We start from the raw sequence: 127,813 nt of genomic DNA on the forward strand, positions 1-127,813 counted from the left end.
GCTAATTCTAATTTTTTTTTTAGAAAAAAAATTTAATTAAAATATATACCACATCCAATCCATTAAGTGTAAATTTTCACCAAGTAGATTTACCTCCCATCCACTATTGGCAGATGAAATGGGAACCGGGTGGATCTATGAACATCCCCACTCTATTATTATAGACTAACTAACTATTCTATTCTAATCAAATTAAATAAATATTAATACGGGAACCTAATTTTTCATCCAACATTAAATACATATCAATTTTCAAGAAAGTATTTTAAATGCACTAGTCCATCAAGACTCATAACCAATAATCAACTTGACACCTACTAATATAATCGAGTTAGCATTTAGTCCCGTACGTACGGGTTTAGCTCAATCGTTTAGTGACAGTATTAGAGAGAAGAGAAGAAGAGTTAGCATTTAGTCAACAAAAAGTCTCTGCCCGAATTCACATTCTATTTTCATACACTATACAAGTTTCGTGTTCTTGTGGAATCGTTATGAAATTAATGAACCAATTCAGTAACCATTGATCTGGTGCACACAATAATCATTCTGCAAGCCGCGGCACTGAGATTTTCTTACGCGTGTGATGAGGATAGAAAAGGACAGTGAGAGAAAAGTACAGACAAGATTTCATGCCTTCAACCTCTAAGATAACGTTAATTAAATTCCTATAGACTTTATTAATGCATTCTTACGTTTTCTGTGGTTTAATTCTATGCTATGGAAGACCGACCTTAAAGTTTGTTTGTCGTTTGTACAGTTAGAACAAAAACTGTATATTGCGGCGAGTGGTTGCCGCAGGCTGCAGACAACAGAATATGCACAAGATCTTTTCTAGCCGCAACTCACCTGCAAATATTTGGCTGCACTCCTGTCGACACAATAACTTGTATTTACTAGCCCACAATTGTGACATTTGGGACTCGCAATGAAGGTAAAGAATAAAAAGTATACTCACATTTTGCATGCGCCTAAGTTGATCCTTTAATTGGCCTAATATTCACAATGTTTCAAATTCAATTGTTCGTGAAAGCTGTCTATTAGCCTTTTTAGTTTGGGACAAAACTAGACTAGTTTACCTCTTTATATTCCTTTGTTTGTTAGGGTGACAAGGCAGGGTAATTTCTTGTAAATCAAAAGTATACTCATATTTTTAGCTTGAGTTAATTTCATTTTTAATCATAAATTTATAGGTGTTACTTTAGCCATTTTTTTCCAGAGAATCCCTTGTTGATGATCCTAATATTATTGTACATAACCATTTTTGGTCCTTTATCAATAAACATATTTAAATGATGTTAAATACAAGAGCATTTTGGTCTTTTTATACATAGTGGGAGATTAGTGTGTTGACGTAAGCCTCCACAACAAAGGAATGCTATATAAATCTAGGACCAAAAAATGAATTAACACTTAGAACTGAATTGATTAAAATGTCCTCATATTTAACACCATTTAAATAAGTTGATTGACGGATGATCAAAAATAATCATGTCATGATAATACTAGGATTAACCGGGGATATATATTTAGAATAAAAAAAATTAAAATAGAATATCACCTATAAATCTAATATCACAAATAGAATTAACTCTTTTTTTTTAAAAACAATATAAAGAGTGATGTGAAGTATGGCTGGGTGGAAGTCTAGGAACAATATAATATAAGTCATTTTTGGAGGTGTCTAGGAATTTTTTTTTTTTTTTTTTTTTTTTTGAAAACGTTTAGAGAAGAAAATTGATGCAACATAGTAAAAACATATGCAATGAGTATAGTCTTTTTCATTTTGAATTTAGAGAAACAAAATGAGAAGAAAGTTGACATAGCGGAGTAAAAGTGCGTCCCACTAAGTAAAAATTTGTTTATTTATGTACGTCTTACATTACATAACGCGTAAATTGACAATTCACTATGTGAATATATGTGATCGGGATTTGGCTCTGTCCGTAGTGAACCAATTAATGTGAATATATATTCTTTGGCCCATCAAAATATCAAAATATATACGTTGGTTTCACTGCACGTTGTTCAATTAATTTAGACTAAACAATAATATTTGGACGTCAAATCTACAAAAAGGTACTCGGATCGGACGATGCAGTGATGAACCCAACATGGAAGAGGTCAACGTCTGGACGGACGTCATGATAATGATATGATCCATTTCGGTGCCGCCAGGGGGTTACTATCTATCTTCTCTTAGGTAAATTATCTGAATTTTGTTTGTGGAGTTTTAGTTATTCAAGGAATTTGGACTACCTTAGCTTCACTATAATGTTACATTTATGTTTTTTAATGATAAATTATTTTGGACTACCTTAGCTTGATCCTCTCATCCTCACTAGTTAGTGTTTGGTATAAGTTGGAGGAGGCTTGAAGGGAAAAGTCTAGCATTTTGTCGCGCTAATTACTCTGCAAATATATGAATATAAAGTTACGTATCTGCTCTGCATGACTAGCTCAGTTGGTTCGACTGATCACCTTAAAATCTTGCTCGAGTGACATTGTAGAGATTTATCCCACTAATATATGAACCTAAAGGGTCATTGAAAGATGAAATCAACGTTATAAAAAATGGTTAATATTATTACGCTTAATATTCCCACCATCAACCTAATAAAAAGCAAGCATAATAATGAGAGACAATGATCGAAAATCTTATTATAAGGTGCACTTGCCACAATTATGAGTTGCTGGCTGGGTGTGACAACAATTGATGAACAACCTCCTCGTTATTGCCCTCCATTTGACTGTTGACTTCTAGGTATCATTGTCGGACTTTTATCGCACCAAAGTTACGTTAATTAGACATCCAACCGCCTAGTAATATTCAAATGATATTATAAAATTAATGTTCCTTATATCAAACATTCCCAACATGTATCCTTGGTTAGAGTCGAAATGAAGCTAGAGAATGAATTATCTATTGTTAATTTAGTTCAAATTTCAATTTGATTACACATAATTACATAAACACTGCATAAGTGTAAAAAGAATGCATATATTAGTGAATGTGTGTATGTGCACTTACACTTGGTCTCTAGTTAATCGGCCTAAACAAAAAAGGTCGATAGATAATTCACACAGAAAGTTAAATTCAGAATACTTGAAATTTTATGATTACCAAACATGTAACCTGATCCTTAAATTGTTGTGCCTTGATAGATGCATAACTAGATGTAACATTAACTCATCCTTGTAATTGAGAACTAATTTGGTCATTATATTCTTGCCTATCTTAGGGACCAAAATTGCAATTAAATCGACCTTTCAATTCATAACACCATATTAAAATCTACTTGTTTATTTAAATATGATAGTTACATCATACATATCAAGACTGTTTGTGTATACATTTTTAAATTTGTGTAGATAAACTTTTTTTTTTCTAATGATCGATCAGTGTATTACATCATTCTCATACACGTAAACACCTCTTGTTACAAACAAGATCTCTCCTTGTATCTTCTTGACAATGAAACTAGAGAATGACATTTGTTAAGCACACTAATAATCTATGTTTGTGTGTGAATGCAAGCCCAATAGCCATCACACTAATACTCTTCTTTTTTTTCTTTTTTTTTCTTTTTTTTTGAATCGAAAGGAGTGGAAAACTAACCCCAACAAGCTAGCACTGATGACAATCACGTTGCATGGGCACACCCACGGAGTCATCAATGAGCAAACCAAGAATCGATGTCTTTGGTTAAGACATCACGCTTAAGCCCCAAGGGTCACCAAGGGCTCTCTTCGCCGCCCAGTCAGCCACCTTATTCTGATCTGTTTCTAGTGGACGTGTATAACACGCACATCCCAGTCCATACGTAACCACCTTCTGCACTCACTAATAATATTATCCACACTAATCCTCTTTAGTTTATTGCATATGTTTCATGTTTGAGGATATAGTATAAAGTAAAAATTGTGCTTTTAACTTTTATATTTTTAATTTATAACATATGGTAACAGATTTTTATAACTTTTCTTCCACCAATGAAAAAAATTAGAAAATAATGCAGATGGTACAAATAGTAGAATCTAGATGGAGTGAAGCTTTCGGTGGGGTTAGCTAGGCATAAGAAATGCACAACAACATAACAACAACAACCACCCAAAAAGTGAAAAAGGTAATTGATCATCAACTTCTTAAGTGGTTTCCCACAACAACATTAGAGCACTAATGGCAAAGAGGTAATAGGAATCTTGGTCCCCTCCACTTACTTTATGGTGTAAAATATTAGGAGGGCACTGTTCCTGCATGCCCTAATCATTTTTATAATTGCATTTGAGGTCAACACTGCAATGTAGCTTAGAGTTCAAGTCATCCTACTAGCAGGAAACGGCATGTTGGATTTGATTCCTTATATGTCTACATAATGTTTGAGTCCTTTCAAGTAGAATATAATGAATTTTTCTTGCTCTAATCATATTTGAGGACTTAGGATGCCCTGCATGCCCTAGCTTGGGAGAGCAGCAAGATTGGAATGATCCAATCAACTGCTAAAATCCCACTTTTTTACCGAATTTTATCAGATCAAACATTTATTATTATGTCAAAAAGGTATAGTTAGTAGAGAATGTACGACTTTATTTTCTTATACTTGCATACTAACCAACACCATGGCCCTGTTTGACCACTATTGTTTGACTTAGTTAAACAATCAATATGAGTGTTTGATTAATTAGTTTTTTTATAACAACTTATTGCTCCAAAATGCTAAAGTTCAAAAAACTGCTCGAAGTAGCTTTTTTCCGATCAGCTTTTTGAGAAAGTCATTTGTATGTAATCAGCTAACAGTTAATTTACCAAACACTTTTCTACAATCAGCTAATACTATCAACTAGTCAAATTCACTAACTCAATCAGCTAACAGCTATTTACCAAACGCCTCCATGTTTCAACAGTAGAATGTTTAACTTGGCATTTCAGGTCTTCACCGAACCGGTTTTTATCACTCTAATTGAAATTTTTACAATTTAAACGCTTCACCGCTCTAAAAATTAGACAAGTTTATTTTGCTCAACTCATTGAAGCTTGACATACATGCATGGGTGACTTGTGGAAAAATTAATAGTGACAGTGATTAATTTGGTTAGGATTGGCTGTAATGCAATAAAACTTTGTTGTGGAATTGTGCTTCATCATGTTTTGGAGGTTTTTGTTTGTAACTTGCAGTGCTTGTCCAAGAATAGCAACGTTTTAAAACAATTAATCACATCACCGATAAAAAAAATAATAAAAAATACTATGTACTGTTATCTATTAGGCGGTAATTTAGAGATAGAATCGAGTCTAACATCATGCCTTCAAAATGTAATATTGACTAGTTACTTTGCATCATTGTTACTAACTATAACTCTTGGATAATGATAAGTTTTTGAACTGACAATAATTAGTATAAGAGTTTTTATATATACAGAAAAACACATAGTTTTAGTTCATCAAGTAATAATTATAAAATTCTAGGATAAAATCATAAAATATGTTGCCGCCAAAAATGATCGGATCGTTGGTGATGTGTCATACTCCTAATCACTCTTAGTGATCAAAATCTCTAATCACATAATAATTGCGTTCAACCATCAATTCAAATCAAACATTTTCTATTGGAAAAAAAAAAATGAAGACAGTTTAAAATAAACTAAAAATAAAAATAAAAATAACTCTGCCGCCAATGATGTCACCATCTCACGAAATTTGATTTTTATTAGAAGTATTTTTATGAGATATTTTAGTTTTAATTTATGTCAATTGTAAATTCACGGTTTATATTTTATAATAATATTCATATGTAGCTTGGTCATACTTAATTAATTAAGTAAATTTATGGGTTTGTTAGTATTGTATTGTATTAATAATTAGAATTATTTAAAAAAAAAAAAAAAAAAAAAAAAACCTCCAAATGGTCACTACCTAGGGTACGGTAAGACCTAAGTGCACCTGATGATTGAGTTAGGAACAAGTCTAACCCTCATTAATACAGAACAACTAATCCACTATTGTTTTAAATGATTTATCACAACTGTACAACAGTCGTGGATATTAGGGATCACGAAAAATTTTAAACTTTCTGCGAATGTTGACTGACAAGGAAAATTTGTCACTACTATTCACACTCAGTACAAAGGATTTGACCAAAAAAGTATTAAACAATTAATATTTTAATATAAAAATCATACTCCTGTATTTTATTTGAGCAATATATATGCAGCTAGTGTTTGAACTTTGAACTGATGTGCTATCTTTTCAACTTTTTAATTTAATGCATTAGTTGGGAGCCCTTGTAAAAAATATATATATATCTCGGTATTGCCCATTCCTTTTCTTCAGTTAATTGCATTTTAGACCCTCTAATCCAATATAACTAGCCAATTCCCCTACAATCTTTAAGAATTAAAATTACATTTCTTGAAAAAATAAATAAATTACAACACAGGCCGGTTTCTTTCTGTACACAAAGAACTAATTCCAAACTCAAGCTGGCCCCTAATATTTGCAGTTGGAATCGAACCCTTACTCTATTGCGGAAAAATAACAACTAATTATTTAATGATGTCATTTAACATAATATATTGATATTTTTAATATTATTTTTAAGAGTTAATTTCATTTTTGGTTCAAGATTTATAGGCAGCAGTTCACTTTTAGTTCTTATTATCAGAACATTCACATTTGGTCCTAGTATTATTGTGTCATGATCATTTGTTGTCCTCTATCAACAAAACAATTTTAATATCGTTAAATAAAAATGCATTTCGGTCTTTAATTACAATTTTTTTAAAAAAAAAATAAACATAAAAATATAGCAGGGTCAACTCACTTTGTATAAAAATATCTTTGTATTTAATGACATTTCAACGATTTAGTTAACGGAGAACCAAAAATGCTCATGTCATAATAATATTAGGACCAAATGTGAATATTCTGATAAAAATAAATAAATAAATAAATAAACAACTAAAACTAAAAGTGGACTATCACCTATAAATTAATGATCAAAAATGGAACTAACTCTATTTTTAAATATATAAATTTTATTCGTTAACACTAAATTAAATATTAAAAATATTAAATAATTTAAGTTACTAAAGATGAGAATTCAAAATCAGCTCTATTCAGGAAAGATAGGATTACAGAGAGTATATCTGAAACTACTTCTAACTGTTCCTATCTAACAGGTTATTAACTGAGGACTAATTCTAACCACACATAATAACTATATGTTACAAATATAAAATAATACTAATATTACTCACACACCCCCTCAAGCGGACGATGGTAAGGACACAACGTTCAGCTTGTCCCGAAGAGTGATAAACCTGGGGCCTGCAAGGGGTTTGGTGAAGATGTCTGCAAGCTGATCCTTTGTCGATACAAAATTAACCACAAAGTCACCGCTGGCTACTTTGTCGCGGACGAAGTGGTAGTCGATCTCAACATGCTTCGTCCTGGCGTGGAAGACCGGATTCGCACAAAGGTATGTTGCGCCCAAATTGTCACACCATAAAGTCGAGGACTGCCCAGAGTGTAGCCCTAATTCCCGAAGAAGTGAAACAACCCACGTGACCTCAGCCGCCACATCAGCTAAGGCCTTATACTCGGCTTCAGTCGAGGAGCGCGCAACTGTCCGCAACTCTCCCATTTTGCTCATGCGTGTATGCACACGACTGACGATGATTAATCCCTAGATTTTGAAAGGTGACATGGAGTTTGCGGTATTCACCCCCTAAATCCGACTGTATGGATTTGATAGAGCGCGAGAATTGTCGCTCTACCAGAACACGAAAAACGTCAAAGATTTTATAGATGTCTGATTTTACCCGTAATGGATAAAACCAGCAATAGCGTGAAAAATCATCTACAAAAAGAATAAAATAGCGGAAGCCACTAGACGAGATAACTGGTGCAGGTCCCCAGATATCCGTGTAAAATAAATCAAGTACATTATTGCTAGAAGTACTGAGTCTATCTAATGGAAAACGACAAGACTTGTCGAGATGACAAGCCGTACATGACCCGAAATTAACAGTATTTGACGAAACTGAACAATGTTGCAGAATTTTATTCTGGACCAATTTGTGAGGGTGACCGAGCCTGCGATGCCATATCGTGGGTGTTGCCCGGGAACTGACGAACGCGAAATGACTCCGTGAAACTGGCAACTTGTAAAGGCCTCCAGAAGTCGGGCCTTTAAGAAGCACCGCCTTGGTTTTGGAATCCTTCACAACGAAACAGCTGTCATGAAACTCAAAAAACACAGAATTATCTTTAGCAAATTTTTGTACAGATAAAAGAGGGACAGTTAAATTTGGGACATGTAACACATTAGACAGGAAAAGGTGTTTTGACACAGAGGGGACCGATGCATGTCCAACCCGCGAAATTTTCAGGCCTGTACCGTTTCCCACTCTCAATGTATCCGGACCAACATATTCCTCTGATGACGTCAACATTCCGGCTTCCGGAGTCGCGTGGGCCGTGGCCCCAGTATCCGGGTACCACGCCTCGGATGATGGCACGGTGGTGGTCGGGGTCTCACCCGAAACGGCAATATGCGCCTGCGCAGGTGGTTGCGTGGTGTACCGTTTGTAGCAGTAAACCGCCGTGTGGCCCAGCGCCCTGCAGATTTGACAACGCGGGCCGCCACCCCGCTGATTCCGGCCACCATTACGCTGGTTCCGTCCGCCGCGGCCACCACGCCAATTGTTCTGCCGGCCGGCGTCCGAACTGCCGTGACCACCCGCACCACGTCCGCCATTCCCGCTGCCTCGACCAGCATAGAAGGCCGAATGGGAGCTGCTGCCGGTTGCGTCTGCACTGTCATCGCCAAGGATGAAGTCTGCGGCTTGCAGGTGGTCCGCGAGATGGGGAAGCGACACCGGAGCATGCGCCGTCAACGAAGCCGCGTAGGCCCTGTACTCCGGACGTAAGCCACGAATGACGTAGAGGTTTTGCTCCGCCATTGAAAGAGGCTGCCCGGCCTGAGCCAGGGCCTCCACCAACAATTCGGCTTTGCCAAGATAATCGCCGGGTGTAGCCGCTCCTTGCCGCAGCGCTTGAAACTGCCCGAGCAGACTTAAACATCTCGCCTGTGTGTTGGAGCCGAGAGCCGTGCAGATGGATTTCCAGACAGCAGCGGCGGTGTCTCGGCCAACCGCAAGATGGAGAACTTCGTCTGACATCGAAGAGATGAGAAGGCTGAGGATGGACTGGTCCTGGAGAATCCAGGCCTTATGCGCCGGGTTGGGAGTCGCCGGGGCAGTGGTGGCGCCGGAGCCCGACTGGCCGGAGTCGGATGCGGGCAGAAACGCCGGTGGGCATGGGGTGGTGCCGTCCACGTAGCCAATCAAGTCTTGACCTCTGAGAAACGGGAGAAGTTGGGTTCTCCAGAATAAAAAATTTCTCGAGGTCAATTTCATCGAGATAAAATGATGGGCTCCGGACAACGGATTTTCCGGTTGCCGGAGCTTGGCCGCCGCCGGCGGCGGTGGACGGAGTTCTTTCGGAGGAAGTCGACATGTGGTCGGGTAAGAGGGGGAATTTTTGGTGTTTTGCGGTGGAGGATCGAGATTAGGCTGATACCAGATGAGAATTCAAAATCAGCTCTATTCAGGAAAGATAGGATTACAGAGAGTATATCTGAAACTACTTCTAACTGTTCCTATCTAACAGGTTATTAACTGAGGACTAATTCTAACCACACATAATAACTATATGTTACAAATATAAAATAATACTAATATTACTCACACTAAAACTTTTAACCCTTGTTTGCAATGAGGTCCTCTAAGTATAGTGGTTTTATTTGCTACATTTAGTTCTAAACTTTCAAAATTTAACCAACCATGCATGGTCATTTCAAGAGGACCATAAGTGGTTAAATTTTAAAAGTTGAAGAACCATGGGTGGTTAACTTGGACCACGAATAGTTAAATTTGAAAGTCGAAGGACTACAAATGATCAATTTAAAAATTTAGGACTAAACGTGAAAAAATCACTATACTCAGAGGACCCCATGTGGCATTAACTCATATTAATAATTATTAATTTTGCGTTAAGTTTTTTAAGAAAAATAAACCTTTTTTTAGTCTTATCTTGTTTAATTAGGAAAAGAGGAACATATCGTGTTCTTATTATAAATACATGTACCATAAGTCATATCATATATACTTTATGGAGATAATTTATCTCATAGCCATCCAATCAAGACCATTACTATTTGCAAGAGTTGTAGTTTTGATGAGATAAGAAAATTATCAGTCAATTTATGTATTTTGCTTTTTCTATTATGTGACCTGAATTAACTTCTACAAGCAAGATCTTATCCTAATCTTGATGATGTCAAACTATAATACAAATTTAATTAACTTGCAAAACCAGCTTAATTGTTGCATTGAGGGATTGTAATTGATTAATGTACGGTCTGTGGGTCCCGGTGTCGTTAATTTACTGTTGTTTCACTTTTTTTTCTTTTTTATTTCTCACAAAATGCTAAATTCTCTCGTCCCACATTCCAGTCAAATAGAAGTAAATCACCAAATTGAATGCAACTTTCACAGTGCGTCTGTTAGGACATATTTCTTTTTCACGATTTACAATCCAGGAACCAATTGAGCTGCGTGTGAATATTAGGTATCTCAACTTCGTGCGGACTAAACTTGAACCCTTAAGACTCCACACCCTACAACCCTAAAGGATGATAAATCGCAAGCAAGTACCCAACTAGCTCTATATTCCCAATACAACTTGTATATTTGTGCGCAAAAGAGGCTGCTTCCCATTGAGCTTCAAATTCTTAACCAAAGTTGAACTCCCGAACTATTGTTGGAAGAAAGAACTTGTTTGTTAAGATTAAACCATCAATAAATTTTTTGAGTTTTTCATGCCCAACAAACATGTCAGGACATCGATTTTTTATTTTTATTTTTTATATATTTTTCTTACGTTATCTACTCAACATTTAAAAAAATATAAAAAATTCCTCTAAAAAACCCAACCACTAAACCAAATGGCAAATAAACGACTTGGTCCCTACCATGTCAGTCCATACAAAATCTTATTGAAAGATGACATTTGCCAGGTCTTGTCCACAGCTTAATTATTTTTGTGAATACTTAATCATCATCATCATTCCATTATTCCACTAATTCATTTGGGTTTACGCGTATTAATGACTTTTTCTTTGATAGAACAAAGGCACCATTATATAAAGATTAATTAAAGATTAAAGATTCAAGTCAGGTGGGTTATGTTATGTAGGTAAAGTCTAGCCCCAAACATCCTCATATTTTAATTCCACTTGATATATTTTTATTGTACCATTTTCTGTTTTCATCATGTCAATAGTTCGTGAGATTCTACAATTCACACCAAGTATTCATGCGAGCGGGAAATGGACTAATTATTTTATATTTATTAATTAATTACTTGTAAATTAATTGAACTTATAATATATTTATTATGTAAAGGTAAAATTTTTAGACAAAATAATATATTTATCAGGTTTGAAATTGAACAATATTTTAGGATAATGTTGTAAGATCTAAATATGATCTAACTATATACAGAATAATCTACTATAAATTTAACTCGTAGTAGCGGAAGCGGAAGCATTGTAGATCTCCAGCCATGGTTGATATCCGGTTGTGTTGCCTCTTGAAAGGTAGATCTGCAGTGTAGGGTTAGCCGTTTTGTCTCATACTTGACTCAGAACCCTAGATGGTGTACTGGTATTTTCTGAGTAGTATGAGTACCATATCATATTCATGTATCTTGTATCCCATCAATACAAGCTTTAATTTATATAGGCACATTGGTGGAATACCGACTTAAACTTAAAGGTCCAACTCAACCAATTACTTAATGGACCTAGTCCACTTGCACCGCATAATTAAGGCCCATATGGGAAAGTCTTACAAATATAAAGTACTTTTTATGCATGTATGAAATGGAGAGGCCAATAAGAGGAGCCTACATGGCAATTAAGTTCCATTGGCAACTCTTCCACATGCATGCCATGAACAAACTTAAAGCTTTTGTTAGACAAAAGAGATCAAATTTCCACAGCATTATAGGACAATGAGGCCCCATGTAATGTAGAATCCTCTACAAGTCCCATCATGTTGGAACATTCACTTTATATATATATATATATATATATATATATATATATATATATATATATAATACACACACTCACTCACACACACATATCCTATTTATACGTTTGTTTTATTAATTGGCCTGTGGCCCATAGTCTAGATAACTAAATAATGTCATATATAATATTTTTACAAATAAATCAAATGAAAAAGTTAATTAAGGTGGTGTGTCAATGGAAGAAACTAGTAGTGTCATGTGGTTTATGTCAGTTCATCGTGAAATAAATTTTTATATAAATTATGTTATCTCGTATAATTAAAATTTACTCTAGAAGGTGTTGATCCTCTTCTATTTGCATGCAGAATATGTGGTGTCACATAGACTCGTGCGATTTATATAGATGATCTTGCACGGTTAAAATTTATTTTTAAATTTTCATAATTTTCTAGCTTGATCCTCCAAAAGGTTTTCATCCTCTTCTAACTATAGAATTTGTGAGTGTCGCATAGATTCACTTGGCAATTTAGATTGTTTTTAATTGATTTTTTTTTTTTTGTTCTTTTGTATTAAAAAAAATAAAATAGAAAAGCCAATTAAGTAGTGGTGTGCCAATGGGGAGTTATCAACTGGCCGGATGATGGATTGACAACATTACTTTGGGAAGCTGATGGATAACAAAGGTGACCACAAAAGTAGTATTCTTCAAGATTTGGCATCACAAAAGTCCTTTTTTAAAAAGATAAATTACAAAAAAAAAAAAAAAAAATGCTTTAAAACAAAATTGTTTTGTGTCACTCCAATTTAGAATGTCGGAAAGCAAGAAGAGATTAATAAAAGTATTTAAGCAAATACGAATCTTAATTAATTCCCAAAAAGAAACTTGTAATTAGACATAAAGTAGTGGTTTACTTTGTTGATCTGATGATGTTTGTTTAGAAGGTTAGTTAAATCAATTATTAAAATACTAATATAAAAGGTTTAGTCATGATAATTATAGTGTTCAATTAAAAATGATTACAATGAAAATTAAAGAAAAAAATAGAGGGAACAATTAAACAATTTCTACTAATAATCGATACGATGACTATGTTAATCATCATGAGAATATGAATGCCACTAACTCTTACGAATTTTCATGCAACCTAGTTGACAAGTGATCTCTCTAATGGCACTAGACTAAAGGGCGAAGGTTTGGAGGGTCGAGACCAATATCTTGCCATTGAAAGCATTGACTGTTACGCAAGTATATAAAAATAAAGTTATGCTTAAATTTTGATAGGATGATAAATAATTGATCTGACAATTGGTATCAAAGCAGATCATATACAATTAAGACTGACTAATGTTAAATCAGTCAAGTCGAGTATCCTGCCATGAAAATTATACCCTTGCATATTTCTCGCGCGGTTGCCATCCCTACCGCAAGCAAGGGCGATGTTGTGTTATTGAAACACACGACAAATTAAACTAGCACTGCTTAGTCACATGTATATAGGTTGCTAGCCAGTGATCTTTTAAGGAGTAATATTACTAAGTCAAACATATTAGTACAACTAAAAATTTCTGCTGTTACAACTACCAATAATAAGAAATTCTTTACTAAAAACATTACAAAAGTATGCAGAGAACAATTATAGAAAAATTCATTTACAATAAATTTTCTAGAACTCCACGTGGCTTCATCATTTCCAAAGAAAATTATATGTAATAATGAACTCGATCAAAAGAATATTTGCAAGAATTGAACACATGATCTTTAAATAGAAGAATTATGTTTCACCCACTTGAGCACACATTTTAAAGTAATTTTATCATATTAATTCTTTATGGGGTGTTTGGTACACATAAACTGCAATTCAATTCATCTGCAGTTCCACAACAACCAAAATTATATTGTTTGGTTGAAGAGAATTGCGGCAATTCCCGCAAACTATTGAATTAAAACTTCATGTCCCCTCCTCTGCCCCTGAATTGGAATTACAATGCATTTCCACAACTCAGGGAAAAAGTAATAAGTGTTATTGACAAATTTGCCCTTATTGTAGCATTTCTCAAATGCCTTTATATATGTTGATTTTGATATATAATCGGTGAGGGTAGTCCTCTATGTAGAAAAACACAAAAGATACCAATAAAAATTTTAATTTTTTTTTAAAGACCTAAATTTAAATTTGAATTTGGAAAAGATACAAAAAAAAACAAAGTCGTCACTTGTCAATTCAATTCAATTTTAAATTAAATGAATTTATTTTATTTATTATTAACAAAGAATTGACATGAAGTCATGATCGATATAAAATATGACACATTATCTTTCTTATGTGAACGTACACACGCTTTCTAGGTAGTGCAATTAATTTTATTTTGTATTGCACAATTAATCATGGTTAATCCATCACAAGTTAATCATGGTTATTTTTTTTAAGGTAAGAACTCAAAGAAAGTAGATAATGAAAACTAAGAAAAAATGAAATACTAGCAATATCTCTAACTTTTGGAACATCCAAAAACATTAATCTTATTATTTTTTGAAGAACGAAGATTCAATAACACTCTTCCCCAGCTCCTATTTTGGTCAAAACTAGTTAATTTTGTTAAATTATATCAAATCTTGTTCTTTCTAGCTAAGTGATAAATCAAATTGTCTCAATCACTTTTAGTCATTAATTATCTGTACACTAACAGTCATGTTAATCACATGAAGCCATATACATCGTTCTTCATAAAATTTGATTCAAAAACTTGAGATTAAAAAAAAAAAAAAAAAAAAAAAAAGAGTAGAAAATCAAAACTAAAAAAGAAACAATACTAATAACACCCCAACTCGGTCTTGGAACATCCAAAAACATTAATTTTCTTTTTTTTTGAAGAAGAAGAAGATTCAATAACACTATTCCTCAGCTTCTATTTTGGTCAAAACTAATCAATTTTGTTTTATCAAATCTTGTTTTTTCTAAGCGATAAATCAAATTGTCTCAATTACTTATAGTCATTAATTATCTGTACACCGACAGTACATCGTTCTCATAAAATTTGATTTGAAAACTTAGGACTGAAAGAAACATTATTAATTAATTGCTAGCCGCTCAACCATACGTGAAAGCACTAATAATTCTTAATGATGTTACTTGCTTCCATGTAATTCCATTTATGAAATGACCTAAGAACGTGCTGTCTCTTTGGCTCTTATTAAACCATTCTACTAAAAGAGATTATGTATTAAAAAGCATGATAATCCGTTTGGTTGATTTCCCACTATCTTAAAAGGATTATTAATTTAATCCAAATCTTTCTTTTCACTGGCAGTGATTTCATTATATTGTATTCTCCTCAATGTGTTTAAGGCACGTACAATCTTTCACTTGTGGGGATGCTAGCTAGAATCTTGTCTGTGGCACATGGCTTTATATGCAAAGTGCAAGACATGATTTATATGTCTCTCTCTATATATTTGTGTGTAGTGTTATGTAGCTTCCATGGCAAGCCAAACAAAATGAATATAGAAGTCAAGATAGCTAATAACCCTAAGTCACCAAGTGAGAAGACTATGATATTCTTTGTTGATCCATTAGTTGGGGGCAGGGTGAGGTGAAATTAAAGATTTTGGAGAGAGTGGATGGTTTGGATTTGGTATATATATGTATATAAAGGAAGGACCTTTTGAGTTGACTTGAAGTGCTCAACTTGCTTGACTTGTTTAATTTTGGGCATAATATACGCATGTTTGGTAAATGGATGTTAGTTGATAGCTGATTGAGTTAATTAGAGAGTATAACTAGTTGATAACATTAGCTGATTGTAGAAAAGTGATTGTTAATTAGCGGTTAACTGTTTGCTGTTTGGTATAATTTCTTTTCTCAAAAAGCTAATTGAAAAAGTTGCTTTGAGCAACACTTTTGAATTTTAACATTTTGGAGTTACAAAAAGCTAATTAATGAAACAATTATATTGATTTTTTAACCAATTAAGTCAAACAATTAATAATGATTAAATAAGACAAAATTTACTGATAAGCTAATTATTTCACCAAACATGCCATAATGTAAGAGGTCATTAAGAGGCTAGGAAAGGCTACATATATAGAGTTGGTGGAGATTTGCCAAAAGTGACATAATCGTTTAATTTAAGAATGAAAAAATTAGCTAGGCCTATGTTGGGTAATGCATTTTGGATCTATTATACTAGCCATTCAGTTTATGTATTTTTAATTATGTTCAGCACGTCGATCTTATGTCTAACCTATCAACAATATTATTGAGATAATAGTTCATGAATTTGAGTTATTTAACCTTATGAAAACTAAGCCTGAGTGTCCAAGGTCAAAGAACAATCAAAGTTGTGTTAGAATTCAACCAAAAGAGCAATGATTCATGCATCCGAATTTAGGCAAGTTTAAGTGTCCATGATCAAAAGGCTATAGGAATTGTGTTTGAATTGAGCCAAAAGAGCATTTGTCCATGAATAGGCTGATAGAAACTAAATCTAAGTATGTGTGTAAGGTTAAAGGAAAATTAAATTTGTGTTAAATTGAACAAAAAGAGTTAAGGGTGTGTTTGGAAACCTGGAAAATGAGTTCTGGAAATCATTTTCCAAGTTTTCACTGTTTGGATGTGCCTGGAAAATCAAGTCAACGGAAATCATTTTCCGTTGACTTTGGAAAATAGGCTTGTTTTGGAGGAAAATGACTTCCCCTTTTTTTGGGGGGAAGTCATTTTCCAACTTTTACACCAACATCACACCATCACCAACATCATCAACACCATACCACCACCACCACCACCACCACCACCACCATACCACCGCAACCACCGTCGCCGCCACCACCACCACTACAACCGCCGCCGCCACCACCATACCACCGCAACCACCGTCGCCGCCACCACCACCACCCCACCGCTGCCGCCACCACCACCATACCACCGCAACCACCACCACCAGATCACACCACCACCGCCACCACCACGACCATACCACCGCTGCCACCACCACCACTACCATACCACCGTCGCCGCCACCACCACCACCACCGTGCCACCGCTGCCGCCACCACCACCATACCACCGCAACCACCACCACCAGATCACACCACCACCGCCACCACCACGACCATACCACCGCTGCCACCACCACCACCACCATACCACCGTCGCCGCCACCACCACCACCACCATACCACCGTCGCCGCCACCACCACTACCACTATACCACCGCAACCACCGTCGCCGCCACCACCACCATACCACCGCAACCACCGTCGCCGCCACAACCACCACCATACCACCACCACCATCATACCACCGCAACCACCACCAACATCACACCACCGCCGCCACCACCACGACCATACCACCGCAACCACCGTCGCCGCCACCACCACCACCATACCACTACAACCACCGTCACCACACCACCACCACCACCACCACTACCACCAGTTATTATTATTATTATTATTATTATTATTATTATTATTATTATTATTATTATTATATAACAAATAACACCACTACCACCACCATAATATTTTTGATATATTATTAGTTTTTTTTATTATATTTAAAATTATTATTATTATTATATATTATTATATATGTTGTAATATTCTAAATAAAATAATTAAAATGTTTAATTATACAATTCTACTCATTTTCCAGAAAATGAACCAAACACACAAAAACAGTTTTCCAGAATACAACCAAACACTGGAAAGGAAAATGTTTTCTGGAAAATGACTCATTTTCCAGAAAACATTTTCCAGAAGTCATTTTCCTGCTTTCCAAACGGACCCTAAAATTATAATATAATTGTTGTGTTGAGAATTGTAAATCCAGTATTCTCATGCAAGAGGCATTATCTACTCCAATTGGCTTGCTGCATGATGGGGGCATGGCAACCACCCTAATGAGTTAGGTGTGAGGGCAATCTTTAATTATTTGCGATTTGTGTGAGTGCAATGTTTACATGTGATCATATATATATATATATATATATATATATATATATATATATATATATATATATATATATTATTGAGTTGATATTATGACAATATTGGATCCACTATAAGTCTACATTATCATCCATGCATGTAATGTTAACATAAATTAAGATATTTGAAACTTCTTATCACTACCATCCATATCTATGAATATAGCCGGCTATAGATGCATATTGCGATATCCTAATTATACTGACCAATTAAAAAAGAAAAATACCATTTAGACAAAAAATTTGTTACCAAGTAATTTATTTAATGTTGTGATATGTGATATGTGTCACAATTGTTTTATATTTATTGTCTAAATGCGAGTTGTCCAACCCTGTAACAAATTAATTATGTAAATTAAAGTCGTATCATATGATATAAATTTTGATGAAAAAATGGGTCTATGCAGCACTATCTTGCAGGAGTCCTGTCTAATTCAAAAAGAAATTAGGTCACAATAATGCATTTGGGCTAAATCAAGACTAAAAAAATTGAATCTAACTAATTAACTATCTAGTTGATTTTTTATTTTTTATTTTATATGTATATGCCATTCGGTATCCCACCAACTGTATTGAACGACGGCCTAGAGAGCTTAGTTCAGTTGAACTGGAACGTTGTTACATAAATATAAAGAAATAAAATTACACATTTATTACTAACTATCATTTTTAGTATACTGGTAAGCGTTTGATCCTAATAATTGGTACTAGAAAGAATATATTACTAACTATTTATGAAACAAAATTCCTAGCTATACATAGTCATGACTTTGTATATATTTGCCCAAATGTCTGACCTATTCTTTTCAACAGACAAAATCATTAGTTTTGATTTTGGAAGGGAAAATTGAAAAATCAAAGAGTTGGTACTCCTGCTTTTTGCACCTGATATTAACATAATTATAATTTAGACCCCTCAAAATGACCTAATTAAAGTAAGACTACCCCTTTTGGGTATCTCAAGAATGTTTGGGGACTAAAGTCATATAAACTTCAACTATGGGGTTGGAATACTTCATTTCTTCTTTTTTTTTTTTTCCCCTAAAAGAAAAAAAAAAGTAATAATAATTCGAATAATATGTACTAATAATGTACTCCATTTTCTATTTCAATGTCCAACTCCTTTTGAGCAACCAATTTTAACATTAATTAGCTGATTTCTTAAAACATTATTATACTGAAAACCTCACTTCAGGATAATAGTTGGCAAACCACAAAAAAAAAAAAAAAAAAAAAAAAAAAAAAAAAAAAGATAATATGTACTAGGAAGATCTAATGATAGGTTACGAGAATTATGTTCTACCCACTTGATCATCGTTTTCAGAGCATAAGTTAGCTATTTTTCATGGTTTGAAAAAAATAATAATTGGAGGACCAAATCAAACATCTTACTATCAAAATGGAGCATTGGTTGCTACACGATTATAAGGAAATTAAATAAAATTCAATCTTTACTACTAACTATTGCTTTTGTTTTATCCTAATAGTTTTTATACTTAATTGAGATAATTAATTGTTATATAATGTAATTGAACATACATCTATATTTATTATTTTTATTGCATTTTTCGGAAGTGTCGTATTAAAAAATAAACAATTTTCAACATTGAAATAAATGCTACCACTTTTTTCAACACCTAATTAAGCAAGTTTATAATCCCATTATGAATTAATTTGTCATTATCCTCTCAAAATTATTATTGATCTGCACACGTACTGAAGATATATTCTTTGTGTTTGCCAGTTCATAGACTTCTAAACCCCCACCCAAACGTTGCAAGCATCGACCATAGTGGATGAATAGACTACCCATGGTTTTCTCTCAACATTTATTATATATCGACAACCTTCATTCAATTGTAATATATTATTTTATTATTTTTATTATTGAAGCGATATCAACTTTGTCTTATTATATATGCTCGTGTTGTAGTTCTTCAAATGGGAGGTCACAGGTTCAAATCCTAATGGGGGCATTAACTCTTTGTGTCAAAAGTATGTATGGACAGATGTTACATCGAACTCTAGTAGGAACATTAACTCTTTGTGTCAAAAATATATACTGATATTACATTGTAACAGAGTCAATACTACTCAAGAATAAAAAAATATGCTATCACACAAAAAATAACTTGTTTTGTTAACATTCAACAAATAAAAAGATAAGAACATGAAATGACTTTTGACATTCATAAGAACTTACTTAAGAGTGGTGCATGCACCCAACATTTCAATATTAGGTAATAAAAATTATTAATTAATTTATCAAAAATTATCTTTGTCAAAGGAGAAACTTAAACAAATGGGAATGATGAAATTAATAATTTCGATTAAGCATAGAGTTTAAATATGAGAAGAAATGTTTAAAAAAAAAAAAAAAAAAAAAAAAGACTTTAAAAAAAAATATTTCAGATTCAACATGTCTTTCTCCCAACACTTGTTAGTCTCAATGGGATTCAAATTCGTGATATGCTGTCATACCATAATTTTCATGATCAAATGCTTATCACTACACTATAAGATATAGCTTGTAGCGAATACGCAAATTTACTTATTATACTTTCTTAACAATCAATGCCACGTCTCGATAGTAGAATGCTGGACTCGACTCTTTCACCGCTCAACAACCATCAATGTAACCGGCCTATAAGTAATGTTACAAACCTCTTAAATTTCTCCTCCAATCATTGTTTTTGACGTGACATAATCTAACTGGTAGGAATTTTTAGTATTTTGTTAAATATACACTTCAAATTCTAATATTTTTATAATATATGATCTACTTTTAGAGGTTATTAATTGGTTTCTTCCTAACATTTTTAATAACTTAGCTTGTGTATTTGTAAGTAGATTCCCTTAAAAGGGAAAAACAATGTAATATTAATAACTTAGCTTGTGTATTAGTAAGTAGATTCCCTTAAAAAGGGAAAAACAATGTAATATAAATGTGGGAAGGGGAGGAATGTAAACAATTACTTGGGGGAGTGAACAAATCTAAGATAAAATAGGGGACCCAAAGACAAAAAAAATCTAATTGAAATGGATTTTTTTGGCAGCAAAATCTAAAGCATTCTTCTTTTGTATGACCCACAAAGATTTCATGCCCACCCCCCCCCCCCCCCCCCCCCCCCGCTAGCTACTTTTTCTCTATATAACACCCAACCAACCTCATTTCACCTCTCCCCATTTTTCCTAGCTCTCACATACACCCTTTACTCTTTGTTTTATATATATATTATTCTCTTATTAAATATATACTGTTCACTTAAAGCTAAACCAACACACTCCCTCATCTGCTGTCCTTTTGTGACAGTTAACAGCATTGTCTGCAGACTTTTGAGGTAGTTATATATACATACATGCATACTATGTATGTAGTGTATGTACTATGAAAGAGGATGCTGTTTATGTTGTTGTTATTGACTGATCTGAACAAGTTTAAAGTTAGTTGAATTGAGAGTTAAGTGTATATATATATATATAGGTGCAGTTATAGATATATATGATGAAGGAAAGTGGCAGGAAACAAGGTGCAACTTCCCCTTGTGCTGCTTGCAAGCTGCTGAGGAGGAGATGTGCCCAAGACTGTGTTTTTGCACCTTATTTCCCTGCTGATGAGCCCCAGAAGTTTGCCAGTGTGCATAAGGTTTTTGGTGCTAGCAATGTCAACAAGATGCTGCAGGTAATTATATATTATATGCCCCTTACTTTTTATGTTTTCAATGGTTTTACACTTTTGATCTGATCTCTATGTATATCATGCTGGTCCACACCTATATCGACAATACTCGATACAATTGTATTGTATTGAGTATTACTGGAAATGGTTGGGTTCTAATAGTATTCAGTACAATCATCTATAGTACTGGGTATTATTGATATACCGGGTGTCAGTACTTTAGAATTTCTGTATAGATAATATGAGAAAATTTTAAAGTAGTGTATATACTTAGGGAAGTTATTATATTATATTCATTTGACATTACAAGTTGTATTCCCCCTATGACAAATTAAAGCACATGATATTATAACTATAATGGCATTGTAAAATTTCTCATGCATAAACATTATGCATATAGTCCATATTTACAAGTAGCTAGTACCTCTATAATATAAGCCTACTATACAAGCAGTTATTCACTATAGATTAACAGTACATGCCAACATTACTTGATTAGTTGATTTGAACTTTTTAGTCGTTTTGTAGAGCAAAACATAATTTGTGTCCAAGATTGATGTGCCTAATTATTATTATTATTTTTTAATCAAAATGATCATATCAATATTTATTTATATAATTTATAAATCTTTTTCAAAAAATATAATTTGTAAATAAAAACTTACAACTAATCAATTATTTACAAAATTTATGGATACAATATATTATCAAGAAACCAAATAAAATTTTCGCCATAAAATTCAAGGACAACACTAAGCTCGCATTTAATATTTGAAGTAGCACTCAAATGTAAGACTCTAACTCAACCGAGATATTATTACTAAGACATGTAATTATAGACAGATCATTTATACATCTCTATGAGTTAAAATATGCCATTGTTGTCTCCGAATAGGTAGACGAGAGTATGTAATATATGATTCTCATACTTAAAATTCACGTATTAAATTTTTATTTAACCCTCTTAGTTAAGTTTCTGCATATCACATTGAGTCTTTCTATTGCGGGTCCCAGTGCACACCTCGGTGTTTCCGGTCACCCAAAAAGATTATCCACAATTTAGAGTCTAATGCATACTTTACGACTGAAATAAACGGTCCATAAGCCCCACTCCAATAACCTGAAAATATATCAAAGTGAACCTTTATTGAAGTTAGCCAATTATGAATGTTCTTTATTAGTACACTATAGCATGATACTTTCTTCGTACTCCAATCTATTACTTTTAAGATTGAGTCTATTTCACTAAAAAAAAATTACATTAAATCTTGTATTTACTAACTTGTCTTGTAGTACCATACTTTATATATTTTTTTCATGTCATTTTTTATAGTGTTAATAGTATCAAGTACAATTATATACGTTATTTTTAATATATTTAATTGTATCAACACTGTGTCAATAGTATTCGGTACAATAAGGTGTATCACAATATCATTTGTATTTATTGATCGACCCCATAGCATATTTTTATATACTGTAATTTTTCAAGTGCTTGTATATTAATGGAATCCCATTTGAGAAACTCACTTCACTCCTAACATATGTTACTCTATTAGTTTATTTATAAAATTCGGGGCAACTCTAACTAAGTTAGTTAGACACTAGTAAGGTTATAAGTTTCACTCTCCATGGGAGTTGTATATTGGCATTCTTAGTTTAGAATCGGTAAATTACGGACTCCACCCATAATGCACATTTTAATAACGACTGCGGACCTTCCAGTAAATCAAAGTTTTAATCTAGACATTTATTTTATATATATATATATATATATATATATATATATATATATATATATATATATATATATATATATATATATAGTCTTTTTAAAAAGCAGAAGGTGAATCCTTTGGATTCTTACTAAAAGACTAAAAAAAAAACACAAATTTTGGAAAAGAATAAATAAAGGAGAGGGGGGCTAAGATTCAATTCCACACAATAAATAAAGCCTTGCCATCTTTAAGACCATTCAGCTCTTGTTTTTTTCTAGGGGAAGCAATCGTGAGTCCAATCAAAATGAAGCATATAGTCAACAAAATGGTTATATTCCTTAGTAATTGGGAAAAGTTGCACGTATTTGTGTTTGGTTTTTAAGATATAGATGTTGAGTTCACACTTTAAATATAAAGAATGGAAAAACAAAAATTTCCATGAAAGGTTTTGGTTTAATTTCTACTTTAATAATTTTGTCCTTTGAAACCAAGGTTAATTAAGTTGGTGTCATTGTGACATCATCATTACATAATTTAGACATACTCCATAGTATAATGTAATTTGGTCTTATATATTCTAAATATAAAACATAAAATACAATGACGTGACTTGTCACTTATAACTAATTAGCTACATATCTAGACAAATAGTGTTGATGATCCAAAGGTATTATTTTGTATGATGGGTAACTATTGTATGTACTACTGAAGTTTTAGTCAAAATCAATCTAAGTTGATCACAATTAACTGACTCAAACAAAAAAGGTCAATAGACGGCTACCACAAAAATTGTACTTGAAACATTATGGTTACTAAGTCAACAATTGGACCAGCCTGGTTGGGATTGCCTCCAATTTTAGTTAGATTTTTCAAATCTTCAAACTGATCATAAAGATGGTCAAAAATTGTTATTTTTAATAGAAAGTCTTAAATTTCCGATCACTTTTTGTGTGCAGTTTATTTATTTATATATGTTTTATATTGTGACACTTTAGGAGTTACCGGAGCATCACCGTGGCGACGCCGTGAGCTCGATGGTGTACGAGGCAAATGCAAGGGTGAGGGATCCAGTTTACGGCTGTGTAGGGGCGATATCATCGTTGCAGCAACAAATCGACATGCTCCAAACGCAATTGGCGATGGCGCAGGCGGAGGTGGTGCACATGAGGATGCGGCAGTCGGTGTCTTCCGGTGGCGGCACCGCCACGAACTCGCCGGAGAACATGGCTTCGCCGCCGACACCTTATCATCATCACCACCATCATCATCAAACCAGGTCCCATTTTAGCATGGACATGGTGATGGACCAGGCAACATGGGGGAGTAGCCATTGTGGTTATGCTTAGTAGGCTAGTGGTTCGACCAACTAGCATGCTTGCGGTGTCTTTTTTTTTTTTTTTTGGTCTAATATTTTGTTGGCTATCATTATGCTCTCTTTTCTTTATTGTCTGCCCATCTTTCTTTGTCACTTTTGCTCACTAAACATCTTTATAGCACATATCCTGACACAACCCCACCCCCTTGAGATGATGATGATATTGTATATGTTATATATGAGCTATTATTATGATATATATGCTTGTAGATATATTTATTATGTGTGGTATTGGTTGATTACTTACTTTGAGTTTTTACATAGCTCCTTGTATGGTTGCATTACATTTTTCCACTTTACATCTCAATCTTTATAAATTTAGAGATTTTATGCGGCACATGTTAGTACTGATTAAAGCTGAAAATACGCTAGCTATATACTCATACATATCATATATTTAATTGTATTGGTTACTATTAGCACAAGTACGTGTCAAATTATTATGTACAACCATAAACCATACTTGGTTATTATAACTGATCCGTACCCTAGGCCTAAACAATCCCATAAACTTAATATAAATGAAATTATTCACTACTATTCACTTTTTTTTAGGAGTCATCCTCAATTTTATAAACTCTAAAATTAATTAGTTTAGGTGACTACTTATACATCAAATCAGAACACCATTAGATCGATTTCATTCATGGTTGATACTTATCCGAGCAAATAATACCTATGCCAAAAACCAAATCCTAGAATTATATTGATTGAAACTCTAAAATTAATCGCTCTTATTTATAATCAACTCTTACCAAAGTTGTAAATAACACCCAATTTAGTTTTTAGCCCATGACTCCAATTTTTTATTTTCTTTCTCTAGTTGATTCCATCTCCTCTCCAATTTCTTGTCAACTACTACATCCAACATTGCATTTGGTTATTCTTTGCATAAACACGACACTACAAATCGATCTCTTACGTGTACGTTTTATTATTAGACTTTCTTCTTCTTCTTCTTCTTCTTCTTCTTTTTTTTTAACTTATTATTAGACTTTCTAATCACATCAAATGCTTAGATTATTTCACAACTAATTATAAATTAAGAGCTAAAATATATGTGGTGATGGCGTGCTAGCTGCCCAATTAAGACCATTAAGCACACCACAAAATAGCTCTCTGATGTAAAGGGAATCTCATGGCGTGACAAGTGAAATGAAGTTTCAATGTTTAGCAAGAAAATTAAATATAATTTTTTCAAAATAAGAACTTTCCTAAGAAGGGAGAGATCAACGTAACACTTAATAGACATATGTGCTCAATTTGAACATCTCATTAGCTAATTTATCACTCTTCTACACTTATATATCCACGAAAATTTTACAACGAAACTTTGGACATATTGTCCCCTTTATGAGAAGTTACAATTAAGTCATCAAGACAAAGTATAATTATATTAGCACAAGTAATGTAATTAATTATTCTAAAAAAAATGTAATGTAATAATATTAGCACATAATTGATCCAAATCATATCTTCAATTGCACTATATAATATTTTGATGTTATAATTTATATAATTATAAACATATCGATCCAAATATTCTTAATATATTTTAACAAATTCATTCCGTGCATTGCACGGATGAAAATATAGTTAAATAAAATACACACCAAATCATCCAAAAATAAAACCCAAACTAAATCCAAATGGCCCAAAAGTATACAACCTAGTATTCCACAACAATTGGAAAGTTATGGGCTAAACAATGGGTCATAGGATTGAGTTGAGCTAGATACAAAGGTGCTGATTTTGGGCTGCAATAAGACCTTTTTTGTAGGTTGGCATGAACACATGCATCAACTCCTAATAAACCCATCAGACCAGAAGTTCAATCACTTCAATTGGGTTCCAACTTCTAACATGGGACATTTAATTGAACTCTATAATTTTTTTTCAAATTTAATGAGATAAATCGAGCTAATTTAGTTTCGAGTCTTACACTAAATTATACATTTATGCTCATAAGTGTATTCAACCAAAACTCAAACCTTGAATGTTTGTGGAAGGAAGCCAAGGAACCGTCCTGCCGCTAGAAGCGAGTTTTAAATGGAATTACTCATCCACTATATCAATATTTTAGGGGTAACATGGGGCCATTTATTTCGTTTGTTGAAGTTCTGATTTCTTCCGCCATTAAAACACTTCTTTTTAAGCACTGTTCGAACTTGACAAAACTTTCATATAATCTTCTCAGTACCATTACTTTTGAGTGTGTACTAAATTTGATAAATTATACTATAAAAATCATGTACAACATGCTCGCTTAAGATAATGTTGATAAAAGTTGAATTAATGATTTTTTAGTACAAGAATACGTCCCACTTGTCCAACTACTCTTTCAACAAATTTGATTATTGTTGTTGTTAATATTGGTAATACTACTGACTTAACTTAGACTCTGAATACTATACAGTGATTTTGCATTTCCTTTCTATGTATAAACAAAAATTGAATAAAATGTCACTTTCGAACATAGTGACATTCTCCACACATGTAATGTAACTATGGATTCAAGAACACAACAATAAGTCAAAAGATGTCCACCTTCCATGAATTATGAGCCATGATTTTATATTACAAGAAAAATAAATAGTGGGAGAAGAAGAAAAATAAATATCTTCTTGATCTTTTGCCCACCTTAGATATTTCATTTAACTTTTGGCGTATAAAATGGGCCCAAGCGCGCAATAATATCTTTCACTCTACGGAAAGTTCTAGAGGCAGAAGACAGTACCTCCGCTAGTGACGCTTTACAACCAATGTCCGCCCCCGTCGCCGTCGCCGCCGCCGCCGAGAACGACGTGCTCGATACGCCGGTGCTCGATGCGGAGCGGGCCAATCTGCTGCAGCGCATTACGGAGGAAGGCGGCTACGCTTACGCCAGCATGGAAGCGCTAGCTGCGGGCGGCGATGTGAGGGCGGCGGAGGCGGCGAGGGAGATGGCTTGGGAGCAGCTTCACTCGGGCCCTTGGCACTCGGTTGTTCCCATCTGGAGGGACGCCTACTCCATGGCGTGCCTCCACGTCGCCAGGCTCCATTACGCCGCCGGCGATTTATGCCAGGCGATTCGAGCTCTCGACATGGGTATCATCATGGGCGGATTGGCTCTCCGGGATGACTTGAATCTCGCAATTCGGAAGGCCTCGAGAAAAGCTAGCATTGCTCTCGGAGCTTCTCTGGCAAAGGATCAACCGATTAGAATAGTTTCTGGAGAGTTTAACATAGAGGAGGTGAGGTTCGTCTCTTTCCCTCTCTCCTTGTTTCTCATTCTTTCTTATCAGGAACCGAAACTATGCCCTAAATTGCCAGTTGAGTATTAGATTCGGTAACCAAACAACTTAATGTAAAATGTGTCTATACATATATAGTAAGCTAATATATTTATATATGGTTCTATAATGAGTAATATTAACTTTGGAACATTAAACAGTGTCAAGAGCACAAAACATTTAGAACTAATCTCAAGAATTATTTGCCCTAGACTACTATTTTTAATCTTCTTTCTCCAGTTACAGTATCTTTTACTATGGGGATTGAAGTGAATAATTTCTACTTTCAGCCTAGATTTTCTGCTTTTGACCTTTTCCAGTGTGAAGTTGTTTTGGAAAAATTATAGTGATCATTTGGAGTGGATTTGCAGGTAGTGCGGCTTTTGCCTGTAAAGTCACTCTCCAGTAAGATAGTGGGAAAAAAGTCTGCTTTATCCTTCGAAAATTTTCTACAAGACCATCTTTTATCTGGTTCTCCTGTTGTAATCAGAGATTCTATGGATCACTGGCCAGCCAAGAGCAAGTGGAATGATTTGAACTACCTACGTAGTATTGCTGGCTTCCGCACTGTACCAGTTGAGGTAATTAAGATTGTGTTCGTTTTTACTTTTATTTCTAAGTCAAGCGATTATTATGTTCATTTACAGATTTACAGAAAATCTGGCTGATTGATGCATAGATGAGATTTACTGTGAATTATTATCTTGTTAAACTTTTAGTGTAAAGTTCCAACCTTGATCATTGAAGGTACTTAAATCATTTTTAGTGTACATGTCCTAGATGAACAATATTATGATCTAAGAATGGTTTTTAATTATCTAAAGTTGGTGTTCTGGAAATAATATTCAAGGTTGGCAAGAACTATTTGTGCTCAGAATGGAAGCAAGAACTGATCACATTCTCCGAGTTTCTAGAGAGGATTCGGAACGGTGATTGCACTTCTGCTGAAACTACATACTTAGCTCAGCATCAGCTATTTGATCAGGTATAAAATTTTCTAAACATATAGGGTAGCCATCTATTGTTGAGATGCTGATTGCTTCGCTCTTACCTAAATGGCAGATCCAAGAGCTGAAACAGGACATTCTTACCCCTGATTACTGTTACGCTGGAGGTGGGGAAATCAGGTCAATTAATGCTTGGTTTGGCCCAGCTGGCACTGTGACACCATTACATCATGATCCTCACCATAATTTACTTGCTCAGGTATGAATATGTAAATAAATATGGCCCGACCAACACGAATGATCCTACCCATTTTTTGTTAAACTCTGGAAATGATATATTATGTGAAAAAGCTATAAGTTGAGTTACACCTATTTTATAAAAGTATATGTGGTTTGTGTGACTTGAAGAAGCCTTCATAGTGTTTTGTGTGTTACAGTGCTCAGTGCTCAAGAGATTATGTTTGATGCAACTTTCTGAGAACTAGAATGGGTTTCTGACCAAGAAACAAAGTTCCTATTTATCTAATCTATGTGTGGCGTTGCATTTCATGTGTTATTTTATTAGTGGTAAATGCATTCTTAATTTCAGGTGGTTGGGAAAAAGTATATTAGGCTTTACCCTGCCACACTCTCGGAAGAGCTTTACCCACATAGTGAGACGATGCTTTGCAACTCCAGCCAGGTATGTCTGTACTAGATAGATAGATAGATTATAACATTCTGGCTAAAAGACTTAACCATCTAAATGTTCCCCGGTCCATTTCTTTCTTCGACACACAATTGATAGATAATTCCCTTCATTTTTATCTCACCAAAACTCTTGCAAAATGTGTTTGAAGGTGGATCTGGACAACATAGACGAGAGCGAATTCCCAAAGATATCAGACCTGGAGTTTCAAGACTGCGTTTTAGAGGAAGGGGAGATGCTTTACATCCCTCCGAAATGGTGGCACTACGTACGCTCCCTCACTACAAGTTTTTCAGTTAGTTTTTGGTGGAGCAATTCTGAGAATTCATCAGATACCTAACCACACCCACCATTCCTCTGCCTCGATTCTTTTGAAGTATCTCTATGGTTTCCTTGCATACAAAGTAGAAAGCCAAAACCATTTAACCATCCATACTCATTCTGGGCATCAATATGGTTTTTGATTGTACCATGTCTATGATGAACTAAAAATCTGCAATGTATAATTCCACCAAAGTGGGGGGCTACATAACCCTACATTAGTACATTTGGTTGACCTCACACACTTATCTTGCTGAAAACTCTTCCTATCCCGGTCCATTCTCTATATCGCTCTAATTTTATCCTGATATTCTCGATGTGATTCCCAAGTCCATTTTCTTCAAATGATAAGTCTAGAATCATTGATAATATATATAGGCTTCGGATTGCATGAGAATACACCACTAGAAGAAAACTAAAAACAAATTTCAGCTTTACATTGTAAAAATTTGATGACTTCGATCAGATTTTTAAAAAATATAGTGACATTTTTATAATTATTATTAATTTTACTATGCAAATTTGAAGATTTAAATTATATCATTTTATTAAGAAAAAGTTTACAAGAGGAATAAATTATATATTAGAGCAAACAAATAAAAAATTATGAATATAAAGAGTTAACACTAAAAAATATATATGATCAAATGTATCAATATTACAATAGTTACAATAGTTCAGGCTAAATGTGAAATTTACTCCAATAAACTAAATATTTTTTGGTATAAAAATGTTATTCTCCTCTCGCTCGGTAATTGGTACTTAGGGCTGCGTCAGGGTTTAATTCCGAAGGTTTTCGGATTCGTTCGCAATGGCGCCAGGTATACCAGTGTACTCACTTTACGTTTCCTTTCAATTTGATTAGTGATCGGATAATCTGCTCCTGCAACTTGTTTCATTAGTTGTTTGATTCTTGAATTGATCGGTTGTTCTGACAGATGGGAAGACGAATAAAACCGATAAGGAATCGATGGATTATATTTCGAGGTTGCCTGAATCTGTTATTCATCACATACTGTCTTTCCTTCCCTTCCAGCAGATCGTCCGTACTTCTGTGCTGTCCAAGACATGGAATCGCCTTTGGTCCAATTACCCTAACGTTGATTTGGCGTTGGATTTCGGGATGTACAATTGTCCTCGCCCTCAATTCTTGGGTATTTTCGAAAGGATCATGAACCAGTGCCTTTTTCGAAAAGATTGCATACAGAAATTGAAGTTAGGTATCAATTTCCCTGGTCTGGAAGAGTTGGTGCCCTTTTTGGATCGGTTGTTGGGGGCTGCAATTGTGAGGAATGTTTCTGAGCTAGTGATTAAACTCCATTGCCGCGTGGGAGTGGATGGCCCATACGGTTTCTATTCTATTCCTCAGGAAGTTTTTACTGGTTCGCTAAAGGTTTTAGAGATTGAGAGATGTAAGTTTGAGGGTTGCCATGCTTGCATTGAGCTTCGGTATCTTCAGAAGTTCACACTTAATTGCTGCAAATTCTTCGGTGAGAATTTGTTAAATGAGATTTTATGTGGCTGTCCTGAGTTGGAGTTTCTGGATGTTTCGTTTTGTGAAGGTGTTGGACATTGTCTCTCTGTGTTGAGTAAACCTCGGTTGAAATATTTTAATGTGGCTCATCTTAAAGAGCCCGCGAGGATTGAAGTCTTTGCACCGAGTCTTGAAACATTCAAATGCAGTTCATTGATACCTTGTGCCATTGACTTGGCTCGTTGCACTGTCCTGAAATATTTGGAATTGGATGGAGCTGACCTCTCTGCTGATTACATTCACATTCAAGATCTTTTGTCTAAGCTTCTCTATATTGAAGAATTGCAATTGCGTAACTGTAAAGTTGCAGACAAAATTGAGATCTCGAGTTCATGCCTCAAGAAACTAGTCATCACTGATTATATCAACTTTCTTGGTGTTGAAATGGATATTCCAAATTTACTCCATCTAGACGTCTCGGTTACAGGTCCATGTAATCCTCGAAGTAAGTTCAGTTCTTGGAATGTTCCAAAGGTAGAAGAAATTCACATGGGATTTTCTGTTCAAAGCTTTCGGGCTCTTTGCAGGGCTGGACTAAAAGGTTTTCTTATGAAATTACAATACTATGAGAATTTGAAATTGCTTATTGAATGCAAAGGTTTACAGGTAAATTTTCATTTTCTCATTCTGCATAGTTCAAATAAATCCACGAAGCCATTATTGGCTATTGCCTTCTAGCTTTATTGTTGTTATTGTTGTTGTTCTTATTAGTATATAACCAATTAATTAATGTTTCTATTTACAGATGCACAACTTTATTTTGCTTGAGAAACTACATGCCGTTTCCTTTTCTTCTCTCAATACCTTCTTAAAGAGGGCAATGCCAGAATCTATTCTCATATCATCCAGGAGAGTTGAAAATTTATCGGGTCACATGGGTTATCCTATTAGTAGCCCCATTAGTCTATCATTGATATGTTCTTCTCGCCAAAGTATAGAGGTATTGTGTTTGTTTTCATGGCCTTGTATATAAAGAATGCAGCCAGCCTTCAGTTCAGTCAATACGCATTAGTGTGCTGCAATATAATGTCCTGATGGTTTGCTTTACACTTCACCTGAATTGCAGATGCTGTATAGAAAACTGAGCAGTGACAAAACTATGCAGTTTGCATGTAGTGATATCCGGTTGGTTTCTACTGAAGAGATAGAGCATGAAATGGACTCTGCATGGAAAACCTTCATGAAGATGCATTCAATTGGTTACCAGACTGCGACAATAATCCTCCGTGGACGTAATTGGTTACTTGGTTAGAAGATGTTGTTTGAAAGAGGCTTTGTAGAAAGGAGCAGAATGTTGTTTGAAAGAGGCTTTGTAGAAAGGAGCAGAATGTTGTTTGAAAGAGGCTTTGTAGAAAGGAGCAGAATGTTTGACTTTAATAGGATGACTGGTTCAAACCAAGAAAAAATCAAAAACTGTTCATTGAAAGTCAAACTTGTAAATAGTTGAGGGTTACCCACAATCGTCGAGGGCTAAATTGAGTATTAACTCTTTATTTTATCTTATTTACCATTTTTGTGAGTGATAAAAGAATTAAAAGATGAAAATAACAGGTCCAACATGTTGGCTTAATAACCATAATTTCAATTAATCTCATTCTTCACTTCCAATTAGTGCAATCATAGTAGACATTTCTAGACAAATTTTGGAGACGCAATATTCAACGGGGTGAAATTGATGGAGAAGCAGTGATGGAAAGCCATTGAGTTCTGGTGTTATATCGGCCAAAAACCTTACATCGTCCGAAGTAAGTATGTTTTAGGATTTTTTTTGGAGACTTGTTTTCTTTGTAAGCGGAAGAATTAAAAAAGCTCTAGCATTGTTGTTCTAGAAGAAAGTGCACTAATATATGAAAGAAAAGATATTGTTGGGAATAATTTAGATTTTTTGAGAATTCTTTACAACGTTACTCGAAGTAGCGTTTCCATAATGGCTCCAACTCAGTTTCATCATTTTTATTTTCAGGAATTATTTGCTTGATGCATTAATCGATAGAACAGAATTAAGACAGCAACACAAATAATTTATTAATGCTAAGTAATTATAAGGGGAAAGGGTCAAATAAGCCCCTAAACATTACCCAATAAGTCAATTAGGCCCTCCAACTTTTAAAAGTTGCAATTAAACCCACTAACATGTCATTTTGAAGCAATAAGACCCACAATCCTATTGATGACCTGATATTACAGGTCACCTAAGATTCCAGCGAACCTCCGATGATCGTACGATAAATTTCCGGCAACGGTGTCAAATACCGACGACCGTGAAAATGTTTGCCGGTCTCGTTTGGACCATGGTCGCCTGCTCCGACGAAGGGGAATTTTTATATTTTTATTTCTCCTCAGATCATTATTCCATTTGTTCTTCTTTTTGGGATCCCCTGCTTTCTTGGAAATTATTTGCACGTATGTTTTTCCAGCTTCATTGGCCACCATGAAACAAAAACGCAAGCTAGATTTCCAAGGTGGGTTCTTCTATTTCTTTGATGGTTAGTTTTGCATCTGTAGTGTATACAAATAGTTGTATAAAGATGGGTTCTTGCCATTATTGCAGTCTTCTTCTTGGAGCAAAGCAGTGGTGAAGAAATAGTTGAATATACAAAGCGGCACCGATGAGTTCCATTCGGATTACACCATAAACGGTAAATATCAAATAAATCTCATAAATCTCTCAGCATTTTTTGGGGGATTAAATATACAGAGTGTTATTATTATTATTTTTATTTTGGTGAATCTTTGATTTTTTGAGAATTTGTATTTGTTAACATTTTTGCCAGATGGGATGAACAGAGTTTAACGGAGAAGGAAGAGTTGTGTCGTCGTGCCGGAGGATTTATCAGGTGAGTTTCTTGGCAGTTGTTTAGAACTTTCTCCATGCGATAGATAGGTTCATTATGCAATTTCGAAGATGAGAGAATCATAAAGTTTTGTGTGTCCCTTTTCATGGTCGTTCGTATTTGACACTGTTGTCGGAAATTTATCGTACGATCATCGGAGTGGGTTGGAATCCTAAGTGACCTGTAATATCATGTCACCAATAGGTTTGTGGGTCTCATTGCTCCAAAATGACATGTTCGTGGGTTTAATTGTAACTTTTGAAAGTTGAAGGGCCTAATTGACTTTTTGAGTAATGTTCAGGGGCTTATTTGACTCTTTTCTCTAATTATAATTATAATATTAATGTTACTAGTTTTTTCTCAAAAAAATGTTTCTTTAACTCTTAATTTTAGTTTTTTATTTATTTAGATGGGTTAAACAATCTTTTGAACAATTTTACAATCACTTTTGTAAATAGTTTCTAAGAAATAACTATGCAAACCTTATGTTTTAGTACTAAATTTTGAAAATTTTTAATTTTAAAAATTTTTTTAATTAAAAAAATAAAAATAAAAAATCGGCGGCTATGCGCCCCCTTGGCGCCTAACGTTTTTTGCAACATTGGGTTATCGATAATTAGGCTTATTTGATTCAAAATAACAAGTTGAAGGGTCTAATTTTACCTCTTTTTTTTTAATTGAAGAGCTTAATTGCACTTTTACCTATAGCTCAAGGGTTTATTTAATCATTTTTCCTATAATAATTAATTATGAATAATACTAACCTTTTCGTTAAATTTATTTATTTATTTATTTTTTGTTTCATTTCAAAAATAATAATAATAAATTTAACGTCTCCTCTGGGCTCTCGTTCCTTAGGGCTGCCTCAGGGTTTTCGGCTTCGTTCAAAATGGCGCCAGGTATACCACTGTACTCACTATACGTTTCCTTTCAATTTGATTAGTGATCGGGTAATCTGCTCCTGCAACTTGTTTCATGAGTTGTTTGATTGATGAATTGACAGATGGGAAGAAGAATAAAACCGATGAGGAATCCATGGATTATATTTCGAGGTTGCCTGAATCTGTTATTCATCACATACTGTCATTCCTTCCCTTCGAGCGTATCGTCCGTACTTCTGTGCTGTCCAAGACCTGGAATCGTTTTTGGTCCAATTACCCTAACGTTGATTTGATGCTGGATCACGTGATGTACGATTGTCCTCGCCATCAATTCCTGTGTACTTTCGAAAGGATCATGCACCAGTGCCTTTTTCGAAAAGATTGCATACAGAAATTGGGGTTACTTATCCGTTTCCCTGTTCTGGAGGAGTTGGTGCCCTTTTTGGATCGGGCATTGGGGGATGCAATTGTGAGGAATGTTTCTGTGCTAGTGATTAAACTCCATTGCCGCGTGGAAAGTGATGGCCCATACTGTTTCTATTCTATTCCTCGGGGAGTTTTTACTGGTTGGCTAAAGGTTTTAGAGATTGAGAGATGTAAGTTTGAGGGTTGCCATGCTTGCATTGAGCTTCCGTATCTTCAGAAGTTCACACTTAATTGCTGCAAATTCTTCGGTGAGAATTTGTTAAATGAGATTTTATGTGGCTGTCCTGAGTTGGAGTTTCTGGATGTTTCGTTTTGTGAAGGTGTTGGACATTGTCTCTCTGTTTTGAGTAAACCTCGGTTGAAATATTTTAACCTGTTCCATGTTAAAGAGCCTGCAAGGATTGAAGTCTCTGCACCCCGTCTTGAAACATTCAAATGCAGTTTACTGAAACCTTGTTCCATTGACTTGGCTTGTTGCGTTGTCCTGAAATATTTGGAATTGGATGGAGCTGACCTCTCTGCTGATTATGTTCCCATTCAGGATCTTTTGTCTAAGTTTCTCTATATTGAAGAATTGCAATTGGGTAACTGTAGAGTTGCTGACAAATTTGAGATCTCGAGTTCATGCCTCAAGAAACTACGCATCATTGATTTTAGCAACTTTCCTGGTGCTGAAATTGACATTCCAAATTTACTCCATCTAGACTTTGCTTTTACAGGTGCATGTAATTCTCGAAGTAAGTTCTGTTCTTGGAATGTTCCAATGGTAGAAGAAATTCACATGGCATTTTCTGTTCAAAGCTTTCGGGCTCTTTGCAGGGCTGGACTAAAAGGTTTTCTTATGAAATTACGTAACTATGAGAATTTGAAATTGCTTATTGCATGTAAACAGGTAAATTTTCATTTTCTCATTCTGCTTAGTTCAAATAAATCCACGAAGCCTTTATTTGCTATTGGCTTCTAGCTTTTTTGCTGTTATTGTTGTTGTTCTTATTAGTATATAACCAATTAGTTAATGTTCTATTTTCAGTTGGAGAAGTTTATTGTGCTTGAGAAACTACATGCCGTTTCCTTTTCATCTCTTGATACCTTCTTAAAGAAGGCAACGCCAGAATTTATTGTCATATCATCCAGGAGAGTTGAAAATATATTTGGTCACATGTTGTTTCCTATTGATAACCCCATTAGTGTATCATTGATATTTTCTTCTCGCCAAAGCATAGAGGTATTGTGTTTGTTTTCATGGCCTTGTGTATAAAATTTGCAGCCAGCCTTGAGTTAAGTCAATACGCATTAGTGTGCTGCAATATAATGTCCTGATGGTTTGCTTTACACTTTACCTGAATTGCAGTTGCTGTATAGAAAACTGAGCAGTGAGAAACCTATGCCGTTTGCATTTAGAGATTTCCAGTTGGTTCCTACTGAAGAGATAGAGCATGAAATGGACTCTGCATGGAAATCCTTCATGAAGAAGCATTCAACTGGTTACCAGACTGCGACAATAATAGTCCGATGTTTAAAAGAGGCTTTCTAGAAAAGGAACAGAATGGGTAATTCAGGGGAAGATTGGAATGACAATCTTGAAATATCTATTGGAAAATTATCTGCAGAAATTGAAACTTTTTGCGGGTGAGAAATTGAGAATGTGTTGAACAAGATTCTATCTGGATGCCCTGAGTTGGAGTTTCTGGAAGTAAATTGTTGGGGCATCGGAAGTTTTATCTCTATTTCATGTAATCCTAGGTTAAAATATTTCTGTATTGATGGTGGTGGTACAGAGCTGAAGAAGATTGAAATTTTCGCACCCAGTCTTGAAACATTTGAATATATTTCACGAAATTCATGTGCCATTGACTTGGCTAGTTTCACTGCTCTGAAACATTTGAATTTAAATTAACCTTACCTCTTTGCTCATCATCTTCCTCCTATTCAATATCTTTTGGCTAAGGTTCTCAGTATTGAAAGTTTGTTATTGTGAAAAGGCCAAATTAAGATCTCAAGTCCATGCCTCTACTATAAATATAATTATGTACCTTCAATTAACACATTATGTACCTACAGTTAACATGTAAACGAATAATGTCAACTATAAATATATAATCTGAAGTTATTTTCGGACTAGGATCTACAATGCAAGGTAAACCCTAGTCCATGGTATAATTTGTGGATGTGGATGAGTTAGGTCCAGAATTTGGGGAGAAAAGGGAGAAGGGTTGGAAATGTTCTTAAGCTATTTTTATCCCGATAATATTCTCTCACTCCTGCATCATTAAATTTGTAAATTATTTACTATTTGCTTCACACCCCTGTAATATTTTTCACTTTTAAAAATGGTAGAAAAAAAAATCAATTGCAGACTTGCTATTATAACAAACGGGAATAAGGATAGCTTTATCCTTTGGGGATGAGGATAGCTTTATATAACAAACGGACTAGGATCTACAATGCAAGTCACATAAGCTAACAAAATAAAAATAAAAATTTACATCACCTCCTACGTCATCTTGAAAGGGGTGGAATGAGGATAGCTTTATCCTTTGGGAGAAAAGTACTAATTAAAAGAAAAAGGGATTGTTTAAAAAAAAAGATTAAATAAATTCAACGTTTTTATAGTATTCAAAAAAAAATAAAAAATTCAACGTTTTTAATGGGCTTTGACTCCTTTGAGCTGTACTAGTGTACTCTAATTCTCCGCGTCTCCTTCTCTACCTTAAGGCTTAATGTAGGTTAGGGTTTATGCCTTCCTCCATACTGGCTCCAATCCACTAACTCCTTTGTATTTTCTTCCAGAAATTGTTTGATTGTTGCATTAGCCGTCTAACAGATTAAACCATGAATGAAACCGGAACATTTGAGGAGGAGGAGTTGGATTACTTTTCGAGGTTGCCTGAATCTGTTATTCATCATCAAATATTGTCGATCATTCCGTTCAAGGATGTGGTCCGTTGTTCCGTCTTGTCTAAGAAGTGGAATCGCATTTGGTGCAATTACCCCAACATTGCATTGGAATTTCGTGCCCCCGAGGAGGAGGAGTTTGGTGCTCCAAGATCCTCTCGTCCACGTTCTCAGCGCACATTCCTGGATCATATTGAAGTGGTCTTGGAGCAATGCCTCTTTCGAAAAGCTTGCATACAGAAATTGCAGTTTGCCACTTATTATAGTAGTCTGGAAGAGTTTGCTCCCGATATGGATCGCTGGATGGGGGCTGCGATTGAGAGAAATGTTTCCGAGCTAGTGCTTCAGTTTACATACTTGGGACCGTTCTGTAATCCAGAGATTTTATATTCTATTCCACAGAGAGTTGTTGTTGCCCATTCACTGAAGGTTTTAGAGGTTGAAGGATGTAGGTTTGATGATAGGTTTACCTGCATTGAGCTATCAAATCTGCAGAGATTAAAACTTTGTTCGTGCCAAGTTGTGGGTGAGAATGTGTTGAACAAGATTCTATCTGGATGCCCTAAGTTGGAGTTTCTGGATTTAATTGATCTGTGCGGCTTAAGTTTGATCTCTATTTCGTGTAACCCTAGGTTAAAATATTTCTGTATTCATGGTTTCAGTGATAAAGAGCTGAAGAGGATTGAAATCTTCTCACCCAGTCTTGAAACATTCAAATATGCTTTACAATATCCATGTGCCATTGACTTGGAAACTTGCACTGCTCTGAAACATTTGTTTTTTAATAACGCTTACTACTCTGCTCATCATCTTCCTATTCACTATCTTTTGCCCAAACTTCTCTGTATTGAAAGCTTGAGGTTGTTGCACTTGCATGAATATAAAGCACAAGGCCAATTTAAGATCTCAAGCCCATGCCTCAAGAGACTAAAGTTTTGTTTTCCCCGTAGCTTTCCTGGTGCTATAATCGACACTCCAAATTTACTTGAACTAGACATGTCTGTTTTAGGTGCATGTAACTTAGATTTCAAGTTCAGTTCTTGGAATGTTCCAAAGCTAGAGAAAGTTCACATGGGGTTTTCTGTTAAAAGCTTCTCGACTGTTTACAGGGCTGGGCTAGAGGGTTTCCTTTTGAAATTACATAATTATGAGAGTTTGAGGTTGTATATTGGAAGCAGGAATGGTTTTGTTCAGGTAAGTCTTTATTTCCTCATCTTGCTTCCCCTTCAACAATTGAATAATTGCAGCAGGCCATTAATGTGTGCATTTGCAGAACATGATTATACATGAGAAACCGCTTGCAGTTCTGTCTTCATCTCTCGATGAGTTCCTGATAAATGTCAGGCTAAACTCTTTTGTGATATCATCTTTTAGAGAAGAAGAATCCCTACCAACAGCATTGGATATGGCAAGGCGTGTTTTAGTACACCCTGTTTGTCTATCCTTGATATGTTCTTCTCCTCAAAGCATTGAGGTATTACATTGCATTATATTCTTTGCAAGCTAGCTTTCAGTTCAGTCTATGGGCAATATATATAATAATGTCTTGAGTGTTTGTTTTTACTGGTTTACCTGAATTGCAGTTGCTGTATAAAAACTTGAGCAAAGCTGAACAACTACGATCGAGGTTTAATACTTTTGAGCTGGTTTCAACCCAGGAGATAGAGCATGAAATGGACTCAGCCTGGAAATCCTTCATCAACATCCATTCAACCGGTTACCACACTGCAACAATAATCATGGGTCCTAAGAATAAACTTATGTGTAGATGATTTATATTTTTTGGAATGACTAGAGGAACTTCATGGGTCCTAAGAATAAACTGTGTAGATGATTTATATATTTTGGAATGACTAGAGGAACTTGCAATCCTATCTGATCTGGGCTAAACTACCTCTCTTTATGACCTTAGCTAATGAGATAAATCAACTTAGGTTGTTCATAACTGATCCATTCAAACAAAAAAGGTTATTAAGTTGCTCTGCTCCCATTGAAATCAAAATTTGAATTTTTGTAGATACCAAGTTAATTGCCTGACCAATTATGCCTGGCGAGCACATCCTGAGTTCTAACTCATGCTCAAACAATTGACCAAAAGAAGAGAGGTGGTGCTTCTCTGTTATGGAGAAGTGACAAGTTAGCTACATAATTTGCTACTCTATTCTCTTCTCAAATTGAAAATTGGAGTGATCCCATAAATGGTGTTTGGGTCCATTCATATGGGTTAGGTGGCTCTTGTGGGTATCAGTTCAAACCTGTAACATCTTTAAAATTAATCTTTTTTAATCTCATTATATGGTAATGAGATTTTTGGCAAATTGTTCAGGGAATCATGATTTACACAACTTTATGAACTACGAATATAATGTAATATTGAAATATTAAATGTATATTATTTGATAGTATATAAAGTGATGTGCTTTTAGTGTTCAAATAATGCATTTTCATATAGTGTAGTTTTAGTATATTAATAATGTATTTTTTATTTATGGTTCATTGAATAATTATTGGAGATTTTAAGAGAAATTTCTAATAGAATTTTACATTTTTAAATTGAGTTCTCAATTGTTAGAATCAATGACTAAATCGAAAAAAATCACTATAATTGATGACTAAATTGGATAAAATCACAATAATTGAAAGCTAACTTAGGTAAAATTATTATAGTTGTGGATTAAATTGTGTATTAATAGAGGTGAACTTACGAAGCTATCTTAACAGATGACTCAATTGGGTAAGACCATCAAAGTTGGATGGCCTAATTAAGCATATAAAAGAAAAAGTTGAAAAAACCCACAATAATCGATGACTAAATTAAGTATTAACTCTTTATTTTATTTTATCGGCCATTTTTGTGAGTGATAAAAGAATTAAAAGATGAAAATAGCAGGTCCAACATGTTCACTTAATAACCATAATTTCCATTAATCTCATTCTTCACTTCCAATTATCTGAAATTATTATATAATTATAATTATAATTACAAATGATGTCTGCATTTATTCTCCTGTCTCCTTTTTGAACTGTACTCTAATTCTCCAGTCTCCTTCTCTACCTTTTAAGGGCGTTTGGTTGTAGGGGAAATTATATTGAAAATGAATTGTAATTCTATGGGAGTTGAATTACTGGGAATAAAATGAGAATTTAAATTCCAGTGTTTGGTTGACAGGAATGGAATTATTGGGAATTTCAATTTCAATGTTTGGTATACATGAGAATTGAAAGGGAATAAGTAGTATAAAGTCCAAAATGCCCATTGTTGTTAAAAGGAAAGATCAGATATTCATTTTAGGTTAAAAAAAGAGAATGGTAATTTTGTCTCATCAGTATTTTTTTTCTTCCTAAAATTTCAGGAATCAAAATACCAGAGGAACATATGGGGGAAGGTAATTGCAATTCCCTCCAACCAAACTATAGAATTTAATAACCTTTAGGGGTCGTTTGGTTCACGGAATGTCAATTACCTTAGGGAATGTTAGATTGCTGGGAATGTTAGATTAGTGGGAATGTTAGATTCCTGTGTTTGGTTAAAATTGGGGTATGTAATATAATCATGTTTGGTTTAGGGTATCTTTATTCACACACTATAATATCCTTAACATATTTTTATATATTTTAATAAATTTAAAAATTAAAATAAATAAATAAGATAACGGTATCATATATAGTTACATGATTTTAAAATATTAACTAAAATATTGAACTTGAGAAACAAAATTATTTTATATGCTAACCTAACATAATAAAAATAAAAAATATATAATTACAAAAATATTATATATGTGTGTGTGAGATAAACTAACATAACCAAGGTTATCTTACATAACCTTAGAAATTGAAGGGAATCACATTCCCTTCAAAATCCTATGTGGAGGGAATGTGACATTCCTGGGGAATGTTAGATTCCCTGAGATAATGTGAACCAAACATAGGAATGTGAGCTTTGGAATGTCACATTCCCTTGGTTATGTTATATAACCTGAACCAAACGCCCCCTTAGAATTATGTGAGAATTAAGTGGGAATGAAATTTAAAATCCCTCCAACCAAACACTCTGTAAGTCCTTAACTCCTTAAGCTCTATTAGGGTTTATTTGCAAAGGTTATGCCTTCCTCCGTGCTGGCTCCAATCCAGGTACATCACTAACAGATTAAGCCATGAACGAAACCGGAACATTCGAGGAGGAGGAGGAATTGGATTACTTTTCGAGGTTGCCTGAATCTGTTATTCATCACATTTTGTCGATCCTTCCGTTCAATGATGTGGTCCGTTGTTCCGTGTTGTCTAAGAACTGGAATCGCATTTGGTGCAATTACCCCAACATTGCATTGGAGTTTCGTGCGTCCCGTAGACCTTCTCATCGACGTGCTCTGCTCACATTCCTGGATCATATTGAAGGGATCTTGGAGCAATGCCTCTTTCGAAAAGCTTGCATACAGAAATTCCAGTTACATATTACCTTTTATAGTAGTCTGGAAGAGTTTGCTCCCAATATGGATCGCTGGATGGGTGCTGCGATTGAGAGGAATGTTTCCGAGTTAGTGCTTAAGTTTACATACTTGTGTAGACCGATTTTATATTCTATTCCACAGAGAGTTGTTGTTGCCCATTCACTGAAGGTTTTAGAGGTTGCAAAATGTAGGTTTGAGGATAGGTTTACCTGCATTGAGCTATCAAATCTGCAGAGATTAAAACTTTGTTGGTGCCAAATTGTGGGTGAGAATGTGTTGAACAAGATTCTATCTGGATGCCCTAAGTTGGAGTTTCTGGATTTAATTGATCTGTACGGCTTAAGTTTGATCTCTATTTCGAGTAACCCTAGGTTAAAATATTTCTGTATTCATGGTTTCCGTGTTACAGAGCTGAAGAGGATTGAAATCTTCGCACCCGTTCTTGAAACATTCAAATATGCTTTAGAACATCCATGTGCCATTGCCGTGGATACTTGCACTGCTCTCAAACATTTGTTTTTTTTTAACGCTCACTTCTCTGCTCATCATCTTCCTATTCACTATCTTTTGCCTAAACTTCTCTGTATTGAAAGCTTGGAGTTGTTTCACTTGTATGATTGTGAAGCAAAAGGCCAAATTAAGATCTCAAGCCCATGCCTCAGGAGACTATTTTTTTATTTTTCCCGTAGCTTTCCGGGTGCTATAATCGACACTCCAAATTTACTTGAACTAAACTTATCTGTTTATGGTGCATGTAACTTAGATTTCAAGTTCAGTTCTTGGAATGTTCCAAAGCTAGAGAAAGTTCACTTGGCGTTTTCTGTTGAAAGCTTCTGGACTGTTTACAGGGCTGGGCTAGAGGGTTTCCTTTCGAAATTACATAATTATGAGAGTTTGAAGTTGTATATTGGAAGCAACAATGGTCATGTAAGGGTAAGTCTTTATTTCCTCATCCTGCTTCCCCTCCCACAATTGAATAACTGTAGCAGGCCATTAATGTGTGCATTTGCAGGACATGATTATGCATGAGAAACCGCTTGAAGTTCTGTCTTCGTCTCTCGATGAGTTCCTGATGAATGCCAGGCCATACTCTTTTGTCATATCATCTGTTAGAGAAGACGATCCCTTACCATCAGCATTGTTTAGGTCAATGCCTGATACGAAACTTCCTGTTCGTCTATGCTTGATATTTTCTTCTCGCCAAAGCATTGAGGTATTACATTGCATTATATTCTTTGCAAGCTAGCTTTCAGTTCAGTCTATGAGCAATATATATAATAATGTCTTGAGTGCTTGTTTTTACTGGTTTACCTGAATTGCAGTTGCTGTATAAAAACTTGAGCAAAGCTGAAAAACTACGGTTTAATACTTTTGAGCTGGTTTCAACCCAGGAGATAGAGCATGAAATGGACTCTGCCTGGAAATCCTTCATTGACACCCATTCAACCGGTTACCACACTGCTACAATAATCATGGGTCCGAAGGTGAACAACTGAACATGGTTGGGAGTTGGATGGTTTAAAATAGGTTTCCTAAGAATAGACCATGTGAAGATGATTGTTTTTGTTTTGTTTTTGAAATGACTAGAGGAACTTGCAATCGTATCTGATCTGAGAGTGTGCACTGGCTAAACTACCTCTCTTTATGATCTTAGCTAATGAGATAAATCAACTTAGGTTGTTCATAACTGATCCGCTCAAATAAAAAAAGTTATTAGGTTGCTCCGGCGCTGTTGGAATCAAATTTTGAATTTTTGTAGATATCAAGTTAATCGCATGACCAATTTTACTGAAAATGTCCAAAATTAGTCAATTATGCATGGTGAGCGCATCCTGAGTTCTAACTCATGCTCAAACAGTTGACCAAAAGAGGAATTACTATAATAGATGACTAAATTGGGTAAAATTATAATATTTGAAGGCTAATTTAAGTAAAATTATTATAGTTGAGGATTAAATTAGATATTAGAGGTGAAATTATCAAGCTATCTTAACAGATAACTCAATTGGATAAGACCATCAAAATCGATGACCTAATTAAGCACCAAAAAAAAAAACATTTATAACTAAATCAAAAAAACCCACAATAGTTAAGAACTAAATTGAGTATTAAGTCTTTCTTTTATCTTATCAAAGATGGTCCAACATGTTGACTTAATAACCCTAATTTACATAATTTTCATTGATCTCATTCTTCACTTCCAATTAGTGCAATCATAGTAGACATTTCTAGACAAGTTTTGGAGACCCAATAACGGATTGAAAATTGATGGAGAAGCAGTGATCGAAAGTGTGTTCCAGCCACCGAGTTCTGGTGTTATATCTGCCAAAACCTTGCATCGTCGGAAATAAGTTGGTTTTAGGGTTTTGTGGAGGCTTGTTTTCTTTGTAAACGGAAGAATTAAAAAAGATCTAACATTGTTGTAGTAGAAGAAACTGCAGTAATATATGAAAAGAAAAGATATTGTTGGAGATAATTATGAGAGCTTGAAGTTGTTTATTGTAGGCAGCGTCCATGGAAATGGACGGGTAATTCCTTTATTTTTCTGGACAATTCAACATTAGCAGGCAGGCCATTGATATATGTAATGTTGCGTTTAATTTGCAGAACATGATTCTGCATGAGAAACTGCTTGCAGTTCCGTTTTCGTCTCTGAGTGAGTTCCTAATAGAAGCCATGCCAAATTCTGCTATCATATCATCGAGGAGAGAAGAATATTTATTCAGAGAACTGTATACTGGAAAATTCCCTGTTCGTCTATCCTTGATATTTTATTCTCGCCAAAGCATTGAGGTATTACATTACATTGCATTCCTTGCAGCTAGATAGCTTTCAGTTTAGTTGTCCGCACTGGCTTAGCTCAGTGTGGCCGAAGTAGGGCGCATCTGTATTTGGCTTGGCCTATCTCAGATAGGCTATCTGTTGAGGGAAGCTCTTGGAATTGAGGATTCAACCTTTCGGTAATATCTTGATTCTTGTTTTACTGGTTTCATTGAATTTTGCAGTTGCTGTATAAAAAATTGATCAAGGCTTGCCCACAATGGAGGTTTGAGCTGGTTTCAACCCAGGAGATAGAGCATGGAATGGACTCTGCATGGAAATCCTTCATCAACGCCCATTCAACCGGTTACCACACTGCTACAATAATCATCGACCATTAACATCTTTAAAATTAATGTTTTTTAATCTCATTATACATTGGTAATTAGATTTTTGGCAAATTTTTCTGATTTACAGAGCTGTGTGAACTATGAATATAATGAATATTAAATAATATAATGAATATTTTTAATATATTAAAAATATATTATTTGCCGTGTTACAAAAATAGCACCTAGGCGCCGATTAATTGGCGCTTGCCGTCGCCCGGCCGTGACAATTGGCCTCCTCCGCCGTCGCCTGGCCGTGGCAATTGGCCTCCTCCGCCGTCGCCCGGCCGTGGCAATTGGCCTCCTCCGCGGCCGGGCGACCGCGTTTTATTTTTATAGTTGTAAAGTGTAGAAACTGTCAATGCATAACTTTTGACTTCGTTATCCGTTTTGGACAATTTTTTTAAAATCACGCATTTTTTTGCGATCTATCGACACCGTTTTTGTATCTATGCATGAGGCACACGATGCACAACATAATTTGCCCTAACACACTAGTCTCCTTCTTTGAGGTGTACTCTAATTCTCCAGTCTCCTTCTCTACCTTAACTCCTTAAGCTCTATTACTCTATTAGGGTTTATTTGTAAAGGTTATGGCTTCCTCCATGCTGGCTCCAATCCAGGTACATCGCTAACAGATTAAACCATGAACGAAACCGGAACATTCGAGGAGGAGGAATTGGATTACTTCTCGAGGTTGCCTGAATCTGTTATTCATCATATTTTGTGGATCATTCCCTTCAAGGATGCGGTCCGTTGTTCCGTCTTGTCTAAGACGTGGAATCGCATCTGGTGCAATTACCCCAACATTGCATTGGCGTTTTGTGCAGATACATTGTCTCCTCTACGTCCTCTGCGCCTATTCATCGAACACGTTGAAGGCATCATGGAGCAATGCCTCTTTCGAAAAGCTTGCATACAGAAATTCCAGTTACGCATTACCATTGCCACTGTCACAAATATGGAGGAGTTAGCCCCCAATGTGGATCGCTGGTTGGCGGCTGCGATTGAGAGGAATGTTTCGGAGCTAGTGCTTGAGGTTTCTTGCTTCCCTTGGTCGGATCATGCATATTCTATTCCGGAGCGGGTCTTTGTTGCCAATTCACTCAAGGTTTTAGAGGTTTTCCGGTGTAGGGTTGAGGATAGGTTTACCCGCTGTATTGGGCTATCAAATCTGCAGAGATTAAAATTTCGTTGGTGCCAAGTTGTGGGTGAGAATGTGTTGAACAAGATTCTATCTGGATGCCCTGCGTTGGAGGTTCTGGAAGTGTTTGCGTATGGAAGTTTGATCTCGGTTTCGCGTAATCCTAGGTTAAAATATGTCTGGATTGAGGGTGGAACAGAGCTGAAGAGGATTGAAATCTTCTTCACACCCAGTCTTGAAGCATTCGACTGTAGGCTAGGAAAAGGAAATCCATGCGCCATTGACTTGGATACTTGCACTGCTCTCAAACATTTGTTTTTAAAACAAGCTCATCATTTTCCTATTCACAATCTTTTGTCTAAACTTGTCTGTATTGAAAGTTTGGACTTGTATGAATGTGAAGCAGTAGACCAAATTAAGATCTCAAGTCCATGCCTCAAGAGACTAGCTTTATTCTATTTCAGTAGCTGCTTTCCTGGTGCTATTATCGACCTTCCAAATTTACTTGATCTACACTTGAATGCTTCTGGTGAATGTAACCCAGATTTTCAGTTCAGTTCTTGGAATGTCCCAAAGGTTGAAAAATTTCACATTTCGTTTTCTGCTAAAAGCTTCTGGAGTTTTTGCAGGGCTGGACTAGAGGAGTTCCTTATGCAATTACATAACTATGAGAGCTTGAAGTTGTTTATTGTAGGCAGCTGCCATGGAAATGGACGGGTAATTTATTTTTCTCGATCATTCAACATTAGCAGGCAGGCCATTGATATATATATATGTAATGTTGGGTTTTAATTTGCAGAACATGATTCTGCATGAGAAACTGCTTGCAGTTCCGTTTCCGTCTCTGGGTGAGTTCCTAATAGAAGCCTTGCCAAATTCTGCTTTCATATCATCCATGAGGGAAGAATATTTATCCAGAAGTGAACTGTATATTGGAAAATTCCCTATTCGTCTATCCTTGATATTTTCTTCTCGCCAAAGCATTGAGGTATTACATATTTACATTACACTGCATTCCTTGCAGCCAGCTTCATTGCTTGTTTTACTGGTTTCCCTGAATTTTGCAGTTGCTGTATAAAAAATTGATCAAAGATTGCCCACAATGGAGGTTTGAGCTGGTTTCAACCCAGGAGATAGAGCATGAAATGGACTCAGCCTGGAAATCCTTCATCAACACCCATTCAACCGGTTACCACACTGCTACAATAATCATCCACCAGTTCTATCATCGACCCCTCCTAACATGGAGGGGACAACCCTTAAATAAATGGAGTTAGAATATTCTACCAGTAAATTGGAAATAATTAATTCTTTTAATTTTTTTTTAAAAAATATTTTAGATTAGTTTTGGATTAGTGCACATTCAAGCTTTGGGCTCCTACATAGAGTTTAATTATAAAATAATTTAAAATTTGCTTTTATATATCTATCTATTAAGTGAGTTAATATATCAAATGATTGTAATTGTTAAATAAATTTAATATTCATAAATAATTTTGAAACCATGGGTACTGTTTAAATCTTTGCAAATACAATTTTTTAGTTTTTTTTTTTTCTTTTTAAAGTTTTAACTTATCATAAAATAACAAACTAAGTTAGAGGGCTCCTCTTGACATTCGGCCAAGGGACCTCACTTACCCTTAAGGTCGGTCTTGTAAGAAAAAAAAGTTGCCAGAGATCAAAATACATTCTCTCACCTCCTTTGATCAAAATAAAGTTGCCAGAGATTAAAATACATTCTCTCACCTCCTTTGATCAAAATACATTCTCTCACTTCCTTTTCTATAGTACTCATTATTTTTTACCAGAGAAAATTACACTTTTGGTCCTATGACTATAGTGGAGGTGGTAATTTCAGTTCGTGACTTTTAAAACTAACAGATTTAGTCCTTTTAGTAAGCTTTTTTTGACACGTTGAGTCCTTTCGGCTAATTTGCCGGTAGAAAGCCGCCGGAATTACGATTGGAGTTGTTTATTAATTGTGTGGGAGGGGTAAAATTGTTCGTTCAGGCCATAGAAAAGGGGGGTAAAACGGATTCCCATTTCCCACCTTAATCAACCTCCACGCAACCCTAATTTTGTGTGAAAGTAGCGGGAAGACAGCAGAGAAGCGCGAAGACAGTGTGGAAGAAGGAAGAAAGCGGGAATAAAGAGAACTCTTCACTTCGCCTACTGCAATGCGTAAATCATTGGCGACTGGAACGGGTTCTGCCCCAAATACGCTCCAACGAAGTAAGTTTGAATAATTTGTAACTGTTTGAATTGTATGAATTTTATAGTGAATGAGTTTGTGTTGTTTGTGTGGAGTGTTTTTTGTGGAGTTGTATGGAAGTTAAGCATTTGTAGGGTTTGCCGTGTGGGTTATATATGCATAAAGCATAAAGGAGATTGTACTCGTGTCTTGTGTCTTGTAATGCGTGGAGGTTGATTAAGGTGGGAAATGGGAATCCGTTTTACCCCCCTTTTCTATGGCCTGAACGAACGATTTTACCCCTCCCAAACAATTAATAAACAACTCCAATCGCAATTCCGGCGGCATTCTACCGGCAAATTAGCCGGAAGGACTCAATGTGTCAAAAAAAGCTTACTAAAAGGACTAAATCTGTTAGTTTTAAAAGTCACGAACTGAAATTACCACCTCCGCTATAGTCATAGGACCAAAAGTGTAATTTTCTCTTTTTTACCATTTTAACTCCAAGAAACATATGTACTGCATTTTAGTTTGTACTCATTATTTTTTACCATCTTAACTTCAACTAAACAAAAGAATTAATCTAGTAATTTATTTTTCACCAACTAAACAATGACATCAAACCAATACCTTGTGATCTAATGACATTTGAGGTTGACTCTTATATGAGAGGTTCTAAGTTCGAGCTTTAGTGGAGGTAATAATGACATCAATTTTCTTGGTAATTTTTTCTATTAAATTTCAATTCTATTTTTACATAAATATTTATTTGCAAGAAGGAATAAGGTTTCAAATGGTCACTGAACCGGATAACAAGTTACCATAAATTTTAGCAGGTTATCTGTTTACTTGACAACTGAGTTGGCATTTTTAATAATTTTTAATTTTTAATAAATTTTAATAATAATTAAAAAAAATTAAATAAAAAAATGACGGCCCCATCCTGTCTTTTTTTTTTTTAAATTAAAATTTATTATTAAAAGTATTTAAAATTATTTAAAATGTCAACTCAGCTGCCACGTAAGTAGGTAACCTGTTAAAATTGATGATAACCTGCTATCAAGTAAAATTACATACATTTAGAGTGTTCAATGATCTAATTGTACCTTTTTTTTTTGATTCAATGATCTAATTGCATTTTTAGATCACGTTCAGTGGCCCAGTTGAGCATTATTCCTTCGTGAGAATCATACCTGATAGTTTTTGTGAGTTCTGTAATCACTCAAAAAAAAAAAAAAAAAAAAAAATAGAAGGAAGAGAATGCTATTACGGCCTAATCAACGTCTAGTGGTAAAAGGGACAGACGGAGAGACAGTACGTTACACGGCTGCTGCCTGCTAGGGATGGACGTCCTCTTCAACTCCATCGACGTCCGGGACCTTCTTTCCGTGCCGGACGTCGACGACGTGTCGGCGCCGCTATCCGCACCGGATCTCCGCCTTCTCATCGACCGTCTCCAGCTCCGTTCTGTAGACATCAAGTCTAAAGTCCGGCACTACATAATCTCCCACCACACTGATTTCTCCGCGCTCTTCTCCCAATGCTCCGACGTCGTTTCCAGATCCGAGCACCTCTCGGACCAAGTCTCCGACTTGCTCCGTCTCATCTCGGACCGGCCCGTCGATGTTACTACCAAAGCCGTGATCGACGAAATCGTTGCCAAGCGAAGGGAGATGAGGGAGAAGAGGGATCTTCTCGAGTTTCTGGGGGTAGTTTTGGAATTGAGTGGGAAATTGGAGCTTGTGAAAGAGGAATTGAAGGCCGGGGATGTGGAAAACGCAGCGGCAGCTCTGAGGGACTTGAAGGCGGCGCTGCTAGTGAGCGAGAATGACGTGCCGACGGAGAAGCCACCGCCTCTAGTGTATGATCTATTAAAAAACCAGTGGACTGAATGCTTCGAAGAGGTAAAATTATGATTTCTTATTCTCTACAGAAGTTTGCAGGGGAAAGAAAAGCCTTTCTTTCTGAATGATTATTTACTGCTTTTTTATTGCTTTTGTATATAGCTTTTACTGTGATTGTTTGGTTATTAAGAGATTATATATTATATATTATATATTGGAAACATAATTAGTTAAGTTTGGTTATTTAGAGAATAATTAGTTATGTTTCTTAATGTTTGGATAGCAGTTTAGTTTCCTATTAAGACAGTTGATGGAACTAGATATACACTACCTGCACCAGAAGATAATTGTTTAAAAAAAAAATGCTAGATGATAATTCTAATGTATTTATAGGCCAACCATTGAGGAAAAAACAACTGGAAAAAAAAACCAAAAATAAGTCTTTTCTGTCTTCTTTGTCTAATAGTGCTTATACAGAAGTGCAATGCAAAAATGAAGTTCTTCAGTCTTGTCATCTGCTTTTGAGCTTGTGATGGTTATTCTGTTATTAAGTCAGTAGCTCATCAAGTTTCAAAATATAGGGATAATGATATTAAAAAAAAAATAGATGTAGTATGCTATTTGGTCATGCCTTCTATTGGGTGTATTGGCTTGTTTTGGGTGAATGGAAGATTGAGCTCAATTAAATATGAATATGAAGTTGAAGGAGATATGTTAATGATTTTTATTTGAGTTTTGTGATTCTTTGGTTAGAGGAGTTGCATTTGGATGTGTAGATACAAGAGCTTCTTTTGAAATGTATAGAAGATGCTGTGCGGTTTGAGCATGAAGGCCATACGGTTCGTGTCAAGCATCACACAAGCATCCATGAGATTGAGCTCCCAACAATTTTAAAAGCTATGGAAGTGAGTGCTTTCTCATTTGACAAGAAACATTGTTTCTATCAAATTTGAATTATTATGAAGTGAAATCTTTAAATTCAACATTTTATTTGATTTCCCCTATGTGGCTAAATTTTGCTCTGTTGCTTTATTCTAGGTCATCGGCATAATGGATTATGGACTAGCAAAAATAGCAGATTCAATGATTAAAACTATTGTTACTCCTGTGGTAGTTGATTGGTCAACTACTACTTTCCATGTGGAAGAAATAACTAAGGAATCAGGGCATTGTGCTGATTCAGTTTTGAGGATAGTCTCTTCAACTGATCACAAGGTACATCTTTCACAGCAACATGAATTAGTGAAAACTGGACTACTTTTTCAAAGTAATAAAATATGTATTCCTCATTCATGCAGATTGACTGTTCAAGTGGTGAAGCCATGTATTCAACTCTGAGTCAAATTGTTAAATTTATCAATGAATCACTGTGCTTCCAAAATGATGCTTGGATGCACTGTTTCGGAAGACTGACATGGCCAAGGATGTCTGAATTGATCGTTTCAAAATTTTTGTCAAAGGTTTGTATCAATGGCATGACTCAATACTCTTTGATACCTAAATTATGTTTTCCACCCTGCCAATATTAGTGCGTGCTTTAACTTTCTTGGTGTTGACATGTTAATTAAATTCTGTCTTTGAGATGAATTCTGGAAAAACTTTTAAGTAGTTTTAACTAATACAATGTAACCGTAAAAAGTAATAAATTTTTATTGAAATGTCTTATGAGATTGATCACATTGCGCTTCATTTTCTTAAAGACAATTACTTTACATTGTTGTGACCTATCTGTTCTATTAGATCACTCACTGAGCTATGGAATTATTGCTATGAATAGCAGTTTATTGTTTTCAAGTCTTGCTGACAAAAAATAGATGTGTGTGGTAACTTGTGAATTTTTAAGTGCAAAGTGAGCATTGTTCATGCATAATTTTTCTTATTTTACTTCAATACTAAATCATTTGTATATTAAGCTGGAAGCATGATATTGTGGCCTCTTCTTCCAGCTTGTGCCTGATGATGCTTCCAAACTTGCGGACTTTCAAAAACTTGTAAAACATACATCTGAGTTTGAGACAATCCTGAAGGATTTGAAATTCATCTCATCTGATAGCAAGGATGAAAGGTTGAGCAGATTTGCTGATAATGTTGAAGTTCATTTTGCTTCAAGGAAGAAAGTCGAGATTTTGACAAAGGCTAGAAATGTGCTTCTACAATCGGATTTCCGTTTTCGTGAAGTGAGTAAAAAATATATGATAGTTGAGTGCTTTACCAGTTTATTGTCAAGTTTTCAGCTTTAACTGTGCTGGACATATCCCTCAGCAGGACAATGTGAAGGAAACTCAAGTCAAGGATGAAGAAAATGGCAACACTACCTGTGATCATGTTGTTGATTTACTTTTTTCATCTGAGAAATGTATGGTATCCAAAGCAGCATTGCAACTAATGAAGTTAGTGCATCAAACCCTCAAGGTTAGTGTGCAGAAGTTAGAAACAAACTGTCTTCCAATGAAACAAACTGTCTTCCACTGTGTTATAAGAAATAATAGATTTCTTTTATTTTTATTGGATAAGAAATATTAGACTTTTATCTTTTGAGCACAATCGTATAGATGCTGTTGTATGCAGGATGTTTGCTTGTCATCTCCAAGAGTGGGAGTTGAGTTTTATCAAGCTGCTCGGGATTGTCTGCTTCTTTATGAAGCTGTTTTACCGGTTAAGGTTAGTATATAAGATAGTTTCATGTTGAAATTGCTTAAGAACTTGGAACATAAACAAACTCTCTTTCTTCATAGGCGGTTAAACTTGGCTTTTCATCTAGTAAATTAACCATAGTTGCTCATTACCCCCCTTTTTGTGTTTTATTTTTTTTTTTAATTGATAGAAATTGGCGGTGATAATTTTTCTGTTTCTTTTCCTTTCATTTATTCTGACTATGGAAGTTGGAAAAGCAGCTTGATTCCATCAACCATGCAGCTGTTCTTATCCACAATGACTGTCTTTATCTCTCTCAAGAGATTCTTGGGCTTGCGTTTGAGGTATGCAAGGATGGTTTTAACTGCCTAAATTCTTGTGTTGTGTTTGTATGACATGTATGCTGTTTACTACCCTAAATTCTCATGTCACATTGGGTTCCAATTTCAAAATATTTAACCCACCTTTTCCTGAGAACTGACTTTATTTCAACTGTATTTTCTCATAGCATTGTGGGTATTAAATCAGCCTCTTTCTCCATTTCATTATGGAGAAATTAATTTTTAAAACTTCTGCTTGAGGTTGAATGTTGTACACTTCTTATTGGGCAATAATGTGTTAACTGTATACTCCCCTGCCTGAAAGAAGGAATAAGAAGAGACCTCTTTTTTCAATGTGAACATAATAATCTCACATCCATACCCAACCTGACCTGTGCGTGTGAATTTGTTGATAGATGAGTTTATTCAAAATGCCTCAAAATGGGTTCTCATGCCAAGTGGTTAAAACAGAAATTTTAAAAAAAATATTGCAGACCAACTTATCTCTTTAATGTGAGTTTTCAGCTATGGTTAAAGTTATAAAATAATTTACTTTTAATTAATTGGATTATATGGGGGATTTGGGTATAGTTTGGTGCTAAATTGCACCGTTTTAAGCCTTAGGCCTGGGTTTGAATCCCACCACCCCCATCCCCCATTTGGGATGTACCAAAAGTTTGAATTGGAATATACAAATTTACAAGGCTATTTGGCTAGCTTTACATGACTATTTATCTTTGTGATTTGTTGATAGTTCTTTCTTTGATGTTTCAGTATCGCTCAAACTTTCCCAGTTTCATCAAGGAGCTTGCGGTGTTTGTGGATTTGGCCCCAAGATTTCAGATGATGGCAGAAGAAGTATTGCAGAGACAAATTCAACTTGTCATTGTTAACCTAAAACAGGTAAGTTCTATTTATATAATCATGAATTTGTCTTTGCAGCTGCTGATAATGTATTGTCAATCTATGATCCCTTTATCCCTAGGCCATTGATGGCGCTGATGGATTTCAAAATACCCACCTGGTTAAGCAATATGAATCTGCTAAGCTGAGTATTGACCAGGTAAGCTCAAGGAATAAGTGAATTATTATGTCACTAATACCTCTTAGCCTAGTATTATTGCCACATGGAAGAGTAACCGGTTCTTGATCAGGTTGTCTTCATACTTGAGAAAGTACACATTGTTTGGAAGTCTTTAATGCTACCTTCCACATACAAGAGAAGTATGAGCATGTTTCTCGAGGAAATTTTTTCTAGAATAGCAAAGGACATACTCCTTTTAGATGATATGGCTGCTGAAGAAACTTTGCAGGTGCTGACGATAAGCTCTATTAGACTATGAAGTTGATAAATTTTTACAGCATTAATAACTTGTGCACTATTGGTTCATTTTAACAGCTTCAGAGTTTGATTCACTTGCTATTTGAAAATCTACAACCATTCCTGGAATTCCTTCTGGATCTCATTCAGAGAGAAAAGTTGCGGGAATACCCCATACAAACTATTGACGATCTCATACCATCCCTCCGGAAGTTAAGGAAGCTAGCAGGTAAACTCCCTTCAATGATCTTTTTTTTTTTTTTTTTTTAAATTCCTTGGTCTGGGACTCGGGGGTGAGATGTTAACAAGACTATCGTTGCCTTGAATCCCACTAGATCTTTTGGACATGCCATTGAAGTCCATCACCGAATCCTGGGAAAACGGTGAACTTGTCATTTGCGGTTTTGCATCATCTGAGGTACTATGAGATTAAATGCAGTAATCCTATCGATTCCTTACTCGTTTCATTCATTATTGTGAATACTCGTACTCTTTAATGGCAAGAAACACACTGCAGTGGAAGATGCCGTATAAGACAGATTAAAAAGCATTGTTTTTACAGTTTTATTTATTTATTTTTTGTTTTGCAGGTACAAGACTTCATCAGAGCCATATTTACGCAGTCAACCTTGAGAAAAGAATGCTTACACAGAATAGAGAGTACCGCGTTTGGCTAATATCAAAATTTCCAGGAATTGCAAGTTTTCATGGAGTTGTATAATTAGGTTAAATTTTGTATTTGAGATACTCAAGTTCAGCAAATCATATATCACTAAACCCCTTTTTATCTCAATTGTTTTTACTCTACTCTAAAGCAACAGTTAGGTGTGTTTGGTTGGCACATCAGAATCGATAACAAATATTTGGTAATGGTAATGAGTTTTGATAAAAATATTTTGCATATTTGGTAGTAGGTTGAAAGTGGAATGATTACTTATATTGATGTTTGGTTCTATATGATTCTATAATAGGAATAAATGTTTTAAATTACAAAAACAAAAAATTAATAATTTTTAGATTGTCAATTTAGTATATAAAATTATTATCTATATTTAGAATGGTTCTCTAGAGTTAATAACATTATTTTTAAACATTTTTAGAAGGGTCAATTTAGTACATAAAATTATTTTCTATACTTAGAAAGATTTTTTTTAGAGTCTATAAAAGTACTTTAAAAAAGTTTTAGAATGGTCAATTTAGTACATAAAATCATTTTCTATATTTAGAAAGTTTTACAAGAGTTTGTAAAATTATTTTTAAAAAGTTTCAGAGGAGTCAATTTAGTATATAAAATTATTTTCTATATTTAGATAGGTTCTCTAGAGTTTAGAATGGTCAATTCAGTACATTAAATTACGGAGTATTTTTTACATACTAAGGATTTTGTAGTCTAATGGTACCAAGTTGCCAATACACATAGGCTTAAAACAAAAACAAACAAAAAAAAAAAAAAAAAAAAAACCTCTCTCTCTTGCCACATCATTTAGCAAGCCATGAAATTTCTGAGATTTGTCTAGGCCTAATTTGGACTATACAAATTAAATAGCATAAGGAGTTAAGGACAATCTAAAATAGTCTCAAACTTTTATTTGCAAGAAAAATACACCTAATGTTGATTTATAAGCTAAGGTATAAGACTGGTTTTTAGATTTTTGTGGCCCTGATAAATAAATGAGGCCCTATCAAAATCATATATAATCTTTTAAAATCAATACCATAAATTTTTATAATAATAATAATAATAATAATAATAATAATAATAATGTGGTAAAATGTTAATGTGTGCAAAGAAAAAGCCAAAAGACATATTATGGAATAAATTACAATTATAGCAACAACAACAACAACAACAATAATAATAAGAGTTAATACCATCTGAGGTCCTCCGAGTATGATGGTTTTGCCACGTTTAGTCCTAAACTTTCAAATTGATCATCTGTGGTCCTTCGACTTTCAAATTTAACCATTCGTGGTCCAAGTTAACCACCTATGGTCCTTCAAGTTTCGAAATTTAACCAGTCGTGGTCCTCTTGAAAGGACCATAGTTGGTTAAAATTTAATAGTTAAAGGACCATGGGTGGTTAACTTGGACCACGAATGGTTAAATTTGAAAGTCAAAGGACCACAGATGGTTACTTTGAAAGTTTAGGACTAAACGTGGCAAAACCATTATACTCGGAGGACCTCAGATGGTATTAACTCATAATAATAATAATAGTGTGCTCAAACTCGCAATACAAAAGGATTAAAAAAAATTAAGGAAATGTCCAAAGCTGTAACAACACATAAGTTTTGAACTTTTGATCTCCAAGTTAAAATATAACAAACAAATGTTCCTACCATTTCTTTATGGAGCCTTTTAAATTTAATTAAAAACTTTTAGTTTTTATTTCTAAACTAGCTAGGTAAAAATTAGATATTGAACCTCTAAAATTTGGGACACCTCTAAAATTTAGGGCCATGTGCTACATCCCAGCTTGCACAGCCCAAAATCTGACCCTGCTAAGGTAAGAACTTGCGCTCAATTTTTATTCTTCAAATTATGCCTAAATCGTATTGACCGCCTTCAACTCAACTCCATCTTCGTATTCTTGATTAAATTAGCTTGACTTACTCCTTTAATAAGACCACTTACAGCTTCATGAAATATCTTCGTCCTTGCTCTCATTATTAGACCTTCCAAAATTTGCAAAGGACATTTTTCTTTGTTGTCATCCTTATAGTTATCCTCAACATTAAGTGAATCATACTCATCGATGATTAAATCAAGAAAATAATGCGGCAATCTTTTCCATTTTCAAACATTAATGACTAATTCAATAGTTTATTACCCACTCTTTGATTTTTTGTTTCAACATTAATGACAAATTCAATAGTCTATTACCTGCTCTTTTTTATTTTTTTTTTCAACATTAATGACCAATTCAATAATCTATTACCTACTCTCTTTGATTTTTTTTTTATTTTTTTTATTTTTTAACAAAGAGAATCATATTATGAAAATCTTTTGCATCTTGTGTGACATACTCGACTTTGTATGATGGACTCAATTAAAAAGTATTAATAAGAAACTTAATCAATTTTGTGTGATGGACTCAACTAAAAAAAGTATTAAGGAGGATAAAACTTGTTATTGACATTTTTCTTTTGCAAAAAAATCTATTATCTATTCTTACCTATAATTTATTTTGCATGTCTCATTGCAGAGGTAAATCACGAGTCACACAACAATTTATGTCCAGTGAAATTCAGACCTTGAACAAATTTCATTTTTAGTCCTCAACTATTGTGTCATTCTCACATTTAGTCATGTTATTTTAATTTTGTCATATTACATCCCTAACTTTGAACAACTTTCACTTTTAGTACTCGACTATGGTGGCATACAATTAATCATATTATTTTAATCCCCAACTATTATATCTATGTCTTTGAGCAACTTCTACTTTTAGTCCTCGACTATTGTGGCATTGTCACATTTAGTTCTATTATTTTAATTTTGCCATATTATATCTATGACTTTCATTTGATTGTCACAATTAGTCTTATGTTAAAAGTTCTGTTAATTTATCATTAGAATTGACAAATAACAAATAAAGAATCCTTACACGTATCGTAACTCATATTTCGAAAACATTAGAAATATCGTAAATATCAAAGGATGTAATGTCGTAACTCATAGAAATATAAGTTACGATATGTGTACGGATTTTTTTTTTCCCGAAAGACTAATTGTGACAACCAAATGAAAGTCATGACTGTAAAATGACAAAATTAAAAGATTAAAACTAAATGTGCGGGCACAATAATTAAGGACTAAAAATGTTAGTTGTTCAAAGTCAGAGATGTAATAATGTAATATGAAATTTGTTCTACAAACTTGGTAGAAGGCAAATTATTATGTTGACAATAGTTCACGTAGTGTCATATAGACCACAACAAAAAATACATTTTTAATATACTAAAAGTATAATATTTGTATACTGAAAGTACATTATACAAAATAATAATGTACTTTTAATACTCAAATAATGTATTTTCTAAATATAATATATATTTTTAATATACTAATATAGGTCACACAAAATCACAAATATATGATCTACACAATGATAATATATTAGTATAGTTCACACAAAAATGTCAATCATAATCTGCACAATAATAATTGGAGGTTGCTTATACAAATGTAAGAGCTCAATTTGGACAACCAAATTGGACTTTTCAAAACGTCGATGCAGGTTGCTTATACAAATGTAAGAGCTCAATTACGACAACCAAATTGGACTTTTCAAAACGTCGACAGCAGGATTTGAACCTGCGCAGGCAATGCCCAACAGATTTCGAGTCTGTCTCCTTAACCACTCGGACATATCGACGCCTCATTTAGTTTGTTGATCGTCTTCTTCTTCTCTTATAGAGGCATCAACTCCCAGTTGATATGGCGTCTACTATCTCTTCTGCTACTGCTTCACAATCAACCAGAAGATGGACTTATGATGTTTTCCTGAGCTTCAGAGGGGAAGATACTCGAAGAACTTTCGTAGGCCACCTTCACTATCACCTGCAACAGAAAGGAATTTATACTTTCATAGATGACGAGCGATTGGAGAGAGGAAAATGTATCTCTCCGACTCTACTACAAGCTATTCACGATTCAAGGTTCGCGATCATCGTTTTCTCCAGAAACTACGCCTCATCAACATGGTGTCTGGACGAAGCCGCTACAATCATGGAATGCAAAGAGAAGCTCGGCCAAACTTTGGTGCCAATTTTCTACGACGTGGAGCCCTCGCAAGTCCGCAAACAGTCAGGAAGTTTTGCGGAGCCATTTGCGAATCACGAAGCAAATTTCAGGGATGATAAGGCCAAGGTGGAAAGGTGGAGGAAAGCTTTGACAGAAGCGAGCAATATTGCAGGGCATGATTTGCAGAATATGTACCACGGGTTTGATTTCTACTTCCTTGGATTCAATAGTAGCTAGATATGCAATATTCTATCCTGTGTTCATTGTGATAAGTTAAGGCCACATCATGATCAGAATTTAAAGTAACAATCTCAGATGAATTAAGGATGAAAAGTTACTGTGTTAATCCCACACTTTGTCACTGTTAAATCAGAGTACAAAATCACTAAATGTATTCATGTTCAATCTCCTCAGGTATGAAACAAACTGTATCCAAGGAGTTATTGACAACATATTTACTCAATTGCATCAAGCCTCGTCTGATCTTCAAGAGAATCTTGTAGGTTTGGAATCTAGAGTTCACGAAATAGGTACCTTGATGAGTCTAGGGTCGAATGATGTTCGATTCATTGGCATTTGTGGTATGGGAGGTATTGGTAAGACAACCCTTGCACGGGCTGTTTTTGCAAAATATTCTAGGCAATTTGATGGAGCTTGTTTTTTGGCAGATATTAGAGAAAAGCAAGGTAAACTTGGAATGGAAGCATTGCAGGCAACCCTTATAAAGAAAATCCTAAAGGGAAGATCAGTGGATATAACTGATGTGGATGAAGGAATGGAGATGATAATGATGAGGCTTGGGGGATGGAGGAAAAGATTTTTGATTGTTCTTGATGATGTAAACCACCTCGAACAATTAAAGAAATTAGCTGGAGATCGTTTTTGGTTTGGTAGGGGTAGTAGAGTCATTATAACTACAAGAGATATGGGACTATTACGTTCCCATAAAGTTGATGAAAAGTATGAAGTACATAAACTGTTAGACCAGGAAGCCATTCAACTATTTAGTTGGCATGCGTTTAACAAGGGAATCCCCAAGAAAGGTTTTGAAGAACTCTCTGAATCAGTTGTGAGTTATGCTACTGGTCTTCCGTTAGCTCTTAAAGTTTTGGGCTCTTTCCTTTATGGACTAGAGTCTGCTGCTTGGAGAAGCACCTTGGAGAAACTCAAGGAGATCCCAAATGATGATATTTTTGCAAAGCTTAAGATAAGTTTTGATGGCCTAGATTCCAGAGACAAAAAAGTTTTTCTAGATATTTCATGCTTTTTCAGAAAAAAGAGGGAAGATTATGTAGTAAATGTGCTTAAAAGTTGTGATTTGCAACCAGTGATTTCTCTACATTTGCTCATTGAAAGATCTCTTATATTTGTCCTAAATGGAAAAATTGAGATGCATGATTTAATACAAGATATGGGTAGGCATATTGCAAGTCAGGAGAATCCTAGGAGCAGGGTATGGCAGTTTGAGGATGTTGAAGCTTTGTTAGGCGGAAACATGGTAAGGCATATTTCCATAGTAAGCTGTGTCTATAGTGATCAATTCTAATGCATGAACTATCAACTGAGTATTTTTGCATCCATGACTCTATTTACAAAAATGTCTACTACTAATTGTCTATATTTTCAAGACAAAATTAATCAAAATGATTTAAGTGCATAGTTTGCTTTCTTATTTCAGGAAGTGAACGCGCTTGAAGGTCTATTAATCCCATCCGAATGCCTACAGAGCTATAATGAGAACATTATATTCAAAATTGAGGCTCTCAAGAGGGTGAAACAATTGAAGATACTCATAGTTGAAAACTATAAATTTGATACTTTTAGAAGGGTGAAGAGATTAAAGTTGCATGAAAGTTTGGGCAGGAGCAGCACTGGCCATTATCTTCCTAGTTGTCTGCGGTGGCTTGATTTCTCATATTATCATTTATGTTCTTTACCAAACACCTTTCAACCATTGAAGCTTGGTGCTGTTCTTTTGCTGCATAGTTCTATCCAACATTGGAGGATAACCAAGGTACATGTCATTCTGCCCTGAAAATTTTTAGATATTTTAGTTTTGTTTCATCATCCAAGAGATATTTGTTCTTCTTTGACAGAGTTTATACAAGTTGACGTATTTGGATCTCAGCTCTTCCCGCTTTTTGTTAGAAACCCCTAATTTTGAATGGCTGCCAAATTTGGAGAGACTAAACCTTTCAGACTGTGTGAGTTTAAAAGAGGTCCATCCATCTCTTGGAGATCTTAAGAAGCTTGTTTCGTTGGATTTGGGCAGATGTAGTAACCTTAAGAAACTTCCTAATCTCGTCCAAATGGAATCACTTGAATTTCTGGATCTTGATTCTTGTCAAAATTTAGAAACATTTCCTGAAATCCACAACAATATGCCACGTCTACAGGTCCTCGAGCTCCAATGTGTTGGGATTAGAAAGCTACCCTCATCAGTTGAACATCTTAGTGGCCTCACCAAGATACGCATTGCTAGATGTGAAAATCTTGAATGCCTTCCAACTGGCTTGTGTAGATTGAAAAATCTCAAAGTTCTTGAGCTTGAAAGTTGCCCGAAACTGGAGTCTCTGCCTGAGAACTTGGGTGATTTGCGTCAGTTGGAGAAGCTTCATGCGAAGGATAATGCTATTCAGAAGCTCCCATCCTCAATCTCACTTTTGAGTGAACTTGAATACTTATACATTGGACACTCAGATAGATCGGATCATAGGTTTACTACATCTCAGAACTTTGTTTTGCCTAGTGTATCTGGTTTATGTTCATTGAAAAGGCTAGATCTCAGCTTCCTTGATATGCTTGATGAAGGACTCCCTCGAGATCTTGGATGCTTAACCTCTTTGGAATACTTAAATCTAAGGGGAAACAGATTCACCTGTTTACCTGAGAGCATTGGCCTGCTCCCTCGCCTTCAGTACCTTGACACTAAATACTGCAACAGGCTTGAAGAACTACCAGAGCTTCCAGCAACGATAAAGGAACTCTCTTTGGATACTCATTTGGCCTACAATATCAACCTAGCAGATCTACCAACCAAGTACACTGAGCTTTATTCAGTTTCAGTCACTGGTTCTTCTTTCTTTTGCTACTTCCTCCGTGACCAGACCCCCCGGCTCCCAGATAAGCGTATTCCCTTTTCTTGGCGACCATTGCCCATAAAGGATACTTTCACTGTTCTATACCTTTCAACTATGGAGTATGGTTATGATTTCTCATCCAAGTGGTTCAATTATGAGAGGAAATATTCAAGGAATATCTCTATCAAGCTGAATCCGACTTGGTATACCAGCAACTTTATGGGATTTGCTATTTATTGCATTCTTCCTTCAAAAAGTTGCATATGGGATTCAAATGAAGGTGATCTGTTTGAGCATTGTGCCATCATAGCCAAACTGGTACACAAAGAAGATGATAAACAAGCCTTGCAAACAAAATGTGTTATTGCTAAATCGGTTGAGAATGCTGGGGACAATGAACGTGCCCGCATGTGCTTTACATACATTCCATCCTGTGGTTTGTGGCCTGAATCTAAGACGACAGAAGGTTTTAGCCCAAATGATTATTCCGCATTTGAGGCAAGTCTAGATCCTGTAATTTCTACAAATTGGCGATTTGGCTTGTTGTATAAAGATGATGAATTGGTTGAGGAGCGAGATGGAGCAACAGTCCAACATTTACCACAGGTGATGGAATTAATTGACCCAGAGTATCCTGAAAAACATAAATATGGATAAAATAGTAAAGACAAATAGATTGTAATTCCTAGACATTAATCTTACTATCTATTTGCCTTTGCTATTTTAACCATACATTTCTTATTCAGAGTTAGTTAATTCGGATCATCACCTGAGTTAATTAATTCTATCAACTAAAAAAGCACAAGATGTAAATAGTGAGAGTGATGATGATGCAATGGGAGAAGAAATCAAGAATGAAGATTGTGAAGAAGAAAGTGATGCTTAGGATGGAAGATGATTGTGCAAGTGAAAAGGATGATAAAAGTTTTTCTTTTATTGACATATGTATGCATGTATTTTATGTATATATACACTTCAGTTTGGAGATTTGTCGTCGGAGATATCCACGTTTCATCGGAATGACTCAACAACGGTGGAAGATCCGAGCAACCCAGAAAGAAGGCCAACCACAAGAGCACAATTGTACGTCGTGGGTTCACTTTGCATGGTATCGTTCCGTGAGTCCAGGAACGTGTCGTTCCGGAACGGCCCGCCGACGAGTGCTCCGACCGCCACGTTTGGGTTCGGCACGGTGGAGTTCAGCCATTTGAAGCCGTCGGTGCAGCCGGTGTTTGCATTGGCCGGAATAGAGGCCCCCCTGTGGTGCACATACCGCGGGTACTTGTCCCCGTATCCGACCAGGTAGCTCATATTCATCGGATTTTTCCCCAGCACGTAATCAACCTTAAACATCAACCTTGAAAGTAAGTTCGAATGTTTAGTTCATACGGGAATTTAATGATTTAGCGATGAATATAATGCATACTTGTGAAATTGCAAAGTGTCGAATATCTCTCGGCTGGAATAACTCGCCGCTGCAATATATCTCCGGCGTCCCGGAGCCGACCATGTAGTCGCTGTAAACAACCGCCAGAAATGCCGAGGCCACGGCGTACTGCATCGGATTCCACTGTATATACCATATAAGCCCCCCTGAAACCATCCATAAAATAATTTTCATATTTTAAGGTTAATACTTAATAGAGCCCTGCATTGTAAAACGTTCATATCTATTTAAAATTCAACTTTTTAGTGTGGTTTGGTTCATGTGCATTACCCTCTTCAGTTCTGTCCGGAGTAGCGGTTGGGGATTCGGGCAGAAGGTTGCAGATAACAGCCTCAGCTGTTTGTCTGTACTTCTGCAGAGAGAGGTTTATATCAAGGGGAAGATCTTGAGGTTTTGAACCCAAAAGATTCACTCTTGACAGAAGAACCTGATAAAGAACATGCATAATTATCAGTACTAGGAATCTTGGTAACATATGATTCTTGATCAGCATTGGTGTCTATTGTATCGATCAGCATTGTAGAAATTTTCAATACCTGAGTTCCGGGCAACTTGTTGTCCCAAGAAAACCATGATGGGTTTCCCCAATTGGCAAAAGTGGTGCCATAAACAGTCAAATATCTGAGGAAAGACTGGTCAGTAGTGGCATGGTAGAGCCAGGCAGCTGCCCACAAGAGTTCATCTCCATAGCCTGTTGACTTGTAAAACTCCTGCACCTGAGGAATGCTTACACTGTAAGAGCCTCTATACGTGTCGGCGAACACGAATAGCTCTTTGGCATGTTTAAGGAGCAAGGAGGAGTATTCAGCGTCTGTTTCTCTGAAAACTAATGAAGCTGCTGCCATGGCTGCTGCTGTTTCGGCTGCCACGTCGGTGCCGGGGTACGACATGTTGATCTGCGTCAGAGGCCGATTCTGTGGCATGGCTTCCGGCCTTTCCCAGCATTTGTGATCCAAGTCGGCGTCTCCCACCTTTCATGTTCAAACAATTAGGACAAGATATGAACTTTTTTTGAATAATTACTGCCCGATGATTTGTACTAGGTAAATTTTGTATTGTAGTAAACCAGCCTAGATTGTTAATCTTAGCTCACAAGGAGATAAACTATTAAATTAATATATGTTGTTTATAGTGAACTGACTCAAACCAAAAAGGTCAATAAGTCGCTCCCACTTGAAGTTAAACCTGTAACTTTATAATTATTTAGCTAATAATCTGACCATCTTGGTTGGGGTTATACCAAGATTTGAACTTTTCTGATTACCAAACTGCGGTGAAAGGGATATGAGAGTGAAACTAATTTTAACCTGGGAACTTCGAACTTGTGAAAGATTGCACTACACTTACTACATGATTGTACCACACCCGAGTACGATTGCACCACAAGGTCCTTCACCCGAGTACGATTGCACCACAAGGTCCTTCAGGCATGTCTGGGAGCCGTAGCAGTGCAAGGTCTTTCAGGCATGTCTGGGAGCCTTAGCAGTGTAATCATGTAATAGTTGCAGTGTAATTTTTCACAAGTTTGCAATTAGTAGGTTAATGTTAGTTCTTACTTGATTAGAATTGTATGAGAGAATACCTGAACAAAGAGCACATTGGGAGAGGGATGTGCATTGATGAGAAAGTCAGTGATCCACTTCAAGGAATCTATAGCATGATTTAGCTCCTTTGCCATCTTCATATGCTCTCCATACTCCAAAACTGCCCAAGATAAAATGGTGGCCGTGAACGCCATTGGAAACCCAAACTTGATGCTATCCCCAGCATCATACATCCCCTTTGACAGATCCAAGTTTTCTTCCCTTCCATCATCCAAACCCGAATCTCCTCTCCATCCAATCTCGTTATCCACCAACTCACCAGCTGCAACAACAAATTAAAAATTCCCAGTAAAACTCACAACAATCTAATCTTTAAGATAATTCATGTATCAGTAAATATATATACACACAAACATTTTTGAACGTCGAAGAACTGCATAGCAACTCCGAGGGCGCTTGCATATTCGGCAACAATGGCGACGGAAGGCTTGGAGTTTCTCCGGTGAAAATATCGCCGGAGAGTGAAAGAAGATGCAGCAATGACTAGAACAGTAATCAGTAGCACTAGCAGCCGCCATGCCCATTTTTCATGAAACCAGCACTTCTCTTTCTTCTCCTCTGATGATTTCTTGTCTTCCATTTCCACCAATACTCTGTACACCTAACACTGTATATATGCGTCTGAACTTGAGCTGACAAACAAAGCAGCTGTATATATATCAGCACAACGGCAGTTCACATATCTTCCAATCTGTTCCATCATCCTCATTATCCCAGTCATCATCATTCTATATTCAAAGTTTGACAAAACATTTCACTTTTAGATGACAAGGGAAACCGACTTGTGAAGGTGTGCACTGAATAAACTCAGTCTTGTGACCCTAGCAGACAAAGGACTACAAGGAGGTAAATCAACCTAGATTGTCTATAGTAGACGTTTCCACCGAGAATCGAACTTAAGAACTGTGGTTACCAAATCAACAGTCTTGACCAACATTTCACCTTTTTTTTTTATGGACTTGCCATTTGTGTATTGCTATGATGAAAGTCTTGGCCTTTTTTAATGGGAGTGGAGGGCCAGCTGAGTAATGGTGATGATGCCATCCATTTCATTCTGGGGCATGATAGAATCTAAGATGCTGTTGTTTTGGAGATACAAGCAAGGGTTCGGCTTTGTCGTTTGTTCTATCAACTACGTCCAAGGTTGTTTAACTAAAATTCCTAGTACTGACAAATTGAGCACTTCCCCATAAACCCCGGTTTCGATTCTCTTGTCATTACATCCTGCTGACGTTGTATAACCATGTTTAGTATATCCACTAGATCATCAGTTAGCTAATTCACCAGTAAACAATAAATATAAAAACAAAAATTTTAATGTCTCATAAATAATGTCATATAACACTATTCTTTTTTGGTATATATAGCCATTGACAAGTATATTTTATATTGCTATAAGAAATCTTATAATAAACTTGAAACGAATTAGAGAAAATCTTCCGTTTTTCCTTCTAATGACTAGCAGATACATTATATTCCGTATTTTTTTAAATTTTTATCCCAGATGAAGCAGCAAACATCAGTGCATAGCACATATAAAGTGGTTGAATGTAACAACAGCTTATATATGTGCAAGCCCACCCCCGATGTTATGGAAGAACCGAGCTTCTTGTTGAACTTGCCCACAAAAGGCACTCCAAGGCTCTACACCCCTATCCGATAGTCCTGATTTCTATCTAATACAATTTTTTGAAGTCAATACTTTGAAATGGATCGATTTCAAGTCTGAAACTTGAACATATGTGTTATTATAATGAGTTGTAATTGCTAGATAATACACTTTTTGAATCACATTTGATGAACATATGCGTTATTATAATGAATTGTAATTGCTAGATAATACACTTTTTGAATCACGTTTGGTGAGTGACAAGGCTAGAGTTATATGGATATATTTATGCAAAGTAACCAATAAATCTAATAATTTTGTTTGCTTGTGAGTTGTGATTCTCTTTTTTATTTTTAGTACTCTGCAATTCTTAGAACATAGTATAAAAAATTTGGCAATAGTTATCCATTCTAGGAAAGCAAAGCAAGAAATTTGCGGTGTCCAAAAACTCTCACTATCAAGTTCATGGGAACTGTCGACATTTAGGCTTCTAGTGAGACAATTTTCTAGTGATTGTCTGCTTCTAATGTTTGGAACAGTGAAGCAAACATCTTTGTAATAATATGAACTACATGACTGCTATGTTAGAGATCTCCATCATCATCATCATCAAGAATTCAAGATTCAAGAATGCTGTTTTAGTACCAGAGAATTCTCTGCCATATCCCCTTTCTTCAATCCTTCCTGTTTTTTTCACACATGCAAGTCATCTTCCCTACAAATGGTGTTCATATTCCCAGAAATTCCTGCATATACAACACATGAAAGAGCTCGGTTCATGGTTTGAATCGAGATCTTCAGCATGTACAGCACCAGGCCCTTCTCTGATGGGAGGTTAAGAATCCTGGGAAGAAATCAGAAAATGGGAAATTAAAATCTTCGCTTCATCTGATTCTGGTAACGCGATATATATATTCACAGTTTGCAGATTCAAGAAATCTACTGCTCTGCAAACAGTGGCATAAAGATAAAGAGAGCTTCACTTAAGAAAGAATTTCAAGATTATTGTGGCAATAATGTGCACTCAACCTCGGCAAGTTCAAAATGGATACTAGAACACAGACAATGAAACAATTATGAATGTGTGTAATCATGATCACTAGGGAGTTCTTATCCCATTTCCAGAAAGTAAAAAGTATATGCACCCTAGCCAAACTCAGAATCTAAGTCATTTTACATCGGAGCACTTTCCTTCACAATGTAAACAGAAAGAGAAAAAGAACAATGAGTTCCCTAACTTTACATACGACTGTTGGTAATAAACGATATTTTAGTACCTTACAGTCAAAAGGTCCTCAATCTATGAGAAAATGGCTCGTTCCACTAGGCACTAGCAATAGATTCAGCATTCTCTATCTCCTGCATTCGGGCATTGATATAAGATGCTTCAGAGTTCAGATTAACTCTAAGGGGGCGTTTGGTTCAGGTTATATAACATAACCAAGGGAATGTGACATTCCAAAGCTCACATTCCGGTGTTTGGTTCATATTATCTTAGGGAATCTAACATTCCCAAGGAATGTCACATTCCCTCCACATAGGATTTTGAAGGGAATGTGATTCTCTTCAAAATCTTAGGTAATGTAAGATAACCTTGGTTATGTTAGTTTATTTTATATATATATATATATATATATATATATATATATATATATATATATATATATATATATATATATATATAATTATTTTTGTAATTATATATTTTTATTTTTATTATGTTATGTTAACATATAAAATAATTTTGTTTCTCAAGTTCAAGATTTTAGTTAATATTTTAAAATCATGTAATTATATATGATACCGTTATCTTATTTATTTATTTTAATTTTTAAATTTATTAAAATATATGAAAATATGTTAAGGATATTATAGTGTGTATAAAAGATAACCCTAAACCAAACATGATTATATTACATACCCCAATTTTAACCAAACACAGGAATCTAACATTCCTAGTAATCTAACATTCCCAGCAATCTAACATTCCCTAAGGTAATCTGACATTCCGTGAACCAAACGACCCCTAAGAGAGAAGAAGAGGTAAAGGAGTAAACGATATGCTGCACTCACACTCGGGACGTTCTATAGATCAAAATGACTACTTAAGAGGCAAAGAATGTCATTATTGTCATCAAGTCCTCATCAAGGAAACTTTCAACGTCGGTGTCAAATGCATTTGGCACGTCAATTCCGAAACTTATTGGGCTGTTGAGTCTTGTATAATCTGGAGAGACGCTAGTAACTGGAGGTTCAAAGTTATCTGTGATTGTCATCATTGGTGGCACATCAACGGGTCTATCCTGTTCATTCTGAAACGGGTCTTTTCCATAATCATTGACATCGTTTCCTGTACTTTGAACCACTGTTGAATGGACTCCAAAATTATCCGGCCTCATCTGAAGGTCATTAAACGCTAAACGAGACCTCTCTTCATCACGAGTGGGCCCAAAATCAGTAGATGGATTGTAGTATTGATAGAGAGGGGATTGGTGCAAGTCGGGATATTGAGACCCATGATGCATTTCTGGAATTAGAGGTCCATAGTGAAACATTGAACTTCCCGGTCTATCATTCGTTCCTGGAAACTGCTGACCGTTAAATATTTGACTATCTTGAATTTGATGGGGAATGGCACAATCTGAAGCACCCAGTTGTGGCCTTGATTCATACGGGACAATCTCACAATTTTGAGACATTGGATAAACGCTAGACCTTTTGCCAGAAATCTGTGTAGACACTTCATTAGCAGATGGAATGATGGAATGATCAGACTCACCTGATGGTAAATGGGATTGGCCCTCGCCACTTTTTTCCAAAGGATTCACTGGTTGGGACCCGTCTTTTTGGTTTTCGTTCATCGAGTGTACAGCTAACATAGTATTAGAATCGTTAATGTCGGGCAACGGATCACCCGGCTCATCACCATGCTCCTTATCGTTAAGATTAAGAGATGGCGGGGTCTCTTGAACAGAAGGGGTTGGTTTTGCCCTCTTTGGTCTCTTGGGTCTCTTTGGCCTTTCAATTTGACGAGACTTAGGAACAGCATCCAATACCTGGTTTCCACTCTCGTCCCTCGATGAAACGGACCCCGGGCCATCATCAATGCCGTCAACATCATAATCGCTGTCATTACTGACCGAAGGTCTCTTCTTTTCACTGCGGCCTCTAGTGGGTGCCTCACTTATGCCAGAAGATCCATTGTCGCCGCTTGGCTGATGGATAAGGGCTTCCTCTCTTTCTAGTACGCCCAACCAAATCGAGCTCTCCTTAGCCGTCATCTTATCCTGCAAGCACTTTGATTGCCGGACTAACTTCCTGATCTTTGCAATATCGGGTGACATGTGCTTTATAACAGCAGTTAGAACACCGACTTTCCACATTTTCTTCAAGTCGTGTGGCTTCTTGTAGGGTGGAGTGAGGCCCGTAGGCAAATCCATTTTTTCCCACCATTCTTCGTTCCCCGTTGGCCACCACGGTGGCGGGACACCTTTTTCCAACGGGTACTTCCTCTGAGGTGGGTCGCAGTGTTGCATCAAAGACGATAAAAGTGACCCCAAGGTGGCGTCTTGTAAATCCTGTAGAACGCTCTGCGAGTTCCCCGTCAGATTCCCGACTCCCTCCACCCTGGCACGGCATTCTGCTTCGTACTTAGCTATAGCAGCGGGACCATTCTTATCGAACTTCACCTTCTCCTTCCACCACGCCCTGATGTTATCAGATGATCCACTAACCGGTTTTCCCTTCTCGGGAATGATCCCGTACACAAACCCCCGAACCTTGCACACTTCCATGAGCTTCAACATGTACTTGAGAATCCCATCTTGAGCTCTCGACATCTTCTTCCGTGTAGCTTGATCCGTGGGCTGCTTCCCTTTCAGCTTATCCGAAGCTTGCTGGGCTGAAACCTTCTGCCTTTCCTTGATTCTCTTGAGCTTGATTCGGTCCTTCCACATCCTCTTCTCCAGCTCTTCCGCCTCAATCTCTTCATCGCTCACATCCTTCTCGGCTATGTTATCGCACCTTATGTCATCAACTTCAATATCCGAACTGTTGTCAAATGCATAGTCACCAATTACCAGTGCAATTCAATTCAGCAGACTCAATACACAAACAATCCATATTCACAAAATTCACAAAATAAAAACAAATAAACAAAATATTTCACCAGGATTCCTATCATTCATAAAGCATTCATGTTTTAGAACAGTTATCAGCAGACACTAAATAGACAACCCATGATTCTAATCAAAGCTCCGAACTTGATTATACCCAATAAATCAAGAAAATCAAGGGAAAGTGTCCCTTTTGATTTCCACCCATATACTAGCTGAGGGAAATTCTTAAGAGGAACCCATGATTACTTTTCAGACTAGAAAACCTTTGAATTGCAATTCTTGGAATTTGGAAACCAAAAAGTACTGATCAAGATTTTAGGGCATAAAAAGCACAGAATTCTATTCAGAAAAAAGTAAGAGTAAAAAGGGATAAATTTTCCAGAAACACTTGCAAAGGAGAGAATCAGAAATCAAACCTATCGACTCCAATCTCGTCCATAACAGCCATCGAGTTCCAGAGCTCCACGAGATTAGTTAGACCCCTGAGAGTAGATTCATTTAATTTACTTTTCTTTCTTTTCTTTTGAGACGGGTGAAAAAAAAAAAAAAATTGAAAAGAGAAGAAGATAGTGGGAGAGAGAAAGGTCAAAATGCGCTTACGGCTTACTCCTTAGAGATAGATGGTGGCCGAAATCCCACCAATGGTGAAATGGAATTTTAATCGCTATGGGACAAGAACAAGCGGCGGAGATTCAAGAATGACTCCGCCCCTGTCTGTATGACATCCTATGCGGCTATGCCGTCATCTCATCATCACAAAATGAGAAATTCTAAATTCTACCTTGTCTGGATGGTACAGATGTACTACGATAATGTTTACCATACTAAGAAATGTTATTAAATATATTCCATTATTTTGTTTTGGTAGGACTTATATAGGAGATTATAACTTATTTTAAGTAATAAGCTCTGTTTGGTAATGTTTCTAAAATAAGAGCTTATTTTGAAACGCTACCTTAGGTAACATTTCAAAATAAACTCCTAGCTTCCTAACTTTGTTTCCATTTTATCCTTACTATTTTAAAGAAATGACATAATTTATTCTTTCCAATTAAAACTCTTTTTTCTTCTCCTTTATCCACAACTTTCACCGCAAATATTATTATTATTATTATTATTATTATTATTATTATTATTATTATTATTATTATTATGAGATTTGCAACAATATTACTACTTTATTATGATATGCTAGATCATGATTATGCTAATAGTTTTATTTTAAAATGTTAATTCTTTTTAAAGACAAAATATTAAATTTTAATATGTAAACAAACTAATTTAAATTTTATAAAGATGTCCTTTTTAGTCTTTTTACATTTATCAGCTTATCAAAAAACTAATTTTACCAAACACTTTCAATCATAACAGCTAGCTTAACGGCTCTTCAGTTTTCAGCTCCGAGCTTATAGCTTTCCAACTTTCAGTTCCTTTTCAGCTTTCAGCTCCTAGCTTATAACTTTTCAGCTAGGTTTGCCAACACAGAGTCAAAGTCATGGTGAGAACCCTAATAACATGTAATTACATATTATCAATCAATTTTTGAGCTTTAGTGTTTGAAAATAATATATTTATGAGTTTAATTATTATATTGTAAACGATGATAAATGATCTAACTGATTTTTTAATAAAATTTAAAAGCATATTTAACACACACACACGCACACACACACACACACATACATACATACATACATACATACATACATACATACATACATACATACATACATACATACATACATACATACATATATATATATATATATATATATATATATATATATATATATATATATATATCCTATATCACCTGAATCTGTCTTCAAGCCCATAAAAAAATAAACCATACAAATGACAAATCTAGCTTTGAATATATATTTGTGCACACAAGGAACCCACGAAAAGCAATTATTAAGTGCGACTTCTTATGATCTTATCTACTAGATTAATGCCTTAATAGCGTATTTCATTCTACTTTATAAGCTTGAACATCAAACTAAAAGGCTCATCACTGCTTTTTCTCCTGAAGATGGATGAAGAACGTAAATAATTGGATGTGTCTCAACTGACAAACCCCCAAATACGTGTACATTAGTGCACCTTGCACAACGATTAGTAGAGTAAAACTTCTCAACTTATTTTGGGTTAGTTGACCAATTGGGTTGTGTTAAGTTCTATAAACATTTTTTTTAAAAAAAAATTTATATGTATTGAGTCATAATCCCACATGTCACTAAGTTATCGCTAATTTGACATCGACTAATCTTCTAGTTTACATTTATGCATATGTGCTGTTGACTTGGGATATGAACTGAACTAGACATTGCCTCTATCAAAACACTGAACATAAACATTATCTTCAGCAAGCATCATATGACAATCATGATTGTCTTATTGAATTTGAATCTATAATCTGAAACAAGAGCAACAATAAATACCTTTATCAACTCTGCAACGATAGGTGGGCATGGTTGCCATTGTCTAATTTGAGACGACGAATGGTGACTATGGGCTATAGCAACCCTTTGTCCCAAAGTAGACGAGGGGAACAAAGGTTGCCCTTGTTCTAAATAGGACAATCATGATTGTTTTATAACGTCAAACAAGAACATTATAATTTGTTTGTTTTTGGTTTTTTTTTTTTTAATTTGTAATTCAATGTAAAAAAATCATTTTATAGTTCAAGTTACCACCAAATATGAATAAGTGTACACATAAAAGTTTAGTTAGCACTCAACACTAAATTAACAAATAACAATAATCTAACTAAACAAGTAAAATTAGGATTTAATAATACTTTTTTACCAGGGGCCTTGATTTTTTTTTTTTAAATAATAGTAGCTAAATTATTTCACCATATCCACATTCTCAATCTTAAATTTAATGTCATGATCACGTACGGTTATATCATGCTGCCCAAATCAAAAAAGTTTATTATTTTTTTTTTTAAAGAAGCTAATATCATTAATTAAAAATTCGTAGGAACTAAAGATATTATTACAATTAGTTAAATATTAATTAAATAAACACCGTAAAATAATAAGATTAGAGATGTTATCATGTTATGTATTAACTTGTTTGGGAATATGATCAAAACTGTACGTGGTGAATTGGTTAATTTAGGCACAAAAGATTCTTGACATACATGTCCTTTCATTTTCAAATCTCATCAATATTTCAATAATATTCTCACGAATAAAAAAAATCCAAAAACGACATATAAACATATTCCAAATAATATTATTTCATTTTAAGTTTATTTTTCGAATCATACAACAAATATTTAAACCAAACTTGTTATATATAAGACTATGTTACAACATTAAAGAGTAAAAAGTGAAATAAAAATTATAAAAGTAGTATTTACTGAGTTTATTCTAATATATTGGAACAAAATTCAATTATTACTTTAAATGAGTTGCTGATGTCTTATTTGGAATGAAGAATTGTGTACAGAATTGAACGCAATAAATGTCCAGGTTCAGTGCATGTAGTTGGATGGGTGCATGCACAATCCCGTGAAACTGGTCACCGGGGGAGGATGACCCTACTATTCAAAGGGCTAAAGTATAATTTCATACACAAATATGTAATTCGAACACAAAAATAAATTGCAAAATAAATAAATAAATATATTTTTTGAAAGGAAATAAAAATATATTAAAACCAATAGTTAGGAAAGAAAATTACTTTGATAGGTAATCAAAAATTATGATGGCTACAAATCATGAAAAAAAGTTAAAAAAATATCTTAAAATTTATTTACTCTATAAGTAGTTAGAATTTGGCGATTTTTTTAAAAATAATATCTCAACAATAATGTAATTAGTGCCACATCTCTATAATTAGTGACCTGGAGACTAGACTTTTTTTTTATAGGACCTGAACTGATCTTCTATAAGTCGGTTCAGGTTTGGATTAAGCCCGACCTGTTTTTTTGGGTCAATTCAGGATGGGTTCGATCTTGAATCGGTCCATAAGCACCTCTAAACATAACCTTGTAATCGTGTAAAATCTCATATTAAGTTGTAATATTTAACAAAAAATATCACAATTTTACTCCTTACTCTTTGTTCGTATAACAAAAAATAGAGAATAGAGATGATAAAATTCACACACAAATCACTTATTTAAAAACGAATGTAAATCGTCAACAAACAATGCCATAACTACAAGGCTAAAGTCCAAGGATTACATAACCTACTGTCCACATGCCAACATTAATAAGAACAAAATCTCATAACCAAGCACACCAGAAACCTTTGAATTGAAAGAAATGGTGGAAGATCAGATATCACACATGCTACAAAGCCCAATGCAAAAATAGCGCCAACACACTTGAAATTTCAACCACACTTGAGAGCAAAACACCCTGCAATCACATAGCAAAAACACTGCCATTGTACTCCAAACACACCTCAAAAGACACCAGCATTACCCTGCAAAATCGACACCACAAAATGAGCAAAAACAAAGCAAACACATTCCAATACTACTCAAATTGCAATTCCACTAGTAAAGCACTTACCACGTCTCTGAATGCCCTGTAAAACAACTGAGCAACATTGCCAAAAACACCATATAAGCGCACATTGATTTTCCTCAACTTCAGCTTCACGGTCTTCATTAGCAGGAGTCTGTTCACTCTGTTCTGCTTCCCCAGTAGCTAGCTCAAGTTGAGTCAACGCCAATCTCTCTTCAGTTTCACAATCTTCATTAGCAGGACTCCGTTCACTCTCTGCAGTTTGAGAATGTAAACATAGCAGTTTTAATAAATAAATGTTATGATGTATAGAAACAATAATAATTCATTCAGCTTCCTTACATTTTGATTTCTATTATATTACTCTGTTTATGTTTTCTTCAATTTTATTTTATACAATTTACTTCTAAATTTTGTTTATTATCATACTAATTTATCTTAATCTCAAAGTAAATAGGTTTAAAAAAAAAAAACTTTTACGGGGCGTTTGGTTGGGAGTAAGGAATTAGGGTGAAAATGAATTGCAATTCGGTGGGAAAAGAATAAGGAGGGAATAAAGTAGGAATTCAAATTACATTGTTTGGTAGGGATGAATAGAATTATTGGGTAGGGAATGAAAGAAGTAATATAAAGACTAAAATGTCCTTGTATATAATAATAATAGTAGTAATAATTAAGGGTACTTTTGTCATTTCATCCCTTTTTCCTTTTCCCACAACCACCGAATTGCAATTCATGGGGGTGCCCATGAATTGCAATTCAGCAAAAGGAGGGAATTGCAATTCCCTCCAACTAAACAGTGTAATTATAGCTTCCACTGAATTGCAATTCAACTACAGCCAAATTACGTCCAACCAAACAGGCCATTAAAGAATCTTTAAAATTGCAAAATGTATAAGCAAAACTAAAAGATAAAAGAGAGGAGTTAAATTACAACTATTTGTAAAAGTACACAGAGAAAGAATAAGGTATGAGGTATCAACCATCAATGCAATTGCACTTAACACAATTTTAATTCCAATTATGACAAAACAATTAGATTTAACGGTGGAGTTAATTCCAAGAATGGTCCCTTGACTATTGACATTTATCAATTTTTATCTTTTGACTTTTAGTTGGACCATAAATGGTCCATTGACTATTGAATAAAGTACCTGCATTAGTGTTTTCTGCCATTGCATCATCTCTACCACTATCTTCTGTATGTTGTGATCCGCCATCTTCTTCTTCCTCTTCATCTTCCTCTTCATCTTCATCTTCCACTTCCTCTTCCTCTTCCTCTTCCTCTTCTTCTTCTTCTTCCTCTTCCTCTTCCTCTTCCTCTTCTACATCATCAATATTAAATATAACTTTTAGACCAGAGTCTATGCCTATTATTTAATAAAATGTTTAACATGTTCCCATTATTTTTTTTCTCTCTTGGATATTCTGTTGTGAATAGTGACTTTAAAGTCAAATTGAAAAGTAGTAAATTACGGAGTAGAAGATAAATGATTAATGATATGACTTTATAAAGTGTTGAAAATGCGTCTCAAAATCATAAACCATAACAATTGTGTAATCTAGTTCTCTTTGAGAATGGTGGTTTGATTACTTTTATAAGAAAGTTAAATTAAAACTCAAGAAATCAGAAGTAGAAAGGAAAAACAATTGGCAATGTTAGATATGGTTAAACTTGTTAATAGCATTGTCAAAGTAGAGTTTGTCAATTTTTTTATTTTTTTTTTGGCTGTTTGGATAGGTGTTCATATAAAATATTAAAGAATATAAAAATATATGTGATATAATTTAGAATAATATGTATAATAATATAAAGCTTGGGTGAAGTATGAGTACCTAAATCACTCTCACTACAACCAGCCTCCCTGTAAAAAGTAGAAGCACAATGCATAAGCATTTTTTTTTTTTATTTAGTAATTGAAAGAACAACAAAAGTTTGTCAGTTTCTTGAGAAATATATAATTCCTTAGCCTAAATAAAATATAAAACTACAAAAAAGTACTGAACATAAAAGAGTATGTGGCATTAAAAACTTAAAAGATCGAAAATCAGAATTTCAAAGGATAAATGATAATTTTTCAAGCCCAATATGTTTACCTTAATGATTCATCATCTGTATACAACAAACCGCAACTCCAATTGGGGGTAGCATTATCTGTGATAGATTGAGGACACCAAAATGGTTTAATTCTTGAAATTTCCAAGTCTTGAATTGCCGCCTCGAATACCAAATAATGATTGGGGGTAATATTATCCATGATAGCCTCATCAGATTTAGGCCACAGACTACTAAATGGTATGTAGGCAAAACATACAAGTTCATCCACAGAGTCGTGAAATTCCTCATCATATAGTCTGTGAATCTCACATTTGGTTTGGAGAGGAGGTTCACTTCCATTATCTTTGCGTGTGAGTTTGGTTATGAGCTCACAATGCCTAAAAGGGCGAATGTTTGGTTGTGACTCCCATCTCACTTCCCATGGAAACACAAAACATACAACGAACCCCACAAAGTTATGATTATACCAGGTGGGATCGAGAGAAATGGAGATCTTGTGAGGATCATGGTGAGGATCATGGTGAGGATACATGAAGCATCTACTGATATTATAATCAGAGCAAGGGTCAATAGGATAGGTGACAACAAAAGGAGTGTCTCTATTTAGAAAAGGCTGTGTGATAGGAATAAACTTCTTAGCCAACTCCCCAGGTACTAAATCAGCTATGTTGCTTTCATGAATAGGATAAGAGAATGAGACAGAATATAATTCTGAATACTGGGTTGCTAACTCGGCTATGTTGTTTTCAGAAGCCAAATTAGAATTTGCATATAGTTCTCTTATAGTAGGCGGGAGTTCTGGTAGCTCTTTTCTAAGTCTTCTACAACCACTGATGTCAAGGTATTGAAGACGACGGAGTAGGCTGATGTCTTCAGGTAAATGTTCAAATTTCTTTTCACTGAGATTCAAGTATTCCAACTTGGGGAAAGGTCCTATATCCGTTGTGCTTCCTGATATCAAAGAGACATTTTTTTGTAGTTTTTGTTCAATGTCCTAATTAATATATAGATATATCTAATTATATACACATTAATAAACTTATTAACACAGAAAGAAATTAAGTACACATACTCATGTATATGTGTGTATTTTAAATGGCAAAGTGAAGGTTTTCACACAATTAACTTGAACCGAGTAAAGTTATGCAATATAATTATACATGCTCAAGTATTCATATTACCATAGATATCTTATAGACTTGTACCGAGGATATTCTAATTTGAACCAAATGTCTACCTAAGAGTATAAAATATCTATAATATAGTAGTAGTACGATATATAATATAATAGTACAAAGGAGTAAAGTATGAGTACCTTCACAACTATCATCCCAACTTGCTGGTCTTTTCCTCCTGAAAAAAAAAAAAAAAAAAAAAAAAAGTAAAAGCAATATGCATAAACATTGTGTTTATTTATTCAATAATTGAAAAATACAAGTTAATACTTATCTTAGAAAATAAATAAGCATGCTTGATACAAATTCATTGGCCTAAATAAAAGAGAACTTAAATAAATTGGAAAGTTATAGCTACTATTGAAGTGACATGTGTAGTACAGAGTATTAAAAAGTTCAAGAAAGAAGGCAAATGAAGGGGAACCGAAATCAATATGTTTACCTTTTATATAACAAACTACAACCCCAATTTGTAGTCGCTTCCGAATCCATAAAGCTCCAATTTGAAGTTGCTTTTGAATCCATAAAGTTCACCTCAAATCTTGAAAAATCATTTGGGGTCACACTATTAGATTTTGCAGGCCACAAATCACTAAATGGTATGTAGGCAAAGCATAGGCTTCCTTTGGATTCTGAATCATCACTTGATATGGCAATGACACATTTTCTTTCGAGAACTTCATTTGTATTATCTTTGCATGACAATTTGACTATGATTGTGCAACGCTCAACATCAACAATGTCGCTGTAGGAGTGTAATCGCCATGTATTTAATCCTGTGAGGAAATAAACCGCAAATCCCACAAAGCTTTGACAATACCAGCCGGGATTGAGATCAATGGCGATACCATTTGACTTATAGCATCGATATTGGAAAAGTCTCAAGACATTGACCTCATCGTAAGGATCCTCATACGCATCCTCTGATGAATAGATTGGATACGTAACACTGAAAGGAGTCTCTCTACAAGACGGAAAATGAAGACACATCTTAGCAAAATTATACACTGACCTTTTAACTTCATCAGAAGAAGAGAATGCTACTGATTGTAATTTCGGGAAGTCTGCTAACTCATCTATGTGTCTTCTATAGGAAAAACAAGAATCTGCATATAGTTCACAGGTAGATTCTGGGAGTTCTGGGAGCTCTTCAAGGTTTTCACAATTTCTGATGTCAAGGTATTTAAGGCGAGGGAGTTGATTGAAACTTTCAGGTAAAGAATCAAAATAACTTCCATTGAGATTCAAGTATTCCAACGAGATCAAGCCTTGGAGATTTTCTGGCAAAGACTTCAGATTTGTGCAATGGTTTATCACAAGAACTTTGAGATTTTGCAGCTTACAGAAGCCGTTAGAAAGGCAAACAAGATGTTCACAATCATCCAAATATAGCTTAGTGAGGCTTTCCAATTGCTGGATCGATGAAGGGAATTTTATGATTCCAACTTCTCTTAATTCCAACTCCACTAGATGTGGCATTCTTTCCTGAATTTCTGGAAAATTATTTAATTTGCTGCAGGATTCAAGACCGAGATCCTTGAGACATGAAACTTTATTAAAGCTGGGAAGCTCTTCAAGATTATCGCACCCGCTTAAATCCAATAAAACAAGCGCACTAAGATTTCCAATAGATGAGTGGACCGCTTTTAAATTCTGACAGCCAACAAGGTATAATGTCATCAAATTTGGCATCAAATCAAAATCTGGGGTTTCTACCAAAGACTTGGAATAACTAAGATCCAGAAGGGTCAATTTGTCTAATGTCTGCAAGAAAAGATGGAGAATAGAATAAGTCCAAAGTCTTTTTGATGAAAAAAGAAAAAAAAAAAAAAAAAAGACACACCATATATGTAGCAAGTCAGATTAGAATATATACCTGAGTGATCCTGCAATTTTTTAGAGAACTTTTCTCCAAAGTAAGACCAACAAGCTTCGATGGTTTAAAGCTTCCTGGTAATGAATCGGAACCATAAGATTTAATTTCAAGCCACCTCAAACTGCTAGGAAGATAACCATCAATGATGCTGAAAACAATATCACCACCAACTTTGAGCATCTTCAAATTTCTCATCCCTCTGAGAGTAATTTTAAAGGTATTTTTCTCAGGAGGCCCCTGATCATCAGAAAGCAAAATACCTTCTATGTGTTCCTGAAAGAAGAAAACAGTACAGTACAGTGTACACTTTAATCATTTTAATGCATATATTCAATACATAATAATAAGAATATCAAAAAGAAACCTTCAAGTTATGTTAGCTTATTAATTAGGAAGGAATATAATTAAACCAACCACATAATAACATAATCTTACTACATTATGCATGCATGCATTATCTACAAAATAAGAAAACACATGCATGCACTATATATGCATAACCATCATTTTAATAAACTAATTAATAATTTTTCTACAGAATCTTACAATATATATATATATGCCTTACCATTGTTCCGCTTAACACGTCATTAGCATCCTTAAGCTGCCATACCATTTTTCTTGGGTTCTCCTTGCTTGCAATATGCCAACCCATTTCTTGAATTCGATCATGCATCTCAATTTCTCCATTTTGGACAGATATAAGAGATTTTTCAATGAGCACAAGTAGATCACTGTCAACCACATCTTTTACAACTTCTTCCCTCCAGTTTCTTAAAAAACATGCAATATGTAAAAACACATTTTGGTTTTCAGGATCTAGTCCATCAAAACTTATCATAAGCACTCTGAGAATTTGATCTTTGGGGGTGTGGACGGAGCCAGAGTCCTCGAGTTTCACCAAGATGTTTTCCCAGTAGACAGCCTTTAATCCACAAAGATAAGAGCCCAAAACTTTGAGAACTAGGGGAAGACCCATAGCATAACGCACTATTAATCTAGAGAGTTGTTTGACACCAGGCGCAGCTTCCTTTTTAAAGGCAAACAAACTGAACAGTTGAATAGCTTCCTCCTCTCCCAATGTTTCTACTTCATATATATACTTTTCATCAACTCCATGGGAACGCAATACGCCCGCATCTCTTGTAGTTATAATCACTCTACTACCCCTACCAAACCAATTACAATCTCCGGCTAAATTATGTAATTGTTCCACATGGTCTACATCATCAAGAACAATCAAAACCTTTTTCGTTCTAAGCCATCTCTGTATCTTCTCCATTCCATCTAACTCATCGCTTATTTCCATCTTCACATTTTGTATTGTTTCTAAAAGGGTCTTTTGCAATTCAATGATTTTATGTTGTCTAATATCGGCAAGAGAACAAGCTCCATCAAATTGACTTGAAAATTTCTTAAAGACCGCCCTTGCAGTTGTTGTCTTGCCAATACCTCCCATACCCCAAATCCCAATGAATTGAACATCATCAGGTTCCAGTGTCAACAAGTTACCCACATAGCCAACCCTAGTTTCCAATCCCACGAAATTGTCTTTAAGGACAGTTGAGGAGGCTTGAGTGGAGCGATTCACTCGAGTAAATATGTCGTGAGTAACTTTTTCGATACATTTTCCTTCGAACCTGACAATATTGAACACAAATAATTGAAACATGCAATTGAATACTCAGCCTTAATAGAATTCAGTGCAATGCTACTCAGATTATGGGACAGATCCCTTTAAATTCACCAAAGCCATGAGACATCAATGTCCAATTATTACTTTTTATGAAATTTGGTCTAATCTTTAAATCTGAAATTTTGTCATAAAGAAGTTGAGTGGGCTATTTGAAACTTTTTCGTTTTCCACAACACTACTCGCATTTACACACACACACACAAAAAAAAACTTTGGGAGTAAAAAACTAAAGAAGCAAAGAGCATATATATATATATATATATATATATATATATATATATATATATATATATATATATATATGTATAAAGATATGCATTTGAAGAGGAAGAGGAAATTGATCGAAAGCAAACCCATTATATTCAGTGTTCAGATTATGCCCTGAAAGTCCGCAAGCGCTTCTCAATGCATCCCTCCACCTTTCCACCTTTGCCTTATCATCCTTGAAGCGTTTTTCATGTTCTGCAAATGATTCAGCAAAACTTCCTTTTTGGTTGCGCACATCTGTAGGCTCCACATCATAGAAAATGGGTATCGCAATTTCCTCGCCGTACCGTTGTTGGCATTCCATAATAGTTGCAATTTCTTCCAAACACCATGTTGATGATGCATAGTCTTTGGAGAACACAACAATTGCAAATCTTGATTCCTTAATAATCTGTAGCAACTTTGCAATATGCTGACCTTTCTCCAGATTCTCATCGTCTTTGAATGTGCAAATTCCTTTCTGTACTAGCTGGTTGTAAAGATGATCTATAAAATTCTTGCGAGTATCTTCCCCTCTAAAACTTAAAAAGACATCATACTCTATTTTGCGGGGAGGAGTAGAACTAGAAGAGTTTGAAGCCATCAAGCCATATATTTATTTATTTGATTTGATATGGCCGGAATTTGATCGGATAGGTTCCTCAGAAGCATAAAGTAGCAGAGAAGTAATTAGAATGAAGATTCAGAAATCAGAAGCATATATATAATAGTATACAGCCTACCGGAGTTCAGTACAGTATTAGTATAGGCGCGCCTTCTTTGTTTAAGTCTCAAAAAGCAACTATAAAAAGAAGGGACCTCTGGGTCCTATCATGTCCACTGCCTAAGACTTTAACTCAAAATTGTTGAACCAAATTATTTAGGAACAATTTTTTTGATGATCTATGCGAGAGAAAATTATAAAACAAAAGCTCCTTGACGTGTTAATCAAATTTTATATTCACAGGAATAATTCTAGGAGTAATTCATAAAAGTCACAGATCTAGGAGTAAAGAATTCTGTTTGCTGAACTTTAATGATTTTATACATTTTAAGCTTTTGTTAAGAATTCTGTTTGTTGACTATTAATAACAATGTTAACATGGTAATTTCATTTCTCTTTTATTTTTTATCAAATTAATTATTAAATCTTTTTATATTTTCCTCCCTCAACTTAAGCTTCAAATCTGTTTAAATTATGAAGTCCTGACTTAAGATTCAGTTTGAAGTTTTGGCTTATGTTGCGTGCGTGAGTAATGGAAATTTTGTTTTGTTTTTTTCTTTATTAGTTTTGATACTGCATGATCAGAATGATAATTGCTTGAGTTTGAATTCGTTAGTGTTAATGCTAATTGCTTTGTGTTTGGATTCATTTGAAATTAACTAAAAATGCTTCTGTTTGGATTCATTTGAAAAAGTGATCAGAATTTGAACATGCCAAAATTAACTAATTGCTAATTATTTGCTAACTGCTTTTGCTTTGTGTTATAATTTACTAAAGTATTATAATTTGCTTTTGCTTTTTTCCTAAAGTATTATAATTTGCTTTTGCTTTTTTTTTTTCCCAAAGTATTATAATTTGCTTTGTCTTTAGTATGCAATTACACACACATATATATATGTGTGTGTGTGTTTTCTTCAAACAAATAGGATGCATGAAAATAATTTATTCACACTTAAGATTAGACATGGAAGAAAAGGTAAATCGAACTGCTATTCAAAGTGCTAAAGTATAAGGGGAGGATGACCAATAGTTAGGAAAGAAAATTACTTTGATAGGTAATAAAAAATTATGATGGCTACAGATCATGAAAAGAAGAGGTTAACTTAAATTTTATTTACATTAGGTAGTTAGAATTTGGCAATTTTTTTTTATTTTTAAATATCTCAACAATAATGTATTTAGTGCTACATCCCAGTAATTAGTCAGTCGTTATATTATAGACCGCGGTGCATATGCACCGCGGTAAAAAACGGCGCCGTTTCTTTAAGTAAAGAAACGGCCTGCCGTTAGAGTTAACGGAGTCTGCTTGTTTGGTGTATTAAACACCAACTGACACTACAGTATATCTAAATCGACACTGCAGTTATATTAAAATGATACTGTAGTTATAGTGAAATGAAACTGCAGTGTATATAAAATGAAACTGAATAACATTTCACATATTTGAGTGTATATTGTACAATGAAGCTGTAATTATATCAAAATGATCATGTAGTTGTGTTTTAATGAAACTATAGTGTATATAAAATAAAATTAAATAACATTTTCACATATTTGAGTCTATAAATATCGAATGAAACTATAGTTATATCAAAATGAAACTGCAGTGTATACAAAATGACACTGAATAACAGAGTTACTTTTTGCAAAAGGGTGCAAAACGGCGGAAACAAACACCGTTTATTTTCATTTAAAAAAAAAGACGCGCAGTGCATAATCGATTATGCACCGCGGTGCATGATATAATTTGCCGTAATTAGTGACTTAGGCCGGTTTCGAGTTGAATTCTGGACTATTTTTTTTATAGGACCTGAACTGACTCTCTATGGATTGTTATGATGTGAGCACGTACCGCAGGGCCGGTCCTATCATTTTATAGGCCCCGGGGCAAAGTAAAAACTAGGGCCCTTAATATATATATATATATATATATATATATATATATATATATATATATATATATATATATATATATATATATATATATATATAGTTCAAAAGATTGTGTTAATTGAAAATAATTCAAAGGATAATTTTAAATTTTTATTGATATATAATTTTTTTAAGACTTTATTTAAAAAAAAAAATCAGTTAGACTAATTTCGGAGTAGTGCTCATTCAAACTTTGGGCCCCTATATGGCTACATGAAGTTTAATTATAAATTAATTTAATATTATCTAATATATACAGAGTATCTATTAATTGAATTATTATATTAAATGATTGTAATGGTTAAGTGAATTTAATGTTAAATAATAATTTTGAAGTTGTGGGTTCAAATCCATGGTCATGCAAGAAATTTTTTTTCTCTTATCTTTATCAAAAAATAAAAATCCAAGTTAAGGGGCCCCTTTCAACAATGGGCCCTGGGCGGGTGCCCATGTTGCCCGCCCCTCTGGGCCGGCCCTGCACGTACCCACCTTGCAAGGTGGGCACGACTCCATATCCATAATTTCTTTACTGTAGATTCATAATTTCTATACTATAGATTCATAAAATTTATACTTTAGATTCATAATTTCTAAACCATAGATTCATTAATTTAAATACAGTAGATTCATAATTTCTATACAGTAGATTCATAATTTATATACTGTAGATTCATAATATCTGTACTGTAGATTCATAATTTCTGTACTGTAAATTCATAATTTCTAAACTGTATAGTTATTAATTATGAATATATAATTCTCTGATTTGTGAAAACATAGTTCAACAATTGGAATCTAAAGTATGAATTTTATGAATCTACAATATAGAAATTATGGATTTACAGTATAGAAATTATGAACCTATAGTATAGAAATTATGGATATGGAACCGTCCCCACCTTGCAAGGTGGGCACGTGTTCACGACATAATTTGCCATCCTCTATAAACTGGTTCAGGTTCAGGTTAAGCCCGAACCTTTTTTTTTTTTGGGGACCGATTCAGGGTTGGTTTAATCTTGAACCAACTCGTTACCACGTGCACCTCTAATCATAACATTATAGTCGCACAAAATTTCATATTAAGTATTAAGTCGTAATATTCAACAAAAAAATATCACAATTTTACTCCTTACTCTTTGTTCGTATAACAAAAAATAGAAAGTAGAGACAGTGAAATTCACATACAAATCACTTATTTAAAAACCAAAGTAAATCGTCAACAAACAATGCCATGAATACAAGGCTAAAGTCCAAGGATTACATAACCTACTGTCCACATGGCAACATTAATAACAACAAAATCACATAACAAAGCATACCAAAAACCTTTGAATTGAAAGAAATGGTGCATGGAAGATCAGATATCACACATGCTACAAATTAAAGTCCACTGCAAAAATAGCGGCAACACACTTGAAAAAACACTGATATCAACACACACCTAAACCAACTGCAAATTTCAACCACACTTGAGAGCAAAACACCCTGCAAATCCCATAGCAAAAATACTGCCAATGTACTCCAAACACACCTCAAAAGACACCAGCATTACCCTGCAGAATCGATGCCACAAAATGAGCAAAAACAAAGCCAATGCTACACAAATTGCAGTGCCACTAGTAAAGCACTTACCACGCCTTTGAATGCCTTGTAAAACCACTTAGCAACATTGCCAAAAACACCATATAAGCGCACATTGATTTTCCTCAACTTCAGCTTCACAATCTTCATTAGCAGGAGTCTGTTCACTCTGTTCCTTCCCCAGTAGCTAGATCAAGTTGAGTGAACGCAAATTATAGCACACAAATAGAGAGTAGAGGTGGTGAAGCTATTCTAAACATATAATAAGTTCAAAGAACTCCAATTATAGTACAAGATAGCTTCAAGATACTCCACAAAACATAGCATCTTTGACACTTATCAGATATTTCTATTGAAGTACAACATGACTAGCCTAAAAGGCTGATAGACTCTTTTATTAATTTAGTCTTTGTAATGTTCTACTTACAAAGTTCCAATTATGAAACAATAGTGTTGCATCGATCATATTTAGAAACGGATTCAACCTTCTAAAATCTCAAATTTAGTGAATAGGAGATTATAATAATTTATTGATCATAGCAATCTTTTAGGAATTGACTTAGGATCTATGAATACTTTTCGATCAAATATTCATTGTCAAGATTTTGGTCCAAAAGGTGACATAGGTAAGATTAGTGCTCTTAGTTACCGGAGACTCTTCGTCTCCGGCAGAGACATTTTTTTTTCTTTAAATTTTAAATAATTATTTTTAAAAAATATTTTAAATTTGGGATGACCTGTCAGAAATATGAAAATCGACTAATTAGATAAAATGGGTTAGTTTAAGGATTCAATTGTAATTTTTTTTATAGGTTCAATGGCCTAATTGCATTATCGTGTGCAGTTCGATGGCATATTTGGCCCTTATTCCATTAAAATTTGCTACTCCTTATTTTCTATTAGATTAGACAAAGATTTAAACATAGTGAAAAAGCATAAATCTTTCAACTTTTGCATATAAACACTATATAAATTTAATTTTAGACTTAATAATTTTTTTTTGAAGACTATTGTAAGAAATTTATATTGTTTGCAACATAGCATGATGGCACAATGCTCAAACAGATAGTCTCATGTGATTCCCATATGTGAGGTTTTGAAGGAAGATGGCAATACATAGCAAATCCCATATAGTTCAACTTGTATGATGACATCAAGTTAAAACTTTAAGACATCCAAATGGTCATACATCAAGCACTTTAAATATATAAAGTCTTCCTCGCATAAAATTTTAATCGAGTTATGAATTCAAGAAAAAAGTAATTTTGTCTAAGCATATCAATCATCAAATATTCAAAGACACATTCAATTCAAATCTTCAAGCATAAATCAAGAAGAGAAAATTTAAATAAAAGACCTTTAAATAAGCGGAGCCTTGCCCTTATCAAGACGGGCCTTCTTTCTTTGTTCCCATTGGTGGCCACCTTCTTCATCACCCATTTTCTCATCTTCACCTTCTTTCCCTTTAACATATATTCAATATTTTGAAAAAAAAAAAAATTAGAGTTTAGTTGGGCAAAATGTACACACACATACAAAATGCGGTCTCAAAATCATAATTAGACCATAAAAATGTCTAATATGTTGTTCTTTTGAAAATTACAAATTACTATTTTTCTTGTCTTAAAATATAAAAATTTAAAACTCAAGAAACTAAACTTAGAAAGGAAAAATAATTGAAAATGATTTGACATTGTTGAACTTGTTATTAGCATTGTCAAAGTCGAGTTTGTGTATTTAGCTTATATCATTTTATAGAGTGATATTTATCATTTTGAACTTATTTTTTCATTAATTCATATTTATATATAAAAAAATATAATTTGTGAGCGTATATATAACTAGTAATTGAACCATTGACCTATTGAACAAAAAAAAATAATTTAATTTTAAATCGTCAAATTTTAAATATTTAGATATAATTGTCACAAAATATGACATTTTTTTGGTTTTTCATTAATAAACCGTTTTTTGTTTGTTTAATAGGCTAAGAAAAATTATAGTTTATTCTATCCAAAAGAAAATTAATTCATTCATTCATACATACATGTCTGTATGCATATATGTATATTTATATATATAAATGTATGTATATAATACTCCTTAGCATCTAATGTGTTCTGTATTAAGATGTTTTTTAAAATGTTATAATGTAATTAATATTTACAATAATATTTTTATCTTTTTGTTACTACATAGATAGGTGTTCATATAAATTATTAAAAAGTATAAAATACTTACCATTTAAAATTTTAATACCCCACTCTCCTTCAGATTCTAATGGTTCAATAACTTTAACAGACCCATCTGTCAATCCAAATGCAAGTTGGTTGGGTTCTTGTGGATGCGCTGCAATCACAGCTGCATACACACCCTCATTTCTGCAATAATATATAACATAGACAAATTAGCATTTTATTTAGAAAAAGAATATATATTGTTCATTAAAAGAGCAAGAATATATTCTAAAATTCCAGGCCAAATCAACATCATTATCCAAAGTTGTTTGTTAGTTTGTTGTTATCGGACCTTTGATCCATCATTATATTGCTTTTGTGATATAAATTTAATCAATCTATTTTAATTCAATTCATAAAAATAACTTCATTTCCAGCAATCTCTTGAAATCATCAAAATTTTTATTCATAGGGAGGTGCTCTTACCTATTCAATACGGCCTGAGATAAATAAGCAGATGGAGCAATACGACATCTCGGTCTTAACCACCTATGTGCATCAAACACTCCAATATTTCCGTCTTTAAAGGATGCATATATTAGTTGGCAATTGCAAGAGTATGTAGCAGAAGAGATTGGTGCAGAAAAGGAACCATGTGGGATCCACTGAAACAACACATGGATACTTCAAATTTAAATCCGGTACTGTGTTGTTAATTAGCGTATTGCAAGATTTGAGAAAACACGTTTTACCTGGTTTTTGAGCTCCATCTTGGATGCATCATATATTGCCAATTGCGTTTCATGTGTAACTAGTAAGTGGAATTGGTCAATATGGAACATCACATGTGTGTCACCTGAACACACTTCACCCGTAGGCAACTGGACGCGAACTGATATTTTCTTTTTCCATAAACGAGTGTTCCAGCTACAAAGCTGAAAAAAAAAATAAAAATTCAATCTTGGTTTGTAGTTAATTTTTTGTTATAATAAATTTTGGCATGCACAGAGTGAATAACATAGAAACCACAAATATTTGGTCAGTTTGAAACCTTCTTGAAGTTTCTACAAAATTCATAAATTTACAATAAAAAAGTTTGTTGTTACGTCCCTACATAATTAGGCATGGACTCATGGGATGTTCCACTGTACTGTTAATTGAAGGGATCATGCCAAAATTGTTTATCATTCTTTTGTTAATCGACCTACATATGCTTACCTGGGCATCAGCATCCGATGAAACCAGCAATTTAAGCTCGGTAGAGAATGCTAGACCAGTGATAGGTTTCTGGTGTTCTCCAAGTTCGTTCAAGTCCTATATTTAAAAATCAATTAAATTAGTACGTGCATTTTAAATTATCATACCCATAACACAATAAGATATGATATGTCATAGAGGACTTACCTTATCTATCCTATCATATATATATATGGTTGATTTCTCCGTACCAATTACAATAATGTTATCGTCATGAGGATCAAAAGCTAGGAAAGTTGATGCAGATGGCAACGATGTGATTGTTTCTTTTATCTACATCACATATACATTATAGAAATTTAATCATGCACCATACATGATCATTTATAAAGCCAAATGTGATCATTAAAAGTTAAACTAGTTCGATAGCCATACCTCAAATGTCATGATGTTAAACAATGAAACCTTTCCACCAACGGATGACACAATATATGAGTCATCATTTGAGAGGGCTATGCAAGGAACTACTTTCTCGAGGTTGACATCCACCTCATTAACCATAAGACGACCACTTGGTTGCCAATGTTGTGGAATAGAATTGGCAGTGGCCTTTAGACACCACATACTTTAGAAACTCATTTACGAAATATTAATGCCACACATTAACATAAATAGTAATGCAAAATAAAAATAAAAAATCTCATAATATATTCACTACCTTTCCGGTTGGATTTTGTTCATTGTTGGGCAATTTCCATAGTTTTTGAATACCATCTGAACTAAGAGCCAAGATGCTAACACCAGAATTTGTATAAAGAAGCCGGGCAATCTTAACAAAATCAATTTCGATCAAAATCAAGTAAGTATTGAAATTCATTCATGGAGAATTAAATACTTAATGCTTACACCTTATTTATTATTTCAAGCACCAATTTTCTGTCAGTAAGAAATATGAACTACAAGAAAAATGATAGAGATAAAATAGTTCAAAAACCTTAGCATCAGAACACTTTGGCATGGAAACTATTCGGCACTGAACTTGATCTACAATATCCCACAGTTTGGTTCTATTTGGACCTAACAATTGTCAACAAAGCCGATCAACAAGACTTGAAATTGCACACAAAAATAAAGGGTCCATCCATTAGAGTATTAACAAGTTTGAGGGAAAATCAGAAAAAAAGCTAAAAGAGAATAATAGAGAAATTAGGAGAAAAGCTAAACTTGAAAAGATATTTATGACTGTACAAAAATAAAATAGAAGATATAACTAATTACAACAAATAATGACACAAAGGGAAAAAATAATTATACAAAGGGAAATGTTGTCTCTTCCCCTTTTTGTCATGAAAGAGGCAGCCATGGCGGCTATAAATATAATTGGACTACGTGCAACACAACACTACTGGAAATTATGAAATTTTCGACCACTTGAAAGTGATCTTATATCAAGTCGAAAGTAAAAAGTGGTCGGAAATAGCAACAAAGATTTTTCCGGATACCAAAAGTGGTCGGAACAAGGCTTTCGACTTGATTTAAAATTATTTTCTGGTGATCAAAAATTTCATAATTTCTAGCCGTGCAAATTTCTAAAATTAGAGTTAGCTTGTTAACTTTGGTATCTGTATCTTGCTTAATATGGTATATGGATTGTTATTTAAAAATTTACAATTCAACATTTACATTATAAATGCTACATAAGCCAAAATTTTATCAACAAAAAAGTTGAAATTCAAATATTTAGACATCATAAAAATTTAATATTCATTACTCAAATAAAAGAACAAAAAATTTGTGTTGAAATTATCAAATGTAAAATAATCTATCTATAATTTCAACGCATGTATTTGAATAATATGCAAACTTAATTTTTGTTAATAAACGAATTTCCAATTTTAGTTCACTCTGAGATTTTTTGTGGACTAAAATTGAAACACTTTCAATAATAGTGGACGCAATGTGACAAAAATAATTATGGTGGATTAAAATTAGAATGACCCCTATAACAGTAGGACCAAAAATGAAATTCACTCTAAATCATTGCATTTTGTGGTTGTTGATTTATTTTGCGCATCAAATATCTAAAATGATAAATATGCAATTTCATTTAAAGTTAAAACTTTAATTGCAATGCACACTTACACCTTCCAATTTACTATGTCCACAAAAAAAATATAGCGCCATGTTACTTGACCCATATTTAATTTTAATTGAAATGGAACACATTCCTCACTTATATTAAAGTCTATAGGTCAATAAGAATATAATATGGAATAATTAAAGCGTTAGTGTAAAGAATGAAGTACCTGAACTATGTCCTGCATCACTTTTATACTCCTCAACATCTTCATCACCATCAATTGATTCACATTCTTCTCCTTTCACATCCCATAATTGTTATTTATAAGAATATATTTGCATTATTAGCTATGTATTTATATAATACTCTGTATGATAGTGTAAAAGATAAAGTACCAGAATCATCATATTCTGAAAGTTCTAATTCATCATCATTTATATTGATAGGCGATTTAGCACTATGTCCTACCACTAAAAAAAATACAAAACATTAATATAAATGATTATATTACTTGAAAAAACAACTGTAATATCATAACATTTTAAAAACAACCAAAAAAAAAAAAGAGTTTATTAATCTACTCTAAAACACTCATCAACAGTGTTATAGCATATAAAACCATAGGGACTGTTGTTGTAGCATATGAAACTAGGGGTGAGAATAGGCCAGGCCCCTACGGAGAGGCCTATGGCCTGACTTATTTAGGATCTAGTTTAGCCTGACTTGTTTAGTTAAAAAGTCAGGCTTAGACCTATTTAAAAGCCTATTTAATTAAATAGACTCAGGCCTATATGTAAAGACCTAACCTACGAGCCTGCAGGCCTGGCCTGTTTATATATATATAAAATACATATTTAATATTTCAATATTTTATATTATATTTTATAACTAATATATTTTAATATTTATAATATATATATATATATATATATATATATATATATATATATTATTCACCAATTCATAACCCTAGACTCCCTAATCCAATAGTCCGCTAGTCCACTAAAAAAAAGTCCATTGTATTTGACGAAATTTAAACTGTTTTGTTGATGGAGGACAAAAAATAGTCATGCCACAATAATACATTAATGGAAATTATGGAATTTCCGACCACCTGAAAATGATCTTAAATCAAGTCGAAAGCCTTATTCCGATCACTTTTGGTATCCGAAAAAACCTTTGTTGCTATTTCCGACCACTTTTTGGTATCAATTTGATTTAAGATTACTTTCAGACGGTCGGAAATTCCCTAATTTCCAGTAGTGATACTAGGATCAAAAATTGATGTTTTGAAAAAAAAAAAGACTAAAAATAGATTGTCACCTATAAATCTTGGACCAAAAATGGAATATGGGATATGTGTTTGTATAAAATATTAAAGAGTATATTTTTTTTAGTGTCAAAACCACACATTGTGGTTCGGGTCTTTCTCTGTCCGTTTAACGGTCCAGGTCTATCCCGGTCACTCCGAGAGGCACAGAAGCTAGCCCAAAGGAGATTGTAATTTATGGGAATCGAACCTGGATTATCCCGAAATTCTCCCTCACAAAGAGAGTTCATTTCCCACTTGAGCTACCCTGTTGGATTATATTAAAGAGTATATATCCCTAATAATGTAGATGTAGTATGGAATAAAGTACCGGGATTGTTGTCCTCTTCTCCACCATTATCTTTTGTATGTTGTGATCCTTCCTCTTTCTCTTCTTCTTCTTCATTTTCTTCTTCTTCTTCATCTTCATCTTCTTCTTCATCTTCTTCTTCTTCTTCTTCTTCTTCTTCTTCTTCTTCATCTTCATCTTCAAGATTAAATATAACTTTTAGTGCCTATGCCTATTATTTAATAAAACATGTTCCCATTATTTTTTCTCTCTTGGATATTAGGTTGTGAATAGTGACTTAAAGTCGAATTGAAGAAAAATGATATGATTTTATTAAGTATTCAAAATGCGATCTCAAAATCATAAATCATAACAATTGTGTAATTTACTTTTTTTCTAGAATGGCAATTTACTTACTTTCTTGTTATAAGAAAGTTAAATTTAAAACTTAAGAAATCAGAAGTAGAAAGGAAAAATAATTGACAATGCTACATATGGTTAAACCGGTTATTGTCAAAGTCGAGTTTGTCAATATTTTTGTTTTTATTATTTGGATAAGTGTTCATACAAAATATTAAAGAATATAAAAATATATGTGATATAATTTGGAATAATATGTATGATATGTAAATATGTAATATATAATTTGGGTGAAGTACGAGTACCTGAATCACTCTCGCTAGAACCATTCTCCCTGTAAGAAGCAAAAGTACAATGCATAAGCATTGTTTTTTAAAAATTTAGTATTTGAAAGAACAACAAAAGTTTGTCCCATAAGGGAGGTTGTGAGTTCGAGCCTCATTGGAAGCGTTATTGACTCTTTGTGTTTCTGTAGGTTGAGAAAGTAGCTATGAACAGATACTACATTGTAATAGAGTCAGTAGCATTCAAAAAAAACAAAAAAAGAACAAAAGTTTGTCCCTTTCTTGAGAAATATATAATTCCTTAGCCTAAATAAAATATTAAACTGAAAAAAAAACCTGCAAAAAAAGATTGAATATAAAAGAGTATATGTGGCATTAAAAACTTAAAAGAAAATCAGTATTTTAAGGGATAAATTATAAAATTTTCAAGCCCAATATGTTTACCTTTTTCGCTGTAATTCTTCAATTAATGATTTATCATCTTTATACAGCAAACTACAACTCCAATCTGTTGAAATTTCCCAATCTTCGGCATTGAAATGGTTTGAAAATTCCAACTCTTGAAATGCTGCCTCGAATACCAAATAATGATTGGGAGTAGTAGTATCCGTGATAGCCTTAGATTTAGGCCACAGACTACTAAACGGTATGTACGCAAAGCATACAAGTTCCGTATCGTCAAAGCCATCATCAAATTCCTCATCATATAGTCTGCCAATCAAACATTCGGTTTGGAGAGGATGTTCACTTCCATTATCTTTGTGTGTAAGTTTGGTTATGAGTTTACAATGCCTAAAAGGTCGAATATCTGGGTGTGACTCCCAACTCACTTTTATTGGAAAGCGAAAACATACAACGAACCCTACAAAGTTATGATTGTACCAAGTGGGATCCAGAGAAATGGAGATCTTGTTTGAATCATTGTGAGGATATTTGAAACATCTGCCCATATTATAATCATCACTCCAAGTGTGAAAAGGATAGGTGACAGCAAAAGGAGTATTTCTGTTTAGAAAAGGCAGTGTGATAGGAATAAACTTCTTAGCCAACTCCTCAGGTTTTAGAAAGGCTATGTCATCATTGACATGCATAGAAAAAGAGAATGAGACAGAATATAATTCTGAATACTTGGTTGCCAATTCAGCTATGTAGTTTTCCAAGTCCAAACATCTATTATATGGTGCATATAGTTCCCTTATAGTAGGTGCCAATTCTGGTAGCTCTCTAACTCTTGCACAACCACTGATGTCAAGAAATTGAATAACACGGAATCTGCTGATGAACCCAGTCAAATTTTGAAATTTCATAAACTTGAATCCGCTGAGATTCATGTATTCCAACTTGTGAAAGGGTCCCATATCATCAATTGTGCATTCTGGTATATATAAAAGTTTTTTTTTAGTTTTAGTAGATATATTTATAGACATTAATAAATTTATATATTAAAAAAAAAAAAGAATAAACAAATACACGTAGGCATGTACATGACTGTATTTTAAATGGAAAAGTTTAAAAAACTAGCTAGCTATATATAACATTAGTGAAGAACTTAAGATTCTCACAAAATTAACTCCAACAAAATGAAGTTATGTAATATAATCATACATGCTCATATTACCATAGATATCTTATACGGAACATATTCAAATTTGAACCAAACATCCCCACTAAGAGTATAAAATATCTCTAATATAGTACTATATAATACGGAATATCTACTCTGTTTATATATATATATATATATATATATATATATATATATATATATATATATGAGAACACTTGCTTATGTGAGAACGTAAGAAATATGTTAATAAAGGTAAACATTTTATATATATAATTCGAACACGACATAATTTTCAAAAACCTTAACAAATGAACACGAAAACAAACATTCCAAAAATCTTAACAAACGAACACGAACAACATCCATTCGTTTATGTTCGGTTCATTAACATCCCTAATAATATATATTGATAACTTATACATTTTAATTTTTAATTTGATTTCTTCATTGTAAAATGCTGAAACATTTGTAAAGTTACCATCTTTTATCTTTTTATACTTTTTCATCTATGTACAAATTTTCATAATGGAATAATCCGTTAACTTATTATTATTCTTTAACTTATTTATTATAAAAGATTTTCTACCATAATAATAATAATAATAATAATAATAATAATAACAACAACAACAACAACAACAACAACAACAACAACAACAACAACAACAACAACAACAACAACAACAACAACAACAACAACAACAACAACAACAACAACAACAACAACAACAACAACAACAACAACAACACCACCACCAATAACGATGATATCATTTTGTTTTTATATTATTATCATTACAACTAAATTAATACACAAAATAGACGTCATGTTATTTTTTTTAAAAAAAAAATTCTATTGTTTTTGCAATTATTTTTTTTATTTGTGGTAAGAATTAATATATAATAATATTTATTTAATTTGATTGGCTTCTTTCAACTATAATTTTTTTTATTAAAAAGAGTGAAAGCTATTATTTTTTGACTTTTCATTTTAAAAGAATATGATGGAATACCGCATACTATTATTATTATTCTAAGAATACCTGGTCTTCTTTTTGCTTAAATCAAATCTTATTTGTTTAGTTGGTAAATCTTATTTGTTGTAGTACAAATTTTAATTTTCTATATATTCCAAATCTATATATTTTTTTTTTAAAATTAAAATGTATATTTTATTATAAATCGATCTACTATGTATGAGACAAAGTTTCTTACTATGTAAGAATTTAAATATAAAATTTTTATTATCTTGTAGGAAAAATTTAATATTTTAAAATATCAATGAGTTTACAAGATATATATATATATATATATATATATATATATATATATATATATATATTGACAATTGAGGTCTCAATCATATATAGAAGGAAAATAAATGAATTCGTACGTTATAACTTCATTGCATAACTCTTTACTTACTCTTCAACAATATTAATAATCATATTATAATCATGTCAGTTTAACAAAATATAAATTAAAATTTTCCAACTCATTAATATGGCATTAAGAAGACTTAATTTATTCTAATATGAAAATTGTTGTGATACAATTTTTAGTCTCAGTTATAATACTGATCTAAAGACAATACTCATCTTTACTACTACTCCTATTACAAGTTGAAAATACTCATTTTGATTATATTAAAAATAATTATTTTTATTTATATTAATTAAATTTAATATTTAAAAATTGTACTAAATATTTACTTATTTTAATTTTTGTGTTGGAAATTATTCTAATTGTGCAATGCATGCAATATAACTAGTAACAGTACAAAGGAGCAAAGTATTAGTACCTGGACAAATAACCTCCCCACTTGCTAGTGTATGAGTACATGAACAAATATCCTCCGGACTTGCTAGTCTTTTGCTACTGAATAAGGTAAAATAAAAGTAAAAGCATTATGAACAACTATCATCCCAACTTGCTAGTCTTTTCCTCTTGAAAAAAGGAAAAAAAATAAAAAATAAAAGCACTATGGGTAAACTGTGTTTATTAATTCAATAATAAAAGAGTAGAATTTAATACTTTTCTTATAAAATAAATAAGTATGCTTGATACGAATTCATTGGCCTAAATAAAAGAGAAACCTAAAGAGTATTAAAAAGTTCAAGAAAGATGGTAAATGAAAGGAAAAAAAAAAAGATAAATTGAAATCAATATATTTACCTTTGGTAGTATAACAAACTACAACCCCAATCTGCAGTTGCTTCTAAATTCATAAATTTCACCTCAAATCTTGAAAAATCATCTGGGTTTACACTAGATTCAGGGCACAAACTACTAAATGGTATGTAGGCAAAGCATGTGTGTCCGATTTCCCCATATGTACAGTCGTTCGCATTGGCAATCACACATTCTGTTGGGAGAGCTTTTCTATTATTTTTGTGTGACAATTTAGCTATGACTGTGCAATGCTGAACACAATGAATGTCTTTGTCGGCGTGTGGTCCCCACATATCAAATCCCGAAGAGATGAAATATACAGCAAATCCGGCAAACCTTCTACAATACCAAGAGCGTTTGATGAGATCAATGGAAATGCTATTTGACTGATAGCATCGGTATTGGAATGATCTCAAGGCACCGACATCAGGAGTGTGATCATCGTTGTCAAAAAAAAAAGGAGTGTGATCATCCGCTAGTGAATAGCTAACACTGAAAGGAGTGTTTCTTGGAACTCTAGGAAGCGGAAAACGAATACACATCCGAGCTAAAAAATACTCTGGCGGCACCATAAATGGATGATTATCATCATAACAGAATGCGACTGCATGCAATTCTGGGCACTCTGCTAATAACTTAGTTATGTTTCTTCTAGAGGCAAAACGAAAATCTGCATATAGCTCTCTTGTAGTTTTTGAGAGTTTTGGGAGACCTGGTTGCTCTTCAAGTTCTCTTGTAGTTCCTGGGAGTTTTGGGAGACCTGGTTGCTCTTCAAGTTGTCTTGCAGTTTCTGGGAGTTCTGGGAGACCTGGTTGCTCTTCAAGTTCTCTTGCAGTTTCTGGGAGATCTGTTTGCTCTTCAAGTTCTCTTGTAGTTTCTGGGAGATCAGTTTGCTCTTCAAGTTCTCTTGTAGTTTCTGGGAGTTCTGGGAGATCTGTTTGCTCTTCAAGTTCTCTTGTAGTTTCTGGGAGTTCTGGGAGATCTGTTTGCTCTTCAAGTTCTCTTGCAGTTTCTGGGAGTTCTGGGAGATCTGTTTGCTCTTCAAGTTCTCTTGCAGTTTCTGGGAGATCTGTTTGCTCTTCAAATTCTCTTATAGTTTCTGGGAACCCTTTAGGTTGTCCACAACCTTTGATGTCAAGATATTGAAGGCGAGGGAGTTGACTGAAGTCAGGTAAATCAACAAAATTGCTTCCCCGGAGACACAAGTATTCTAACGAGACCAAGTATTCAAGATCTGAAGGGAGTCCTTCGTCGATTGCATTAAAATCAGAGAGTTGTAGCCTTTTCAGTGAGCACAAACCTGATACACTAGGCACAAATTTGAGCCTTCTCTCTTCTTCATCAAACTCCGGGTTGTTTCCCTCCGGGTTGTTTCCCCAACACAAGCATTCAAGTGAGCTCAACCGGGTTATTGAAGATGGGAGTTGAAAAATGGCAGTGCCAAATATATGAAGCTCTTCCAATTTTGACAAGTTGCCTATGTTTTCTGGCAATAACTCTAATTGGTAACATTCTCTAATATCAAGAATTTTAAGACTTTCCAACTCACATAATTCATCAGAAAGAGAGACAAGATCATCACAACCAAACAAGCGTAACTTGGTGAGCCCACATAGTTGTCGGAACGATGAGGGGAGTTCTCTAATTCCAATGGATTCTAAATTCAGCTCCACTACATATCCCATACTTGTCTTGATTTCTGGAAAATTTTGTAATGCGCTACAATGTTCAAGCTTAAGAAACTGAAGAAATGAAACTTGAACGAAGCAGGGAAGCTCCTTTAGATTACGGCAATAACTTAAATCCAATAAAACAAGCCTCTTAAGATGTCCAATAGATGCATGAATCTCTTTTAAATTGTAACAATTTGAAAGGTATAATCTTTTCAAATTCGGCATCATATCAAAATTTGGAATTTCTAGCAAATCTTTGGAAGAGCTAAGATTCAAATAGGTAATCTTGTTTATTTCCTGCCAGATAAGATGGAGAATAAAATAAGTTTAAGCTATTTGATTAAGAAAGAGAATTGATAAACACAAAGTAGTGAGTCGGGATAGAATCATCTACCATACCTTAGTTATCCTACCGTCGGGATGAAAACTTGTGGGTAATGAAGGGAAAGGATAATGTGGGAAATGAATAAATTCCAAGCTGCTAGGAAGCTGATAATTATTCTTGACAACAAGGTCAAAATTATTATCCTCTTTATTGTATGACCGTTTACCTATGAGTATCTTCAAAGCTTTAAAGGCACTGCTAATATTCTCATCTTTTTCCCACATAAATCCGCATGTATAGGGGGATACAATACATTCTATGTGTTCAGTAGAGTCCTGAAAGAAGAAAATAAAATAGTACACACTTTAATCTTTCTAATGCAATACATAATAAGGATATCAAAAAGAAATACTACTGCTACAATATAGTATGTGTTCATATATACTTTTTCATGTTTCCATTGAAATTTGACCTACGACATGGCCTCGCGATCATCTAGGAGAGACTCATGCCGCTCGATCTCAAAGTTTTTGACAATTAACTTATTAATTAGCTATGAATGAATATAATTAAACCACGACATAACATAATCTTACTAGATATGCATGATCATTATTTTAATTAAATAATATAATTGTGTGATTACAAAAATAAATAAATAATTTTGCTACATATTACTATCTAAATATATGCATTTTGTGAGGGCGGTATTGACTCTTTGTTTTTCAATAAGTTTAGAAAGTAGATATGAACACATACTACATTGTAACATAGTCAGTAGCACTCAATAAATAAATAAATAAATATATATATATATATATATATATATATATATATATATATATATATATATATGCATTACCATATTTCCGCGTAACACATCATCAACCTCCTTAAACTCCCAAATCCTGCTCCTAGGATTCATAGCTAACTCACGTCTTGCAATATGCCAACCCATTTCTTGGATTAGATCATGCATCTCAATTTTTCCTTCTTCGACTGATATAAGAGATTTTTCTATAAGCACACGCAAACCCAAGGCTGGTAGCAAATTACAACTTTCAAGCAAGTCTTTTACATGTTTTTCCTCCTCGTGTCTGAAAAAACATACAATATATAAAAAGATTTTTTTATTTTTGGAATCTAGTCTATCATAACTTATCTCAAGTATCTTATGAATTTCAGGGTTGAAGGTGTTCTTGAGATCCTTTAAAATGCTTTCCCACTCAGTAGCCTCTAGTCCAGAAAGAGAAGATCCCAAAACTTTAAGAGCTAATGGAAGACCTTCACAATAACGCACAACTGGTCGACAGAATTGTTCCACACCAGTGTTAGCTTTTAATTTAATGGCATACGATCTAAATAGTTGAAGACCTTCCTCCTCTCCCAATTTGTGTACTGAGTGAATATACTTTTTATTAACTCCAAGGGAACGAAATACTGCTGCATCTCTTGTAGTTATAATCACTCTACTACCCCTACCAAACCAATCACGACCTCCTGCTAAATTGTCTAATTGTTTCAGATAGTTGTCTACATCATCAAGAACAATCAACACTTTTTTCTCTTGAAGCCTCTTCCTTATCATCGCCCTTCCATTGAGATCATTGCTTATTTCTACTCCTGACTTTTCCTTGAGGATTTTTGTTAACAGTGTCTTTTGCAATTCAATGACATTGTGTTGTCTAACATTGTTAAGAAAACAAGCTCCATCAAATTGGTGGAGAAATCTGTTAAAAACAACCATTGCAATTGTTGTCTTACCCATACCTCCCATATCACAAATGCCACAGAACCGAGCATCAGCATCAGCATCAGCATCATTAGATGTAAATCTCAACCAGTTAACAATGTTATTAATTCTAGATTGCAACCCCACTAAGTTCACCTCATAGGCTAGCGATGCATTATTCAATCGAGCATGTAAGTCGACGGCAACTTCTTTTGCACATGTTGCTTCGTATCTGACAAGATTGAACATCAATAATTGTAACATTTTGTAAATAATAAAGTTAAATGTAGGAGCTAAAGCTTGGGCAAAGATTTGAATAAGGGAAATTGCTTGGGCAAAAGTTTAAGGGGAAATGCTTGGGCATAGGTTTGAGTAAGGGAAATTGTTTAGGCAGAGGTTTGAGTAACGGAAAAGCTTGGGCAAAGATTTGAGTAAAGGAAAAACTTTGGGGCTAAGGTTTTCGACTTGCAAGAGAAGAATTGCATTTAATGTTACCTTTACAGCACGTTTGGTTTACAGAATAAATTTGGAGGGAATAGGAATGCTATTCCACATGGAATAGAATAGGTAAGGAATAGAATAAGAATTGTATTCTGTTGTTTGATTAGCTGAAGGAATAGACTTTAGTAATTGTATTCCAGTGTTTGGTTGGTTAAAGGAATACAAATGAAATATGTTTTAAATACATAAATACCCTTATACATAATAATAATAATAATAATAATAATAATAATAATAATAATAATAATAATAATAATAATATGATTATGATATACTGAATGTTATATATATATATATATATATATATATATATATATATTATATTTATATTTATTTATTTATTTATTTATATTTATATACATGTATATGCATGTGTGTGTGATAGAGAGAATAATAATAATAATAATAATAATAATAATAATAATAATAATATTATTATTATTATTATTATTATTATTATACAAATAAATATTTATATTTATATTTATTTTTTCACTTATCCCACATCGGTTGGAGAAGTAAGGAATGGAGCCTTGAGACTCAAGGCTTCATAATTTTAATTGCAATGCTCATCCGCTAGGCAAGCTTGCAATGCCCATCTGCTAGGCATGTAGATTGGCAGGCTACTTAATTTAGGAGCCAAGATTCCATAATTAAGGAGTCTTGTACAGTTAATATATATATATATATATATATATATATATATATATATATATATATATATATATATATATATTTATTTATTTATGTGTGTGTGTGGGAATAACTAATACCAAGGCCCCCCTAGGAATGACTATTCCCCTTGTGAGGTAATAGCTCATTTCTAGGCATGTTATTCCCATAACAAAATGATCCAACCAAACGATGGAATATGTCTATTACAAGGAATGTTATTCTATTCCTGACCTATTATATATGGATACATTATATTATATTTAATATATCTAACATTCTGTATCGATCCTAAGCATAGGATCCAGGGAAATTCACAATTCCTTGTGTTATTGGTGGCTATACCATTAAGATATCGCTTTGTGATTTAGGAGCCAATGTTAATGTAATGCCTCTATCTCTTTGCAAAAATCTTAATTTAGGGGAGCCACAACCGATCCAACTTACACTACAGTTTGTTGATCAGTCTACTAGGAGCCCTATTGAAATTCTTGAAGATGTCCCAGTTTGTGTGGATAAGTACTTTGTGCCTTGTGATTTTATTGTGATAGATATTAAAGAAGATCTCGATGTTCCAATAATCTTGGGGAGACCTTTCTTAGCCACAACTGGAACTATAATTGATGCAAGGAAGGGGTCAATGGTTTTTTATTTTGGGAAGGAGAAAGTTGCATTTGATGTTCTTGATGAGCCAAAATCTAATGTGGTTGGAAAGTGTTATATGGTTAATAGCAAATCTTTTGATGAGGATGAACATCATGACCCCTGTTTTGAGATGACATCCAACGGGCATGAAAGGTGGAAAAGTTTCTTTGGTAATGAAGATACAAACTTGGAAAAGAGTCTTATGGTGGAAAATCTTGCTTACGAAACTGACATTCTATTTGGGAAAAAGGCTCATATTATGCAAGTCAATATCAAAGATTGGGAGGCCTTGATGAAAGAGTATCTTTTGGCATTCAAGACTTGTGTGGAGCAATTCGTTGAGGCCAGTGATGAGGAAAACCTCACGAACCAACCGGGATGAACACTCCAAAAAGAGGTTACGTCGAGCTAGCGACGTTAAACTTAGCGCTTCATGTTTCAGATATGAATCTATCTGATTCAGAAGGAAAGAACCTTCATAAGTGTCCCAATTTCAATTCAAATATAGGTTTGATTCACATTCCATGTTCTGAGAAAGATTTCCCATCCGAAAAAAGGAAAAAACAAAGTCTTTGTCTAAAGAAATGCGTTGGGGTTCAGAAAGGGCGGATGTATACAACCTTTCAACGAGATAGTGCTTTTTCAATTCTCTAAAAAAAATGGAATCTATTCCAAACATATATGCCAAGCTTATTTACTTCGACAAGGTACAAATATCTAAATTCGATATTTTCAGATACCCCATGTTATCTTTCAATCTTTCATATTGCATTTTGTTTATTGCTTTCTACTAGTTTTGTCTTATTTTAGTCTCCTATTTAGCATATTTTAGTTCGTGTTGTTTTATTGCTTTTTATCTTTCTCTTTTTCCTTCTTCTCCTTTTCTTTTGTTTTACATAGAGGACGATGTAAATTTTTAAGTGTTGGGGGAGCCTAAAATTGGGGTAATTTTCAAAATTTTTGTTTGGATGACTCATGTTCTTTTTGTCAATACGTTACTTGTCATAGTATGCAGTTACAATTGCTCTCTCTTGTTGGTTTGTGGTTGTTGTAGTGGTACTTGTTGCAATTCAATTTGTGATTGATAATTTGAGGTGTAACGCATAATTGATCTAATCCTTGCCAATATTTTTGTTAACCACTCATTAATTGAATAAATTCTTGATCTTGTGTGTTATGCATTGCTAGTAAATGCTTATATGTGATTCCGGTCGTGGGTGTTTTGTTAGAACTTGCCTCATTACTCCTTAAGTGAAGTCCCAGTTTTGCATATTTTGAAGTGATTTCGGCTATTTTTTGTTTAGCCCATAGCCTTTAAGTCTACCCTTATATATGATATTACCCCTTGTATCCCCATTGACCCTTTTGTTTGTTTTATAAGTGCTAAAGACTTACCCTTTCATTGTGATTGTTTTTCTTTGTGTTAATCCCCATCATCAAACCCTTAGCCTTTAGCCAAAAATATTTTCCTCCACCCTTGAGAGAATAAAACATTTGTTCTTTTTCATAGAAGAGACTTTTATTGGAGTTGTTTTGTTAGCAGTCCTCTAGATAATTTTGTCTTGATGTGAGAATCTTTGCTAGTTGTGTTAGAAGTAATAATTTCCTAACACTGATTTATATAATAAAAGGTTGTAATTCCATAAGGTACTCACGGTGATGATTGGTGATGTGTAAAGGCGAAATTACTGGGTGAAATTCCCTCCCCCCTCATTCTGTTAAAATTTAAGTTTATAAAGGGTTAAAAGATGTATAATGGAAAAAGGTTATGGGTTTCCTTGAAGGAGGTTTCACATTCCTAAAGGAATTTCTATTCTTAACATGAAGTTACCCTTTCCTCTTGAAAGATCGATGTTTCTCATCACATCTTTAAATACCCAGGAAAACTCTAGGGATCTTTACGGTTTCAAGTCTCTAAGTTTTCTAGTCTCCATATCATCAGGAGGTGATTAAGGTATACGGATCAGAGAGGTGAAGCATTCTTGATTTAAGTCAATATAAAGAATACATCTCCAACGGAACAAGTAAGTTTTGTCTTTACTTCTGTTTAATTGAAAATCCATGATCATGAATATTGTTTAGTTGATTGATTTGATTTAAATGCGATTCATTGTTAATTGTACTTCCGCATTCAAGTTATAGCGCATAAAGATTATTTAACAAGTTGAATAAACTGATTTGTTGCTTATAGTTGAGAGAAAAGAAAAAGAAAGAGTATTGAAAAAAGAGATGAAAAGAAAAAGAAATGAGAAAAGAAGAAAAGAATAATAAAAGCTTGAAGTTTGCTCCCAATTTGTGTTGAAATTAAAGTTATGTCAAAACCCCACTTTTCTAGGATGTTGTTTTGTGTCAATTGTAATTTACTCCGTTGTTTAAAGTTGCCATTTCTCTTCTAGTTCAATTGTGAATAAGTGTGAAATTCTCTCTTTTGTTTATTTATCCATACCACTTCATTGTTAGACATTCACATGTAGCCTCATTACAAGCTTAATAAAGACCTACTTGATCTTAGCATGCATTCTTAGAGTTGAGTTAGTGGGAGTATCAAGGGCAAGCCTATGAGATCTTATTCAAAGCCGACTTTTGCATAATCTCAACTTAGTATTTGTGCACATTTAATCCTCACGCACTTTAATAATTTTGGTGCTTGGGTATTGGCTTGAGAATGAATCTTGCGTGCGCCAAACTGAGATTACTCTTGTGGCATGTTGTTTTGTGACAAGTGGTTTGTGGTATGTTAGGTTGTGCAAGAGAGGGTATGAGTAACTTTCGAGCTTGATTTGTAATTTATTCTTTGTGTTTGCTTGAGAACAAACAAAGATTTAAGTGTGGAGGAGTTTGATAACTGTGTTTATGTTCATGATTCTACCCTATATATAGACCTATTTTGAGTGAAATATTTGATTTTATGCAAAATGTGCCTTAATTTAAAGTATATTGCATAAAACCAAAGTATATTTTACTCAATTTTGCTGGAAGACTCAACACCCAAAAATCTCCCCTTCACATTAGTTTAAAATATATCCTTTTAGTTTCTACTGTTTGAAAAACAAAGAATAAACCGCTATTAGGGATGCTCTAATGAACGTCTGTCTATACTAACAAAAATATTCACACTACTTTTATCTTTTCCTTTTCAATATTAAATACTACTGTATTGAGGAAAAAAAAAAACAAAACAATTTTTTTGTTCTTCTATATCGTCATAAGTTTGAGATACTGCATTATATCAGAATCAGTATTACTTAAAAAAAAAAAAAAAACAAACAATAAAAAACTACACAATAATTATAACCATTACTTGCATAGCATAGAAATTAAAAATAAAAGAAGAAAGTAAGCAGATCAAAACAACTGAGCAAATATTAAAGAAGCAAATTAAAGGGCAGGCATAATTAAAGATGAATCATATGAGAAGAGGAAGTTGAAAGCATACTCGTTATAGTCATTCTTCAAATGATGCCCTTTGAGTTCGCCAGCCTTTTTTAAGGCTTTCTTCCATCTTTTTACCTTCTCCTCCTCAAATCTTTCAACCGATTCTTTGAACGAATTTCCAAAACTTCCTTCCTGTTTCCGGACATCTGAAGGTTCTACGTGGTAGAAAATTGGCACCACAATTTGCTCCTTTTTTTGGCATTCCATGACTGTTGCAAGTTCTTCCAAACACCATTTTGAAGAAGCATAGCCTTTGGAGAAGACTGGGATAAAAAACTTTGATTCTCGAATAGCATTTGGTAGGCTCAGAGAGATGCAGTCTCCTTTCTCCAGTCGATTGTCATCTTTGAAAGTGCGAATCCCTCTACATTCTAACGACTCATAAAGGACATCTATAAAAGTTTTACGAGTATCTGGACCTCTAAAACTCAAGAAAACATCATAGGTCCATCCCTGAGTGGATGGCGAAGCAGTAGCAGAAGAAGAGGTAGAAGCCATCTATCAAGCCATATATTGATATGACCGGAATTCGATCGGCCGGATTCCTCTAACACATGCAGGGAAGTAATTAGAAGGGAGATTGAAAAGCATATGAAATATGATGAACAAACAAAACTACAATAGGCGTGACTGGTAATTTATATCCTACACCACAGCGCCCGTTGCACTGTGCGCCCAGATGCAAAACGACGTCGTTTTAATTTTTAATTTTTTTTTTTTAAATTTCCCGCCCCGCAGTTATTTTTTCTTTAAAAAAAAACCCTGTTAAAAAATGTACATAATGTTATACTAGAATACACATAATTGTATACATGAATGTACATAATTATATAACAAAATATACATACTCTTTTTAAAAGATAATACACATAATCTAACATAATACATAATAAACATAAACTTTTAACATAATACACATCAACTCTTAACATAATACACACAAATTTTCTGATTCGGATGTACATAATTGTATAAAAAGAATGTACATAATTGTATAAAAATGTACATAATTGTATGAACATATATACATAATTGTGTGAACAAATATACATAATCACAGCAACTTCTTACCGCGCCTCCCAAAATGAATCCCAAAATAACGTCGTTTTGGGAGGTGCGCGGCGCACAGTGCTACGCGCGCCGTGGTGTAGGGTATAACGATTGGGCGTGACTTTGTACAAGTCGTCTCAGAAAATTTCATCGGATTCTTCAGGTAGCTGGGCGCTCCTGCTAAAAATTGTAGCAATAATTGATAAATAATAAAGACAATTAATGCGTAGAAGAAAAGGACCATTGGGCCCTATCACTCTCCACTAGGCAAATTATTATTTTGAGCGCAAATTATGCTTTGCAAAAACAAGGTGCTTTTGACTAAAAACGTGCATTCCACTTTAAAAAAAAAAAATTCAGATTCAATTCTCAGCAAATAATATTTTTGTGTGCATAATTTGAATTATATATCTACAAATTTATAACTATATATTCACAAGTTCATAACTATATATCCACAAATTTATAATTATATATCCACAGTGAATAAATAACACAAAATCCATAATGAATGAACTAAATATCTACAATGAATGAACTAAATATCTATAAATTCATAACTATATATCTACAAATTCATAACTATATATCCACAAAGTCATAACTATATATCCACAATAATTCATAACTATATATCCACAATACTGCTGTTGAGGAGAATCGAAACTGAATTTTTTTTAAATGGAACGTACGTTTTTAGTCAAAATGATGTCATTTTGCAACCGTGTGCACCATGTGTATGGTGCACACGGTTGCACAGCATAACTATTGTATGGTGAGCATGTGAATATAAAAAATACTACGTACATTATATGTATAAATTATAAAAGATTGTACTCAAAAAAATAAATTATAAAAGACTAAATATTCATAAATTTTTTTAAATAATGTTTCAGAAAATTAAATCAAAATATTTTAATAATTTATTTTTATTTTACTCTCTAGAGACATATTTTATGTATGTATGTATATATTTAATATGTTTTAATTACTTATAAGATAAAATATAATACATTTGAGAATAAATAAGATTAATCTTTAATTAGTCGCCAAAGTTGAAGCAAAAATTAGTAAGGACAAATTTTGTGTAAATAAAAAAGAAAAAAGCTAGTCTAAGTATGAAATGTATAATACTTTTATGAAAAAGAATTAGGAAAAAGAGATATACTGCATAGATTTTTAATCTATATTTTTCTATTTCTCTCTAATGTAATATGAACTAATAAGTTATCGTCATCATGAATCTCATATTTGTACAAAGAAAGGGTTCTCAAAACAAAAAACAAAAAACAAAAAAAATAAAATAAAATTGAACAAGGTAAGGACTCTGTACTATTATTACTCCGCATGTGAGTTACGTTGGACTATTCAATCCAAAGATTGTTGATATCATCAATTATGAGTGTCCACTAGCCACTACTCTACTTAAAGACACTACTGTTTGACTCGGTCCCCACAAGACATGACAAAGAAATATGAATGTTTTCACATGTACATGACCAACTTGCACCTTCAACGAAGCTGAGCTGTGATGAGAAGTCAGGAGTTGTTTGGTTGGATGTAATTTAGTTATAATTGAATTGTAATTTAATGAAGGTTTCAATTACAGTGTTTGGTTGGAGGGAATTGTAATTTCCCCATTCTGTTGAATTGCAATTCAATACTTTTGGGAAAAGAAAAGTGTAAGAAATGACAAAAATACCATTGTTCATTATTATTATTATTATTATTACACAAGGACATTTTAGTCTTTATACCCCTTTTTTCTTCTCATCCCCAATAATTCTATTCTTTCCTACCAAACAATTTAATTTGAATTCTTACATTATTCCTACCTTACTCTTTTCCCTCTGAGTTACAATTCATTTCCTTCATCCCAACCAAACACCCCGTAGTTCATAAATTATAGACTTGTTTAGTACGGAGTAAATAATTTTTATTAGTTAGTGGATAACTTATAAGGCTTAGGATCTCATGAGAACACATTTTTAGGAAAAAGTTAAGAACAAATTTTCAGTTTTTCATTTGTAAAAATTTGATGAATCAGATTGGATTTTTTTTTTTTTTTTTAAGGAGTGATGGCATATTAGTAATTATCACATTAATTTCACTATGTAAACTTTCACACTTAATATGCAGTCTTTAACAATTAATAAGTATGCAAACTTGGTAAATTGTATATGTATATCCTCAATAGACTTGGACTATTCAATCCATATCAATATCCAAAGATTGTTCAAATCATCAATGACCAGTGTCCACTAAGCCACTACTGACTACTCTATTTAAAGATATTACTTTTGACTCGGTCTTGCAAAGAAACCAACAAGAAATGGCAAAGAAATATGATAATGTTTTCACATGGACATGACCAACTTGCACCTTCAACGAATTGAAGCTGCGATGTATGAGAAGTTAGTTCATAAATTATAGAGTTGTTTAATTATTAATTTTTATTTTACTTAAAACAATAAATATTTTTTATTAGTTAGACCATCTCCAATCTTCATGCTATTGCACCAAATCACCATTATATTTGGCGTGAAATGCCCTCCAACCTTCTCGCTATCGCACCAAAAAAATGGCGCACTGTGAACAGTACTGCGCCACTGTTCACCTTGCGCCAAATCTGGATATATATATATATATATATATATATATATATATATATATATATATATATATTCATTTTTTACCCCTCTTCTTTTGTAATTCCCTTTTTTGTTTTGTTTTTATTTTAATATATTTGTATATTTTGTTAAATTGTTAACTATACATTTTATATTATTAAAAATAAATTATATCATTCGAAAGATCTCATCAAGACGATTAAAATAAGTCTAATATTGAACATAGATTAATTAAAAATGAAAACACATAAAACTTAATTATAACAAAATTAAAGCAAATTACATACTTAATTTAAAGCAAACACATAAAACTTAATTAAAACTACTTTAAACATACTTAATTCAATAATCTCCTAGGCCAACATCATTTCCTCCCAAATTATTAAAATAAAATTATATATCATTTGAAAGATTTTATCAAGACGATTAAAACAAAACTAATATTAAATATAATTTAATTAAAAATAAAATTACATAAAATATAATTAAAGTCTAATTTATTAAATTACAACTATTAGTTTTGTTAAAAGAATAAAAGTATAAATATAAACTTTATGAGGGGTGTAGGAATAAAATTTGATGTAATGGGTTGGAGATAGAAAAAATGTAGTGTAAGAATATACTGAGAATATTCTTTTTTGGTGTAAAATTTGGTGCAGAATTTAGTGCAATGGTTGTGGATGGTCTTAGTGGATAACTTAAAAGGCTTAGTATCTCATAAGAACACATCTCTATGAAAAAATTAAGAATAAATTTTAGCTTTGCATGTGTAAAAAATTGACAAATCTGATCATATTATAAAAAACAAAACAAAAAAGTTTGGTGTCATATTCGTAAGTATCATCAATCTCATTCGAAAAACTAATTTAACACTTAAATATGCAATCTTTAACAACTAAATATGCAACTCACATGCAGAGTATATATGTAGGTGATTATGGAAAAGTCTAAAAATTGCTTACTAAACGTGTGAAGCGGAGTATATTTAATTTGCACTACCAAAACAATATGTGAAGCGTAGTATAATTCGCCTACTATCAGCTTTCTTCATCAACTACAAAATTGTTTTAGTAGTGCAAATTGCCTAGTGATAAAAAGGCGAATTATACTCTACTTCACTTAAAATGTGAATACTAAATGTACAAATATAGAAATGTCTAAAAATTATCAATTTTGGTATTCAAATTTGCATAGTAAAATTTGTGATAATTACGAAAATATTATCGTAATTTTTTAAAAAAATCTGATTTGATGCATTATATTTTTCCAGATGTAAGGTTGAGATTGATTTTTAGTTTTCTACTAAGGATTTGTTATCGTATAATCCAATACCTACCTTATAAACTACTAATTATTTATAAATTGTTTATATAATGTATAAAATCTAAAAATTAATTATTAGTGATTTATTTGTAGTTACTCCTTTAGAGACATATTTTATGTATGTATATATGTAAGCGTACGTTTAACACATTTTATTGGCTAACAATTAATTTTGATGGAATTTATTGGAAATATATTTTAATCAACATGGTTGGCATGGTAGTTCAGCACCTTGTCGCTTAAGTATGAGGTTGGGGGTTTGATCCCTACCCATGTGAATGGAGCAAATCATTTGGCCAGTTTCCCAACCAAGTTTATAGGAGAGCTCTAGATAGTAACCGCTCTCCTATACAATAACAACAACACCATGAGTGTATCACATAGACACATGGACCAAATATGAAATACCTTCTTGTTCCAACAAAATACGAAATACCTAATCAATATAGAATATTTTCACATGGACATGGCCAATTGCCCAATTGTTTGCACGTTCAACGAGAAGCTGAGGTGTGATAGGAAGTTAGTTCATAAATTATAGAGTTGTTTTGTAAATCATTTTTGTTAGTTTAGTGTATAACTCATAAAAGACTAAATATTTATAAATTGTTTTAAATAATGTTTCAAAAACTAAAAATCAATTACTAGTGATTTATTTTTATTTTACTCTTTAATTTAGAAACATATTTTATGTATGTATGCATGTATAAATGCATGCGTTAACACATTTTTTGACTAACAATTAATTTTGATTACTAATTGATGGATATATTAGGAACGAGCTCGAGGAAAACCAACCCGGAAAGGCGTGGTGTAAGGGGCCAAGGGCGACCCCGGCACGGGCGGACTAAGGCCTCGGCTAGGGGACTCCTGCGGCCAGGCCAAGGTCGACCCGGGAAGGCGTGGTGGCACTTGCCGACTAAGGCCTCAGCTAGGGGACTCCTGCAGCCCGGCCAAGGTCGACCTCGGTAGGGGTCTACTTCGACCCGCCGGCCACGGCTGGGGCCTACCTCGACCCAGGGGTAGAAGGCTGCCCCGGGTCCTCGCGTGGACTCGGTCAAACCGCGATCCAACTGCCCCACGAGAATAGGGTGGGCGGTTGGGAGGTTAGCTAGTATAAAAATGGGGATCATTGTCTTGTTGAGGACATCCTACGAAAGTTGTCCCCGCGACACATATTCACTGCCTTTTCCTATCTATTACTTATCGAATTTAGTAATTCAGGTCAACCCCGGGTAATTAAATCCATCATTGGTGCTCTTATTGAGAGTTGACGTACAAGCTCGAGCGTGCTCCATGTTCCACTAGTTATGGCAAGGTCGAGGTCCAACTCGCGCCGCTCCCGTAACACCCGTGCCTCCCCTACCGGGGGTGGCCTCAACGGGACCACCAGTCAGCAACGAACCCTTTCTTTGAGGTCGACGGGTGACCTCAGAGATCACCTCACCAACCACCGCAATGGTGTGTTGACCCCCCTCCTCCTCCAAATCTCGAAAAGAGGGAGCGGTCGCCCTTCAGTAGGCCTCAGTGACACTGGCTTGCCTCGCGGTGGGGTTCCAAGGAGGTACGCAAGTCGGCTCGGAGGCCACCCAAAGGGGCCGACCCCGCCTCCGCCTCCCTCGAGAGGGCGCAGCGGCCCAAGCACATGCCCACCTCGCGCGCCCAACACCTAGGTCGAGGGGCAGGCTAACTCGCCTTGACCCCCATATGCCGGGCCTCAACAGGGACGTCATCACCCACAGGCTCGCCGTCGACCCACAATCAAGCCGGTGCAACAATGCAAGAGGTACCTCTTCGCGAAAAGGAAGGAGTTCGTGAAGAGGTAGGTCAACGCCCTCCTCGAGATAGAGCACATTGAAGAGTTCCTATACCTCGGGTGGCCCGCCAACGTGGTCCTAGACCCCAAGCCGCCCACCTAGAGGGTGTGCATGGACCACACCAACATCAACAAGGCGTACCCCGTTGGGCAGCGACGAGCAATATCATTGTTCTAGAAAAGGGGGCACCTAGAGACCCCACCCTTGAAGCCCAAAGTGGGGGGCTTGACCCTGAATAATGGCATATGTTCTCCCTAGTAGAATCGGCAAAGTCCAACCTCACCTTGCAGGAAGAAGAGTTATCAACCCATGGTCATGGTTGTGCGCGCCGGCCCGACCTTGACATTCCTAATGGTAGTATCGTGGGGACTCCTCCGCTCACTACTACCTAACAGAAGAACTTATTATGGGTTGCTTGCCCCTTGACAAGGCCGAGGTCGAGCAGGTAAGGAGAACCTACCCGCTCCTCGGTGATATACTCTACAAGAAGTCTTATAACGGCCCCCTATTGCGATACCTATACCCCGAGGAGGCGAGGCCAGTCATTGAGGAGGTACACTAGGGGACTTACTCGGCCCAACCCCTCAACCTTGGTCTCGAATAAATCTCCAAGATTGCCCGGGTGGAGGACCTCAAGAAGTCCAATTCAGAGGCCTACCTAGTCCTCCCCATGCAAGCTCGAGCTCCCTACTGGCTAGACCACCTTAAGGAGTATAAAAAGACATGCGTCCTCCCCAAGACGAGGTGGACCTAGTTGGCTTGGCTCCTCAACCTTGGCCCCGAACACATCTCCGAGATAGCGCGGGTGGAGGACCTCAAGAAGTCTACTTCGGAGGCCTACCCGGTCCTCCCTGTGTAAGCTCGAGCTCCCTACCTACCTACTCATCGAGGACACACTCCATGAAAGGCCCTACAACGACACCCTACTACGCTACCTATACCCCAAGGAGGGTTACCAAGGAGACCCCATTCTCCTCGTCCTACGACTTTGAAGCACGAACCCCCTCTGAGGTAACCATACCGTCCCCCCGGACAGAAGAATACGATCCCAACCCCAACAAGGGCAACCACCGAACCTCCTCATCGAGAATTACCAACACTAAGCTAAGGCCTACCGTGACACGCGTGTCCGACCTCGTTACTCCCAGGTCGGCGACCACGCTTGGTGAAGGCGTGAGGCTAGCAGACCCAGGAGGGGGGCAAGTTCGCAAAGTGGTGGGAAGGCCCGTACATGGTAGCAACCGTGGTCCGTCCTGGCAGCTACAAGCTCAAGACACCAAAAAGAGAGATGATAGATAGAGTATGGAACTCCGAGCACCCGCTCAAGTACTTCCAGTATTTCTATCTTGTAAGGTGGTCCGTCCCCTTAACTTTAATAAAAGCAGTAAAAATTCATCGTAGAGTCATTTTCACTACTCGTAGAAGGGGTGGAGGGTACCCATCCAACCTCTTCAGCTACCCTAAGGGGGCACGAGGCCCGACCTCGTTGGCTATCCGACGGAAGAGCCTAACGGCCCAAGTCCGGCGACTTGGGGCCGACAGGCTACCCTAAGGGGGCACGAGGTCCGACCTCGCGTACCAACCCCAACGGAAGAGCTTAACGGCACAAGTCCGGTGACTTGGAGCCGACAGGCTTACCCTAAGGGGGCACGAGGCCTGACCTTGCGTACCAACCCCGACGAAAGAGCTTAACAGCCCAAGTCCGGTGACTTGGGGCTGACGGGCTTACCCTAAGGGGGCACGAGGCCTGACCTCGCATACCAACCCCGATGGAAGAGCTTAACAGCCCAAGTCCGATGATTTGGAGCCGACGGGCTTACCCTAAGGGAGCACGAGGCCTGACCTCGCGTACCAACCCCAACGAAAGAGCTTAACGGGTCAAGTTCGGTGACTTGGGGCCGACGGGCTACCCTAAGTGGGCACGAGGCACGACCTCGTTCGCCACCCGACGAAAGAGTTCTTGGACCAAGGGGTACCCTTAACCAAGCAACTACACCTACCCAAAAAAAAAAAAAAAAAAAAAAAAAAAAAAACTACTAAAGCTAGTCCATGTCAAGAGGTCTAACCTCTAAGTAGAGTCCAAACTCCGGGTCTAAGCCGAGGCAATGAGGATATTCATCAACTGAAGTCAAACACGGCCAAGGAGGGCGCAGGGGGACTCGAGCTTAACCCTCCCAAGGTGACCTTAGCTGGGATTGTCTCTCCTAGAGTTGACCTCGGCTAGGGTAGCCTTGGCTAAGTGTGGCCTAGAGCCTAACTCTCTCTAACAAGGAGGCTACCTCATGAGCTTGCCTAAGACAGGGACGGCTACCTCATGAGCTCACCCAAGAGGAGGACGCATCAAGGGGGGTACCTCATGAGCTCGCCTAAGAGGAGGACGCATCAAGGGGTGTACCTCATGAGCTCGCCCAAGAGGAGGACGCATCATGGGGGCCACCTCATGAGCTCGCCCGAGAGGAGGATGGCTACCTCATGATTTCGCCCAAGAGGAGGACCCCCCGTCTTCTACGGTCCGGTAGAAACGCTCTTCCGTGATCTAGTGCTTTGATCACAAAGCCCGCACTAATCACGCCCAGTGCCTCCTACACTGCTGCTTCGGATCTCACAGATCTGTGTGACAATCCAGGATTTCACAACTCCGTGTTACTTTCCTCCCTTCCTACACTCCCGTAGGAATATCACTTGTTCAAAAACAAGTTTTCTTCTTGCTTCCAACTCCTGAGACTCTGTAGATGATCTTCAATATGCAGCAAGTCTCTTTGATGAAGATTTAACACTCTTGAATGATTTCTCTTGATAGCTCTATATCGCTGATTGTTTTTCTCTCTTTGAATGTATCAAGTATAGCACTTGATTTTTATGCTCCGTTTAGCTCTGCTTTTAGAACTCTATATATATTTCTTTCTAAGCTCTCTGAGTTCTTTTTCATTTCTCACTTGAAGATTTTCATATATAGCTCTTTTGCTTTCTGGTCTTTGTTCGTGAGTTCCCCATCTTCAAGTCTTCATATCTTCATCCTTTTATAGCTGGTAATGAGAATCTGCCCGTTGGAAAGAGACGATCTCATTTTTGAATTCTTGTATCTTTTGTCAGAAATCTTATCTTATCTTCTAGCAAAGTGTCAGAAAGATAATATAGCCGTTTTTAGTGCTTTAACTTCATGTAAATGAGTTCCCAAACTTCATCTAATATTCCTCTGGTGTTCTCACGTTTCTTGGAAATATCTGAGTCTCAGTTTTATTTAGAACGGCTTCTCTGATTAGCTCTGTAGTGGTTCTTGGGATTTAAATGCTTCAAAATATTCTTCAATTTAATCTCATACTAGTTTGACTAGTATTTTTTTCTTGTGAGAATTTCTTCACTGTAAGTTTTCTTCATCTTCTTCGTCTGGGTGTTCTCATGTTTCAAACTGGCTTTGAACTTCCTCCCAATTTGAATTTCTCCTTTGTAATTGACACCCAATTGCAATTGGCTTGTAATTGGCACCCAATTTGAATTTCTCATTTGTAATTGGCACCCAATTGACTTTGACCTTGACTTCGAAATTGGCTCCCAGACTTCTCTTGGTTTTGAATTCTATCTCAATTCAATTTGCTTCCCAACGTCTTCATCCCATACTACAACTTGAATTGTCTTCCCATGTGAAACTAGCTCCCATTGCTCAACCTTGAATTGATTCCCATGTGAAACTAGCTCCCAATTTCAATTGCTCTGAAATCGGCTCCAAATTCCTTTGAATTTGGCTCCCAAGTGCAATTGCTCAACCTTGAATTGATTCCCATGTGAAACTAGCTCCTCAAGTGCAATTGCTCAACCTTGAATTGATTCCTATGTGAAACTAGCTCCCAATTTCAATTGCTCTGAAATTGGCTCCAAATTCCTTTGAATTTGGCTCCCAAGTGCAAATTGGGTTGTGCAATTGAAGCCCAAGTGCATCTCCTCAACAAGCGCCCAACTCCATCAGGCTTAATTAATTTTGGCTTCTTAAACTTTACCTTGTAAAATTGTAGATAGGTTAGTGAGATTCAAACTTGAGCTATTTCAAATAACACATTAGGCATCTTCCAACTCGTCCGTACGATCAATTGGTTACATCTCCAATCTTCTTTGATGTACTCCTTTCTTTCCATAGATGCTTGATCTTCAAGTCAAATTCATGAAAACTTCAAATCTTAATTTTCTTCAACGAAAATTCTTCTGGGAATTCTTTCTTAGTAGCAACGACGTGAAACTCATATCATTCATCTTCTTCTTCAATTTGTCATTTTCACCAGACAAATTCTTGGTTTTAGGCTTTATATCTTCTTCCTCCATTTTCATGCATCTTCCTCTGTTTTTCCCTTTTGCTAAACAAATAATTTCCCGATCATGGTCTAAGACTCTACTATACCTATACAAATAAAATTGGGGGTTTTACAAATACATATTTGGCATATCAAAACCATTACACTTTATTCCTAACAAATACTATTTTATTGCTTTCTTCTCCTGATTTCTCCATTGTGCCTCTTCACTCCAAAGCTTTAGTGATCAGATTGGTAGAGGGGAGAAATCACAGTAAGTATTCCACCTTCATCCTCAACCATAAATTACATTCATCTTTCCCTTAAGTTTCATCTTCCTTTGCTTAAATCTCTGAAATTCTATCTCTAGGCTTGGTTTGTATGGTTATATGAGGAGTCTAGGAAGTGTCATCTGAGGAAGGAAATGGAACCACACAAAGAAGAGGAAGAAGAAGCTGAGGTATAACCCCATGGACTCCCATCTTGATTTTTGGCTCTGTGAAGCCTTTGTTTTATAGGTAGAAATGCTAGAATGTTGTGAGTTTGAGCTATTAGATGATTTGTTGGTGTTGTATGATGTTTTGGAAGTGGAGAAATACCTGGTTTGGCCTTACAGATGGAGAAGAAGCCACTGGTGCACCTCACAGTGTGCACTACTGGAAGTCACGGACCTAGCCAACGGCCCACGAGGGGAGCCGTGGCTGAACGGCCCTAGGCCGCCGCTGGACGGCTCCAGGCGGCGGGCCTCTCCTAGCCCCGCAGCTAGGACCGTTGCAGGCTTCCTGTGCAGTGGTCGGGCCCTTGTGGCTCCGCTACGTGTCATTTCGGACCGGGTGCCATGGGCCCTTGTAGCTCGATACCTTGGGGCCATCATGACGCACGTTTAGCCTTTGATTTCGTTGATTTTGGGGTAGAAATGAGCATGTTATGATAGAATTTGTGTTGAAATTGTTTACAGAAATGTGCAAGTGAGTTGTATCAAACTTAGATTGCCTATTTGATCTTCCTGATGCTAATTGAGTGTTAAATAGAGAAGCATGATCATTAAGTGATTAAGTTTTGTAAGAAAAGCATGAATCAAGTGTGTTTTATGTTTCATGGATAATTGTGGAAGTATACGAAGTCTGTTATTTTGCAACCAAGCATGATTATGTGTTCTTGAGAGTTTACTGTGATTTATAGAATTGAAGTATGACTGTATAGTAATCTTTCATTTCAAGCATATCATGTTTTATTATAAGTGCATAAATGGAACGTGAGCCTAAGTATTATTTTCCAAAATTCATGAGCATGTGGTATGTCATTACCTTGTTGCATTGAGAAGTTGTTGAGATGTGACATGCATAAGCTTAGTGCAAGAGAGATATATTTATTATCTATCTATATAAGTGAGGTTTTGGAGGACCCGTTGGGACTGTGTCCTTTTGGAGTAAAAGAGAAAGTAACAGACATTGCGATCCGACAGATTTATCATGTAACGCGGTGTATTCCCACGTTATGAGGTTGGAGACCGCCCGCCAGGCTTGGAATCCTGGTTAGGGGGTGTGCACACTAAAAGTATGATACCTGATTCCACAGAGAAAGCAAGCAAGAAAGAAAGATAAAGAACCAAGAGAGTGGTTCTGTGGGCGAGTTGGGTATGTGGCCGGCAAGATTGTCGAGCCAGTTAAGTCCATTCACGATTTGTGAAGACCTAACTCTCCACGAGTTAGAGCTACCGTAGTTACGGATGTGGCGGATGCACGAGATTGCACCGTACGCTATGGCTTCGCTGCGGTGGAGTACCTGCCTCGCACAAGAAGAGAAACGAGAAGTATGAGAAAGTTTGAGAAAGAAAGAAATCGAGTCAAGAGACTCAAGAGAAAGAAAGCGAGTCATTGTGACTCTAAGAAACCTCTACAGAAAAGTATTCTATTTACAAACGAGTGTATGAGTATACTTATCCTATAGCATCCTTTTGCATAATGAGAATGTTGCACAAGATTGCATAATGAGAATGTTTGCACTAGATTGCATAATGAGAATGATTAACCGAGGTTGTATATTTGAGTATGATTGCCCTAGTTGCATATTGATGTCTTATATAACTAGTTTGCATGATGAGAACTCGAAAGCATGAGAATAATTTCTTATTGATTGATAGTACGCAATTGCTTGATAGCATGAGACCGTTATGATGAGTTTTGCTATGTTGAATATGTGTTAGCGTGATTATGTTGATAAATTATTTATTGATAAAGCATGCCTGTTGAAATTATAGGTTGTGAGCACATAGAAAGCTTGTTGTTTATCTTAAAGTTTATCTAATTGTTTGAGATTGCTTAATTTGAGAATGTGAACAAATGTTTTTCCAAAGTATATACTGTAGTATTTTACAGGGTGGAGTGTGGTTATACTTAGCTTCGTGCTAACGGGTGTTTTTTACTCGTCTACTTGTTATTTTGCAAAACTCCTTTCAAGTGGGCCCAACGTTTGAGAGTGGTTCGAGTTAGACTAGTTTAGTAGATCTTTTAGTCTAAACTCTGTTTATTTTTATGATGTTATGGATGATGGTTGTAGACTTATGTTACTTATGTTTGGTGATAGACACCGGGGTGTTTTTCCCCAAGTGACTTTAATTAAGTAATTTCAATGTTAGTTCGACTTAATGATTTAGTTATATCCTTAGCCTGTGCAAACACCTTGGAAAGGTGGTTGTGGCGGTGACATTCCCACTAGTTTGTTAATTAATTTTGTTTTTTCGCTGCTTAGTTTATCTTAATTTGGTTTTAGAACTGTAATTAAGTTTAAGAACAGTGGAGTGTTACAACCACCTCATGAGCTCGCCCAAGAGGAGGACGACTACCTCACGAGCTCGCCCAAGAGGAGGACGCATCAAGGGGGCTACATCATGAGCTCGCCCAAGAGGAGGACGGCTACCTCATGAGCTCGCCAAAAAGAGAACTCATAAATCAAAGTCTCATACACGATGCCAAGGAGTCCAAGACTTGTTAGTGTTCTTGCGGAAGAGAAGAAGTCTCGATTGCGATGGAATCAAACCATAGTCGGCCAAAGAAGAATGCAGAAGAGAAGAAGTCCCGATCACGATGGAATCACACCAAAGTCGGCCAAAGAAGAAGGAGGCGGGGCGGACGTCTTCCCGTGGGCTTGGGGTCGACCTTCGACTCGGGCTACTCTCATTCGTTGATGTCGACTCGCAACTCGGAGAGTGGGGGACTGATGATAGATATATTAGGAACGGGCTCGGGGCAAACCAACCCGGAAAGGCGTGGTGCAAGGGGCCAAGGGCGACCCCGGCACGGGCCGACTAAGGCCTCGGCTAGGGGACTCCCGCGGCCCGGCCAAGGTCGACCCGGGAAGGCGTGGTGCAAGGGGCCAAGGGCGGCCCCGGTACGGGCCGACTAAGGCCTCGGCTAGGGGACTGCCGCGGCCCGGCCAAGGTCGACCTCGGCAAGGGTCTACTTTGACCCGTCGGCCACGGCTGGGGCCTACCTCGACCCAGGGGCAGAAGGCTGCCCTGGGTCCTAGTGTGGACTCGGTCAAACCGCGATCCAACCGCCCCACGAGAATAGGGTGGGCGGTTGGGAGGTTAGCTAGTATAAAAACAGGGATCATTGTCTTGTTGAGGACATCTACTGCCTTGTCTAAATATCAAATATTCCTTGTAATTCTCCTACAAAAGACTATCAATACGAAAGTTGTCCCCGCGACACATTTTCACTGCCTTTTCCTATCTATTATTTATCGAATTTAGTAATTCGGGTCCACCCCGAATAATTAAATCCATCACTAATATATATTACAAGTACATTATATTAATTATATTTAAATATTATTAATGCAACTTTACTTTAAACATTAAAATGATGGATTTTATTGGAAATATGAAAGGCTTATTTTACGCGGTGTAATAATTTAGAATGTGGTTGCTATGAAATTGGACCAATGATAAGCATTAATGTTGAAAAAGGAATGGACCATTGAAATTTGGAATCTTTTTTGTTTATAAAAGAGTTGATAATAAAGACAAATAATGTGGAAAGAATTAATGTGGAAAGAAAGGACTCACATTGGGCATCCCCAATAGGGGATTATGACAAGTTTTTCACAGTAAAATCTAAAGAAAAAGGGTTTTAGCTAATGGGAAGGCTTTAGTTTTTGGAAATGCATTTCTCCTGTAAATACGAAAATTTTGCTTAGACCTTGTGGTCTAATGGCACCCTGGTTAGACTTTCACATGGAAAGTTATGAGTTCGAGCCTCGGTGGAGGCCGTATACTACATTGTAATAGACAATAGCATTTTGGAAAACACTTGTTTACTAACAGAAAATGAGTTTTTTGTATTTTTAGTCCCACGACTATAGTGGCACTGGCATAATTGATCCACGACTTTTGAACCTTGCAATTTTAGTCTACGACTCTTGATTTTTTTGCAAAAATGGTCCTTCCGGCCACTTTTCCGTCAAAATTTCACCGGGAAAAAAAATTTCTCCATTTTTAGCCGGGTTAAAATTGACATTTTACTTATCTCAAAAAATTAAAAGAAAAAAATTGATATTTGACTACATACAATATTACTGTCCCCGGTGTAATATTTGACTACATACAATATTTTTTTACTATTGAGATAAGTAATATTGTATGTAGTCAAATATCAATTTTTTTCTTTTAATTTTTTGAGATAAGTAAAATGTCAATTTTAACCCGGCTAAAAATAGAGAATTTTTTTTCCCAGTGAAATTTTGACGGAAAAGTGGCCGGAAGGACCATTTTTGCAAAAAAATCAATAGTCGTGGACTAAAATTGCAAGGTTCAAAAGTCGTAGATCAATTCTGCCAGTGTCACTATAGTCGTGGGACTAAAAGTGCAAAAAACTCAACAGAAAATTGTTATCTGTTTTCTAATTTTTCAGTTTTCACCTAAAATTTAGTTGAGATAATATTAATATTTTTTGAGCTAATATTTAAAATATTTTTTGAGCTAATATTTAAATTTTTTTTTTTGAATATATTCATTTGAATGACATGTATATGAATATATAACTTTTACTTTGAATTCTAATATATGTGAAATTTCAATATCCGATATCTGGACCGAACATGTATTATAATGTAACATAATTAAAAATATTCGAACTAATAATATTTTTGAGTTCAATCAAAATCTAAAACATTATATAGAGTTTAATTCTTAATTTTGATTATGTAAATAATGTATAACTTTAAAGTGTAAGCAAAAAAATTATGTTTAAATAAGTAAAGTAAGTATAAAAGATAGAAGATAGTTATAAGTAAAATAAGATGATAATGAATATAATTATAGTAATGTGGTTATAGTGACATATAACTAAATAAATGATAGATGATTATATTTTCTATTTCGAAAACTGTTTTTAAGTGTATTCCAGTTTTCTAGAAATTTTCAGAAATTATTTTCAGTTTTCAAAATGGAAAACTGTGTTAGTGAACATATTTTTTGTTTTTTGTTTTCTGTTTTCTAATTTTCGAAAATTTTCAGAAATTTTCAGTTAGTAAACAGCCCTGAAGTCTTCCTCTTTAATTTATTTGTTTTTCAGTTCTTTGATCTGGCCGTTGCAAAATGCAACAGCCAGTTCTTATGTTTATTTTAAAAAAAAAAATTGAAATCTTTTTAATTTAATTTAATTTAAATACACTATTATTAAATTTATTTTTATTTATTAAATTCATAATTATCAATTAAATTAAAATTTCATAATTATCAATAATAATATTATTAAATTTATAATTATCAATAACATTTGATGAATTTTATAATAATAATTACAATTATAATTTTTAAAATGATTTTTTTTTTGAATGCATAATTTTAAAATGATAATAAATAAATAATTAATTAAAATATACGATAATAAAATGGTGGGTTCATAAAAAGTGAGAAAAAACTTAAAACTAATGAGAAGAAGAGTTTTTGTGATTGAGTGAGATAATGAGTGATGAGGTGGATGTTGGGGCCCACAAAAATCTGAAAAAAAAAATCTCAAACTATTGAGGATGCCCTTATCTAAACAAAGAAATTAGCCAGACATGACATGACAAACATGTACGAATGTTTTCACGTGAATTGCGCTTCAACGTTAATAATGAGTCTATTATTACTTCGCATGTGAGTTGGACTATTCAATCCATATCACTGTCCAAAGATTCTTCATATCAATTATCAGTGTCCACTAGGCCACTAATCTACTTAAATACACTCCTGTTTGACCCGGTCTTGCAAAGAAACCAACAAGACAGACAAAGAAATATGAATGTTTTCACATGGACATAACCAAGTTGCACCTTCAACGAAGACGAGGTGTATATTTAAATATTATTAATGTAAATTTACTTAAAACATTAAAATGATGGATTTGTTGGAAATATGAAAGGCTTATTTTATGCGTTGTAATTATATAGAATGTGGTTGCTATGAAATTGGACCAATGCTAAGCAGCTAGCTTTAATGATCAAATTGGAATGGACCATTGAAATTGGAATCTTTTTTTGTTTGTAAAAGAGTTGATAAAGACCACTCATGTGGAAAGAAAGGATTCACATTATTACCCAAAGAAATTAGCCAGACATAACATGACAAATATGTACAAATGTTTTCACGTGAATTGCGCCTTCAACGTATTTGGATTAGGTGTGTAAACGAGCCGAGCCAAGCTTGAGCCTGGGTAGGCTCGAGCTCGAGCTCGTTAATGAAGGCTCGGCTCGAGTTCGAGCTCGAGAATTAATGCTCGAGCTCGAGCTCGATAATTTTCGGGCTGTTTGAGCTCGATTTTGACGTTGAATTTGACCTATTTAAATCTTTTGATTAAAAATTTAAACTACTTTGTTTTATCCATACATAAATAATAGAAATCTTTTAGCGATTTTGAGTTTAAAATTTTAATTTCTAATTGTTATTTTTATATATTATTATTATTATATTATATTATATCATATTATGTATTATATATATTATATATTATATATTATATATTATATGGCTCGCGAGCGGCTTGACGAGCCACGAGCCTAGAATATCTAGGCTCGGCTTGAGCTCGATTACTAAACAAGCCGCTCGAGCCGAGCTTTGACCGAGCCGCTCGCGAGCTGCTCGGCTCATTTACACCCCTAATTTGGGTACAAAAAATAATTAAAAGTACTACGGCCTTTGGTTCGCTGAAAAATATTTGAAGGGAAATAGAATTAAAATTTCATAAAAAATACATAACAACAACAACAGTAGTAGTAGTAGTAGCAGCTGCAGCAGCAGCAGGAGGAGCAGCAGCAGTAGTTGGAGAAGTAGGAGCAGTAGTAGTAGCAGTAGCAGTAGCAGTAGCAGTAGTAGTAGTAGTAGGGGAAGTAGCAGTAGGAGAATTATACTCTGCTTCACTTAAAATGTCAATACTAAATGTAGAAATATAGAAAAGTCTTAAAAATTATTGATTTTGATGTTCAAGTTTGCATAATAAAATTTGTGATAATTACGAAAATATTACCGTAATTTTTTTTTAAATCTGATTTGGTGCATTATACTTTTTCAAATGTAAAGTTGAGATTGGTTTTAGTTTTCTCTTAAGAATTTGTTATCGTATAATCCAATACCTACCTTATAAACTACTAATTATTTATAAATTGTTCTAAATAATGTATAAAAACTAAAAATTAATTATTAGTGATTTATTTGTAGTTACTCCTTTAGAGACATATTTTATGTAGTTACTCCTTTAGAGACATATTTATGTATGTATATATGTAGTAGTGTGGGAGCTACCTCTCAAAGTGCCCTTGTGTGCAGTGAGCAAAGGTCTAGCCTTTGTGGTTCATGTTCAGTTGAGTTACCATGATTTACATCCTCTCAAATGGTCTGTCTGGTCGAAGTGTGGGGGGCCCTTAGGGTTGGGGTTCAACATTTTGGAAGAATGTATGTATATATGTATGGCGTACGTTTAACACATTTTATTGGCTAACAATTAAATTTGATGGAATTTATTGGAAATATGAAAGGCTTATTTAATTTTATGCGGTATAATAAAGAAAAACTTTATAATGTGTTTCTATGTCGATGATAAGGAATGCGTGATCGTTTCATTAATATTCGAATAAATACAATTTTAGTGTCACATGTATTAGCAAAATGACAGTTTTGATCCACGTTTAATTCCTACAAATTTATATTCACGACTAC

At 34.8% G+C, this 127,813-nt stretch overlaps 12 protein-coding genes, 1 long non-coding RNA gene and 1 other non-coding gene across 26 annotated transcripts; 9 read left to right on the forward strand and 5 right to left on the reverse strand.

The window, feature by feature from the left end:
- Positions 1-21,285: 21,285 nt before the first annotated feature.
- On the forward strand, positions 21,286-24,980 carry LOC109152201 (LOB domain-containing protein 4-like). Its single transcript, XM_019299789.1, has 2 exons — positions 21,286-21,770; positions 24,481-24,980. The coding sequence occupies exons 1-2, from the start codon at positions 21,591-21,593 to the stop codon at positions 24,829-24,831; spliced, it is 531 nt and encodes a 176-aa protein (XP_019155334.1). The 5' UTR covers positions 21,286-21,590; the 3' UTR covers positions 24,832-24,980.
- Positions 24,981-27,622: 2,642 nt separating this feature from the next.
- Positions 27,623-30,398, forward strand: LOC109152231 (lysine-specific demethylase JMJ30-like). Its single transcript, XM_019299819.1, has 6 exons — positions 27,623-28,093; positions 28,504-28,713; positions 28,983-29,117; positions 29,195-29,338; positions 29,669-29,761; positions 29,919-30,398. Exons 1-6 carry the CDS (start codon positions 27,623-27,625, stop codon positions 30,105-30,107), a joined length of 1,242 nt encoding a protein of 413 aa, XP_019155364.1. The 3' UTR covers positions 30,108-30,398.
- A 347-nt stretch (positions 30,399-30,745) lies between these two features.
- Positions 30,746-37,803, forward strand: LOC109152329 (F-box/FBD/LRR-repeat protein At3g26920-like). 6 transcript variants are annotated; one of them, XM_019299950.1, is made up of 5 exons: positions 30,760-30,909; positions 31,027-32,228; positions 32,368-32,562; positions 32,689-32,908; positions 37,303-37,568. In XM_019299950.1, exons 1-4 carry the CDS (start codon positions 30,900-30,902, stop codon positions 32,872-32,874), a joined length of 1,593 nt encoding a protein of 530 aa, XP_019155495.1. In that variant the 5' UTR covers positions 30,760-30,899; the 3' UTR covers positions 32,875-32,908; positions 37,303-37,568. The 6 variants fall into 6 exon arrangements, with proteins under 6 accessions (XP_019155499.1, XP_019155496.1, XP_019155495.1 ...); XM_019299954.1 differs by lacking the exons at positions 31,027-32,228; positions 32,368-32,562; positions 32,689-32,908 and adding exons at positions 35,460-36,655; positions 36,794-36,988 and having other exon boundaries at positions 30,746-30,909; positions 37,115-37,803; XM_019299951.1 differs by lacking the exons at positions 32,368-32,562; positions 32,689-32,908 and adding an exon at positions 36,794-36,988 and having other exon boundaries at positions 30,754-30,909; positions 37,115-37,803.
- A 792-nt stretch (positions 37,804-38,595) lies between these two features.
- On the forward strand, positions 38,596-40,453 carry LOC109152232 (F-box/FBD/LRR-repeat protein At5g44980-like). Its single transcript, XM_019299820.1, has 3 exons — positions 38,596-39,852; positions 39,932-40,132; positions 40,242-40,453. Exons 1-3 carry the CDS (start codon positions 38,596-38,598, stop codon positions 40,428-40,430), a joined length of 1,647 nt encoding a protein of 548 aa, XP_019155365.1. The 3' UTR covers positions 40,431-40,453.
- A 2,362-nt stretch (positions 40,454-42,815) lies between these two features.
- LOC109152233 (F-box/FBD/LRR-repeat protein At5g44980-like) lies at positions 42,816-44,796 on the forward strand. Its single transcript, XM_019299821.1, has 3 exons — positions 42,816-44,042; positions 44,122-44,322; positions 44,432-44,796. Exons 1-3 carry the CDS (start codon positions 42,816-42,818, stop codon positions 44,603-44,605), a joined length of 1,602 nt encoding a protein of 533 aa, XP_019155366.1. The 3' UTR covers positions 44,606-44,796.
- Positions 44,797-45,435: 639 nt separating this feature from the next.
- LOC109152328 (putative F-box/LRR-repeat protein At4g15060) lies at positions 45,436-48,679 on the forward strand. The gene is made up of 4 exons (XM_019299949.1): positions 45,436-45,455; positions 46,892-48,125; positions 48,202-48,390; positions 48,470-48,679. Exons 2-4 carry the CDS (start codon positions 46,905-46,907, stop codon positions 48,677-48,679), a joined length of 1,620 nt encoding a protein of 539 aa, XP_019155494.1. The 5' UTR covers positions 45,436-45,455; positions 46,892-46,904.
- On the forward strand, positions 45,557-46,275 carry LOC109152235. The gene is made up of 3 exons (XM_019299822.1): positions 45,557-45,637; positions 45,717-45,902; positions 46,115-46,275. The coding sequence occupies exons 1-3, from the start codon at positions 45,557-45,559 to the stop codon at positions 46,268-46,270; spliced, it is 423 nt and encodes a 140-aa protein (XP_019155367.1). The 3' UTR covers positions 46,271-46,275.
- A 2,185-nt stretch (positions 48,680-50,864) lies between the features above and the next one.
- LOC109152326 (centromere/kinetochore protein zw10 homolog) lies at positions 50,865-56,582 on the forward strand. 2 transcript variants are annotated; one of them, XM_019299947.1, is made up of 14 exons: positions 50,865-51,497; positions 52,214-52,342; positions 52,476-52,652; positions 52,736-52,897; positions 53,384-53,614; positions 53,700-53,849; positions 54,006-54,098; positions 54,320-54,415; positions 55,166-55,294; positions 55,377-55,454; positions 55,546-55,704; positions 55,791-55,941; positions 56,048-56,130; positions 56,303-56,582. In XM_019299947.1, the coding sequence occupies exons 1-14, from the start codon at positions 50,937-50,939 to the stop codon at positions 56,387-56,389; spliced, it is 2,286 nt and encodes a 761-aa protein (XP_019155492.1). In that variant the 5' UTR covers positions 50,865-50,936; the 3' UTR covers positions 56,390-56,582. The 2 variants fall into 2 exon arrangements, with proteins under 2 accessions (XP_019155492.1, XP_019155493.1); XM_019299948.1 differs by having other exon boundaries at positions 50,937-51,497; positions 53,703-53,849.
- Positions 56,583-59,997: 3,415 nt separating this feature from the next.
- LOC109152325 (TMV resistance protein N-like) lies at positions 59,998-64,478 on the forward strand. Of its 2 annotated transcripts, none has more exons than XM_019299945.1 (5): positions 59,998-60,659; positions 60,874-61,957; positions 62,138-62,473; positions 62,556-64,099; positions 64,359-64,478. In XM_019299945.1, exons 1-5 carry the CDS (start codon positions 60,154-60,156, stop codon positions 64,423-64,425), a joined length of 3,537 nt encoding a protein of 1,178 aa, XP_019155490.1. In that variant the 5' UTR covers positions 59,998-60,153; the 3' UTR covers positions 64,426-64,478. The 2 variants fall into 2 exon arrangements, with proteins under 2 accessions (XP_019155490.1, XP_019155491.1); XM_019299946.1 differs by having other exon boundaries at positions 62,556-64,096; positions 64,356-64,478.
- On the reverse strand, positions 60,010-60,091 carry TRNAS-CGA. Its single transcript has one exon. It is a non-coding gene; the product is annotated as a tRNA-Ser (tRNA).
- Positions 64,467-67,170, reverse strand: LOC109152236 (endoglucanase 2-like). The gene is made up of 6 exons (XM_019299823.1): positions 66,945-67,170; positions 66,569-66,852; positions 65,523-65,957; positions 65,257-65,413; positions 64,966-65,132; positions 64,467-64,883 (listed from the first exon to the last, which is right to left on the reverse strand). The coding sequence occupies exons 1-6, from the start codon at positions 67,168-67,170 to the stop codon at positions 64,551-64,553; spliced, it is 1,602 nt and encodes a 533-aa protein (XP_019155368.1). The 3' UTR covers positions 64,467-64,550.
- A 1,412-nt stretch (positions 67,171-68,582) lies between these two features.
- Positions 68,583-73,078, reverse strand: LOC109152408 (ETHYLENE INSENSITIVE 3-like 3 protein). Of its 6 annotated transcripts, XM_019300076.1 has the most exons (5): positions 72,918-73,078; positions 72,734-72,799; positions 70,224-72,249; positions 69,477-69,602; positions 68,583-69,043 (listed from the first exon to the last, which is right to left on the reverse strand). In XM_019300076.1, exons 2-3 carry the CDS (start codon positions 72,763-72,765, stop codon positions 70,305-70,307), a joined length of 1,977 nt encoding a protein of 658 aa, XP_019155621.1. In that variant the 5' UTR covers positions 72,766-72,799; positions 72,918-73,078; the 3' UTR covers positions 68,583-69,043; positions 69,477-69,602; positions 70,224-70,304. The 6 variants fall into 6 exon arrangements, with proteins under 6 accessions (XP_019155621.1, XP_019155622.1, XP_019155620.1 ...); XM_019300077.1 differs by having other exon boundaries at positions 69,477-69,558; positions 70,273-72,249; positions 72,734-73,078; XM_019300075.1 differs by having other exon boundaries at positions 68,583-68,945; positions 72,734-73,077.
- Positions 73,079-76,422: 3,344 nt separating this feature from the next.
- On the reverse strand, positions 76,423-109,136 carry LOC109152278. The gene is made up of 22 exons (XM_019299872.1): positions 108,512-109,136; positions 102,388-103,489; positions 101,600-101,860; positions 100,634-101,497; positions 99,995-100,498; positions 99,531-99,961; positions 99,157-99,233; positions 96,233-97,163; positions 95,810-95,838; positions 95,187-95,342; positions 93,942-94,016; positions 93,773-93,844; positions 92,461-92,543; positions 92,185-92,295; positions 91,902-92,075; positions 91,674-91,799; positions 91,488-91,583; positions 91,022-91,204; positions 90,756-90,934; positions 90,334-90,473; positions 76,849-77,058; positions 76,423-76,759 (listed from the first exon to the last, which is right to left on the reverse strand). Exons 1-22 carry the CDS (start codon positions 109,006-109,008, stop codon positions 76,755-76,757), a joined length of 6,306 nt encoding a protein of 2,101 aa, XP_019155417.1. The 5' UTR covers positions 109,009-109,136; the 3' UTR covers positions 76,423-76,754.
- On the reverse strand, positions 101,871-102,117 carry LOC109152285. The gene is made up of 2 exons (XR_002049378.1): positions 102,061-102,117; positions 101,871-101,936 (listed from the first exon to the last, which is right to left on the reverse strand). It is a non-coding gene; the product is annotated as an uncharacterized LOC109152285 (long non-coding RNA).
- Positions 109,137-127,813: the final 18,677 nt, after the last annotated feature.

The sequence above is a fragment of the Ipomoea nil genome, unplaced genomic scaffold (assembly GCF_001879475.1).
Source record: "Ipomoea nil cultivar Tokyo-kokei standard unplaced genomic scaffold, Asagao_1.1 scaffold2403, whole genome shotgun sequence".
NCBI lineage: Eukaryota > Viridiplantae > Streptophyta > Magnoliopsida > Solanales > Convolvulaceae > Ipomoea > Ipomoea nil.

Bases quoted from the DNA above. Each gene is read 5' to 3' on its own strand.
- LOC109152201 (XM_019299789.1), top strand. From the start codon at position 21,591: ATGATGAAGGAAAGTGGCAGGAAACAAGGTGCAACTTCCCCTTGTGCT. The intron at 21,771-24,480 runs GTAATTATATAT...GTGACACTTTAG, and splicing joins ATGTCAACAAGATGCTGCAG to GAGTTACCGGAGCATCACCG.
- LOC109152231 (XM_019299819.1), top strand. From the start codon at position 27,623: ATGTCCGCCCCCGTCGCCGTCGCCGCCGCCGCCGAGAACGACGTGCTC. The intron at 28,094-28,503 runs GTGAGGTTCGTC...GTGGATTTGCAG, and splicing joins GAGAGTTTAACATAGAGGAG to GTAGTGCGGCTTTTGCCTGT. The intron at 29,118-29,194 runs GTATAAAATTTT...CCTAAATGGCAG, and splicing joins AGCATCAGCTATTTGATCAG to ATCCAAGAGCTGAAACAGGA.
- LOC109152329 (XM_019299950.1), top strand. The intron at 32,229-32,367 runs GTAAATTTTCAT...TTCTATTTACAG, and splicing joins TTGAATGCAAAGGTTTACAG to ATGCACAACTTTATTTTGCT. The intron at 32,563-32,688 runs GTATTGTGTTTG...CCTGAATTGCAG, and splicing joins CTTCTCGCCAAAGTATAGAG to ATGCTGTATAGAAAACTGAG.
- LOC109152232 (XM_019299820.1), top strand. From the start codon at position 38,596: ATGAATGAAACCGGAACATTTGAGGAGGAGGAGTTGGATTACTTTTCG. The intron at 39,853-39,931 runs GTAAGTCTTTAT...GTGCATTTGCAG, and splicing joins GCAGGAATGGTTTTGTTCAG to AACATGATTATACATGAGAA. The intron at 40,133-40,241 runs GTATTACATTGC...CCTGAATTGCAG, and splicing joins CTTCTCCTCAAAGCATTGAG to TTGCTGTATAAAAACTTGAG.
- LOC109152233 (XM_019299821.1), top strand. From the start codon at position 42,816: ATGAACGAAACCGGAACATTCGAGGAGGAGGAGGAATTGGATTACTTT. The intron at 44,043-44,121 runs GTAAGTCTTTAT...GTGCATTTGCAG, and splicing joins GCAACAATGGTCATGTAAGG to GACATGATTATGCATGAGAA. The intron at 44,323-44,431 runs GTATTACATTGC...CCTGAATTGCAG, and splicing joins CTTCTCGCCAAAGCATTGAG to TTGCTGTATAAAAACTTGAG.
- LOC109152235 (XM_019299822.1), top strand. From the start codon at position 45,557: ATGAAAAGAAAAGATATTGTTGGAGATAATTATGAGAGCTTGAAGTTG. The intron at 45,638-45,716 runs GTAATTCCTTTA...TTTAATTTGCAG, and splicing joins GCGTCCATGGAAATGGACGG to AACATGATTCTGCATGAGAA. The intron at 45,903-46,114 runs GTATTACATTAC...TGAATTTTGCAG, and splicing joins ATTCTCGCCAAAGCATTGAG to TTGCTGTATAAAAAATTGAT.
- LOC109152328 (XM_019299949.1), top strand. From the start codon at position 46,905: ATGAACGAAACCGGAACATTCGAGGAGGAGGAATTGGATTACTTCTCG. The intron at 48,126-48,201 runs TATTTTTCTCGA...TTTAATTTGCAG, and splicing joins ATGGAAATGGACGGGTAATT to AACATGATTCTGCATGAGAA. The intron at 48,391-48,469 runs GTATTACATATT...TGAATTTTGCAG, and splicing joins CTTCTCGCCAAAGCATTGAG to TTGCTGTATAAAAAATTGAT.
- LOC109152326 (XM_019299947.1), top strand. From the start codon at position 50,937: ATGGACGTCCTCTTCAACTCCATCGACGTCCGGGACCTTCTTTCCGTG. The intron at 51,498-52,213 runs GTAAAATTATGA...TTGGATGTGTAG, and splicing joins GGACTGAATGCTTCGAAGAG to ATACAAGAGCTTCTTTTGAA. The intron at 54,416-55,165 runs GTATGCAAGGAT...TTGATGTTTCAG, and splicing joins TTCTTGGGCTTGCGTTTGAG to TATCGCTCAAACTTTCCCAG.
- LOC109152325 (XM_019299945.1), top strand. From the start codon at position 60,154: ATGGCGTCTACTATCTCTTCTGCTACTGCTTCACAATCAACCAGAAGA. The intron at 60,660-60,873 runs GTTTGATTTCTA...CAATCTCCTCAG, and splicing joins TTGCAGAATATGTACCACGG to GTATGAAACAAACTGTATCC. The intron at 62,474-62,555 runs GTACATGTCATT...CTTCTTTGACAG, and splicing joins AACATTGGAGGATAACCAAG to AGTTTATACAAGTTGACGTA.
- LOC109152236 (XM_019299823.1), bottom strand. From the start codon at position 67,170: ATGGAAGACAAGAAATCATCAGAGGAGAAGAAAGAGAAGTGCTGGTTT. The intron at 66,853-66,944 runs GTTTGTGTGTAT...TTGTTGTTGCAG, and splicing joins GTTCTTCGACGTTCAAAAAT to CTGGTGAGTTGGTGGATAAC. The intron at 65,133-65,256 runs GTAATGCACATG...GGATGGTTTCAG, and splicing joins TCCGGACAGAACTGAAGAGG to GGGGGCTTATATGGTATATA.
- LOC109152408 (XM_019300076.1), bottom strand. From the start codon at position 72,765: ATGGCTGTTATGGACGAGATTGGAGTCGATAG. The intron at 72,250-72,733 runs GTTTGATTTCTG...ATTTGACAACAG, and splicing joins GACGAGATTGGAGTCGATAG to TTCGGATATTGAAGTTGATG.
- LOC109152278 (XM_019299872.1), bottom strand. From the start codon at position 109,008: ATGGCTTCTACCTCTTCTTCTGCTACTGCTTCGCCATCCACTCAGGGA. The intron at 92,544-93,772 runs GTACTTCATTCT...GACAATTGTTAG, and splicing joins TGATGCAGGACATAGTTCAG to GTCCAAATAGAACCAAACTG. The intron at 91,584-91,673 runs GTAAGTCCTCTA...TTTTAAATATAG, and splicing joins TATATGATAGGATAGATAAG to GACTTGAACGAACTTGGAGA.